Consider the following 115,125-nt stretch of genomic DNA (forward strand, 5'->3'; position numbering starts at 1 on the left):
TGAGTTTGAGTAAACTCCGGGAGTTGGTGCTGGAAAGGGAGGCCTGGCGTGCTCCAGTCCGTGGGGTGGCAAAGAGTTGGACATGACTGAGCGACTGAACTGAACTGACGGTGAAACTGAGAGTGAAAGTGAAAGTCATGTCCGACTCTTTGTGACCCCATGGACTGCATAGAATTCTCCAGGCCAGAATATTTGAGTGGGTTGCCGTTCCCCTCCAGGGGGTCTTCCCAACCCAGGGATCAAACCCAGGTCTCCCACATTGCAGGAAGATTGTTTACCATCTGAGCCACCAGGGAAGCCTTGATAATAGGGTAAATGAGCAATTATAGGCTAGGAAATCTACTTTAAAATAAATTTGCTTTCAATATGTGGGTAATAATTCCAACTTTAAAGCTAAAACAGATTCTTCTCATTGCGTAGATTTCTTCCCATATCCTTCCACCCCGCCTCCACGATGGTAATGGATTTGTGACTAAGACTGGTGTCACCATGATGTTCTTGGGACAGAATAATAGTCCAGTGACTCATCAGGCACTAGAAAGGGAAAATATTCAAGAAATCTAACATCACTGGCATTTGAAATATTTCAGTACTGTGAATCTCTTCCTAAAAATAAGGACAACAAAATAACTTTATGCACTGATAAAAGCCACAAGTCAAAACAACTGTGACAAAGCACAGAACAAATTATAAATTACTTTAAAAAATCATCATGGTTACTCATAAAAACCTCAACATTTGCCAACCAATTTTTCTTGTCAAAATACTGTGCTTCTTCTAACCTCATTTTGTCCAATTTCTCTCCATAAATGCTCTTTTTGATGGCTGAGACACACAATAGTATTCCGATTCTAAAGACTTCTTTCTGTAGGAAAAACATTTGAGAAGCAGATGAGTACCTTTCAAAGGCAATTGTAGTTGAGATTGTGGATGAGAATGATAGGGAAAATGAAAAAAAGTTACCTGAGGACTCTGACTGATGCCAAGAAATAATTGAGCAGAGCAGGAGCTTTGAAACACAGCTCAGGTAACTAAATGGCAAGCAGCTCTCAGATTGTTGGCATCTCATTTTTTCCTTTCTAGCCCTACTTATCCCTGGTCTTCCTTCCTTTACTCAATCCATGCTCCTGTTACTTCTCTTCCCCTACTCCCTCTCCTCCATTCTTCTTTTCCTGTGGTTCTCTCTGTGCATATTGGCCTTCTGAGATTTATACTTCAGAGAAAACTGGGCTGTGAGACTTGCAAAAATGGATACTATCCCTTTCTGATTGCTTCTAGGAAATACTAACCATACCCAAGATATGATTAATTTCCTAATATCTTATCACCAGTAAGATACTCAAACTCATTAAAAGTTAAAAAAAATTTTTTTTTATTATTAAGAACATTTAAGATTTTGTGGTTGTGCTTCAGTCGCTAAGTCGTGTATGATTCTTTGTGACTTTGTGGACTGCAGCACGCCAGGCTCCCCTGTCCTTCACTGTCTCCTGGAATTTGCTCAGATTCATGTCCATTGAGTTGGGGATGCCATCCAACCATCTCATCCTCTGCCTCCCCCTTTTCCTGTTGCCTTCAATCTTTCCCAGCATGAGGGTCTTTTCCAAGGAGTTGGCTCTTCTCATCAATTGGCCAAAGTATTGGAGCTTCAGCTTCAGCATTAGTCCTTCCAATAAATATTCAGGGTTGATTTCCTTTAGGATTGATTGGTTTGATCTCCTGGCAGTTCAAAGGATTCTCAAGTCTTTTCTGGCACCACAATTCAAAAGCATCACTTCTTCGGCACTCAGCCTTCTTTATAGTCCAACTCGCACATCTATACATGACTACTGGCAAAACCATAGCTTTGACCATATGGACCTTTGTCGGCAAAGTAATGTCTGTGCTTTTTAATATGCTGTCTAGGTTTGTTAGAGCTTTCTTTCCAAAGAACAAGCGTCTCTTAATTTCATGGCCGCAGTCACCCTCCACAATGATTTTGGAGCCCAAGAAAAGAAAATTTGTCACTACTTCCACTTTTTTCCCTATTTGTCACAAAGTGATGGAACCAGATGCCATGATATTAGCATTTTGAATGCTGAGTTTTAAGCCAGCTTTTTCACTCTCCTCTTTCACCATCATCAAGAGGCTCTTGAACAGAGAATGGATAATGGTGGGAAAATAGCTGAAATTTGAGAAAAAGGGTTATAGTTTAGTTGATAATGCTGTAACAAGGCCAATTTCCTGTTCTTGATTGTTGTATTATGGTTATGTAAGATGACAACATTAGGGGAAGCAGGGTGAGAGATGTAAAGGAACTTTTCTTTGTATTATTTTTTCAACTTTTCTGTAAGTCTATAATAGTTCAAAATAAATATTTCAATAAAATAAGATAAAATAAGAAGTGGGTAGTCAGTGAGGCAAACACTAGGATGCTGGTCAAACAACTAGAAAACTTAGATGATGGGAAGATTTTGATCCTATTTTTCAGTTAAAATTGAGAAATAAAGAAGTTCCTTGATTTAACCACAGTAAACTATATGCGAATACCTTCATCTTCAGCTTGGGTTTGACTATTATGATTCTATGACAAGGAGAGTTATATAGAATGAAAAACATTATGTGGTATTTATTTTCTTCATAAAGTTAGGATGATTTTTTGTAATGCATGTTCATTTATGATTGGGGAGTACTGAAAGCGATAGTGAGGAATCTCAATAAAATGACATCTAACAATTATGAAAGTATGAAGTTACATAGTACTTATGTTAAAATCAGAATAGCAGTAGATGATATGTGCTACGCGTGCATGTGTGGGTGAGGGAAATTTTTATTTTGGGAAAGTGTCACAACATTCCAAGAAACTGTGATTTTACTATTCTCACCAAAAGGCTGTTAGTAATACAGAAAAACTGCTTTTGAAAAATTTTTTATTATTAAGATAAAATGGCAATGAAAATATCCTATCTTGAAGTCTGTCCCTTGGTGTAAATGATGTGCTAAAGTCCCCCACTATTATTGTGTAACTGTCGATTTCCCCTTTCATCAATGTAAGTGTTTGCCTTATATATTGGAGTACCCTATGTTGTGTGCATGCATACTTACAATTGTTATATCTTCTTCTTGGATTGATCCCTTGATCATCACGTTGTGTTCTGCCTTATCTCTTGTCACAGTCTTTATTTTAAAGTCTGTTTTGTCTGATATGAGTATGGGTACTCCAGCCATCTTTTATTTCCATTTGCATGGAATATCTTTTTCTATCCCCTCACTTTCAGTCTGGATGTGTCCCTAGGTCTGAAGTGCATCTCTTGTAGACAGCGTATATATTGGTCTTGTTTTGGTATCCATTCAACCAGTTTATGCCTTTTGATTGGAGTATTTAATCCATTTATATTTAAGGTAATTACCGATATGTATGTTCCTATTGGGCATCCCAGGTGGCTCGGAGGGTAAAGAATCTGCCTGCAATGCAGGAGACCGGAGTTCGATCCCTGGGTCAGGAAGATTCCCTGGAGAAGGGAATGGCTATCCACTCCAGTATTCTTGCCTGGGAAATCCCATGGACAGAGCCTGGCGGGCTACAGCCCATGGAGTTGCAAAGAATAGGACACAGCTGAGCGACTGAGCACACACACACTCAAGGATTCAACAGGTTAAAAAATTAGAGGCCTTTCTTTAGTTTTCCAGAAGGTGGTGCTATAGCACAAGCGTTTGGTTTCTTTTGCCTGCGCTACTTGTATTTGAAAAGCAGCATTTTCTGCCCAGTCTCTGCTTAGAGTTGATGCCCAGTATCCTCACGGTCGCTGCTTGTGCTCCGGGGTCACTTGTGCCTTGCTGCTGCTGCTTTCTCTGTCATCACTGCCAGGGGTACCAGGACGTTGGGCACTTAAGTCACATCTGCCATTTCTTGAGCCTCAGGCTCAGCCACCACAGGGAGTGCAGGGCTGGGGGTGCCTGCGTTGTGGGCCCTTCTGCCATGTCAGGTTCATGGGCGGCACTGGTGTGGGAAAGCAGCAGGGGACCAGATTCTCGGAGGCACCAGTCTCACTTCCACTGCTGCCCCGTTATCTATTTGACTGTGGGCGCACCTGTGGCTGGGAAGCCAGAGTTGCGTGTGCGGTTTCCCTTGCTGCTACCAGGTTCTCTGAGATGGCAGGCCCAGCTGCTGCAATCAGAGGGCCGCGATTTCGCAGGCACTGCCTCTGCTGTCCCCAGTTCCCACCTCCTCCGAGTTCCAGTTTACCCACCTTGAGATGTACAGGTATGTGGAATTCTCCAGGGTCCCGTGTGTTGGGCAGAGTAACCTTCGCTGTCAAGTGTTTTGCTGCTTGTAGATTGAAGGGGAGAGATAGAGTATCTCACCCAGTCATGATGCTGATGTTAACTCTGCTTCTCTCACTTTTAACGTTCAGGTAATAGCTTAAAAATTTTTGCCTTTTAATGTACACATATACACCTGTGTTTTTGCTATTTTGAGGGAAAATCTTCAAAATTAAGTCTTGAGTAGCACGATTAATAGGTCCACCAATATGGTAAAAAAAATTTTTTGGCCAATAAAAGTTTTAATTATACAATTTTAATTATTTTAGCACCTTTTGTACTGGAACACAGAATTCTCCAGCTTGGATAATATTATAACTTATGTGGTTGAGCAGTCTTCTTGAAGGAAAAAAATGGCTAATCCAATTTTACCTCTAAAATCTGTTAGGTATTTAGTAATTTTGTCCATTCTCTTCGGGAAGGGGTGGGGGGGGGACTGAAAAAGATGATTGAGGCAGGGATTACACTTGGCACTTTATAAGTATGCAATGTTATCAGTAACACCATTTCAAGGATAAGGAAATGGGTTTATAGACATAAAGTGGTGGCCAGAAACATGACTAGTAAGCAGCAGAGGTGAAACTGAACTCCACTGGATTTACCAGCTTCCCCCTTCTCCTGCCTTAGGATCAATGAGCCACTCCAATTTAATTTCCATGACCACATCTATCTACTTCGGTGGTTACTTCTCATTTTCCTTCGCCTCTTCCTTGGCTATTCTCTTTTACAGCTTCAGATTTCCTTTGTTTAAGTGTCTTGATATGAATAGCCCCAAATTATTGATGAAAACAAGTAACTTCCATTGAAAATTCTTCATTCTAAATCCCTTTCTCATCTGATTGAGGCAAAAAATAAGCACACTTGACGACCAATTCTTAGAGAAGGCTCACCTATTTGAGTAGTGCTTTATATAGGAAACATATTTCATTTTCTTCTACCCCTTAATCCTAGAAACAGAGGTCTTCTCAATCCTGGATCCCATAGGTTTATCAATGAGTATGTCTGATGCTGGGGCTTCCCAGGTGGTTCAGTGGTAAAGAATCTGCCTGCCAATGCAGGAGACGCTGGTTTGATCCCTGGGTCGGGAAGATCCCCTGGAGGAGGAAATGGCAACACATTCCAATATTCTTGCCTAGGAAATCCCATGGACAGAGGCGCTTGGCGGGCTACAGTCCATGGGGTCGCAAGAGTCAGACACAACTTATCGACTAAACAACACATTTGATGCTAACAGCAGCAAATAGATTTTAATGAGCTCTTTCGGTACTCAGCACCCTGCCCTGTGGCTGGATAGCCATAATTATGTCTTTTGTGGAAGCTCTGAAGAACACGGTCAAGTGTCAGCCGGTATCTCAGGTTTATCAGAAGATACCAAGACAATGTCCTCAACTGCCTGGCTTCACACAGCTGTATTGTGGTCTCGACTCTTTGCTTCTTGGCATCACAAATGGCAGACAGTGATCAGCAGCTTCTTTTATCTCACTCAGATTCCAGATGGAAGTAGCCCTAGGTTAGTTGCTCAAAGCCAGTTGCTAAATGACCAATTTAATGAATTTGCTTAAAAAAAAAAACAAACCTAATTCATTTTACCTTATCAAGAAGTTTTAATCTTTTTAATATCTTTTTAAAAAACATTAAACTTGTCTCTAGAATATTTCTTGCTGCTGTAGGACAAAAGGACAGTGCAAGACAAATAACACAGCCATACTGAAGCATGATCTTTAAAATATACTTGGGTATGAAATATTCTCATAAGTTCTTGTGAAAGCATATTTTTTCTGTCAACCAAACAAAACAGTTAAATGAGTAAATCTGGCCCGTGGCTTTCTATGAACTTCCCTTTTGTGTCTGCGTGGCAAGTTTGGTGTCGTTTCAGTCTGGTCAGTTCTTAAGTCCCATGACTTTTTTCCTTTGAAATTTGTTTGCCTGTCATTCTATATGTCTGTTAACCAGGATCAATGGGTTGATTTTGTCTCCACCTTACAACATATTTATCTGGCATTTTTGCAAATTCTTGACTACCACCGCACCTCCCCCCCCGCCATCACCATGGTTATCCAGCACAAATTCTTGGGACACCCTGCTGGGAGTAGATCATTCCAAGGAGTGAGCACTGTGATCAGTTAATGTTTCACTAACACTTTTCTGTTCATGCTCACATCTGAGATACCTCGTGGTTTCAATTAATAAAGTCTCTGTGATGCCAAGATATACACATACACAAGCAGTGAAGCCTAACTGCATGGTGACCATCTCCAGAAATAATAGCTCTGGGGTTTAAGTTTCTCAGTTTCACCACTACTGACATCTGGGGAGTGGAAAGTCCCTTGGGGATTTTGGGGGTTGTCCTGTGTATCACAGGATGTTCAGCAGCATCTCTGACTTTTACCTACTAGATACCAGTAGCACCCTTTCTCACTTGCAACCAAAAATTTCTCTGGACACTGCCAAATGTCTTGTGAGACAACACTGTCCTAAGTGTACAAATCCTGAAGTTGATTTTCAGCACAACCCTCTCACAGAGAATTCTAAAGCCCTTATTTAGGATTTCATCAGAAAGTCCAGTGTTTTAAACTTCACTAACATCACACAAAGGTTTCAGCTCAAAGGCTTCAATGATGGCTCATAATATGCTAGCATATAGTAGACAGCCATACAGACTGTTGGAGGCTACAAACTTGATCTGCTGTTATCTTTATTACATATGTGGTTATGTTTCTCGTCGAGCCCTCAAATACCAGCCTGTTTAGACTGAGGATGCCTGCTAAGGCAAAATAGCATTCAGTTGCCAGTCTGGTTGTTGAGTTACGGGTACAATCTGATTTTGTTTGATTTTTTTCCAATATCTTTTTAAACAAAATAGACTGTAGGAAATCAAACTGTACAAGCATCACATCATCATCACCATGTGAAAGACACTGCTGAGAATAATGCTGCATGGGCTACAAGTAGACTCTCCGGGCTCGACACTTCCATTAAATGGTTTGAAATCCCTTTCACAGTAATGAAAAGAATACCCACTCAGGCCTAAGAAATTAGTTATAAGAATGTAATTAAAAAAAAAAATGTAATTTCATTTTTTCATCACAATGCTTCTACAACTTTTAAAAATTGAGATACAATGGACATATTAACATTAGAATTTTAATTATGCTTTTAAATGCCATCTATGCTATCCTCTAAATACCACAGGGGAGTTGGTGTTAATAAGAGTATTTTTCCAAGAAATACACATCAAGGGTAAGTATCCATTGTTTTTTAAAGATACTTGATAGAATACTACTTACAGACAAGATGCTTTAAGTAGTGGGTCTTTGTAATTCTGTATACATGTGTGTGTACTTAGTTGCTCAGTCATGTCTGACTCTTTCTGACCCCATGGACTGTAGCCCACCAGGCTCCTCTGTCCATGGAATGGACAGCCCACTCAAGTGGGCTGCTGTGCCCTCCTCCAGGGAATCTTTCCAACCCAGAGATCGAACCCAGGACTCGATATATGCAGGAGGGGAAAAAAGAACAGACCAAATTGCTCCAACTCCCTACATAGTTGAGGTTGGGTCTATTTTAAATGAAGCCTTCAGTTTCAAGCTCATATCAACTTAACCTGGATCTCCCTAGAACTGCTAATTCAAAATTCCCTGAGGTTGAAGCTACCTGTGGAAAAATCCTCACTGTTGCAGAGAGATGATGGGCAAGACTCTCTCTTCCATGACAGCCTCCCTTTCTTTCCAAGCTTCCTGCCTGCACCCCTTGTCCTTTCTAATCTAATCCATGCCCTATAGTTTTTGACTCATAGTCTTTTCAGTCTTTCTATGATAATTCAAATAAGAACAGGAGGTGTGTGTGTGTATCTGTGCAATTAGCACATAGGTATATATGTCTTAATTTTGTTATTCTAGCCTATTACCTTATATATATGTATGTATATAAATATTCTATATATATGCATGCACATGTGCATGCACACACACACACATACACTCACATTCTCAGGAGGGCAAAAGCTTGGTCAGCTTATACTCCCAAATTACAGGAAAATAAAAGATGTCTGAAGACATAACTTGGGAATGAGTTCACCGGTACTTTTTTTACTATAGGAAAATTTGTTTAAAACAACACCAACTAAAAAATTGAAAACTCTAAAAATTCATATGCTTCTTACAAAACATCTGAAATGGTAAACCACTCATACACAAAAATCACAGATTCAACTATGTCAACTAAGATAAAAGAAAAATAAGTATGTTTTCCTTTTGATTTTATACAATTTAGTGATGTTATTTGACACTTTTAAAATTCATTTTGGACATAGCATGTCCTAGGTTTTATATACTGACCAAACTGCTCTGCTAGAGATAGTCAAGTTCAGTAGCAATTTTCTTTCACATTTGTCCATTTCTGTGTAATAAATATAAGGAGTCTGTATCACTTTTTATTTTATATGACATAATCATTTTTATTATAAATTCATTTAAATCACTTTGGACCCAGCATGTCCTTAGGTTTTACCCACTCATCAAACTGCTCTGCAGTTAGATAGCCAAGTTCAATAGCAGTTGCCTTTAAGGTTGATCCATTTTTGTGTGCAGTCTTAGCAATCTTGGCGGCTTTGTCATACCCTGAAGAAAAAATTAAAAGGTGACATAGGAGTTAGTAGTGAAACTTGGTTTTCTAAAGCAAGAGGTAATCATTATTATTTATTTGATACTACCAACCTCTTAAGTAAACATTTTTTAATCTTAAAAATATTTAGCAGTGGGTTATCTTGATAGCTGTCATTTCTTATACAGAATAAAACCTTTCTTTACTTTTCTTAAGTAACACATATCTCACATTCTATAAGATGTGTCCCTAAATTGAAAATGTCACTAATCCAGATATTTTCATAAGGGGGAAAATATATACACATAGACATCTCTCTCTACACACACACACACGTGGCACCAAGACATAAAAATATACATCTGGGTAGTATAAATGTGCTGTTTCAATAGTATGTTTAACCAAAAATAATTATCTTTCTAACAAAGCATTAATAAGCTCAATGCTGCAGCAGTACAAAAAATACAGGACTGCATGACCAGGAACTGTGGTAAAGGTAAAGGGCTCTAAGAGGGAAAAGAGAGGAGAGTCCTCTTACAATGAGGGAGGAGCAGGCAGGGCTCTGAGGAGAGACACACCTTCAGAGCTTCCAACATCTCTTTCTGTTCTGCACTCGTTTCAGACCTTACACAGTACAAGTAGGGAAGTTTCAGTACAAACATATACTTCCGCAAGAGATCACAGGTCTACTGTTTACATCAAAGTTATTTGCTTTTAAAATTAATAAAGATAGAGGCAAGGCAATTCTGGTTATCTTGATTTAATGTAATTTTTAAAAAAGGGAAAAACCAGAAAGAAATTAACAAAAATGAAACCAATTAAGGAGGGAAAAAAAACAAGATTAGAGGGGTGTGAACAAAGAGAAGTCTGCAATGATTATCCCCTAAGCAAGATGTGCAGCCAAATAAATAAATATTAAAAAAAAATGTTATGCGTCATGTGCGATTATTAACAACCTACAAAATGTTATGTGTCATGTGTGATTATCACCCATGTATAAGATGTTACTCAGAATATCAATTAACCTACCTAAAAAACATTATGGACATAGTTAATATAAAATTAACATTGAATGCTAAACATGTTGAAATGGGCATTTACTGATCAAACTAACTTTGAAAGAATTCTCATGTTAAACCTTTGGAGTTAATATTAGACATTCCATACTTAAACATTAATAATGACATTAAAAGTCTAGGCATTATGCTAACCCTTTCAGTTTTCATTCAAGTCCCAAAACATGACTACCGATCACCTGTTATACATAATGAGCACAATCAGAACCCATGATGTGGAGTTGTAAGGTTCATGCTTTGTTACCAGTCAGGTGTGCTTTTGCCCACTTATCCTTGAACGGCCTTTACCTCACATTAAATTGACTCTAAGAAAGATTATCAATCATTCTGCTTTAGGAGTATCTCTAAACATTTTAGTAACAAATTCTGGAGTATAAACATGATGAAACATTTCTCCCATGAGCCTTTGGGTTCCTTTGTACATCTCTCCAGCTGAATGCTGAGGTACAATAATTTCAAAAGAATCCAGTATTATTGCCAATTTTCATACTATTCCAAACACAGACAGCATATTGGACTCACAGCTACCTGAAGCAGTCATGAGCTCTAACTTTATAAGACTGAAATTATAGCTTGACATGAAGCCAAGAATATAAAATCAGCCTTGAAAGTACAGGATTATTGAAGACTATTTTAAAACAGTAACCATATCACCCCAAAAGAGTGCATCATAACTTGTTCTAATGTACAAAACCAAAGAGTACATTAACAACTTCAGCTCAGCAGTAAGGAAATGGTGGGAAAAGGCTTTTAATACATTACAACATAAAGCAATGAGTGCCTCAAAATCTATGAGTTAAAATAGTGTATTTAACAGGGATCATTATGGTCGATCTATAATCCAAGTTAACAAGTTTGAATCTATATAATGAAATATTTATAAATCTGGAAAAGACTTGCAACACAAAAGCCACAGTTTTAGACAAAATATTTTCCCCCTTTCCCTATAAGAAATGCATACATAACTCCCCTTTTTTTAATTTAATCCATTTCTGAGTTGACTAAAACAACAAAAAAAGTATAGTAGCATCTAGAGAAGGTAGAAAAATGAGTTCATTCAGTGCTGTTAGTCAGCAAGTCCCAACAAATGACATCATAAACTGAGAGGACATTTAGTATCTGAATTTAATGTCCCACAGTATCTAAATTCTATTAAGATTAAAATAAGCTTTAAGTTCTACTTCTGAACTTGCCACATTTCAAATAAAATGAAGTATAATCAATCAAGTTTTTGAAAGAAATATTACACCATGAAAGTTATAAATTATATATATATAGCGTCTTTCAACACAATTCCAAATGTCTTAAGACAATGTTCAAAAGAAATCTGTTATTCACTAACATTGATCCAATAGTCTTAGTCTCTTAAAACTTTCTCAGCTTTTAAACTGTGTATTCAAAATGACATTATTATTCTTTAAATGCATACCTATGTGAGGATTAAGAGCTGTCACCAACATTAGAGACTCATTCATCAGCTTGCTAATCCTTTCTGTGTTGGCCTGGATTCCCACCACGCAGTTTTCTGTGAAGGAAACTGATGCATCTCCCAGCAGTCGGGCTGAGTGTAACACATTTTTAATCTGAGAGAGAGACAGACTTATTAAGCCTAGCTTTTTTTCTTTGTCCAATAACATATTTGCTGGTTCATAAATGAATATAATTCAATTAACATACAGCACTCTTACAACCTGTAAGGAATCATACCCCCCCCAAAATATGAAAGAAACTATAAACATTTGAGGACGGAGAAGTGCTCTTCCAAGAGGTGAAAGGCATACACACAAATAACTAAAGCACAAGATAGTCTGTGGTATTATAAAATACAGGTATGAAATGTTAAAGAACGCAGAGAAAGAAAAATAAATTCCAGTTGTAGGAGTTGATGAAGTTCTATTTGATGGAGAGAACTGAAATAGCCGGAGATGGAAAAAGAATCTTCCAAGCAAAGAAAGAGAAACAAAGATGCAGAGGTTAGAAAGTTCAGCATGTGTTTGAGGCAATCAGTGAAGCCGGAGCTTCTCAGTTCTTAATGATCAGAATGCTTTTTTACGCTTCACAAAACAAATATTCCATGGTCACTTGAAAATAACCTTACACACAATAATTTAAAACCGTATTAAGTCAATTAGTTTGTTTTAGCATTTTTTTGTGACATTTCCAACATATATTAAAATAAATATATATCCACATCCTAATCTCTCAGGTCTAAAATCCCTGGGTCTGAAAACAGTACTCCCAACAGTGGACTCTAGAAGACACAGAACTTCCAAGGTTTAATTTGATACTAACGACTTTATTATAAGGCAAATGTTGATTATCTCAACTTACTTTCTATTAAAAACAAAATAGATCTTTAAAAAAAAACCTGCAAGACATTTAACATATAGCTGCCAAGCAGCTGATGTTAACTGTTTGGAATCTGACCTGAAAGCAAAAGCTTTTTGATATGAGATGTGCTTTGGTCTGTCTTCTATTTTCCACTAGAATACACATTACATAAGGGCAAAAAAACCTGTTTTGTTCATTGCTCTATCACTAGCAACCAGGACAGTGCCTGACATAGAGCAGTAATCAATTTAATGAATACAGTGAATGAATAAACTTAATATCTGTCATTTGCATGTTCTTATCAAATTAAAATCAGACTTTATACCAGATACAAACTGGAAATAAGCCTTTAATATATATTTAGGTATAACACTTCACACAAATAAAGGACTCTAAATGATAATAGTTTCATTATCTGAAGTTGGGGAAACTGGATAAAAGATGCCATTTTGTTCCATCTTCACAAAGATGAAGGAAAAAGAATAGACTGAGTGGACACAATGTTTTCAAGGTATGTGGAAGAGTAAAACCAATGAAAGCCTTGAGAGAGAAAGGGAACAGAACTAGAGAGAAATTACTGAATAAACTAAGGACAAAAGTGTTTCAAGGGACGAGTCTAGGTCAGATGCAGTTAAGAGCCGTGGCACGTCTGCTGGACTCAACAGTGCTACAAGAACAATTCAAATACAAATGCAAGTGTGGCAGCCAAATTGCAGTGCATATGCAAGTGAGAGTGGGCATTCCTTTAAAGCGGCTGAATTTGGAGAGGAAGAAAGCAGCAGTATGAGAAGGAGACAGAATGGAGGGAGAGTTTCTTTCTTTCCTCTGTTTATTAACTGAGGAACTATAACTTATTTCTAGCAGGTGGCATCCCCAGTAGCTAGGGACAAGAAAGAAACCTATACCCCACTTCCAGAATTTTTCTTCCTATTATAAAAAGCAAGCCATCAATTACTTAAGCTAAAAGTCACGTAATTAAATACCCAGGATTAATTCTCTAACATTAACATATGCTTGACTTCCAATTGCTACTCATATTATCTTAGTACCTAATGAACTTTAAGAAATCTTTATGAAAGACAAAAACCAAGACAACTAGCTTTTGGTCAAAGACATTAAAAATCAAAAACTTACCATCATTGGCTTGAAAACATTCAACTCAAAATGTCCATTGCTTCCTCCAACGGTAACAGCGACGTGATTCCCCATGACTTGGGCTGCAACCATGGTCATTGCTTCACACTGGGTGGGATTCACCTTTCCTTAAAGAAAACCACCAAAGATACCACATCAAACACACTGATGGCTTCAAGTATGAGTTACAATTAGGTTCTATATCAAATAAGCAAGAAAAGAAGGAAAGACGAAGCAAGACATATAATAAAGGAAGGCCCCAACCGTATCTGTGTAGCCTCCCATACCTAACTGGCCAAAGCCCAAAGCAAAATATGAAATAAGAGACATGTGATGTAATTATTTTTATTCAACCCATTAAGATCACTTTAACAGCCTGTTCTAGAATTCTATCTGCTTTGGATTGTGAAAGACAGAACTATTTACACATTTTCTAATGTGGAAATCAAAATACACGATGCTAAAATTGTTTTATCCTATATTGTTGGTGATGCTCCCAGAAGTTCTGATCAAAGGCAGCCCTAAACACATTCTGAAACAAGTGTGCCACACATGTCCCCTCTACTTACAGATCATGTTAAACAAACGAAGACATGCTTTGTAGATGAGAATGCCTGGGTTCTAATCAAGTTCCAGCTCTAACATTTACCAGCTATGTGATGATTGTTGTTGTTTAGTTACTAAGTCTTGTCAAACTAGTTGTGACCCCACAGACTGTAGTCCACCAGGCTCATCTATCCATGGAATTTTCCAAGCAAGAATACTGAAGTGGGTTGCCATTTTCTTCTCCAGGGGATCTTCCTGACCCAGGGATCGAACCTGCATCTCCTGCTTGGCAGGTGGATTCTTTACCACTGAGCCACCTGGGAAGCCAGCTACATGATTACCTGGCATGATACTGCTTCCTGGTTCATTTTCAGGCAAAATCAGTTCTCCCAGTCCCGAGCGGGGACCAGAACCCAGAAAACGAATATCATTTGCAATCTTCATCAGACTGCAAGCAGTAGTATTCATGGCTCCACTGAGTTCAACCAAAGCATCATGAGCAGCCAGAGCTTCAAACTTATTTGGAGCTGTGACAAAAGGTAAGCCTGCAGAAAAAAATCAATAACCTGTATGAATTAACAGGTAAAATTAAACATTTTTCTAATATCAGCAAGTTAAACAGAAACTGTCAGTATACGAACGTAAGCAAAAACAGAATAAAAATTTGACTTCAGAAAGAAATGCTTAAGACTCAAGCTTTCTCTACATTTCTTCAAGATGTCCTGAGGAGTAGAAGGGATCTGATGACACTAGCACATTTAAAAGATAAAACAAGTACAATAAATGTTGAAAGAAATATAAAATACTAAAAGAAAAAGCATTCTGCTGTTGCAAACACATGTGTATGATGCCGTGAGTAAAGATGAAAAGTAGGTAAAATTCACTCCGCTCGAATCCAAACTCCTTTCCTAGTACAATTTTCCCCCCATTCAGGCATCCTATTCTCTTCTCTGGGCTTCTCAGGTGGCGTTAGTGGTAAAAACATGCCTGCCAATGCAGGAGATGTTAGAACTGCAGGTTTGATCCCTGGGTCGAGAAGATCCTCTGGAGGAAGGCATGGCAAACCACTCCAGTATTCCTGCCTGGGAAATCCCATGGACAGAGAAGCCTGGTGGGCTGGAGTCCATGGACTTGGAAAAGACACGACTGAAGTGGCTGAGCACATATGCATTCTCTTCTCTAGCCAGGACCTACAAGCTCCTCTGAGAGATCAGGAAGTCAAAATGAACTAGACATTCTCAGTTGCTCCCATGTTCAAATTTTTAAAGATCTACATAGTCTAGACCTCATATTACAATTCTCACTGATTAAAGTTTAATTAAAAATCAAATCTCTGCTAGTAAGCAATAATAAGAAATGTATATTTATCTGTGCTGTTAAGATTTGCATGTTAATAAGAGTTTTCTGGAGACAATAGCTCTAGTTAACAGTTACCATTATTGAGACCTTCAAAAAGGTTGTTCATTCAAAGAAATGTCACAGTATGCCATAGGGAAAAAAGAAATTAAGCCAGTCAATCTCTAACATATTTGTCATTCAAATGAATTTCTCACCAATCATTTGATTCTTCCTGCTTTGAAAACGAGTATTCAAAACAGCTTTGGTGGTGATTTAGTTGCTAAGTCGTGTGACTCTTAACGACCCTATGGACTGTAGTCCACCAGGATCCTCTGTCCATGGGATTTCCCAGGCAAGATTACTGGAGTGGTTTGCCATTTCCTTCTCCAGGAGATCTTCCCAAACCAGGGATCAAACCCAGGTCTCCTACATTGCAGGCAGGTTCTTTACCAACTGAGCCATCAGGGAAGCCTAAAACAGCTTTAAATGGAAAATAATTGAATACTAACAGGTAGTAAATGAAGTTAGCACTAATGCTGCTAAGTCACTTCAGTCATGTCTGACTCTGTGCGACCCCACAGACGGCAGCCCACCAGGCTCTTATACAGCATGTAATTATTAAAATCTATAGCACTAATAGATTTTAATAATTACATGCTGTATGAATTTACAGATGGTAAACTTTTAAAAAATAAAAGGATTAATATCAAAACTTCTAAAACAGACACTAAGTAGATGTTTGATGGGGAAGTATTATTTCTAACTTTAAATCTTAAGAATTCAAAGCAGAAACACCCAGAAACACAGACTGGTCTAATGGTAATGAGTAGTAACCCATGTTATCACCTACCTGTGAGCGCAGCCACTTTTGCAGCAACCTTTTCTGCAAAGCCAATTCTAGTATTTAAACCAGTGCCAACAGCAGTGCCCCCAGCAGCGAGCTCATAAATCCTTGGCATGGCAGCTTTTATTCTTGTTGTTGCATATTTCACTTGTTGAACATAACCACTAAATTCCTGAAAAAAGAAAGAAATTAAGGTGAAAGTATACAATTTCCTAATGGCATGTAAGTTACTCTAACTGCATTAAGTAGAAGTTTTTAAAAAACACATCTCAGATACAAAATTAGAAGCTACCCAAGTGGTAATTATATTAATTTATATGATAAGCAATGTACAAGGATGAAAGGGCATTTATAAACCTATCAGGTAGGCAATGCCACTGGTAACAACATGCAACCTATTTATAAACGACTCTCTTAATAGAAAACAAAGAAAACCAACACAGGAAATAAACGTTAAAAAAAAAAAAACTTTACTGGATTAAATTATTGGTTTATTTGCAAATGATTTATTTTGTTGGTGTATCTCAAATAACTTGAAGAAAGAAAAAAAACTGAATCTCCTCAAGAAAAATGAAAACACAGAAATATCCTCCATACAATTTCAGTTAAAAAATCTGACACGGAATTTGAGGGTGTTTTAAAGGGTCTCAAGAAGCTAAGTGACTTACTGAACAGCCTAAGAAGGTAACAGGGTAGAGTAAAATTATAGCTTCATGATGCATTTTAATCCTGCTATGCCACTCTGGTTCCCAAGTACAACATACTTTAAGTAACCACAGGAATCATCATGTTTAGAACACAGCAAGGGCCCTATTAAGAACTATGCAAGGACAGAGGGCATAAACTAGAACTCAACTGAGCAAGCCAGGATATATGGTTACGCTCAATCTATCTTTTCTTTCCCCTATCTAAAAACACTGAAAAACCATCAATACTTTTGATTAGTACTGGGATTTCACACTGCTCTAAAGAAAACATTTTTTAGAAGATACAACTCCTTTCCATCTGATCTAATGTCACTTACATATATACCAGCTGCATTCACTTAAGGAATACATTCTTACTGGAGAAAAAATTACACTCAAGAAACTCAAAATTCAATAAAAGCAAGTACAAATGCCTCTGGTAAGATAAACAGAAAAATCTAACTTTCTGTCACAAAGAATGATGATTTTACATAGGAAGCTGAGTCATGGCCCAAATGGACTTTAGCATATAATGGTTTTCCTACCTGTAACACACACAGAAAATAGGAAAAAAACTAGAAACCAGAGGGATACTCAAAAGTTTCAAAAACAGATACTGTATCTCCTTAGAACTTATGTGTGGTACTAACAGCCAATGATGTAAAGAGAAATAAGATACAGCTTAAGAAGCAACTTAATTTAGTAAGCTTAATTTAGTCACATCATCTGTACTACAATTAATCATTTCCAGTTTTCCTCATTCCTGCTGTCATAAACTTAAGGTGAATGATCAAGTTTTTTTCCAGTGTTTGCTATCAGATGAACAAAACTACAAATGAAATCTTTCCAAATAACCAGCAGCCAAACTCTCACACTAACCTGAATTTCTACAAAAATACTGTTACTTGATAACTATCCTTTGATACTTGATATAGAATTTGTGCATGTCCTACCTCAAAGTGGAGTGAGCTTACTGAGACAAAATCTGTTCCTTGTATTTCCTCTGCAATGTGTACTATTAGACATTCTTTAAAGTATCAGTGAAAGTGAAGTCGCTCAGTAGTCTCCGACTCTTTGTGATCCCATGGACTGCAGCCTACCAGGCTTCTCCATCCACGGGATTTTCCAGGCAAGAGTACCAGAGTGGGTTGTCATTTCCTTCTCCAGGGGATCTTCCTGACCCAGGGATCAAACCCGGGTCTCCCGCATTGCAGGCAGACGCTTTACCCTCTGAGCCACCATAAAGAAACATAAAAATGCTTTCCGTATTTTGGAAAAGAGTAATACCTCTTTTACATGTGGCCAAAACATTTAACCACTTTAAAATTAATTTTTAAAGAACTTACTAATACAAAGGAAGAAATTATGATAATGATACTGATGAAGATGATGACAGCTAACACCAATATGTGCTTACAATGTGTCAGAAATAGTTCTAAGCATTCTACATGAATTAGCTTATTTGAACCTCACAACTATTCTATGAAAGAGATATTATTTTCTTTGTTTCACAGCTAGAAAAACTGATGCACAGAAAAGTTAAGTTTCCTAAGGTCGAACAGTTTGCATATAGGAAAGATAAGATTTAAACTCAAGCAGACTGATGTGGAGTCTGGCTCCTAGCCAGTATGCCCTTTTCTTCTCCTGAGCCAATAAAAATCACTGCAGGTTAATGCAGAATCATCTCTGTTGCTGAACTGAACTATTACAAACTTGGCCATTTAAACCAGTGTGATTTAGAGGGTAATATATTGGCCATCTGTACTAAGCCCACAACGGAACCAAATCTAATCACACTCAGTATACCTGCCCAAGAGTAAGTGGAACAGCATCCTGTGTATGAGTACGCCCAATTTTGATGATCTGGTCAAACTCTTTGGATTTTGCTTCAAGAGCATCATGCAGCTTCTGTAGCCCTGGCAGCAGTACTTCATGAACTTCTATTGCAGCAGCAATGTGCATTGCTGTGGGAAAAGTATCATTTGAGCTCTGTCGAAAAGTTTTCAAAAGAAACATAAAATGTTAAATCATAGGCAAAAAAACCAAACTTGAATGTCTCAGTTAAAAATCTCACTAAGTGACTACTCAAAACTTGGCATATTTAGTACTCAATTACACTTATGTGTGCCAAGTCACTTAGGATCAAATAAGCAGCAAAAGAAGCAACCTGATTTCCTTTGTAGAAGGTATTTAGGACTGTATGACACAGACCACCTACAATGAATGCATTACATATTACTATATCTACCTGCTAATAAATAACAGCAAGATACAAAGAAATATACACCTAGCAGATATAAAGACAGCAGTAATAAATATCTTACAGTTAAATAGCACATACAGTCTTTCACAAACCTTTCTTCCTTCACAAAACTTGAGGAAAATTCTGTGAGGTAGGTCACCACTTTAAAAATAGAACAGAAACTGTCAAAGAAATTATGTGCCATGCCAAAGTATTCAGAGTTGGCAGAACTGGGACCTGACCAGGTAGTCAAACGCCATGTTCTTTTGTCAAATGTAAACCCGTACTTTTAAATTACAATGTTATCTTTAACTACACCACAGTCCTCTACCTGACCATACACACTAGGTTATTCTGAAGTAGATTTCAGACTTCAGTATACATAAAGGACAAACTCATATTTAAATGCAAGTCCTAGGTTTGCAAAATCCTTCACACCATGCATTTATGTGAAAAAAATACATAAATAAATTCCTTATACTTTAAATTACACTCAGTACCCAGATCCTGATTTTTAAATATCACTTCCCAATAAGATCCTCCAAGAGGTCTTTGGAAAAATGATTGCTTATGGGGGTTAGGACAGGAAAAATACAAGATGATAAGCCTGGAGCATCTTGTAGTGGAAAAAATAAGTGCCTTTAAAAAAAAGGGGGATGGTGGCATGTCCAAAGGACACAAGAGCCAACATGCTGTGGCTTTATGGAACGATATGAGTAGCAATATAAAGAAAAAAATACTGGATTATAACCTTAAGAAAAAATATTAATGAATTCATGCTTACATACATAAATGATTAAATAAATAAACAGTGAGGGGAGAGAGAAGACAAATATTCCCTACAGAAAAATTTCAGTTAATAAATGTAAAAAGAAAGGGGGGAAAAGAATATTACTACTAAAACATCACAGCAGTAATTGCTATTGGCAAGATCCTTTGACGAATGTTAAAAATTAATAGGCAAAAGTTTAGGGAGAAAGAGGCTGTTTCCATAGCCTCAAAGTTCTCTATTAATTCCATGGTTATTTTAACACATGTCCAAAAATTTCTTGATATTCCTCCCTGTAGGAAATGGAGCTTAAGTGCAGTAGCTGGAGTATAGGCTATTGTAAAATGAAGACACCATCTTAACCAAGTGGCACATACCATCTTAACCAAGTAATTCGAGTTAACATCACCAGTACCAACTCGTGCTATTGTCATGTACCCCTGATATGATGCAAGAAGAGCCCTTCATTTCTGTAACAATCTTCCCCAAAATCCACAGTCTCAGTCTAGTCGTAAGAAAACAACAGACAAACCTGTATTGGGGGACATTTTATGAAATACCTAACCACTGCTTTCAAAAGTCACGAAGACAAAAGACAAACTCTCAGATTAGAGGAGACTAAGCGGATGTGATGACAATACAATGTGGAGCATGGACTGGATCCTGGCTAAAAGAAGGACATCAGTAGAAAACTAGGAAAATCTTAATAAAGCCTGCTTAAGAGTATTGTACCAATCTCAATCTCTTTGTGTGATAAATGTACCAGGGTTATGTAAAATATTTAATATTAAGGTTAGCTGGGTGAAGGGTACATAGAAACTCTGCAATATCTTTGCAATTCTTATAAATAATTTTATATTTCAAAAGAAAGAATTTTTAAAATATAAATCAACGAAAATATACACATATACTAAATTCAAGTATCCTAAAAGTGATTTTTTCCCCCTAAAGGTGCTTTTCATGAAATTTAAGACGTAGACTCAAGATTCTTAAAATAAGAAGAACATAAAAGAAGTCCTTTCCATTAAAGAATAGAAGCAGAATTAATCCTCCCTGTCAAAAGCTAATGCCTGTTTTACAAGGAAAATCTCAGAATTCTTTTCAATTTATACAAGGAAAAGAAGAAGTCATATACTGACCTGGCTTTTATTAACATGATCGTTGGGATGTACAGGTTTCTTGCTGCCAAGTTCACCTCCCAGAATTTCAATTGCTCGATTGCTAATGACTTCATTTACATTCATATTTGTCTGGGTTCCTGATCCAGTCTGCCATACCACGAGTGGAAAATGATCATTTAATTTACCTTCAGCTACCTGCAGAACAAAATGTTAAAAAATGTATTTTAAAAAATAAGAAAAATTCTATATTCAGTAAGGTGTTTGAATCAAATGATTGTCAGCATCATTTATAGTACTATTTTAAAGACACTCATTTTTTTCATGTGCTATTATAGTTCCTGGTTGTCCAGCAAATTCAAGCTTCTGCAGTCTAACCACTGCTACTTTAAAAGGTGAAACATAATCTATTGTGAATAGTATAAAAATTTCACAGATTCCAAATGAAAACTGAATCAAAAATATCTTTCTTCTATTTCTCCAACTGCCCTCTGTAATATCCAGACAGGGCCATTTGTTAATGCTGGCAAATGTGTTAAGTCTCTAGATAAATTTACTGTTGGTACTCAGCAGGAATATCCAACAGATGTTACAGCCAGAGTCAGCATTATAACCAACAAGTGACTTAACAGTGTGAGTTCACTAGTAGCTACTGCATCCCACAAATGTCCCATGAGTAGCAACCTCCAAGCACAGACATAAGCATGTCTAGATTTGTCTCTATTTTTGTCATATTTTTGTATTCTGAGTTAGTTTTTTAATTTTAAGTTCTCTGGGAGAGTGAGTGCGTAACTTCATCTTCTGGAATGATTTTAGTTTTAAGCTAAAAAAAATCAGCATGCATGTTAGAAATCTATTACCTTAAAAAACTGGCTCATTTAGAAGTAAAACTTTTTTCTTAACTGAATAAAAATAATAGGTGATTAGTGTAAAAAATTCTGAGAACTAAGAAAAGTATAATAGTCATCATAGTTCTACCCTCAGAAATAAAGATGATTAGAACTTTGGTATCTCCTTCTAGCCTCTACTTCAAGTGATGGGAGTATATATGTAAATGCAGAAAAACATGTTTTCTATTCACTTTTTCTAAACAAAATTGGGATCATAAAATACATGCATTTTGCAATCTTTCCTCCCCACTTCTTACATGGTAGGCTTTGTTCTACGACATTCTTTAAAAAACTAAATTTCCATGGCTTCACAATCTAACTTGTTTAAACAGCTGCTGTAATAAATAGTACTGCAATGAACATTATATCTAGAGCTTTTAAACTATTATCTCTGCTTATCTTTGATTGCAGAGGCAATTATGTTATTGGTGGAAGGATGAAATTACATTCTGCACACATATAATCAAACAACCAACTAGCTTTAAAGGGAATCATTTATACATAAAACAAGAAATCAAATATACAAGTTCAAAGAGTGCCTCTTCAAAAATTTATCTTTCAACTATATAAATTACAAGGAAAAGTACAGAGAATTAGAAATAAAAGGTATAAAATCATCCAGAAAATTTGCCACAATATATATTTTAAGCATCATATTCATATCCTCACCAAACAATAACATTGTCATCCTATGCTAAAACTCGTTAACTCAAGAATTCAGTGCCCCTTTCCTCAGGCCAGAGCTTATCATTATCCGGAAGATAATAGGGATCTAATGCCAGTAAGTAAACACTCTTATAGCCTCTTACCTCTTCTGCTGCCTTCATTATTGCATTAGCAATCTTTGGATCAAGACCATAATCCTGGTTTACTTCAGCAGCTGCTCGCTTCAAGATGCCAAATGCTTTAATAACTGGGATCTAAAATTTTTAATCAGAAAAATATCTCAATTTGCAATTTAAGCATGAAAATTTAAGATTACTATCTTATGCAGATACAAACATTGTACAGAAAACAGTAACTTAAGTAACATTATGACACTAAAATGTTTAGGATATAGAGAAAGATTAAAGAGAGGCATATAAAAACCAAGAATCATCATTTATCTATTTGTATAGGCAACCAGTACTGGAGTGGGTTGCCATTGCGTTCTCCGGTAGGCAACCAAACAAAAGCAAATACAATGACTTTTCAGATATGTATGTATGCCTAACACACACATACACACATATTTGCACAGATGTACAATATACCATTTGTACAATATACCATTTGTCCTATATTTTATAAGATATTACAACACACATGATTTTACGTCACAGATTTAAAAACAAATGGTACTCAACCATTTCACCAGCCTACACCATTATTTCCTGGAGAAAGGAATGGCAACCCACTCCAGTATTCTTGCCTGGAGAATTCCACGGACAGAGGAGCCTGGTGGGCTACAGTCCATAGGGTCACAAAGAGTCAGACACCACTGAGTAACTTTCACTCATACCATTATTTGGGCTTCCCTGGTGGCTCAGTAGTAAAGAACCCACCTGCCAATACAGGGGCTTCAATCCTTGTCTTGGGAAGATCCCCTGGAGAAGGAAATGGCTGCCCACTCCAGTATTCTTACCTGAAAATTCCCATGGACAGAGGAGCCTGGTGGGCTACAATCCATGGGGTCTCAAAAGTGTTGGACACCACTTAGCAACTGAACAACAACATTATTTCCCCTCACTGGATTCCATGCTACATAATTTTTTCTTCTCTTTAGAAAAGAATAAAATAACAAGTAAAATAAAGGTAGCAAAATGTTGCTATGAAAACTGGACAGCCATGTGCAAAAGAATGAGAATGGACCACTATCTTATACCATACACAAAAATGAACTCAAAAGGGATTAAAGACTTGAATGTAAGACATGAAATCATAAAACTCTTGAAGACATAGGTGGTAAGCTTCTTGATATCAGTCTCAGCAATGATTTTCTGGAGGAGTCCAAAAGAAAAAGCAACAAAAGCAAAAATAAACAAATTGGACTACATCAAACTAAAAAGCCTTTTCACAGTAAACCATCAAGAGAATGAAAATGTGGTGGCTAGAGGGTGAGAGGGGTGGGGGGGCCACACGTAGGGCCTGGGGGTTGGTGAGGGACCAGAATTAGTCTGCCACGGTGCACCATCCCCCACTTCCCTCATGGTTGGTAGCACTAATCTGTTTCAGAGTATTTCCTGCTAAATCCAGGAAATTAAAATTAAAACATTACAGGTGTTTTACCCAAATAAAATGGAGATATATGGCACATAGGATTACACATGAAAACAAATGAGAATTTCATTTTCTACAGGAACACTGCAGTGGGTCAAAGCAATGCTGAAGTCACAACCAAATGCCAATCAACTCTGGCTACCAAAATGGAGTGACTGACCCCACAGTGTTTGTGGACGCATAAAAATAAAAAAGGTCACAGTACAGATTTTCACTGGGCACTACAAAAACAAAATGGTAAATTATCATTGGAGATGAAACGGTCTCATTATTCTTTACTCAGATTAGCAGTCCGTAGTCCGTACATTTTTTTTGGTTTTGTTTTCCTAAGAACCTCAGGTACAAAGAGTCTGCTTTATGTTTTATGTAGTTCAGAAAATTAACCCAGATGAAGCCAAATATGTAAAAATCGATAACCCATGTATCCATCCTTCACAGACATCTGTCCAGATCCAAACAACTACTCTGTCTCTGGTTCAGCAGCAGCAGCAATCACGCCACCCCAGAACCACACATCTTGCTAGCTGAAGCAGGAAAATCAAAACATGAGCCATGCTTACTCCAATTAATATTGGTTAAGACTGATCTTTTTAACCCCAGGAGTTGAACTATACGAGAATATTTAGGATCAGCCGCTACCTTCTCTCTCCCAACCATGCAGTCTGACCCTCACCGTTAGACTGGCTGTGGGTTGACAATTACAGAGTTATTTTTCTAAGAGGATTCCACTGCCTCTTGGGAAGGTGTATGAACCTGTCAAGATTCAGTCTTGAAGTCTTAGTAATGAGCTAAAATATGGAAGTTAAAATTAGTGTTTAGATAAAAAGTATATTTAGAAGATAAAGGTAGCAGTGTCTCACCAGATGAGGCCTGGGGACTTCTAGGCTTACTAGCCTATCCTACATTCTTGTGCTGACTATGTTTCATACTCTAGTTGGGCTCCAGTAGGATATGTAATATATTTCGTCAATTCTTTTCACACTTAACCATCTCTGAAATCAAGATGTATCTTAAAATCAATTACATGACACAACTTTAACTGGCAGACTTTTTCTTTCTTAGTAGTACATATCAGGTCTAACTGAAGATTAGTTTTAATGTAAGGGTTTAATGAAATATGGTTTTCATTTATATTTGTATGAAATATTTGTTTTCATACAAATAAGAAAGTTTTCTCATCATTAAATCATTCATGTAGCACTGAACAAATACTTACATATTATGTTATATGCCAGAGATCATGACAAATAGTATTTTTATGAATTAGTGTACACTTTTCTACAAACCGAAGCCAAGATAGATAGAAAGTATAATATTAAAGAAAAATTGGATGGGAGGGGAGTTTGGGGGAGAATGGATACACGTATGTATATGGCTAGGACCCTTTGCTCTTCACCTGAAACTATCACAGCATTCTTTATATTAATCATTTTAACGTACTAATCTTTATTAATCTTTAATTAGTCATATAAATATATTGCAGCTATACTGCAATACAGAATAAAAAGTTTAAAAAAAAATTTTAAATCAGTTTCTTAAAAGCTTTACATCAATTAATCAAAATTAAAAATGTTTACAAACTACAACATTCTAGTAAAAATATGAAAAATCCAAGCAAGAATGAAAGACAAATCACTTAGTTCTATCAAATAAAAATCCAAAAGACTCAAAGTCATAGCTCAAAACACTAGCTATATTAAACTTAAAAAAGTTTAACAAGAGAGAAACACTTTATTACTCACAAAGCTAGTTCTCGAAATGACTTTATGTTTTAATTCTATAAAATATTTATAAGGTAGGGTGACTCATAATATTGAATAATGCCTAGTTCATCTAAAATAAGCCAACATTTCCACAAAAGCCACTTACTGGCATACGTTCTGTCAGGCCTCCTATCTTAAAGTTCATTGTAGATCTCACAGTCTGGGCGCCATAATACTTATCATTTGGGACCTTGAGTTCACCAAAGGTATCATATTCTATCCGAAAAGAATTTTGGCTTGCCTAAAAATAAAGACAAGACACTGTTACAGCTTGAAAAGAAAACAAGTATCAGGAGAAATAAGATCATATACAGGAAATACACAGGAAATTATTGGAAATAATTTAGTATTGGAAATATAATTAGAAATATAAATTTAATTTATAATTCCAAAATAATTGGAAATATATGTTTCCAATATACAGGAAACATCATATATGGGAAAAGAAATCCTTAAGTACCACAAAGACAAAAAAATTCCACTTTGATTCTCATTGTTCTCCCCCACTTCCAGTTTTTTTCTTGAAACAAACTGTCACACAAATTAATACAGATGTTAACAATGGATTGTAGGATTCATACACTATGCACGTGATAAATACAAAGAAAGCCTTTGAAGTCAAAAGAGTAATCTTTTCCAATTCAGGAATATGCCTATTATTGGTCAAGCTTTGATCTACTATTTTACTAGGAACTTTGGAAAATAACCTAAGAATAATACTTTTAAAATTCGAAAATATATATTTAACCAAAGCTCAACCACTGTCTACAAATATTATGCATGAGAGAGAGCTTAGTGCAACACAAAATATTCCAGGCTTTGCAGTGAGATGGCCCACCTGGTAGCTGTGTCATCTTCAGCAAGTCAGCTTTTCTCATCTATAATTACAGTAAATGGTGTAATTTACAGAGACATGGGCCAGATCAGTTCCTAACCTTTTTCAGGGCATTGGAACCTTCTGAGAATATGAGGAAAGCTATGGATCATCTCTCTAGAAAATTAACATAAATATATGTAAAATCTTACATATGATTTTAAGTTTATACCTTGAAGGCAACTCATTCCCCAGGATAAGAACCCATGTCCCAAAATCCCTTTTATGGAGTCCTAAGATTCTACCAAGTATATCAACTTAAACTAATTAAAAAAAAAAAAGAGACATTTGGAATCTACATATATTTATTTTAAAGATAATTCAAAGAGATACTCAGAATTTTAATTAATGTTCACCTTGAATTAATTATAAAATAAACATGATCAGATGATTCAAAAGATTTAAAAACACCTAGCAAAGTAATCTTATTTTAGTAAATAGTCCTCTGAATAGGAAAAAATTAATTTTGTAGTTATCCCTTGGGACTAGAAAGATGGAACAACAAAAAAACTTTGTATGTTATAAAACTTTTTAAATTGTATGAAAAGAAAAATAGCCTTGTATTTAGTTAGAAATATAGGAGTATAATCAATGAGGTATATTTTTTTCTTCTGCCTAAAAGTCTGCAGAGGCGAGGAGTGGCTAGCATGGCAGAATAGGAAAACTCTGAGTTCATGTCCTCTCATGGGCACACCAAAATTACGATTATTTACAGAGCAATGATTGGTGAGTAAAGCTGAAAAATTAGCAGAAAATAGCTTCTACACTGTAGATATATAGGTACCATGGCAAAATAGGTAGGATGGGTGAAGACATAGTAAAGTCAAGACCTATACTCCCCTGGGGGGAGGTGACTCACAAACTGGAGGATAATTAAATTGCAGAGATTCTCCCCCAGGAGAAAGAGGTCCAGGTCCAGTGTCAGGGTCCCCAGCCTGGGGGTCTTGCACTGAGAAGAGCCCCTTGAAACTTTGGCTTTGGAGGCCACAGGCCTCACTTTTGGCCAGAGGTCTGTGGGAAATAGAAACTCCACTCTTAAAGGGTGCACACAAAATTTCACACTCTGGCACCCAGGGCTGGAGCAGTAATTGGAAAAGAGCCTGGCTCTTTACAATGACCTACAGAAGAAAAAACCTTTATATTATACATAAACACACATATATATACATAAACACATGTCTGAAACAAAAGTTTTGTGAAACAATCTATCCTGCCCTCATATTTTCTATTCTATGCTATTCAGTCAAAAAACCAATGCTGTTAACTGTCCACTACATTGATTTTTCCACTCACTAATGAGTCCACCTGAAGTTTGAAAAACACATGTATGATTTTCAAAACCTTCTTACATTATCTCTTCCCAGTGGTTTAGGCAAGAAGAGGAGGACTGCTCAACTAAATTAATGAAAAAAATTATCAGGCTTTTGATGAAAAAGTGAGGTCATGATGGCATCTATTAAATATAAGCAAGTTTTTAATTCTTATAATCCATTATTATAAAAAATTGTGTTTGTTTTTTTTAAATCATGTCTTTATATCCCATAATTCAGAGAGCAGAATTTCTGAGAAGTTTAAAGAGTTTAACCAGCTAGGCATAGGGCAGGCACAAACTGCAATTTCCCAATGTCCTGGGAGATGCATCTTTATTCACAATTGCTTCCCCTCCTGGAGAAGCATGAAAGGATAATATGGCCAGTGTGCATTGCAGTGTGATTGCTATCTGGTCCTAGAAATACCAAGTACTATTACCATCCACTAACCCCAGTAACCTGGAATTGATGAGGTGGTCTCCAAGTTTACATGCTATCTAAATCATAGTCTCAACTCAGTTCAGTCGCTCAGTCGTGTCTGACTCTTTGCAACCCCATGGACTGCAGCATCCAGGCTTCCCTGTCCATCAACAGCTCCCGGAGCTTGCTCAAACTCATGTCCATCGAGTCAGTGATGCCATCCAACAACCTCATCCTCTGTCGTCCCCTTCTCCTCCCGCCTTCAATCTTTCCCAGCATTAGGGTCTTTTCCAATGAGTCAGCTGGCCAAAGTATTGGAGTTTCAGCTTCAGCCATCAGTCCTTCCAATGAATATTCAGGACTGATTGACTTTAGGATTGACTGGTTGGATCTCCTTGTAGTCCAAGGGACTCTCAAGAATCTTTTCCAACACCACAGTTCGAAAGCATCAATTCTTCAGCACTCAGCTTTCTTCATGGTTCAACTCTCACATCCATACATGACTACTGGAAAAACCATAGCTTTAACTAGACAGGCCTTTGTCAGGAAAGTAATGTCTCTGTTTCTTAATATGCTGTCTAGGTTTGTCATGGCTTTTCTTCCAATGAGCAAGCATCTTTTAATTTCATGGCTGCAGTCATAACCTGCAGTGATTTCGGAGGCCAGAAAAATAAAGACTGTCAGTTTACATTGTTTCCCCATCTATTTGCCATGACGAGATGGGACCGGATGCCATGATCTTTTGAATGTTGAGTTTTAAGCCAGCTTTTTCACTCTCCTTTTTCACTTTCATCAAGAGACTCTTTAGTTCTTCTTTGCTTTCTGGCATAAGGGTGATGTCTTCTGCATATCTGAAGTTATTGATATTTCTCCCTGCAACCGTGATTCCAGCTTGTGCTTCATCCAGCCAAGCGTTTCTCATGATGTACTCTGCAGAGAAGTTAAATAAGCAGGGTGACAATGTACAGCCTTGACGTACTCCTTTCCCCATTTGGAACCAGTCTGTTGTTCCATATCTAGTTCTAACTGTTGCTTCTTGACCTGCATGCAGGTTTCTCAGGAAGCAGGTAAGGTGGTCTGGTATTCCCATCTCTTTAAGAATTTTCCACAGTTTGTTGTGATCCACACAGTCAAAGGCTTTGGCATAGTCAATAAAGCAGAAATAGATGTTTTTTCTGGAACTCTTACTTTTTCTGTGATCCAACAGATGTTGGCAGTTTGATCTCTGGTTCCTCTGCCTTTTCTAAATCCAGCTTGAACATCTGGAAGTTCTTAGTTCACATACTGTTGAAGCCTGGCTTGGAGCATTAACTAAACAGTCTAAAGGCTAGTCAAAAGGTACAGGTCTTAGGCCTATAATATATCCCCATGCATGTGTAAGATAACCATTAATTAAACCATGATCTCTCTTAAAGAAAATGTAAAATGCCTTTCACATTCTCAGCCTTAGGTGGTTTCAAAGAATATTTCAGAATTCAAGAAAATCCAAACCATTTCTTAGGCAGAAAGACTATCTTAAGAGGTTAAAAATCCCAAATGTGACTTCATTGTGTTTGGGTTTCCAGTTTCTCTAAAAAGACTTTTTACAGTCTTTCAGTTCTTAAAGTATAGGGTGACCACCAAGTCTTAAAATATTGACAAATATGTAATAAATGGTTTATTGATACTGTACTACAATACAGAATTAGATATCATGCATGTTTTAAGACTTTATGGCCATCTTGAAGATTAGTAACTTTAAAAAACATAGAACTTCTTTGTCCACCATGCTACCAAGGCAATATCATATAGCAGGTCTCCACTGTATATTCTCTATTTTTCTCCTCAGTATCACATTTTAATTATCTGTGCATGACTTCTTTGCTTATTTATTTAAATAACTGCTTTATTTACTTAACATGCCTCAGTAGTCTCTAAGGTTTTCCCAGATGGCGCAGTGGTAAAGAATTTGCCTGCCAATGCAGAAGAAATGAGTTTGATTCCTGGGTTGGCAAGATCCCCGGAAAAGGGGATGGCAACCCCCACTGACACAGGAGCCTGGCAGGCTGCAGTCCATGGGGTTGCAAAGAGTTGGACACGACTGAGCAGGGATGCACGCATGCAAGTAATCTAAACTCTGTGCCCTCAGTGACTGTTTCACACACAGGGAGCATTCAACGTAATCTTCCTATCTGATGAACTTGTATTCTTAACTGAGATGAAAGGTAATTTAGGGAATTTAGGGTTATTTGAAGTTCTTTTTGTAAAAAGTTTATTGAAGTATAACTGATTTATAGTATTGTGTTAATTTCTTCTGTACAGCAAAGTGACTCAGTTAGACGTATATATTTTTTTCATATTCTTTTACATTATGGTTTGTCACTGGGTATTGAAAATAGTTTATTTCTTAACACTAGCAACAAGAAAAACTTAGATCAACTCGGAGATTTTGGAGCCGAGAAGATTAGAGGGCAAAAGATGTATTTAGAATTATGGGGAAAAAAAAAAATCTATCCTCACCTGATGTTAGCTAACATTACAACACTAAAAGCAAGATAGTGCTTTTTTTTTTTTTGACATTGACAGCAGGATAGATTCAGTTCTTCAGTCTTTTATTCCTTTTTTACAAAACACTAAATAAGTGAAAAATAACTTTTTAAAAGGCTTTAAAGTGCACTAAAATTATTCGAGCAGGGAGTTGCAGAAATATAAAGCATCCTTGATTTCTAGTTTCGGATATAGTGATGTCATCAAATTATCTTAAAGTGTATAGTCCAGAAAATGTCTTGGGCCTTTGAAATCCCCTAGATGGAAGCATTTATTTAATAAGGCATTCACCATGTCCCAAACTCAAAGTATTTCCACAGGGACAACATTGCTGAGTATCTGTAATTATTTTCATGTATTATGTATTACATAATATACATAATACTGTACGTATTACAGTATTACCTGACCAAAATCCCAACTCTGAGTAACAGAATAGGGTCTGAAGTCACATCTCTCTGAGTAAAAGCTCAAATCACAAATCAGAGTGAATGGGGCAAAATAGGAAGCCTTCCTAAACTAGCATTTATTTCTCAAATTTTTCCTGATAATACCACATGTGAGCATACCTATTCAATGTTTACTAAAGCTCAAATTTCCGGAGGTTACTTTCTAAAGTGAAAAAGGGCTCGTGTAAGTTAGGGTATCCAACCTGAAACTGGACGTTTAGTTCCTTGGAGGGCGTGCCTCAATTAAAAGTGCTGATTCAGCAATAGTTAGGTCCCATGCAATTTCTCCCAACGTACTTCAGGACATTCTGCCCATTTCATATTTCCGGGTTTTACAAAAGTTACGTGGGGAAAAACAGTCTCACAAACTAAATGGCCAATTTCATGAGAAGTAAAATCTCAGGATCACAAGGCCCTTCCAACCCCGCCTGGAGACCGACTAGCAGCACAGCTGTGACCCCAGAAGCTAGCTCCGAGGGGCTGGATTCAGCAGGGCCCACCAAGGGCAGAGGCGGAGCTGCCCCTTCCCGACACTGTCCCACCACGTGGCCGCCCCCTCCTCACACCGTCCACCTCAGCATCCTCGCAAGGGCAGTCGGCGCTGAAGTGAGCGCGGCAGGGGCAGGATCCGGGAGGCCCGGCGTTGACTCTCGCCCACAGCTGCCACCCCTCCCGAGCGCTCCTCCAGCTGAAGAAGCGCCCCGGGCCCGCAGCGAAGTTCCAACACACAGGCCAGTATCGAGACCCTAGGGCCGGCCGGCGGGAGGCCTGAAGGTCACCGCGGGGCGGCCAGGGCGGTCGGGCAGCACGAGCTCACCATTCGAGCGGCGTTCGGAGGCCGGAGCAGGAGAGCTGCTAGGACACCCGGGCCAAGGCCAGGGCTGGGGGCGGAACCTGGAGTCCGCGAGAATAAACGCGAACGCGCGAGGAGCCGGAGCGCGCGATCCATAGCGCGGCGGCCTGGGTAGAGCTTCCGGGCGTTATGGCCACGCCTCCACACAGGCTGTCAGAACGCCCACGGTCCCCGCTCGTATCCAATCAACAGCCTCAATACCGAGCTGGCGGGACCAGTGGCCAATGACCAGGGAAGCTTGAGGGGGCGGGCTTAACTGCCTCCTCTTGAGCCCTAGGATTCCTGGGAAACTTAAGGGAAAGGAATGATGGGAAAGAGAGTTCGTGGTTTCTTGAACCAGTAGTTTCTTTGTTCAAAGAAGGCAGTAGTTTTCCTGTGTTACTGTGGCTAACAGAGGGCTAATAGCTAGTGAGTCTGTATTTGGTTGGTGGCGTAGAGTAGAGAGAAGAATTTACTTATTGATTTATGTGGGGCTTCCCTGGTGGCTCAGATAGGAAAGAATCTGCCTGCAATGTGGGAGACCCGGGTCGATCCCTGGGTCGTTTATCTACCATGCACTCACTCAGTTTATGTTCTATTTGTTCTGTTTTCATCTGTTCCAGGTTACATCTTCCGTATAGAAATTTTAGAAAACAAAGTATAGGGAATGAAATAATAATCATGTATAAAAAACCAACACTGATAATTCCTTAGTTCGTCTAACTTGTCTTGAGGTCTGTAGAGTTTCCTTTCTCTTCTTAATAGGTACTCGAAGAACTCTATCAGAGAAGGCAATGGCACCCCACTCCAGTACTCTTGCCTGGAAAATCCCATGGACGGAGGAGCCTGGTAGGCTACAGTCCACGGGGTCGCTAAGAGTCGGACAACTGAGCGACTTCACTTTCACTTTTCCCTTTCATGCACTGGAGAAGGAAACGGCAACCCACTCGAATATTCTTGCGTGGAGAATCCCAGGGATGGCGGAGCCTGGTGGGCTGCCGTCTATGGGGTCGCACAGAGTAGGACACGACTGAAGCGACTTAGCAGCAGCAGCAGCAGGAACTCTGTTTTTAAATATAGTGTTGAAGATGTTCATAGTCATAGGTGATTTTGGAATTTTTATTGTTTACATTCAGGCTTTTCTAGTCTTTTGCATTGATAACGTATGTTTTCAAATTAAAGGTGTATCGTTGCTGTAGATCATGATAGAAGAGTAGGAACAGATATAAAATTGCATTGAAACCACAATTTTTTCTTTTTTCATCTCTTTGAATTGCTTGAAACCAGGTGCCAGTTAATCAAGAAAGAGAACCCTTGGATGATGTCCAGGAGTCCAAGGTTCAGAATCTGCAAAGCCAAGCTTACTAGAGTTAGTCTCTGTCAAACCTCTTGGTAACACTGTTTATGTTATTTTGTTGCTTATGAGCTTGACTGGTACATATTTAAAATTTAAAAATTTAAATGAGAGAGGATAATAGTTGAACTACCATCTAAAATTGAAACATTGCAGAAACCCACCACCACCAACTTTTTGTGTTTCAGTATCTTCTCCTCCCTTCAAATAAATAAAGAGTTATTTAGAAGTTAGAAGGTCAGAATAAAAGATAGTGGAATGGTTTTAGAAAACAATGAACCATCCATGCCGTAAGTTTATGCTTTCCACCATTAAAAGACAACACTAAACAAAAAGACAACACACCAAAGTTTAGTATGAAGATAGTATTGCTAGTGTTGTCATCCGTTTGACAGAAAACTACAGAAATAAGCACTTAAAATGACTATAGTTTCCTAGGAAATGCTAACATTTTGATGTACTTAATTCATACTCTGTAAAATAAATTACAAATAATGGAGTGGCATTTTCTTCCACATCTGCCGAGAAACTATTCTTATTTTGATATAATACTCACCAGTGTATTTTTTGGAGAAGGCAATGGCACCCCACTCCAGTACTCTTGCCTGGACAATCCCATGGACGGAGGAGCCTGGTAGGCTGCAGTCCATGGGGTCCTTGAGAGTCGGACTCGACTGAGCGACTTCACTTTCACTTTTCACTTTCATGCATTGGAAAAGGAAATGGCAACCCACTCCAGTGTTCTTGCCTGGAGAATCCCAGGGACAGGGGAGCCTGGTGGGCTGCCGTCTATGGGGTTGCACAGAGTCGGACATGACTGACCCGACTTAGCAGCAGCAGCAGTGTATTTTTGGTTTGCATATTGGTATACAAACAAAGCTTTTAAAAACTTATGGTTTTACTGTTCTATACCTGAATTCTATTTTTAACATCTAGCCATTATCTTTTTACTTAATAGTATTCCATGGCTTGTATTTAGCACATATTATCACATTTTCTTAATAATCTTTTTAACAGTATTTCATTGAATGAATATAAAGCTTTTTATGCAGTTTCTTAATGAATAATTTTCTGCTATTATATACAATGCTTCAATGATTTCTTTATAGGTTATCTCTCTTCATTGGGTAACATCACTATTTCTGTTACTTGTTATTTAAAATTTTTTATAAGTATTGATTTCTATGCCAGTTTTATATTATTATTTGCCTGATATATGTTTCTCATTTTATTTTAGATAATTCTTTTTTATTTTGAGGATATCTTCTGTTTCCATGATAAAGTTTGACTTAATGTTAACTGACAGATGTTTTATAAATGGGCTGTTTTAATCCCTTTTAGCAATCACCTACTGATACATGTTATGATTTAGAAAATTTTCTAGGTGTTATATGTTATAAATTCTTTTAACACTCAGAACAACCTTATGCAGTAGGTCCCATTATTATTCATACTTATAGAAAAGAAAATTGTTGCCCAAGATCATCCAACTAGCCCACAATCTTTATTATTTTGTGGACACATTGTAGGGTTTGTATTTTGTATCCTTATTAATATTTCTCGGGAAATGGAACACGGCACTGAAGAATGACTAAAAATAATTTTAAAAATGTGTATAGCAAATTTATTTTCCAACAACAATATCTGCCATCCCATTTGCTTTTCTCAGTGTGACTTTTTCACATGTGCGTCTAAATGATATCTTCTTCTTTAATAGGCAGGTCTTATGACTCACTGATAGCCAACAGAATCTGAGAAAAGTGACTGCTGAAAGTAGGTCAGAAAAGGCTGTGCTACTTCCCTATGATTCTCTTGAGACAACTACTCTGTACTAAGTCATTCACCAATAAAAAGTTTGACTGCCCTGAAACAGTTGTGCTATATAAGCAGGCATTCTAGTCAACAGCTTAGCAGAGCTCCCAGCTAACAGTAGGATTCTCAGTGTCATGTGAGTGAGCAGTCTTGGGTATCCACCCCAGATGAACTCACATAACTGTAAAACTTTTACCAAAGCAAACTTGGGTCTGCTTGCCTGTGCACAGTAAAGCCAACCTACTGACACTCTTCTTCTTGCATTATCAGTTTTGCTACAGGGAAGAACTGACTTCATGTCAAATCTGTTTCTTTTACTTTAACCTTGCTTTTGATCTCTGAAAAGACACTGTTCATACCTAATGGCTGGCCTTGGGGAACCCTTGCTTCTCTGCCTGAATGTTTAACCAAAATGCCTTTGTTCAGGATCCTGTCCACCTATTACTGTCTACAGGAAGGAAGAAATGAACTCATCTCCTCCGTGAGGCTTGCCATTCCAGGAGATATTTGTAAGATTAATGGCCTATTATACTTTACCTCCTCACCTCACCTCCCTCCTCGCCCCCATCTCTGTTCTATAAAAGAACCTGGCATCCATACCCCAATAAGATGGTTATTTTGAGACATTAGTCTGCAATCTTCTTGGTCAGCTGGCTTTCCGAATTAAGTCCTATTTCTTGCCTCAACACCTGATCTCTCAGATTTATTGGCCTGTAGTGTAGTGAGCAGAGGAGACTGCAATTTGGTAACAGTTTATTTCTCTTTCTTGAACCATTGCCATAAACGCATACTGTAAATTTTCTGTTTTATCTCCCACGTTTAAAAACAAAGTGAAACGAAACTGCCTCAACTTTGCGCTCTGCTCCAACTACCTCTCCATTCCTAGGGCATATTTGCTCGCCATCTTCATTCTTCACCTCTCGTTTTCCTTCAATTTACTACCGTCTACCTTCAGTTCACATCACTCCACTGATACTGCTCTTGTTAGGTTCGCCAATGACCACCAAATTACAAATGTTGCCAAAATCCTGACTCCCTGTCCATTGATGCTGAATAGAAATAAGCAGACAGAGTTTGAAAGAAATAGAAAGTGTGGCTTTATTCCTTTTGCCAGACAAGAGGGAGAACACAGGAGACTAACAGCTCAAGAATTCTGCCCCACTCACCTAGGGGGATTAACAGAGGTTATATAGACTGGGACTCATTGTCTGGGGTAGATAAATGATAAGGCTCAAACTAAAGAAGGTCTTGTATCCTTCTTCCTGCATTGTTTCAAAACAGTCTCAGCTGGCATCAGCTGTGTTCCTTTGTCTCTGGGTTATTGACCTGCAACCTTGTTTCTGAAATACAAACAGCTATAAGGGGTTTTTTGCTGCAAGAGAGTTCAGGGAGAATAAACACCTGGTACAGGATATAATGTACACAGTGATTTACACAGTGTAGCGGGCGGGGGGGGGGGGGGGGTGATAGGTTAACTTTGTGAAGGACAAATCTAGTTACCGGCACTGCAGATTAGTAAGTTATAAAACTAATATTGAGCAACTCTTTCAGGCTCATTTTTCCTGTTGTCTTCTCTTTACTTGTTTTCAGGAGAGGAAAAACTTCATTTCTTTTTTGCTGCAACACAAATCCGATAAACAATGTCCTATATTTTCCGCAGCAGTGATGCCATTGACTCTCCTTCTCTTTGGAAATCTCTTTCCTGATCTTGCAATATTGAATCTCCCTCTAGTTATTCCTTCATAACTATTCTTTGTTAGCTCTTCACTGGAAGATGAGGAAATGCCTCAGAGCTCCATCTTAGATGATCTTTCCTTTATCTCCTGGTTTAAAAAAAAATCTTTTTAGCGACCTCAAGTAGAAAGGGTTGAATTAACCACACACCTAAATTTATGGCACATTATAGAGTATTAGATCCATTCTTAATTTATTTTAATATTTATTTCCGTTTCTATTCATCCCCTGGGCTTCCCCAGTGGCTCAGTGGTAAAGAATCTGCTTGCAATGCTGGAGACAAGGGTTCCATCCCTGTGTCAGGAAGATCCCCTGGAGTGGCTATCCACTCCAGTAATCTTGCCTAAAGAATTCCATGGAGAGAGGAGCCTGGCAGCTACTGTCCATTGGGTCACAAAGAGTCAGACACGACTTTAGTGACTAAGCACATTCATTCCCTACACCTTTTTTCTTTTCAGACCTAAACACTCAGAGCCAGCCCTGCAAAGATAGAAGAAAACATAGAGCTTCAAGTGCCAAAGACCTGGTGAAATGAATAAACAATTATTGAGCAAGCAGAGTTCATCAAACAAAGTGTTCTTTCAACTTCAATGGTTTAGCAATGATGAAAACAACAGAGCGAATATTGTATTAATTAATCTTTACTAAATTTTAATTTTTATGAACTTTTATTACTCCCAATAATGCAGATTTTTAAAAACTTGTATGTAGAGAAACATGGAAATATTCATTGTCTCCTGTAAAGTAAAGCATACTGTAAAGTATGCCCCTCTTGAAGTCATTCTGTTGGAAAAGGACCTGATTAAAGGATTAACAAATAATCAAATCCCAATGAGGGTGAAATACAGCTGCTCCTGACACAATAGTTACCCCATAAATTCCTTGTCCCACAGCCTCACATTCTTCAGGCTCAGAGGAGGAGGAAAACAAATTTATTAATTTCTTTTTTTCTCAAGAAAATCTTCCAGAGAAAAGGAATGTGGTCATCTTTAACTTTCCTGAAGCCCCTCTGAAGCAACTCTTTCTACTCTATTTTTAGGGAGACTAGAAAGACAGGTAGCCATGGTCGAAATTGCAGCTTTGTAATAGTTAAACTTTTTTCAAGCTTTTGGTGCCCTTTCTCTCACAGATGCTCAGGGACCTCATGCTATCCTTCAATTTATAAAGTTATTGACTATATTATTCTACTCAGATCTGTTTTCTCCTGTCAAACCTCATACAAAAAGTTAATTTTCTCTTTCATTCTCCTCCAACCCAAAGAACATCAAATCCACATTATTCAGGTCTTATAAAATATAGCTACTTTATAATTCAAATTTCATTTAGATTTGTATTGTCAAAAAAAGAAAAGGAAAGGCAAGATGAGTCTTGAAAATTGTCACCTAATTGGAGAAACAGTAATACTGATTCTCCCTGATATGGGGACTGGGGAAATTCCTGGGAGGCAATAATACAAAATAGTTTTACCTATTCTACTGAGAGTGAACTGAGACAAGACCAGAGTCTTGCTAGTAAAGTAATTCAAGTAATAATGATCATTGCCTATCAGTCCACTAGCATGTTGTTGTAGACTGCATAGAACCACATGATTCATCATTCATCTCTTACATAATCTACTTGCTTGATGTATGTTTCTTTGGCTCAGACCTGGTAAGTTTGATCCACTCCATTAATGTTCTTGAAACATCTGAAGATAACAGTTATCAGCATCCTCATAGTCAATTGTAACATATTAATACATTGTTTTAACTAGATCATTTGTGAAGTGGGTCAACAATGTCATATATAGAGTCAGGGTTTGAAATTTTTTTAATGATTTTTAAAAATAATTGAAGCAGACAGAATGTTACTCAGGTAATAATATCCTATGAGATGTACTTTTTGAGTAGAAGAGAAAAAGTTTGCAGTTATCAAGCAGACAATTATATGTAAATTTTCAGGCTATTTTATCTTTGACTAAACTGCCAATGAAGACTTCCATAGCATTTGTCTTTCAGATAAATAACATTCAAAATAAGCACATGACATGTTATGGAAATAAGTTATTCAATTCCTAGGGTGAAAGAGAGCAAAAAGATGATCACTTGTTTAATGTCATATGGGACATGCAGACACCAATGGAACAACCATTTCAGAAACAGACAGACCTTGCTAGTTCTACACAACGAATGAGTGTGAAATCACCTACAGGCACAAGGCAGAAGCAAAAATAAATCCTAAGTTAATGTACTGCTAGCTTAAGCTTCAAACTACTGCAGTCTCTTTTCTTTTTTTCCAGTTATTTCTTTTTTTTTCTGAAGTATAATCATTTACAATGTAATGTTAGTATCTAGTGTATAGCAAAGTGATTCAGTTATACATATGTATATTACTTTTTGTACTATTATCCATTACTATTTTTTATAGGATATTGCAGATAGTTCCCTGTGCTACATAGTAGGACCTTACTGTTTATCTATTTTATATATAGTAGTTTGTATTTGCTAACTTTTTGGCCAACCCATTATGAGCTGTTTGAATGTTTTGGAAATTAAGCCCTTGTTGGTCACATTGTTTGCAAATACTTTCTAATATTCCATATCGCTTCATTTCCTTTGCCATGCAAAAGCTCTAAAGTTTGGTTTGATCACTTTCCTTAATTTTTGTGTTTTATTTCTACTGCCTTGGGAAACTGACCTTCTCTTTCAGTAGAAGATCCACTGGGTATCCCTTCACAGGAGCTGTCCCCCATGAAGTGTACACTGTGGTGTCATCTGTCACCCATTGTGTGGGCTCACAAAGTACATAGTTGGTTTTTGACACTGCCCTCAGACCCATCTCTACCAGGGGAATGCAGGTGATTGGTCTGGGTGTCCTTTAGGCACTGTGCTCACAAAGTTGCCAGTGCAGATTCATCAGTACAGATTCTCTATAGTCAGGCATTGGGACCACTATAGTTGTGCACTTACATCTGCTATGGGGACTGTGGAATCATTTCAGTCCCAGCCCTGCCTCTGCATGTGCCCACCCACAAAGACTGTAGCTGCTACCATGGGACCCACCCCAGCTGTGGGAGTACTAATAACCCACTCTGAAGTTCATCAGGTACTGAGCTCACAAATTGGCCACTGATGGTGTAAATCTGTATCACAGCTTCTGGGCCATGGTTCAGAATTCAGTCCTTCTTCCTAAATTATGCAGCCCCTGGGCATAGGCTCAGATTTCAGCCCCACCTCTGCTTGTGGACAACCCACCATTGCTTGCACACTGCAGCCTTGCCTGCGGTGAGCATGCTGAAAATGAGACTGTTATGGTGGGGCCATGTCCCTCCTTTTATGCTTGTGTTAACGATAGGGCTTCTCTGATGGACCAGGGCCTGTCCCGTCCCATCTACACCCTTGGTTGCTGATTGGACCTTACTCCAGCCCCTTCAGGCTGTTTCCATGGAACCATTCCCAGTCCTCTCCCCTGGTCTGTCTGCTGAAGCTCAGATTTCAGCAGCCAGCTCCTGCACACCAGCAGACTTGCACCTCGGACTAGGGAGCGCAGGGAGGTAGCCAGGACTGTCTGGGCTTGTCTTTCTCCTTTCTGCCTGCGACAATCTGGCTGTTACACTCTCCTTTGAGCCTCTGAAGCTCCCAATCTATCCTGTCTGTCATCTCAGCCTCTGAAGGGTGCTCCTAAAGTAAGGGAAACTTTCCTCTTTCACAGCTCCTCTTCAGGGATGCTGGTCCCCTACCAATCTTTGCTTTTTTCTTTCATCCTACCTGGTTACATTGTAACCTGTCTTGTATTTTGGTTGTATGAGCTCTTCTGCCAGCATTCAGTAGGTATTCTGTGAGAACTGTTCCACATGTAGATGTATTTTTGATGCTTTTGTGGGGGGTGGTAAGATCCACATCCTTCTGTTCTGCCTTCTTGATTTCCCTCCTGCAGTTTTTTTTTTTAATACAGTTTTGAGCACTCAGTTTAAAATAGTCATATGTAAATTAGATAATACTTTGGCCACCTAGTAGGAAGAGCTGATTCATTTGAAAAGACCCTGATGCTGGGAAAGATTGAGGGCAGGAGGAGAAGGGGATGACAGAGGATGAGATGGCTGGATGGTATCACCAACACAATGGACATGGGTTTGGGTGGACTCCGGGATTTGGAGATGGACAGGGAGGCCTGGCGTGCTGCGGTTCATGGGATTGCAAAGAGTCAGACACGACTGAGTGACTGAACTGAACTGAACTGAAATTAGATAACATGAGTTCCTAAACCCAAATAAATAACCATCAAAACAAACTTATAAAGGAAAAGGTTGGTATATTTGATATACTAAAATTCAGAATATCTTTTCATCTAAAGGCATCACTAAGAAAGCAAAAGCAAGCCAGAGAGTGGAAGAAGTTATTTGCAATATATATAAAGAATAAAACTCATATCCAATGTCAGTTAAAAAAAAAAAGACAACCTAAATGAAAATTGAGCAGTATATAGAGGAAGAAAAGCAAATGTGAATGAGGTGCCCACCTTTATTTATAATCAAAGAATGCAAATTAAAATGATAGTGGGATAGAGTACACATCCACCAGCAAGTACTGGATGTACCAACAATATACATGTTGATGAGGATATAGCAGAAGAGAAATTTCTATACACTGTGTCAAGTAAAAGTAAAATGCTTTGGAACATAACTTTCTTTCAGAAAGTTAAAAATAAGCGTAACCAATATATAATTCCTATACATGCTCATATGTATGTGCACTACATTGTACTAATATACATGCTCATATGTATGTGCACTACATTGTACTAATATACATGCTCATATGTATGTGCACTACACTATATTAATATACATGCTCATATGTATGTGCAATACACTGTACTAATATACCTGCTCATATGTATGCACACTATATTGTACTAATATACAAGCTCATATGTACATGCACTACACTGTTCTAATATACATGCTCATATGTACGCACACTACAGTGTACTAATTTACAAGCTCATATGTATGCACACTATGTTGTACTAAAACACATGCTCATATGTATGCACACTACACTGTACTAATATACAAGCTCATAGGTATGCACATTATGTTGTATTAAAATACATGCTTATGTATGTGCACTATAGTGTACTAATATACATGCTCATTTGTATGTGCACTACCCTGTGCTAATATACATGCTCATATGTATGTGTACTACAGTGTACTAATATACATGTTCATATGTGTGTGCACTACTCTGTACTAATATACATGCTCATTTATATGTGCACTACATTGTACTAATATATCCAAGTTTAATCATAGCAGCATTATTCAAAATATTGGATTGACCATAAAGTTCGTTTGGATTTTTCTGTAACGTCTTATGGAAAAGCCCTAACAAGCTTTCTGGCCACCCAATATTGAAAAACTGGGAACACCCAAATGTCCATCAGCAGTAGAATGGATAAATGAAAACAAGTGAATTAGAACACCGTGGAATAACACAGATTAATAAAATACTGAGGAAAAGAAGCAAATTTCAAAGAAAAAAACCCCAGCATAAATTCATTACAGTAAAGCTTAAAAAGAGGCAAAGAGGCAAAACTAAAGTTTATTTATTTTTGGCTGCACTGGGTCTTTGTGGCTGTGCACGGACTTTTCTCTAGTTGCAGTGTGCAGGGGCTACTCTCTAGTTGCAGTATACATGCTTCTCATTGCGGTGGCTTCTCCTCTTGCAGAGCACAGGCTCTAGGGCATGCAGGCTTCAGTAGTTGCAGCGTGTGGCCCCAGTAGTTGCGGCTAGTGGGCTCTAGAGTGCAGATTCAGTAGTTGTGGTACATGGGCTTAGTTGCCCTGAGGCATGTGGAATCTTCCCTGACTGGGGATTGAACCCGTGTCCCCTGCATGGCAGGCAGATTCTTAACCTCTGAACCACCAGGGAAGTCCAAAACTAAAAGATTATAAGGTTGCTTGTATGAATGTAGGTTACCTCTGTGAAGAGACTTTTGGCCATGGACACATGTAGACTTTTGCGGCTCTGGCATTTTTTTTTTCATAGCCTGAGTGGTAAATACATGAGTACTTGCTTTACAATAAGTTATTGGACTGTATACTTGAGTTTTACATGCTTTAGTTTTTGGTGTTATAGTCCACAATGTTAAAAAACAAATGAAACAGTTCTTTGTATAGTGACATTAAATAATTCTTGAGTTTATGTTGTAAATGAAAACCTGGAGTGTGGAAAAGTGTATAAAATTGGCTGCTATTTCTGAAAAGAAAGGAAGAAGGTATGAGGGGGAGAGAGAGAGACAGAGAGAGAAAGCAGAGGGAAAGAAGAGGGAATAAAAAAACAGTGGTTATCTTGGGAGAAATCGGTGGCCAAGGGACAAGATTAGAAGAAAAATGACTATTCACTGTATACCCTTTTGTACTTTTTGTATTTCATACCATGTAAATGTACTAGCTATACTGTGTGTGTGTGTGTGCTCAGTCATGTCTCACTCTTTGTGACCCCATGGAATATATCCTGCCACACTTTGCAACCCCATGGACTGTATCCTGCGTGGGTCCTCTGTTCATGGAATTTTCCAGGCAATACTGGAGTGGGTTGCCATTTCCTACTCTACGGGATCTTCCCAACCCAGGAATCAAATCCCTGTCTTCTGCGTCTCCTGCATTGCAGGCGGTTTCTTTACCACTGCCACATGGGAAGCTCATTAACTTTTCTAAATAAATAAATAAAAATTTCTTGAAAAAAAAATTTCCTAACAACAATGCTGATTATACTTATCCACAAGAGGTCACTATCGAATGATGTTGAGTTCTAGTTCCTCATCAGAGAAAAACCAGTCTGAAGTCTCCCAGCTCTCACCAGGAAGTTAAGAAGCATCTTCATTTACATTTTTACTTTATTTTACCTGTCATGTTCTGTTTTTTAAAAAACCCTCTAATTCAAAAATATGCACAGAAATTTAAAATATACATTTAAAATGGAGTGAAGACAAAGAATTGAAGAGAGAGTATGAAGCCATGAATGAATTTACAAAAAGCATAATATTAACCATTTCCCCTAGGATTAATACACAAATTAGATTCTAATGTTTCTAGCATTTGTAACAAAAAAGGAAGTATTGTCAGTTTTATAATTCAAAATCTTGCTCAGGAGAATATTCAGAGTATGAAAAATGTTTTCCCTGGTAGAGTCTGTTAAAGAAAATCCACAAGGACCGTTTAGGTGAAATTACTGACCAGTCTTAATAACGAGAATAATCCACAGAACAATTGGGAAACCACGCCTAAGAGAAGTGTATGATGCTGTGGGACACCAGATCAGGGAAGTTTCATTCATGCGTTAGACATGGTTGAAAATGAAACTAAGAATACATGGTATAGAAAAGGAAGAAGAAAAGCCACGAAACTTGTGCTTTAAAAATTCTGTCTTACACATAGGAGAGTGTTCAGTCTTCACTTGGCTGGATTTTTCAAAATTTGGTTACTGCAACGAATTCCCTTTTTCCTAAAGTTGAGCTGATTGTCCTTCCGGCAACTAATGGGTTAAATGCTACCTTCTAAGTTCAAGGAAAAACAGCCCTGCTCAAATGCTGCTGCTAGCTCACAAATGCAGGGCTTTAGGCAAAGACGGAGGGAAGTCAGTGTATAGGAGACAGTTTTCTCTGTGACAAGAGCTGCAACAGTTACGAAAAACACTTCAGCAGTGATGGATTCTTCTGATATTCAAAGGAAAAATATAGCTGTCATTGGTGGTGGCTTGGTAAGAATCTATTTGGATACATTATTACTGGTAGTGGTATTATATTATCATTACTCTTTTTTGCTTTTTTATCAGAGATTAATTGCTTTTATTAATATTTTTTCTATCGGTTTTACTGCGGTATTATTGACATAGAGCATTCTGTAAGTTTCAAGTGTACAGCATAATGACTTGACTTACATACATTATAAGATGATTCCCACAATAAGTTTAGTGAGTATTTCTCATTTCAGAGAGATATAAAATAACAGAAAAAGAAAACATATTTTTCCTTGTAATGGGAACTCTAAGGATTTACTCTCTTAACAACTTTCATATGCAACATACAGTGGTGTTAATTACATGTTACATCTGTGGTGTTTATTTATATTATAACTGTTAGTTTGTACTTTTTGACCACCTCTGTTGTCATATAAAGATACTATACCTCTAATCTTCCTCACCTATTTCACTTATCTTAATATTATTAATCACTTGTAAGGATTGTTCACTTTCTTTTGAAGCTTTTCTGATATTTAAAAACACCTTTTTAAAATGTGGTATTAGTTTAGTTTGCTCTTTCCTAAAAGAGCTATTTTATTTCCATTAAATACAAAGGTGTCCATTTTCCCTTGTTTTTTCTGTACATCCTTTTCCAAAATAGAAAATAAAGCAAATTGAATTTGATTAATCCCCAAATGGATTATGTTTTAAAACAAATATTAATGTAAATAGTCATTTTAATCAAAACATTTGCCCTGCTTTGGTTAATAACTCAGTTTATACTGTCTAGTAAGAATAAAAGTGTCAAGAAACATGAAGTTAATGCAGAATTATCACATTGAATGTTCACTAGTTACTTGAGTAAGTGGGAGTAATTCAGTCATCCTATCTGGCTGGTCCAGTGGAGCTGGTCTTAAGTTGGTGGAGTGAGGCACAGAGCAGGTGAGATGAATGGGCTGAGATGGCTCCACTTCTAGCAAGATGAGGGGAGGGGGTGTCTCTTCTCTGCTTCCACTGTTATTATACGAAAGCTAGTTCTGCTTAACGTGGGGCTGCCTCAGTGAAACTGTATTTTCCCCTCCCTTAGCAGAACAACTATTTTAGAATCAAAATATCCCCATTAGTTAAAGTTTAATCACTTTGGTTTGCCTTTGGTTTAATCATTGTGCACGCTTTTAGATCATAGGTATTCATTTATTTCATTTACTCCATGAAAATTTACTGAGGGCCTAATAATTTGCCAGACACTGTTCTAGATTGTGTGTAGATGAGTACATTTTGTACCACACATAGAGTTATACAGTTTGTGCTAATTCTGACTTGGGTGTTGCCTTCCTTTTTGTGTTTTCCCTAAAGTATGAGGACAGTTCTAACATTTCTGGTTTGCTCTCACATGCTGTGTTGGCCAATGCATGTGACATATGTCCTCATTTCTTCATACTTCATACCTGGCTTCAATCCAATCGTTCCTATCAAAATTTTGCATAAAACATGAATTCATGGAGTCAGCAAAATCCTATTGGGTGCCAGCTATGTGACAACATTGTTTTAGGTGCTAGGAATATAGTGATAAGCATTTAGGGAGGAGAAAGATGATGGAGAAGAAAAGTAAGTTCAGTGAGGCCTAAGCACTACAAAAAGAAATTCAAGCAGAGTAATGCTGTAGGGTCTTGAGGGTATCCATTTATAGAGTGTGGTCAGGGACAGCTTTTCTGAGGAGGAGATATATGACCTGAAAAATGGGAAGGAAGCCATCATGTGAAGGGCTACAGAAAGAGCATTTGGGGTAGGTGAAGGACTGTAGAGAAACAATGAGGAGATAAAGAGCTGGGCACTTTTCTTGGAGCAGACAGAAAGGCACAAAGAATGAGACTGGAAAGGAGTAGCCACTGAGGCTGGGGAGAATGAAATAGCCAGAGATCCTAGGATCTTAGAAGGCAAGGCAGACAGATTTTATCCTAGACGCAATGGAAAGCCATTGGAAGATTTTAAGTAGGAAAGCAAGCCATGATTTTGAGATTCCTTAAGCTGTTATGTAGAGAAGAACTGAGAAAATTGTAAGACCAGGTAGACCAGTTAAGAGGCTGTTGTGTTTGTCCAAGACTTGGATTAGGGTGGCAGCAGTGATATCTCTTACGATGGCTCTTAGATGTCCAAGTGACAGTGAAAGTCACTCAGTCATGTCCAACTCTTTGTGACCCCATGAACTATACCGTCCATGGAATTCTCCAGGCCAGAATACTGAAGTGGGTAGCCTTTCCCTTCTCCAGGAGATCTTCCCAATCCAGGGATTGAACCCAGATCACCTGCATTGTAGGCAGATTTTTTTACCAGCTGAGCAATAAGAGAAGCCCAAGAATACTGGAGTGGGTAGCCTATCCTTTCTCCAGGAGATCTTCCCGACCCAGGAATCAAACCGGGGTCTCCTGCATTGCAGGCAGATTCTTTGTCAACTGAGCTAGGGGAGATAACAAATATGTGATTGGATATATGATTTTGGAAGGCATAAAAATGTGGGTATCATCCATAGGTTTCTCCCTGAATAACACTTGAACTCTTCATCATCGAACCACTTCATTACCTGGGCACACATACTTGTGCTAGAAAATGGAAGACATGAACTAATACACATATATTAAGAAGCAACTAAAATTCCTCTACAAAGCAATTCTATTCACCTTATTGCTCAGGTCCATACTTAGGAATCATGTCTGATCCCTTTTTTTCATTTTATGAAAACCCTTGTTCCTCTTTCATTCTACCAATAAGCCTTGGTGGCTCTATAACGAAAATATATTTCAATTCTAGTCATTGAAATAGTCATCCATCATCATTCTTTATCCATACTCCTGCAGCCTCCTCCTAAATGATCTCCTAGCTTCTACTCTTATCCATAGGCAGTCACACAGCAGCCAGAATCAATCTTTTAAATCATTAGTGTGATAATTACCATTCATTGCTTAAAATCTTCCATTACAAATAAAGTAAAAAAATCTAAACTCCTTACCAAAGGCCCTACAGGAACTGAGTCTGTCTACCTGCCTGGCCTCATCCTTTCCATGTTTTTGTTTTTTATATTACCTATTAGCACCTGAAATCATATACTTTATTTGTTTTGGGTGAGTAGGTAAGCTAATTATTAAGCATCTCTTCCAACAAGGATATAGCCTCTCGTGGCTGGAACCACACCTAATATTGCTTAATGTCATTATTTAGTTAGTATTTGACAGATAAACGAATGAAAGGAATGAAAAACTCTTCTTAATGATATGAAGGTAAAGGAAATTTCATAATGAATGAAAGACTGAATATTGAGGAAATTTAAAAAAAAATACTGATTACATAGAGTGAGTCAAGAAGGTTAAATTCAATACATAAAGGACAAAATTATTTTCTTGCCCATCTACTTTCTTGTGTGTGTGTGTGTGTTTCACCCTTCCCCCTATCTTCCTCCCTATGGACTGATCCTAGTCCCAGACTAGGATCTCTGATTATTAAAGGCTGATACACTAAAGGCTCTCTCTGGGCCCCAAGGGGAAAATTGCAACAGAGCTGAGAACCTTTACTCAGAAGTGCAAATAATATAATGAACTGATTTTTTTCCTCAATGATATCTTGCCTACTGAAAGATTACTCTTAAGAATTTGTCTGTGCTCTAATGCAGTGATCATCTGATTCTGTGATTAACCAATTGATTTCTGTTCTTTGAAGACATGTTAAATCAAAGAGGTCAGAAGGGACCAATAGATCAATGAAGGAGTCTTCTAGAAACTAAAGGTGAAAGAAATTGTAAACCATGATCATAAACTGGTTAAAGTTTATCTATTAAAGAGTGGGAAAAGACATCAAAACAGTTTTTCAAGAATGTTAATCTGAGTATTTACAAAAATCACTATACTCACTTAGTTATTCTTCTTGTGTGAAACACTGCTCCCAATCCCTTCCCCTCCAATAGAGATTACCTCCTGGAAGCTGGGGGTGTAACTTCTCCTGCAAATGCCCACAGGACTTTGCTTGGCTTTATCACAGACTGCATTCTGTTAAATTTATAGACATAATAATTGTAAGGAGATAATTGTTTATCACTGAGTCATGTCTGACTCTTTTGTGACCCAATGGACTGCAGCCAGCCAGGCTCCTCCATCCATGGGATTTCCCAGGGAAGAATACTGGAGTGGGGTGCCTTTTTCTTCTACAGGGGATCTTCCCAACCTAGGGATCAAACCCGTGTCTCTTGCATCTCCTACACCAGCAGGTGGATTCTTCACCACTGAGCCACCCAAATTTGTAGATATGCATAGTTTATTCCCCATAGAAGCTTTTATAACTTCATGAGTCTAAATATTTTCTTATCTTTGGGTCCTGCCCCCTTTCCTTTTATAACAGTTATCCCAGTGCTTGTACTGTCAAACACACTAAAATATCTTGTGTGCATGAGTTTGCTTTCAGAACAAAGTGGAGGATCATGCTCTTAGAAGTTATGGGCAAGTAAACAAAGACAATGTTTTTCAGAATGGAATCATAATGAATGCAATACTTCGAAGGACTAACATTAAAAAAAAAGAAGAGTTGAAAAACAATCTCTACTTTTCAGGCTGAGAAGAGTTTTGTTGTTGTTGTTGTTTAGTCACTTAGTCAGGTCTTACTCTTTGCAACCCCATGGACTATGGCCCACTAGGCTCCTCTGTCCTTCAGATTCTCCAGGCAGAAATACTGGAGTGGGTTGCCATTTGGAAGGAGTTTTACAGTTTTCCAATTCTAACCTAAGTCCACCTAGGGCTAAAAAACTGCCACATGAGTTTATGTTAGAGCGAGACTTGTTTTCTTCACCAAATGACAATCCAGAGAAGTCAAAAGAAAGGCCACTGCACATGTGTCCTGAAGATGTGTAGGTATTCGGGTTCTTGGTGTCTGGATGTGCTGCTGCTGAGGTGACTGTTTTCAGTGTTTACAAATATGATAGAAATGATCAGAGTTTTCAGTGACAGTTACAGCTACTGAGCTCTCATTTTTTGGCTGAAGTTGAGAGTTTCAGCAGTAAGGGTTATTGAGAATAGCAGCCTTAGCTGTTGCCTGCTGTTGCAGTGTGTGTCCACTGTTCTAGCACACAACTTGAAGGTGTATTTTAGGGCAATATTGAAGCATTTCTTCTGTCTCCCTAGCAGACAAGCAACTGCTTTTCCCCTCTGTTCGACCCAGCAAAATTCTCCATTAAGAGCTTATTTAGAGGGTAAAGTTGTTCAAAACATCAGGTCAAGGAGACTTGTGTTTTCATGACTTACTATTGTTAATTGTGCCCTGTCCCCTAGCAGTCAAGTTGTTAGTGGCCTCTACTGGTGAAATCGGGGCTTCCCGGGTGGCTCAGTGGTAAAGAATCTGCTTGTCAACACAGAAGACGCAGAAGACTCAGGTTCAATCCCTGGGTTGGGAAGATCCCCTGGAGAAGGGAATGGCAACTCACTCCAGTATTCTTGCTGGGAAAATTCCGTGGACAGAGGAGCCTGGCGAGCTATAGTCCATGGGGTCGCAAAAGAGTTGGACATGACTTAGCGACTAAACAACAATCGATGAAACTGCCTTTGAAACTGCTTGACCTTGATGCTATGAGAGGTTATATCTCATGTCTGTAGATGTTAAATTCTGTCACAAATTTATAGGCTCAAAATGGACCTGATGCCAAATTGGCCCTAGACACTGTTTTCTGCCCTGTCTCCCAGGTTCTTTCCACCTCACAGCTCACTCTTCACTCAGTTCAGTTGGATAAAAGCAGCAAAAGACAGTGAGGAGAATGCACAGGAAAGGCTGCAATCTGCCGGAAGTGCAGGAACTCTTACCCTCTCTGGGTCTTGGTTTCTTCATCATGGGCTAAGACTAGGTCCCTAAGTCTTTTAACTCTACAGTTTTGCTGCTTCTTTTTCATACTTTCTTCCACACAGGTCACTAGCTTTGTTCTCAATCTAGTCTTTATAAACATAGAAATCAAATGTCACCTAGAATTTTCACTTTCTCCAAAATAATTATTCTAGACATGTATAAACCATCAAATGTTTCATAATTTTTGGTTAAAGTCTATATATAGTTCTCTGTATAGTTGATGCTGGGAAAGATTGAAGGCAAGAGAAGAGGATGATGGTTGGAGATGAGATGGTTGGATAGCATTACCGACTCAATGGACATGAGTTTGCGTAAACTCCGGGAGTTGGCAATGGACAGGGAGGCCTGGCATGCTGCAGTCCATGGGGTTGAAGAGTCGGACATGACTGAGCGACTGAACTGAACTGAACTGATAGTTCGTTCAAGTATATACTTTTTACTTTATGCAAATATTGATGAGACAAACCATGCAAATAACTTAATAACTATTATTATTTTATTTCATTAATATTAAAATAAATAAAACTCTATTCACTTCACTCTTTTTTTCCACTCCTCAGGCACAAAAACCTATGTATGGTAAACCTGTATTACCGCCCTGATTTCTAGCACCTTGTACAAACAGAAGTGAAGTCAGTTTCTTTGTGACCATGGATGTCATCTTGAATTTGCTCAATAACTAGAGACGAGTTTTCATCTCACTCTACTAGCTTTCCTCAGTTTCTTTTGTAGTTTTGCTTATATTCCAATTCCTCTCACCAAACAAGTTTTCTTTCAGCTATCTCACTCATGTATCTGTATTTCTCTAACAGCCCCGAGTAACATTTTGAGTATTTTTTGCTACCCTGATAGATAAGGTACCTCACAAACCCTGTTCTCACCTACATAAAACAGAAGTCCTTGCTCAGAGTTTAGTTCATTTGCTGCCTGATGAACAGTACCTGAAATGGAACCAATAACTTTAGACAGATCAGTTTTGTTAACTGCCCACCAAGAAAGTGTTCTGCTTTCCTTTTTACTGGTTCCAAAATACTCTGTTTGTCCATCTGTCCATACACATCTCTTCATTCAGCTATTCATCTGTCTGTCAACTCAAAGAGAAAAGAACGCTCCTCCACTGGTGATGACAATCTCAGCTGGTACTTTTTTCTTGAAGACAATTTGAAAAAAACATATGCTGATAGTCTTAAAAATATGGAGGAATTGAAGAAAGCAACATCCTCCCTCTCTCTCTGAAAGTCAGCTTCAGCAATGCCTTGCTTTTAGAGGGAAGATTGTCCTTTAATCTGAGGAGAGTTAAAAGCATTCGAATCTTTAATATAGCCTCTCAAATATACCAGATCTGGAGTATGTACAAAACCTGTAACAAAGCCTCCTAAAAATCTCGCTCACTCTCAACCTCTTCCGTGTACTTTGCAGTTACTCCAAAAGCAAAACCAAAGATACAACTAACTCCTGCCACACTCCAAGCTATCAACACCCTCTTATCTCAAAACTTATTTCAGACTCTCTTCTACTCCTTTCTCATTTTACCTTGTTTATAATTAAACAATATAAATTCCTCCATTTCTCCTGATACTAAGGCTCAAGAACCAATGGGGCAAACAAAAAGAGGGTATGGATCTCAGAAGTTTCTGGGAGTTTGGTCCCTGTCACTAAAACCTGTGCTTTGATGGACCATTTCATTATTGTGATTTTACAAAAAGAACTCAGTGGGCACCATGCAATTGTTTATAACTCTAAAAATTTAAAATAACTCCAATGTACAAATATAAGGTCATTGCATACAACAAAATGTAAGGCAATTCTTAAGTATTATGATTTAAAATATCTTATGACTTGGAAACACATTCACTGTATACTATTCTTTTTTAAAAGATAATTATATAATAAAGTATACATCCTACTACCATTTTAAGAAGAAATATCTTTTGCTTTATATACATAGGAAATTTTAATACTGGTTCTCCCTGGTGGTAAGGTTGTGGAAGATTACATTTTCTTTCAAATGCTTTCTAAATTTTTATTACAAACTGTTGAGTCTTTTACTAAGTATCAGGTCTGTACTGGAAATAGAAAGATGGACAAAATACAAACCATACACATATCATTAATCCCTGGGCATTCACAGCCTGGTGGGAAAGTCAGTCAGGAATGTAAATAAATAATTCAGCTAATTATGAAAGATATTAAAACACATATATACATCCATGAAATTAAAGAAGAAAAGACAAGTCTTTTGGAGTTGGAGAGATACTGAGAAAAACTGTACAGAGGATATGATTCTTGAATGAAGGCTAAAGGAGGAAAAAACAGCCCAGGCAAAGGGAACACTAGATTGAAATGCACATAAGTATAAAAGTGCAGGGCATATTCAAGAAATATACAGTGACTTTGGTCTACCTCTTACAGATAGTATATGAGAATAGGAAAAAAAAAATGAGCTTGAGAGGCTGGGATCAAATGTAAGAATCGTTTATGCCATGTTGAAAACTTGGGACTTATTCTTAAAGACTTATGAGGAGCCAATAAAAGATTTTAAGAAAGGAACTGCATCATTCAATTTCTGTTTTAAACAATAGCCAGCTCTTCTGGAAGTATGACTTAAATAGGTAGACACTGGGAGGGGGGGAAGAATTATTAGAAAACTTGTAGTTGTTCAGGTGATAGGCAATGGGAGCCCCATATAGGAATGGTGGAAGGTATGGGAAGGAGATCTATTTTCAGAGAGATTTGAAAGGTGCAATAAATAGGACTTGTTACCTCATTAAATATATATTTGTAGGTAGAGAGGGCATTAACTATTCTCTGAGTTATCCTGGTTGGGTGAAATAGTAGGTAGAGTTGTCATTCACTAAGAGAAAGAATATACAGGAGGAGAAGGGTCTGAAGATTGAGGAGGGGAATCAGTTGAATGTGAGGTATGATGAGATGAAGATTCCTGTAAGAGACCCAGGAAGAGAGGTTCAGTAGTCAGAGATGGTGTTCTGGAGGAGAATCTAGGCTAGAGAAAAAGTCATGAACAAACTTTCTTAAGAGCCCCAACTTAAAAGTGTGTGGGGCATTCATCTTATCATCACCAAAGGGAGGAAAATCACGACTATTGCTTGACTTTAGAGACCACACTCAGATGACACAGGTAGAAGAGTTCAGAGTAAGATCTAAATAATAAAACATTTGGCATAACATTCACAATTCTAGAGCCCTTGAATGGCTCAGATAGTAAGAACCTGCCTGTAACGCAGGAGACCCAGGTTCAGTCCCTGCATTGGGAAGATCCCCTGGAGAAGCGAATGGCAACCCACTCCAGTATTCTTGCCTGGAGAGTCCTATGGACAGAGGAGCCTGGTGGGCTACTGTCCATGGGTTGCAAAGAGTCAGACATGGCTGAGAGATTAACACTTTCACTTTCTCAATTCTAGTAGATGTAATAGTTACAAAGTATGAAGACATTTTTATTTGCTTATTTCAGAGTAAGTGTAATTAACAATCTGGTTCTTCTCATTACATTGCTACGTTCAAAGATCAAATTCTTCAGAGACCAAGCTATAGTTCCATGAGTAGGAGGTTATTAAGAGGGTTTACTAAAGTCTGTTTGGTGACAGACTCAGAAACAAACAGTCTCTATGACTCTTAGGGAAAGTTTTATGTACTTCAGTAGGTCAAAAATAGTTGACACATGTTTAACATTACATTAGTTCCATGAGTCGGAGTAGGAAATGACAAATCACTCCAGTATTCTTGCCTGGAGAAGCCCATGGACAGAGGAGGCTGGCAGGCTACAGTCCATGGGGTTGCAAAGAGTCAGACAGGACTGAAGTGACGGAGCATCAGTTCCCTGAGTAGGAGGTTATTAATAGGCTTTGCTCAAGTTTTTTCTTGACAGACTCAGAAACAAGCAAGCTCTGTGACTCTTAGGGAGAATTTTATATGGTTGACTCATGTTTAACAATACATTACCAGATTAATTTCAAACATACTATATTAAAAGGCATAGAAAGTATGACATTTTAAAAGTCATGATGCCTCTTCCTGTTAAGGTCAGCATTTATATTGGATTGGCCCAAAAGTTTGTTCGGGTTTTCCTGATGTTATATAAAAGCTGAATGAATTTTGGGCCAACCCAATAAATTAAAAGTAAAGTTTTCTCATGATCGTTGGATACTTGAACAATCCTCGCTGCCAAGGTCACATGGGAATCAGCGGAAAGGTAGTAGATCCTACTGCAAAAAGTCACACCGGCTGAATGCCTGAGAAGCATAACTCCACATTTATATAAAAGAAATTTTCAAATTGTCTTTTAAATTAGTAAGTTAGGCATCAATATAGTGGTTCACAGTGGGGTCCAAGGACATGACCCTTAAAGAAGGAAGTTAGAAGAGAGAAAGTGAAGAAATGGAAGAGCAGTAAGTTGGGTAAATCAATGATTATGTAACCAAGGAATCTCCTCAGAGTCTGCTGAAGCAAAAACAGGCTAACCCAGTTGTTAATAAAACATTTACTTTTCAGATTATTTTTTTTTATCAAAACTGTTTACTACTGTGAACTATTGATGCTGCAAAACAAATATGGAGATTTTTCATAATAGTCTATGTCCAGGCTTAACTCTGTCTGGGCTTCCCTCATAGCTCAGTTGGTAAAGAATCTGCCTGCAATGCAAGAGACCCTGGTTCGATTCCTGGGTTGGGAAGATTTGCTGGAGAAAGGATAGACTACCCTCTCCAGTATTCTTGGGCTTTTCTTGTGGCTCAACTGGTAAAGAATCCACCCACAATGCAGGAGACCTGGGTTTGATCCCTGGGTTGGGAAGATCCCCTGGAGAGGGGAAAGGCTACCCACTCTAGTATTCTGGCCTGGAAAATTCCATGGACTGTATAGTCCAAGGGGTCGCAAAGAGTTGGATAAGACTGAGTGACTTTTTCACTTTCAGGCTTTACTCTAAGAACTGGCATGAAAACTGCTAATAGCTGCTAGGAGTCTAACCCTGTACAGTTTCTTCCCTCCTCTCACCAGCCTCCCTCCTTATTGACGCACAGGAAGCAGTTGGGCCTTACCCAAGAGTATGTGGTGAGCTCAGCATGATATACACATATTTTCCTTTCCATTTATATCTTTAGGTCTTCCTAATATTTTTGCCTGTCTATCAACTGAAGAGTCCCTGGTGGCTCAGATGGTAAAGAATCTCCCCATAATACAGGAGACTCAGGTTCAATCCCTGGGGCAGGAAGATCCCCTGGAGGATGTCATGGAAACCCACTCTAGTATTTTTGTCTGGAGAGTCCCATGGACAGAGGAGCATGGTGGACTACAGTCCAATTCCTGATTAAGACCATTTTATATAGAAGTGAGAAGGAGAAATAAAGTTAGAGTGAGTCTAAAAAGTACTTTATTACTTTTAAGCCATATTACTAATTACTAATTAGTAATATTAGTAAGCCATATTACTAATCCTTCTAGCTGAATTTATATAATATCTACAAATAATTTTTCCTTTTAGTTTTATTCAAATCTTAGCAATACAGAATTGGACACCTTATTATGACTGGTCTTGAATAAAGCACTGTTGTTTATTCTTTTGCGTTCATTAATAATAAGAAAAAGCAGCAGTACGTTTGAACTCACCACTCAACTGGAATTGATGCATTGCGGTGACTTAAAACGGGGCTTCCCAAGTGGCTCAGCGGTAAAGAACCCGCCTGCCAATGCAGAAGCCAAAGGAGATGAGGGTTTGATCCATGGGTTGGGAAGATCCCCTGGGGGAAGGCATGGCAACCCACTCCAGTATTCTTGCCTGAAGAGTCCTATTGACAGAGGAGCCTGGTGGGCTACAGTCCATAGGGTTGCAAAGAGTTGGACACAACTGAAGCAACTGAGCATGCAATGACTTACAATAACCTCTGTGCTTCTCTCCCACCCATTACATTGCCCTAAGTCTTGCTTCTTTTGTATATATAAATATATGTAAAAGTTTTATGATGTATACATGATATATGCTGATCATATATATATATATATATACACGTAAATAACAGATATACTTCTAAAACTTGTGTGTATACACATACATGTGGTTTAGTTGTAGTTGTCTTTATTATATTAGTATCAGGCAGTTTGAAGTCATCTGGGACTTTTTTTTACTCATAATGTTACTCATATATTCATATTATATTATTTTGTCATGTAAATATACCATAATTTATTTGTCCTTACCTCTGTTATGGCTATTTAGACTGTTTACAGAATTTTATTCATTTTCAGTTATGAAAACTGTGGCTCTGGATATTCTGGCATATGTCTCCGGGAGTTTCTCTTGGGTATATGCCTTGAAGAGGAATTGCTGATTTGTCAGATATGTGAAAACTCAACTTGAAATCACTCCAAGCAATGCATAAGAGAGCCTACTGACCCTCATCCTCTCTAGCACTTAAAATTTTCATGAGACAAGATTATACTTAATCCTTTTGTGTCCATATCATGTGATAGTCCTTCTGCCTCATAAGGAACTATTTATGCAGGCTTGATTGGCAAACATAAAGGAAGTGTTGGAGAGGTAGAGATCAACACTTGCCAACTTTAGAAAGATTTGAAGCATATCTTCACCTGAGTCAGCTTTGTCTCCCCAGATCCTGGAATCAAATTTTGGTCAAAGAAAAGTAACGTAACAAACCCATGAGAGTAGGTCATTGGCTTGGAAATGAGCCCCTTCTGAGCCCAATCACTGACTCTTATTACTATTTGTACATCATTTGTTATAACTCATTTATTCCATAATTCAAGTTGAATTCCCTGGAAACAAATGAATGTGCTTCTTGCTTCTGAATCTCAGTTTCTCCACTTTTCTATTATTGCCACTAAAGGCAAGTTGGTGTGCCTGACACACAGTGAGGCTAAACAAACCAAAATGTCAGTTTGGAGCAGAGGAAGGTTTATTGTAGGACCATGCAAGGAGACTGGTGGCTCATGTCCAAAAAACTGTGAACTCCCTGAAGAGTTTCATCAAAGCATTTTAAAAGGCCAGGTGAGGTGGAGAGGGTGGGGGGTGGTCACAGGGTATATGATCAGCTCATGTACAATTCTCTGGTTGGTTGATAGTGAAGGAAAGGGTGGTGTTTCAGGGGTTAACATTCAGTCCTTAGGCTCAAGGAGATCTGGGGCTATGTGCTCATGATCATCAAGTAGCTAACATCTTCCATTTGGTGTCGAGTTTTCACATCTGTTAAAAGAAGACTCAGGAAATGTGCATCAGATACTGTTATCTAGGTACTTCAGAGAGGAGCTAAAGCAGACTATATGGGGGAATGGACTTCCCTGGGAAGGCCCCATATGGTCCTGCTCAGTTACATCATTTCCCTATATTAAGTTCACCGATCTTTTGCTGTTTAGATTGTGGTTTGCGTGTCCTATTGTCTTTCTCCCTGGACTGTTTTCCCAGTATATACAATGGAATATTACTCAGCCATAAAAAGGAACGAAGTTGGGCCATTTGTAGAGATGTAAATGGACCTAGAGTCTGTCAAACACAGTGAGGTAAATCAGGAAGAGAAAAACAAACATTGTATAATAACACATACATATGGAACCTATAAAAATGGTACAGATGAACCTATTCGCAGGGCAGGAATAGAGATGCAGACATAGAGAATGGATATGTGGAGACAGGGAGGGGGGTGGGGGATGGGATGAACAAGGAGATTGAGATTGACATATATACACTGTCATGTGTAAAATAGCTAGCTAGTGGGAACCTGCTGTACAGCGCAGGGAGCTCAGCTCAGTGCTCTCTGGTGACCTAGTGGATGGGATACGGGGTAGGAGGAAGGTTTAAGAGGGAAGGGATATATGTATACACGTGGCTGGTTCACTTCACTGTACAGCATAAACTAACACAACATCGTGAAGCAACTATACCCCAGTAAATAAGAAAATAAAAGAAAAAACTAATTTCTAAATTACTTCCTCTACTCTCACTCCAACTTTCCTGACCCTCTTGGTCTCCTGATCAATATCCTTCTCCTGTCCTGTTTTCCATAAGCATAAAAGAAGCCGTTATGATCATGAATATGTGTGAGTGTTAATCTCTCAGTCGTGTCTGACTCAATCCCACAGACTGTAGCCTGCCAGGCTTCTCTGTCCATAGAGTTCTCCAGGCAAGAATACTGGAGTGGATTGCCATTCCCTTCGCCAACGATCGTAACACTGTGAAAGAAAGAGGAATTTCACAAACCTTTCTTTTTTCTTCAGTGAGAATTATTCAATCTAGCTTTTAATCCCTTCTATCTTTTTTCCTAATGCAACAGAGCAATTTAGCCATTTGAAGAAATTTATTTTATTGTATGAACTTTACTGTTAGCTTGCAGTTTTTCTTTCCTTGATACAACTTACTACTATTGCCCTTACTAGATAGTCTTTTTTTAAAATCGGAGTATAATTGCTTTACAATGTGATGTTAGTTTCTGCTGTACGACGAAGTATATCAGCCACATGTATACACATATCCCCTCCCCCGAATGCTTGGACCTCCCTCCCATCCCACCACCTCATATACCTCTGGCCCCATTATCAACCTCCCCTACCAGAGTGATATGTGGTTGTTGTTGTTTAATCACTAAGTCGTGTCCAATTCAGGAGAAGGCAATGGCACCCCACTCCAGTACTCTTGCCTGAAAGATCCCATGGACAGAGGAGCCTGGTAGGCTGCAGACCATGGGGTCACTGAGAGTCGGAAACAACTGAGTGACTTCACTTTCCCTTTTCACTTTCATACATTGGAGAAGGAAATGGCAGCCCACTCCAGTGTTCTTGCCTGGAGAATCCCAGAGACAGGGGAGCCTGGTGGGCTGCTGTCTATGGGGTCGCACAGAGTCAGACACGACTGAAGCAATTTAGCAGCAGCAGTAGCAGCGTGTCCAATACTTTTGTGACTCCATGGGCTATAGTCCACTAGGCTCCTTGGTTCATGGGACTTCCTAGGCAAGAATATTGGAGTGGGTTGCCATTTCCTACTCCAAGGGATCTTCCCAACCCAGGGATTGAACCCGTATCTCCTGCATTGATGGGTGGGTTCTTTACCACTGCACCATCTGGAAAGCTCTTGTGACTACACAACTGTACTAATAGGACCCCTACACACTGACCAAGTGCAAAGCCCTCTCCTTATTCCCACATCCACCAGGAGCTGCTGAGAACCCACCAGCCTCACGTCTCAGAGCTTCTCTAGTTTAGTATTTACCCTTATCCAGCTCTGTGAATCCTGTCTCCCTGCTGACTTCTTTGCTACTGTCCCTTCTAAAATCTTACACAGAGTCCACTGGATCTGTTTTTTGGTATGCAAAATTTCCAGTGTTTTCTCTTTACTTATTGCATTGCCCCTCAGACTCCTGACCTTAGCTTAAACCTGAGAACAGCAATGGTCTTACAGCCTTCTCCCACAGCACTAACATCTCAGGATTGGGAGTTGCCATGGTATCCTTACTTTACACTGCAACTTCCAGCCTGCAACTTCTGTCCCCATTTTTATGTGTAAATCCCTTGAGGCTACTTATACTACTTTATCACCTCTGTCCCCTCACTGTTGTCATCAATCAACCTCTAGGCCATTTCCTCCCAATATTGAAGACTTCACACCTAATCTTTTTTCTGTACCCCAGCCCTGCCGTTGCCTTGAGTGACTATCAAAGTTTGCATTATTGACCTAGCCAATCCCCTAGCCTCTCAGTTCCTTGAATTCTGTGCTTTCAATCCCTTCCACCGCCACTGTACTTTGGTCTCCGAGTCCCATGATGACACCCTGGACCTTGACATTGTCATTTCACAGAACTGCCTCATCTACAATCATAATGTTGGATATAGGACTCTCTGTTCAAAACCTCCTAACTTCCTAACTCTCTCATTCAGTTGCTTCTGCTACATCTGTTCTTCACAGGGACCTCCTACTCCCTCGTTCTTCAGCCTTCTCTGTTTTCCTTCCTTCCCATCCAGCTCAATTGCTACTATACATCAATCCAACTAATACTTCAACTCCTTGCTTTCTATTCCAACCAAATGGCTGAATCCCACTCTGCTTGATTCCAGTGGCTTTCCTCCTCTCCATAGATATACTTAGGTGTCTTGATTTGGTTACAAATTTTACTTAAAAACGTAATCTCTACTATTCATTTATAATTTCAACAAATATCAATCAGGTATTTATTATGTTGCAAACACAGTGGTTTTGGCCAGGGATAAAATGATGAGCAAAAACAGTTTGCAGCTCAGTGGGGTAAACAGATGTTGATTACAGGATTACCCTAAGGATGTAAACTTTCAATTGTGATAAGCACTTTCTATTAGTTTCTTAGGGCTGCCATAACCGAGTACCACAAGCAAGTGATTTAACAAAATATATTTATCATTTCACAGTTCTGGAAGCTAGAGGTCTAGAATCAGGGTGTCAAAAGGGTTGGCTCCTCAGGACTATGAGAGAAAGATCTGTTCCAGGTCTTTCTCCTTGGCTTGTAGATGCCCGTCTTCTCCCTGTTGTCTCTTTACATCATCTTCCCTCTGAGAGTGTCTCAGGGTCCGAATTTCCCCTTTTTTATAAATATGCCCATCATATTGGATTTAGGGGCACTCTAGTGACCTCATTTTAACTTAATTAATTCTGTAAAGACTTTGTCTCCAAATAAGGTCATTCCCTGAGGTACTGGGGTTAGAGCTTCAGCGTATGAATTTCATGTTCATTCTCGTGCTCAGTTGCTCAGTCATGTCTGATGCTTTGCAATGCCATGGATGGTAGCCCTCCCCTCCAGGCTCCTCTGTCCATGGTATTTCCCAGGCAAGAATACTGGAGTGAGTTTTCATTTCCTCCTCTAGGGAATCTTCCCAACCCAGGGATAGAACTCACGTCTCCTGGGTCTCCTGCATTGCAGGTTCTTTACCACTGAGACACCGGGGAAGCCCTATATGAATTTGGGGAACCACAGTTCAACCCTTAATGCTTCTCAGAGAAAGCTATGAGAACTCCTAAGTGGGGGGTTGAGGTCATTACTGTAGCTAAAGAAGGCTTCCTTAAGGAAGTAAAGCTGAGTGGAAACTTGAGGATGAATAGGCATTTACTAGAAAGAGAAAAGAGGAGAAGATTGTTCACCACAGAAATCTTTTGGTGAGGGAGAGCATGGTGAGAACAAGCAGTTGAAAGAAGGCTAGCAAAGCTGAGGTGGGAAAGTGATATGATCTCCATGATTTAAAAATATTATGGAGGAAATCATAGACCTACAGTGATGTCTTGTTTCTCTGAGAGGATTCTATTTGCTGCTGTCAGTTGCCTGTGGTTACCAGCAATCCCAGATGGATGCAATCCAATCAGGGCTAGAGAAGATTCTTAGACCTACTTTGGTCCCTTTGATCATTGATTTATTTCCAGTTGACCCTACCTCTTAGATACTTATTGAGGGCCCTAACCCAAAGCCTGGGCATTTATTAAACCCTTCTGAGCAAGATATCAAGGTATGTGTCCTAAACTCCAGATTTTGTCCTTCTAGCATCATGGGTCTATCAAAAATTCGGTTGAAATTCTTTGCTTCCTCTGCAATCAGTAGATAACCCTAGGTGTGGCTCCAGATGCCAAGTTTACTTGTCTGGGCTTTGTTTTTCTCTTAGCAGAAGAGTTCATTCAAATGACCTATTTCACCATTACACCAAATGACTGCTTGTGGAGAATCAATGGTCAAGAAGTCAGATGAATGCTGATAGAATAGAAGCAAAGCACTTGACATCAATCAGGAAGAATGATTATGATAACTAGCAGCAGAATGGTGAAAATGAGAAGAGATGGATAGATGGAGAAAAATTACAGGGTAGAGTTGGCAGAACTTAGAATGGATTGGACGTGGAGAATGAAGGAGAACCGCTACAGATGACTCTTAGATTTCTAGCTTGAGCAACAGGATAGATGAGATGCCATTCTCTGAGACATCCCATCCAGCCCATGTAAAGAGGACTGACATTATTTGGGGCAAGGATCACAAGTTTCAATTTGTATCTGTTGATTCTGAGGTGCTTTGAGACATTAGAAAAGCTACATCAATTAAATATCTATATGTGATTGTGTTGGTATTCAGTCACTAAGTCGTGTCTGACTCTTTGTGACCCCAAGGACTGTAGCCTGCCAAGCTCCTCTGACCATGGGATTGCCCAGACAAGAATACTGGAGTGGTTTGCCATCTCCTTCTCCAGGGGATCTTCCTGACCCAAGGATTGAACCCACATCTCCCTGTTGGCAGGCAGAGTCTTTACCAATGAGCCACCGGGGAAGCCCTTAAACATCTATATGCATGAGCTCAAAAAAAGAGATCTGAGTGGGAGATGTAAGTTTCTGCATCACCATGGATGTAGAAGATGAACCACAATGGATGCTTAAGAAATTCTAACACTTTGGTGGGCATGAAAACTGATCCAGCCATTATGGAAAACAGTACTGAGGTTCCTTAAAAAACTAGGAATAAATCTACCGTACAACACAGCAATCCCACTGCTGGGCACATACCCTGAGAAAACCACAATTCTAAAAGACACGTGTACTCCAACGTTCATTGCAACAATATTTACAATAGCCAGGACATGGAAGCAACCTAGATGTCATTGACAGGTGTGGTACATATATACAGTGGAATATTACTTAGCCATAAAAAGAAATGAATTTGAGTCAGTTGTAGTGAGGTGGATGAAACTAGAGTCTTATACAGAGTGAAATGTCAGAAAGAGAAAAACAAGTACTGCATATAAACAAATATATACGGAAACTAGAAAAATGGTGCTGTTGAACCTAGTAGAGAATGGACCTGTGGACACAGCAGAGAAAGGTGAGGGTGGGATGAATTGAGAAAGTAGCACTGACATATAAATGCTATCATATGTAAAATAGTTAGTGGGAAGTTGCTAAATAGCACAGGAAGCCCAGCCTGGTGCTCTGTGATGACATGGAGAGGTGGTGGGATGGTGGAGGGGAGGGAAGGGATATATATATATACATACAGACAGACAGACAGACATGTATTTATATATATGTGTATATGTTTATATACAATTTGACTGATTTGATTTGTTGTACAGCAGAAACAAACCCAAAATTGTAAAGTAATTTTCCACCAATTAAAAAAAAAGAAACCCCAACATTTGATTGTCTTTCTTTGCATCGGTGAAAGAGAAAAAGAGGAAATGGCTAGAGATGCATAAAAAATAAAACAGAAAATGAAGGAAGTTTAGTGTTTCAAGAAGAAAGGTTAGTTAGCAGTATTGAACGCTGCTGAAAATTTGTGATAATTAAATGTAGATGGTGTTATCAAATTCAAGTTGCTCAGTAGTGAAAAATTAAACAAATCACTGCAATCTGTATAAAGATATTTAGGAGAGCAACACACTAAAGCTTCAAGAAGACACTAAAAAAAAAGTCTTCATAATCTCAAAGTAGGGAAAGATTTCTTAAGCAGTATACCAAATGCATCAACAGTAGTATAAAAGATTGATAAATGTTACTACATGAAAATAAAGAGATTCTCATCATTAAAGATACTATAGAATGTAAAAAACAAGCCACAGAATGGAAGAAGTTATTTGCAACTTTTAAAAATGACAGACCCTGTATTCAGATCTCTGTATAACTTTAAAGATCAATAGAAAAACACAGACAACCCAATAGAATATGGGCCAGACAGACACTTTACAAAAGAGAAGATTCAAATAGGGAATCAACACATGAAAAAATGTTCAATTGCTTTAGAAATAAGTCTACTTATTTATGTAAATTAAAACCACACTTCTCATCTTACCTAACCAACACTATATTTGTTAGTTTGAGAACACGTTGTAGCTCTTCAGTCACTAAGTCATGTTCAACTCTTTGGAACCCCATCGACTGTAGCACACCAGGCTTTCCTGTACATCACCATCTCCCAGAGTTTGCCCAAGTTCATGTCCATTGAGTCAGTGATGCCATCCAACCATCTCATCCTCTGTCACCCTGTTTTCCTTCTGCTTCAATCTTTCCTAGCATCAGGGTCTTTTCCAATGAGTCAGCTGTTTGAATCAGGTGGCCAAAGTATTGGAGCTTCAGCTTCAGCTTCAACATCAGTCCTTTCAATGAAAATGCAGGGTTGATTTCCTTTAGGATTGACTGGTTTCACCTCCTTGCAGTCCAAATGTATCTCAAAAGTCGTCTCCAGCACCACAGTTTGAAAACATCAATTCTTTGGCACTCTGCCTTCTTTATTGTCCAGCTCTCACATCCGTACATGACTACTGGAAAGACCATAGCCTTGACTATATGGACCTTTGTCAGCAAAGTGATGTCTTTGCTTTTTAACGTACTGTCTAGTTTTGTCATAGCTTTTCCTGTCAAGAAGCAATCATCTTCTAATTTCATGGCTGCAGTCACCATCTGTAGTGATTTTAGAGCTGAAGAAGAGGAAATCTGTCACTTCTTCCACATTTTCCCCTTTTATATGCCACGAAGTGATGGGACCAGATGCCATGATCTTAGTTATTTTTTTTTAATATTGAGTTTTAAGCCAGCTTTTTTACGTGTACCAGGATACATGTATGGAAATGTTCTTTGCAGCTTGTTAATATTCTCAGGCCATCTTTTCACAATATTTACATACATCAAACCCTTATTCTGTATATCTCTAAACTTGTATAATCTACATATCAATTATATCTCAATAAAACTGGAAAAACAATATTGTCAGGCCAGAAACAACTCAAATGTCCTTCAACAATAAAATGGTTAAATCAGTTCAGTTGAGTTCAGTCTCTCAGTCGTGTCCAACTCTTTTCGATCCCACGGACTGTAGCATGCCAGATCTCCCTGTCCATCACCAACTCCAGAGCTTGCTCAAATTCATGTCCATGGAGTCGGTGATGCCATCCAACCATCTCATCCTCTGTATTGGAGTTTCAGCTTCAGAATCAGTTTTTCCAATGAATATTCAGGACTGATTTCCTTTAGGATGGACTGGTTGGATCTCCTTGCGGTCCAAGGAACTCGCAAGAGTCTTCTTCCACACCACAGAACAAAAGCATCAGTTCTTCGGCGCTCAGCTTTCTTTATAGTCCAACTCTCACATGCGTACATGACTACCAGAAAAAAACATAGCTTTGACTAGATGGACCTTTGTTATTCTTGCAAATGGCATTTTCCACTAATAACTGGGTTAATCAATGTGATGACTAAGGCTATGGCCACACATAATGTTGCCCTTCAGTTCAGTTCAGTCACTCAGTCGTGTCCGACTCTTTGCGACCCCATGAACCACAGCACGCCAGGCCTCCCTGTCCATCACCGACTCCCGGAGTTTACCCAAACTCATGTCCATTGAGTCAGTGATGCCATCCAACCATCTCATCCTCTATCGTCCCCTTCTCCTCCTGCCTTCAATCTTTCCCAGCATCAGGGTCTTTCTCAATGAGTCAGCTCTTTGCATCAGGTGGCCAAAGTATTGGAGTTTCAGCTTCAACACTTAGCCAGAAAAAATTCCCTATATTTGTGGAATCAGATAAAAATATGAAAAAAATTTGCTTTGATTTCCTAGGTTGGATCACTAAACGCATGCTTCCTTGCCAAGAGGAATTTCCAAGTTAATGTATATGAAGCTAGAGAAGGTGAGACAATACTGAACAATGTGCGATGTGGTTCTGATTCTTTGACTTCTTAGTCCTTTAGATTTTAAAAAGAAAAAAACAATTTTAAGGTAAACTGTTAGACGTCATTAAAATCCTCAACTATCTTAATTTAATGAAAATTCATTACTATCTCTGTTTTATTTAAAAGAGTTAACAAAGTCTTCTAATTTGGTCCAGATGGCACCCATTTTTCAGGTATATATGCTCACCCTGTCTTAGGATATAAGAATTGTGTGTAACATAAGGTCTACTTCCAATGTCTTAGATATCCGAGTGACTAAATCTTCACGTGGAAGAAGCATTAATTTGGCTCTTTCTTATAGAGGACGACAAGCCTTGAAAGCCATTGGCCTGGAAGATCAGGTACTTTGTGAATGCATTTTCCTTACAGAAGATAACACCTGTTGTTTTTCAACAATTGCATGGTTTTTATTTCTCTTAGTTCAAAGCAGCACTCAATGCCACAAAAATCACTGCATGAGAACTTGGTTTACAAAGGTTTTCAAGCTTCTAAATTCACAACAACGTGGACATTTCACACTTTAGGCACCTGATTGAGGAGGGGGCAGAGCACGCTGTAGGGCAGGTGGAAGTTGTATCAGGTGGAAACCTGATTATCACTTCTGACACTGGGCCATCAACAAGATGGTTAATCTTTGCCTTTTATTTGTGTGTGACCTGGGATGGCATCTGGGGTGAGAGGAGGCAGGCAACTTCCATTCTTTTGACTACTTAGGTCCATAATCTCTTATCACAATTCTGTATTCCAAAAAGCTCTGGGACTAGAAAGCTTTTTCATCACCCATTCAGCAGCAAACTTGACCTGATGCAGACTTTTTATAGCCTCTAAAAGAAATCTCATTTAGTGTGAATATGTTTTACTAAAGAAATATTGTGTTATGGGGTGGTGCCCTAGACTAGTCTGTGTGTCATAAACTATCCACATATGCACTCATTACCTATCTAAACTTTGAAAACTTTTGAATTCTGAAACCAATGAACTCTCAGTGTTTGGATAAAGATTTTGGACCTGTTATAGATTTTCCTCATATAGACTCAAGATTGTCAAACTTCTCACTATCATGTATCTTGGAAATGTAAAGAGAAATAGTATATTTTTATTGACAGTATTTTTGTGAGAGTGTGTCTTTGAAATGATAAGTCCACATAAGTGCTATTTGCATTTCTACATTTTTCTTAGGCATGTGTAGGAAAACACTTTGGACTGCATTTCAGGAATCCTGTGATTTACTCCTCATGCTTTATTCTTTTGTAATCATAAAAAAAGAACTTAATCTCTGACAATGAACCATTTCCTCACTTGTAATATTTGATTTAGGTTCAAGTAAACTTTTAAGTCTATTCTATAATCTAAAGTTAAAAAAAAACCCTAAAAACTAAAATTTGTAGCAGCATAGTTTTTATTACATTTCTACCATACTGTGTTCCCATGGTCTTTTACATAATTTTTTGATTTTTGGAAAATTTTTGAATAATAACACTTTAAAGTCAATATCTATTTTATTAGCATGATGCCACATTATGGAAATTGAAATAAACATCTCTGATTTTATTTCAGGTTGTATCCCACGGTATCCCCATGAGAGCGAGAATGATTCACTCTCTTTCAGGAAAAAAGTCTGCTATTCCCTATGGGACAAAGTCACAGGTAGGTTTACCTGGGGATACTTTTTTGTAAAATGGTAATAGCTGAGTCTAATATCCTGAACCAGCTACTTGCTTGTTGACCCTGCCTTTCTTCTCTAGCCCTGTTTTGACATTGCTTGCTTGTTTAGAATTCAAAAATATATACTAGTTAATTCATAGGAGATGCTTAGAAACAGCCCGGTCCCTAATAAGTATTCAATGGACTTCCCCCATGGTTCAGCAGTAAAGAATCCACCTGCAACGTAGGAGCCTCAGGAGATGCAGGTTCAATCCCTAAAGTCAGGAAAATCCCCTCAGTTCAGTTCAGATCAGTCACTCAGTCTTTGTGACCCCATGAACCGCAGCACACCAGGCCTCCCTGTCCATCACCAACTCCCGGAGTTTAACCAAACTCATGTCCATTGAGTCAGTGATGTCATTCAACCATCTCATCCTCTATTGTCCCCTTCTCCTCCTGCCCTCAATCTTTCCCAGTATCAGGGTCTTTTCAAATGAGTCAGCTCTTTGCATCAGGTGGCCAAAATATTGGAGTTTCAGCTTCAACATCAGTCCTTCCAATGAACACCCAGAACTGATTTCCTTTAGGATTGGACTGGTTGGATCTCCTTGCTGTCCAAGGGACTTTCAAGAATCTTCTCCAACACCACAGTTCAAAAGCATCAATTCTTCTGCACTCAGCTTTCATTATAGTCCAACTCTCACATCCATACATGACTGCTGGAAAAATCATAGCCTTGACTAGACGGACTTTTGTTGACAAAGTGATATCTCTGCTTTTTAATATGCTGTCTAGGTTGGTCATAAGTTTCCTTCCAAGGAGTAAGCGTCTTTTAATTTCATGGTTGCAATCACCATCTGCAGTGATTTTGGAGCCCAAAAAGATAAAGTCAGCCACTGTTTCCTCTGTTTCTCCATCTATTTGCCATGAAGTGATGGGACCAGATGCCATGATGTTAGTTTTCTGAATGTTGAGCTTTAAGCCAACTTTTTCACTCTCCTCTTTCACTTTCATCAAGAGGCTCTTTAGTTCTTCTTCACTTTCTGCCATAAAGGTGGTGTCATCTGCATATCTGAGGTTATTGATATTTCTCCTGGCAATCTTGATTCCGGCTTGTGCTTCTTCCAGTCCAGCGTTTCTCATGATGTACTCTGCATATAAGTTAAATAAACAGGGTGACAATATATAGACTTGACGTACTCCTTTTCCTATTTGGAACCAGTCTGTTGTTCCTTGTCCAGTTCTAACTGTTGCTTCCTGACCTGCATACAGGTTTCTCAAGAGGCAGGTTAGGTGGTCTGGTATTCCCATCTCTTTCAGAATTTTCCACAGTTTCTTGTGATCCACACAGTCAAAGGCTTTGGCATAGTCAATAAAGCAGAAACAGATGTTTTTCTGAAACTCTCTTGCTTTTTTGATGATCCATCGAATGTTGGCAATTTGATCTCTGGTTCCTCTGCCTTTTCTAAAACCAGCTTGAACATCTGGAAGTTCACGGTTCACGTATTGCTGAAGCCTGGCTTGGAGAATTTTGAGCATTACTTTACTAGCATGTGAGATGAGTGCAATTATGCAGTAGTTTGAGCATTCTTTGGCATTGCCTTTCTTTGGGAAAGGAAGATTCCCTAGAGGAGGGCATCTCAACCCTCTCCAATATTCTTGCCTAGAGAATCCCATGAACAGAGGAGCCTGGCAGGCTACAGTCACTGGTGTCTCAAAGAGTTGAACGTGACATGATTTACACATGCAAGTCAAGAACAGACTACACTAACTAAATGTACCTTTTCTATAAACAATAATTATCTTCCTGTAGGCAAATTGCTGAGGAATTTGCAACCTGGGGACAACAGGTAGTAGTCCTATGAAAAGTTCTCTATGTTCACTATGAAAAGAACTCGGCCAAGCCATGGTAGGAACACTCAGTTCTTATGTTCAGAGAGGGAGGAAAATGTAAGGCTTGAAACAGATTGTTTAAATCTTCAATTGGCAACAAAATAGCATCATTCCAATCAAATGACAGTTTTTCTATGGGGAGGATTGGGCAAGACCAAATTTCTAAAAAACAAATTTGTAAGTATCAGGTGTGCGTTGGATGAGAAAGCTTGCAGACTCACTTTCAGATAACAGAATCTAACAGCGGTCAGCAGCTTTAGATGCATGGACTCCAACCACCTTGCTTTACAGATAAAGAAACAGGCTGCATGACTACAGGAGGTCAACATTAAGGGAGAAACTGGACAAGATTCGTTACAGACAACAATCAGTGAGTGTGGTGTAGGAGGCCCTCACAGGAGTGCCGGAAGTGCTGCTTAGTTACACTATTTCTTTTTCTCTAAAATGAGAGTGATACTCTTCCCATAATGGTCATAATAGTCATTCCACCTTTCTTTTGGATTAACACTGATTGTGCTGAGGAAATTCAATTCATCGTATCCATCTCTTTCCTGGAGATTGGACCAATATAGTATGACTAGATCAAGGACTAAGATATGGTTCAAAATAGCAGGGAAGGTGAATGAGAAGAGTGACTTGGACCTGAGACTAAAACTGACTTCCTTACCTTCACCAGGAGAGAATGAGAGAGGGGCAAGGGAGAAACAGTTTCATCACCAGTGACTCCCCAAGAAGGTGAACGTGTCGGTGCAAGTTCTCATTTCAAGGCCTTTGATACAGAGGAAGGAAATGATCCTTCCTGCATCAATCCTGCCATTCTTGAATTCTTAAGAACTGAGTTAATGCTAAATTTATAGGTTTGCTTCATTATTTTTATACTGGAGTCAAAAATGGGCCCTTCTTGTCTTTTAAGAACTGTATAAATTTGCTTTGAATTGGTCAATTCCATAACCTGTGGAAGTGCTAAGTCATCCCCATCACCCCAAGATTTCTTCCAATATCCAGGGAGTGTACGTATTGGCCTCTGCTGCCTCTTGGTGTCCATTCCTTCTCCTCTAGTTTTATGTACCATGGTGGCCATACATGAAACTCATGATTTTTACCCATTTCCACATTCAAAATGCATATTAATAGCCTTCCTCCTAGAACACAAACGAGATCGCAAGGGCAGAAGCAGCCATATTTGACCATGAGGTAACTTTACAGAAGGATGCTACATGCCAAAGATGGTGGAGCAGAAAGGAGGTGGACACTGATGAATTTGTGGATGTCTCTGAGATACCTCTAGACAATTTTTTAAGTAAGAAAAAAACAAGACAAAACTGTAGTTTATGTAAGCAACTGTGGTCAGGTCTCTGTGCAAACAGCTAAAAATAATCCATGACTCATTATAGTATGTAAAGCTCATGGTAATTTGCACAGTGCTAAATAAATTATATTTGAGGAAAAAAAACATACGTGAATATGCTGAAGACCTGGGGAGTCATGGAAGGCCCACGTTGTGCAATACACAGCAAACAATTCATATACAATTTGACTTCTGAAATCTTTTCTATACCCTCTTCTCTGAGCCTTCCTCCCCTAGCTGTTATTTTCTCTGCCCTTTCTCCTTTGCTGTGACTGTCTTGCTGGTTCCTCTCATTTCCCTCCCCAATTGCCAAATATCAAAATATTCTCTAATATACAGAGCAAGCCAGTGTTCCCCCAATTGCTATTCCTAAGCTCCTGTACCCAAAATAAAGAAATGATACGCTCTTACTAGAAAACATTCTCATTTGAAGGCTATCAGGACAGCAATGTAAACACTTTTTCCTAGCATATTTGAAAAAGTCAGCACTGCAACTATTGTCTTACATATCTCCAAAGAAGATTATCCTATTTCCTTCAGGTTTTCTTAGTGGGTTTTTTGGTTACAAGAGTCACTTTACAGCTCTTCACTTGTTTGTTCTTGTTCTTACTTATTCTTCACAAGGTAAGCCTTTTAGAATATGTATTGGAGAAGTGAAGTTTGATGTCTTTGACTCTAAGTTATGGTTATAATAGGAAACTGCCCAAAGATATGGAACAGATTAGACCAGGACTCTCCCTGGTCTTGTGCAGGACCAACGTGTCTATTCCAGAGGATCAGTCCCCAGTTTATCTCAACTAAGCCTGATAGGGGTCAACTGACAAAGAAAGAATATTTTCCTTATGTTAATAAGACTCAATAATTTGAATGTTTCCTAGTATACTTAGAATAACAAGTGTGGTTTCTGTTGAAATGCAAATATTAATAATGTAGAAGACTGGAAAACAGAACCATTGGCAGAGAATTACGAAGTTCCTGTTAATTTTAATTTATGACAAAGACACAGGAAACTCCTCCTCAGTCTACTATTGTCTCTTTAGCATGACTGAGTTATTTTTACACCAAGTATAGATTTAGCTGTTAATTTTATATGCCTATATTTGAATGGGATCAAGATGAATAAAAGACCATATTTGTGTTAAATGTTGTAATGTCCATAATTTTGAAATTTACGTGCTTTAAATTTTTAAAGCAACAGACTTGTCCTGAAATGCAAGACTGCATTATGACTTTCATGAGCCCTAGATAGACACTTTTGCTTTGTGGGACCCTATAAATCAATAAATATTAAAAATTAGACTATATGAGCACATTGATATAAAGATTACATTAAGCTTTAATATAATCCAGACTGGATTTATTCTTATCTTTTTAAGAATTAATATATATTATATTCTTATATTTATCTTTTTCTTATGATTTTGAAATAAACTAAATTTATTTTCATGAACCCCTAAAAGTGTCATAGGCCCTATGCACTGTTTGACTGGGTCTCATGAAACAATCTGCCCTGTGAAGTCAGAAACAACCAATACATGTCCCACGTACTGGGGTCTACCTATTCCTACCAACCCTCACCCTACCACAATCACACCACACACTCACACACCCTTTCAAATTGAAATGAAAAATTTCAAAGTAGATCCTTTGGGAAATAGTACATTTATTCTAGTAATGTTGTCGTTTCTGAAGTTTTTTACACGCTTTGATTGGGAGACCTATGATGAATATTTGAGATTTATGTTTGATAGTTAAAACAAAACTATCTTAGTGAAAATAATATTTTTGGTACCAAAAAAAGATTTGTTTTTATATACTATCAAACTTTGAAAAAGGCTAAGTTTAAACCTGAACATTGTATTGCACATATTTGATTAAAGTGTTTATAGAAAAAAAGGCTATTTAGTTAAATGGTTGTAAAGATGAGCTTGCAACCTTTTGATAAATAATTAGTGTTTTCTATTGCTAAGTGAATAACATAGAAGCATATTTGCCCATTCTCCAGAAACAAACAGTATCTACTATATTTTTCTTGCAGTATATTCTTTCTATAAGCAGAGAAAATCTAAACAAGGATCTACTGACCGGTAAGTCCAATGCTTTATTCACCAGCCCTCATTTTCAGCAAAGTACATGAGACTAATCTCGTCACATGATTAATTGAAACTTGTTTACCATTCCTCCTTAGGAGTTATTAAGAGCAAGACTATGTACAATACAAAGTGTTTCTTTAAAAATACTGGTGGTACATCTTCCAGCATCTCTTTTTCATCTTATCAATGGTCTAAATAAAAATTGTTTGTTTAGCATGTATTGAATTCCTATTGTCTTCTAGGCACTGAGTTGAATGAGTGCCTCAGTGAAGAACTCACAATCTAGTGGAAAAGCAGATATACGTATATAACAATTTTCAAAGAGACACAAGTAGCTTTTTTTATCAGAAACATGAAAAGCAATAGTGTGACAGCTGATAGAGGGCTGCAATTTTTTAAAGTATTATGAAAATCACTGTGTGCACAAACAAGACTCTGGACTAAAGCTATAGCCAAGTGGTTGGGAGGAGGTATAGATTCAAGATATCTGTAGGAGACAAAATTAGATGCAGGGTATAGGAAGTTGAGAAAGAGGAAGTTGTACATAAGCCTGAAGATTCTCATGTGCGTAACTAAAAAGACCTAGACCTATCCATTAATTGAAAAGCCCCTGGACTGCAAATTAAATTTTATCCTGGATAATCAATCCAATCACATTCCATGTAACCCTTGATCACATTTTTTCTCTTCTTTAGCATTTGTACTAAACAAATTCATTCCATGCAAAGCATGCCATTAGTAGCTCTACCATCTTTTAAATCAATCAATCCCTCTCAACGCATTCCAGCAGCCTCTGACTTTTGGAGAGCAGAGGTTCCAGTTATTTATCTGTGTTTCTCCACAGTCCCCTACCCAGGGTGAATTTGTAACATATGTGTTGAATTGAACTGAACTGAACTGGGAGGAGGAATGAAGGGGAAGTTCACTCTAGTTGATTTACGAGGGCTCAGAAATAGGGTTTAGTATTCGTCTTAACTCCATTTCTTTACTTGTATTTTTAAGACTGACTTTTGGATGAGTAGATAAATGGCTAGGTTGCTTTATATATTCATGATGATCTTAAGAAAAGAAACTACAAAACAGCTTTTAAAAATAATAGAAAATATTCTTTGATGTGTTAAGAACTATGTTAATAACTGCTTTATATTGCATCAATTTGTATAACCCTCCAAACAACTCTGTGAAGTAAGAATTATATTTACCTCAGTTTTGTACATGGTAAAGGAAGCTTAGAGAGGGCCACAGTGCAACAGGTTACACTGTTAATAAGTAGTAGAATCTGGATTGAACTTGAGTCTCTCTATTCCAAAGTCCATGCTTTTAACTATTACAGTCACTGCCTCCAGTAATATATATAAAACACTGATAATAAGGAGCAAAAACATGGGGAAGATCCATCTTGCATGCTCCCCTGTTTTTCATTAGGTACACACTGCACAACATGTAATTTCATAAATGGCATAAATGTTAATAAAAAGAATGATGAACCTCTTGACTTCTAAACTATTTGGCATATAAAGTTCTTTTACACAGCTCTTATTCCTTTATGTGGCATCAGATTGTGAGCCACCTATTCCGCAGATAAATGCTCATTCTTTCTGATAGAACAGCCTCCCCTCTGAAAGTACTGTAACTAAATCATTTTCCTGCATCAGCTTTTCACGTAGGATTGTTTCATGGTTTAGTGTTCTGTGGGATGTTAATAACTGTTAAGTAAAACAAACATAAAAAGGACATGTGGGCAGGTAAATATGATAAACTTAAAACCTTCACTGGGCTTCCCAGGTGGCCCTAGAGGTAAAGAACTCATCTGTCAATGCATGAGACATGAGAAATGTGGATTCAGTCCCTGGGTCAGGAGGATCCCCTGGAGGAGGGCGTGGCAACCCACTGCAGTATTCTTGCCTGAAGAATCCCATGGACAGAGGAGCCTCGTGGGCTGCAGTCCTTGGGGTCGCAAAGAGTTGAACACAACTGCAGTGACTTAGCACGCACACAAGCAAATCCTGCATCAAATTAGTTTTAAAAGTTGTAGGACTTCCCTGGTGACCCAGTGGCTAAGACTCCATGCTCCCAATGCAGGGGGCCCAGGTTAAATCCTTTGTCAGGAAACTCGATCCCACTTGCCACAACTAAGAGATCCCACATGCTGCAATGAAGACCCAGTGCCACCAAATAAATACAAAAATAACTATTAAAAGTATTTTCTTACAGTACTTTCAGGGCCTTTATTCTACTAGTCTGCAGTGTGGATTTTCTAGGGCAATGCTGTCTAAGATGTGACCACAAATGCCAGCCATATGCATAATTTAAAACCTTATATTAATCACAATAGAAAACCTACAAAGAAATCAGTGAAATTAATTTTAATAGTGTACTTAACATAATATATCCAAAATATTATTATTTCAATGTATAACCTATGTAAGAAAGCTACTCATGAGACATTTTATTCTTTTTTTTTTGACTAAGTTTTGACAAAACCCAGTGGTTGCATCCCGTCTCCATTCAGAACAGCCACATTTTAAGCACTCAAGAGCCACATGTATCTGGGGACCAAGACGGCACAGTCAGAGGGTCAGAGTATGAGCATTTCTGTAATGACTATGACCACAGAACAGTTATTTCAGTTATCACAGGACTAGTGTTACATGGAAAATTCTTTGGGCTGCATTCCTCTACATTTAATTTGAAAAAAAAAAAAAATACAAAAAGGTTGATTCCACAAACACATTTTGTGTTTGTCAAAGATACCCACAGTGGTTCTAGTAAACTCTGATTTCTCCAAGTTATTTGTCAAAAGATTTCTTAAACATAGATAAGTCTTTGGCGTATCTCCAATTTCAATATTCTAAAGCTTCCAATCTTGTGTTCAAGAATCTTAAAGTCTGCAAACCCCAAATCAAACTCAAGCCAAGCAGAACAACAACAACAACAAAATACAAAACCTAAGATGAGAAGGAGAGATGATCGGTACAGGTAGAAATACTGAATTGGAAGTCAGACTTCTGGCCTATTTTTCCTAAATTCTTTACTTTGTATGATCTTAGTCATCTTACTTTTCCCTCCAGAAGCTCAGTTACTTCATTTATGAAATGAAGAGTTTTGAAATAAACTATCTCTGAGGTCTACACCAGCTCTAACATCTACGTTCTGATTTGTAGCTTTAATAACAATAAATAGTCCCTAATTATAGATCTCCTGCCCATGAGAAAAACTAGGAACAAAAATAATGTTTTACTACAGTGATAAAAACATAATTAATAGTTCAGAAAATGAAATTCACTATAGATTTTTAGCAGGCCAAAAAAGCACCAAAATAATTTGATTCTATTTATTAATAAGTTTCCAATCTTCTTACTCACTTTCCCCTAACTATTTCAGTGTTTGATTATAAAAAGATCTGTATTTATATATCAACGATCTATATTTATAACAAATTGAGTCAGAAGTCTAGAGGACTTGCTAAAAAGAGATACAGAGTCAGACATAATATGAAAAAGAAGTTTGACTGAATATTTCCAATCACAAATTAACCCTTAATTTGGGGGCAACTTTAAAATATGTGATGACTGCTTCTTTCCTAGGGTGCCAACAATTACAGTGATGCAAAAATATACATAGTTAGATTTTTTTTTTTGAGATGAAGACAGATGATTTTTATTTATCTATTTTACTGCCAGATTATCCTAGAACATTTGCCAAACAGTTGTCAAATCACATTTTAACTAATTCGTGTTTACATTGTTAAGTATCTCTATCACACTGTTCTCAGAAAATGATTAATTCAATTTAAGTGAAATAAGAATTGGAATTTCATTTCCATTAGTTTTCTCTCTTTGTTTCCTCAGCTGTTGAGAAATACTCCAATGCAAAAGTGCACTTTGGCCACAGGCTGGTGAAATGTAATCCTGAGAAAGGAGTGATCACAGTCCTTGGGTAATCACTGGTCAGCCCTTTGACTTCAGAGGTGAAGGGTTGAAGTGGAGAACTGTGCCTGTAAACTTTGCCCTTGACTTCTTTGAAAGAGTTAAATGATTACTAACAGGGTAATTCAAGTGGTTTCTACAATCAAGTAATTTTATGTTGATCACTAGCACCAGTATTCTTCCTGATTCTCCTGCTAACTCATCTTAACAGTATTCTAGACTGGTAACCATACTCTGCTTCTAACACTCTCCTAACTTGAAACAGATAACTCTGCACTGCCCTGCTTCTCCTCTCCTCTTTCTGAATACTATTTGTCTGCCTCCCCTTGGCTGAGCCCATTTCCTCTAAAGTTCCAAGCCTCATATCCCACTTGCGGGATATCTCTTGGATTCACAGTTTGTTCAACAACTACTTGTAAATTCACATTTCTATTTGTAATAATAATAATAATAACAACCCTTATTTCAATCTTAATATTAATTTCCCTTTAAACACCTTCACAAGTACTTCTTGCCATAATCTCAAATGAATCTAAAATTTCAAACATCTATTCGTCCTACTCCTAACTTCCCTAGTTTGTTGTTGCTGTCTAGATGCTCAGTCATGTCCAACACTTTGTGACCCTGTGAACCGTAGACCACCAGGCTCCTCTGTCCATGGGATTCTCCAGGCAAGAATACTGGAGTGGGCTGTCATTTCCTTCTCTAAGGGGTCTTCTCCACCCAGGGATCAAACCTGTCTCTCCTGCATTGGCAGGCAGATTTTTTACCACTGAGTCACTTGGGAAGCTGACTTACCTAGTACTTTTAACCAAATAATTAAAATCATTCTTGATGTACCCTTTTCCTTATTTTCTTCCATTTGACCTGAAAACATTTCCCAGTGTCTCTTACTTCCTGTCTGCCTCAGAGCCTATGTCATCCCTCTTCCTGAGCACCACAATCCTTGGGATCTCACCCCCACACATGTAGGCTACTATAGTCACTTTGTCTCCATTTCCTATCCCTTCTGCATTGTGGATACTCCTAAGTAAGTTGTCTTAAATTACTACTCTTCATACACCACCTGCCCAATGGAAATATATTGTTTTCTCCCAGTTGCCAGAATTAAACCTTGCATCTTAACATTCAAAATTCTCTTCTCCTCCCTCCCCAATTGTATTCTTTTCTTAAATTCCTCTTCTGATCTCCTCTAAGACAAACGTGCTGCTCCTAGAAGATCTTGGTCATGTCCCTATGGTTGCTCATACACTTTCTCCATTTGAAAGACTTTTCCTCCTTTTCAAGATTCTCTTCCTTCATGCAGGGAACTCAGCTCTTAGTCAGGCTTCTGTGCCCTAGCATGTCTTTAGGAATCAGTGTGATTGTGTGTTACCCTCATTCTCATCAGCAAACCATGACTGGGACAAGTGTTATCTTCATTTTATAGCTATCGACTGAAAGCTGTAAATCAGATATGTAAAAGTGAGTAGTGGCCCCATTAAGTCACTACTGTTTATACCCAATAGGGGTACTTCATCATTTTCACCACTAGACTTTTTTTTGATGGTTTATTTTATTTTTTAGACAGGACAACGTTCCCAAAGATATCACCTGTGACCTCATTGTAGGATGTGATGGAGCCTTTTCCACTGTTAGAACTCACCTTATGAAGAAACCCCGCTTTGATTACAGTCAACAATACATTCCTCATGGGTACATGGAGCTGAGTATTCCACCTAAGAATGGGGATGTAAGTACTTTCCCTTTCTTTTCTCCTTCCTACAACTCTCCCCCTCCCCCTGCCCCATATTAGTATAGAAGTGTATTCTAGGGCAGATGTTCTCAGTAGCATGTCTTGATCCGTTTTAAGGTCTGCCAAAGTACTATGTTTTCAGTAACTCATAATAAATTGTATGTACAGGTATCCTTTTAATAATATCACTCTCACTCCCTTACCTTTCAATATGTTTTCTTGAATAGGGAAGAAAGGAAAGGAATTACAACTACCTTTTTTCTACTATATCTTGGGAAAAAGTTAAAAAAAAAAAAAACAGATTGGGAATCAACTTTGTGTACTGACAGTCCAGAGTTCTTATACTCATGATTAAATAAAAAAGTTATTGAATAAAGTGAACAGTGAGTTGTTGCAAAGAGATTTGTATTGCATGTTTCTTATTTCCTGGAGTCCATGTTAAACTGTATGTGGCTGGAGGCAAATATGTAGTATGTGTATTGTGTGTTGAGGAAAATTAAAATACCAACAGAAGCAATGAGGATCTTGGCTTATAAGTAATAAAAGATAGACAGCATTAGTTAAATACTTGATTTTGCATGTAAAACATGCATTTTAAGGTACTGATTTAACCTATCCTATTTGAAATTCAAACGTCTAGTCTGTTTGGGATAGCAGTATTATATACCACTTTTATGGGCTTCCTAGGTGACTCAGTGGTAAAGAATCTGCCAATTCAGGAGATACGGGTTTGATCCTGGGTGGGGAAGATCCTCTGGAGGAAGACATGACAACCCACTCCAGTATCCTTGCCAAGACAATTCTATGGACAGAGGAGCCTGGCGGGCTATAGTCTATGAGGTCGCAAAGAGTCTGACATGACTGAATGACTAACACTTCTAACACCCAGGGAATTAAGTGGGAGCTCATCTTAAAGCTATTTTTTCACAGCAAGAAAACTGTCTTTGCTTAGACTTTATGTTTGGAGGGACTTGCAGTGATCTAAATTTCTGTGGAAACAAGTGTAACATAAACAGAGTCGATTTGCCTTATTTGTTAATGCAGATGAGCTGCATTAATACACTAATTATATATATATTTTTCCCCTGCAGTATGCCATGGAACCTAATTATCTACATATTTGGCCTAGAGATACCTTTATGATGATTGCACTTCCTAACATGGTAGTGTATAATTTTTTATTAACTGTCGTTTTGCCTAAATGTTAATGTTTTTCGTTACTTACTTTTATATGCTGTATGCATGTATGTAGTCAACTTCATCATTGTCTAGTCTGTTTAATGATTATAACTGAAACTTTGGGGATATTGAAGAAAAACCTGAAGGAATACAAGTTATTTACTTTGGAAAGGATATTTAACATATACAAATGACTAATGGGGGTTTGTGTGTGGTGGTACCTGACTGCCACCTCCCCCAAGACAGTGCAGGAAGAAACTGCCCCCAAATAAAGCCTAAGATATTTAGGTTATATATTTGGAAGTATTTTTCATTCTTTAAGGTCTGTAGACATTTGAATATTCATTATCAAAAAGGAGCATGGCTGTTCTTTCATTAGACCTTAGAGACTTTCTTGCTACATACAGAATATATACATATATATATAGCTATTATTATCTATATATATGGAGATTCCCATGTGGCTCAGTGGTGAAGAATCCAACTGCAGTGCAAGAGATGTGAATTCAATCCCTGGGTTGGGAAGATCCCCTGGGTAAGGAAATGGCAATCCACTTCAGTATTCTTGCCTGGGAAATCCCATGGACAGAGGAACCTGGCAGGCTATAGTCCATGGGGTCACTAAAGAGATGGACATGACTTAGTGACTAAACAACAACAATCTCTATATATAATATAGACACATATACCTATTTATATTTCTCTGGTTGGTCTTTTATTTACCTTTTTTTTTCTTTCTCTTGTCAAGAATCCTGGGGTCCAAGGCCCCAGGTCATAGTGTCTTAAATGGAATAACAGTAAAGAAAAAAAAAGAGGAGAATTCAAATCCAGTGCACCTATTAATAGTATAAGGAGTGCAGTGTTTGCTTGGTGAAAATATCTGGAGTTTACAGTATAAAGTTTCCTAAAAACCAAGAGGCAGGGGTGTACCTAGGGACCCCTGACTGAGCTCTTCTGGGGAGTAAGGGAAGAAAGTGAGGGTGCCTTTCCTGTCTGCTTGGACACTCTTCCCAGAGTACCCTGAGCCACAGCAAGCACTCTGAGATCGAGGGATATGTCTTAGGGCCAGCATTGCCTGACCCCCAGTCTCTCACACACTGTTCCTCTTCTCGTGATAGAACAAATCTTTCACGTGTACTTTGTTCATGCCTTTTGAAGAGTTTGAAAAACTGCTAACTAGTAGTGATGTGCTGGACTTCTTCCAGAAGTACTTTCCGGATTCCATCCCTCTAATTGGAAAGTAAGTTTCAAGATGTCCAATTGTGCCTTTTGCCCCCTTGGTTTGAGGTATTCAAAATTCAGATAAAGGCTAATGCACCTTATTTCAGCTTTTGTTAAAAATGACCTGTAATGCAGTGACCTGGACAAGAAACTTGCATGTGTTCTAAGTCACTTCTGTCATGTCTGACTCTGTGACCCCATAGACTGTAGCCCGCCAGGCTCCTCTGTCCACAGGGTTTCTCCAGGCAAGAATACTGGAGTAGGTTGCCATGCCCTCCTCCAGGGGATCTTCCCAATCATGCAGTGACCTGGATGGGAAACCTAGATTACAGCAAATGTCCAAGAGGATCTTGTACTGCAAACAGGAATTCTGGAAAAAACCCAGGCCGGGCCGGTTTCTCTGGGAAAGACAAGCCACGAACGTCCCTGGGCCTTTTATGTTCCCTGTGCAGGGCCTTTTAGTTCTCCGTGTGCCACAGAGCTTGGCTGTGCTTCCTTCTGCTGGTGGGAACACAAATCTGTATGATGGCCCCCTTGAGTCTCAGGTCCACCAGTTGCTAGCTATATAAGCTTTCCTATGTCTCATACCCTTCACAGTAAAATGCTGATGATAGTTGTACCTGCCCCAAAGGGTTGTTGTGCAGAGCAAAGGGAATAATGCCTATAAACCATTCAGCACAGGGCCAGGCAGGTATAACGTTTTCCCAAAGTGATAGCTAATTGTACCAGCTGTCTGGTTTATGAGTATCAGCTCCTCTGTCCCATTTCCACATCACCACCACATGGACCTTGTCATTTGGTCTCACTCAGTGCCTCTCTTCCCTGTCCCTCTGTCCTAGAACCTAACTCACATTCCACCTCCAGTGACATCTTCATGAAGGCAGCACAGTGCTGCAGAAAGAGCAAGGTTTTAACACTACTCTTGCCCCTGACTTCCTTGAGTCTCAGATTTTTCATCACTGAAATAGACATCAGGATGCCTTACTTTGAGGGCAATTTTGAAAATTAAATGAGTTAATTATGTAAAAGGGATAGCCCACTGCCAAGTCATAGCAGATCTTTTTTAAAATTGTCAGTTCTCATCCTTTCCTGCAGATCAATTCAATTGCTATGTTGATTTCTCCTTCTCTGGCTTTGAAGGGAAATCTCTGCATGCCAAAATTTAGCCCTTAGATACTTTTGGAACTTGTTCTGTGGCTATTTCTTGCCTCTCTTACTAGATATAAGATCATCTAGTGTATATACACGGGATTCCCAAATGGCTCAGTGGTAAAGACTCCACCTACCAATGCAGGAGATGCAGGAGACGGGTTCAATCACTGGGTCGGGAAGATCCCCTGGAGGAGGAAATGGCAACTCACTTCAGTATTCTTGCCTGGAAAATTCCACAGACAGAAGAGTTTGGCAGGCTACAGTCCACAGAGTCACAAAAAGTCAGACATGACTGAGCAAGTACACGTGATAAATGTATACAGTACTTCACCTACAGTGCCCACAAAATCTCTGTAGATGCTTGAGCGATACTAGCTTGATTCCAGTTGTTCATTTCCAGATACACATGGACTCACATTAACTTAATTTTGGTTTCTTGGGTGTTAATAAAATACACAACTGCGTCTCAATTTTTTCCAAGGAAACCTGAAACATACCAACATAGCTGAAAATTGTGTGATTTATGTGCTAGATAATGAAAATTTCCTGACATATAACACAGGCATATTTCAAATTATTCAAATTCAGCAACTCTTGTTCTTTTGGGATGTGATTAACATTGTTTCAAATTAAGAATGTAATTAGAACAATGGAATTTGGGAACTAGAAGAAACTTCAGCTCTCCCTCTCCTGTGTTTTTCCTGGCATTCTCATGTATTTTTCAATGAAATATTGTGTTGACAAAGCCAGTAAATCTGAAAGAATTATACACTATTTAATACCCAGCTTAACATTTTTACATTTTGATTGTTTTCTTCTGAAGGGAAGCCCTGGTACAAGATTTCTTTCAGTTGCCCGCCCAGGCTATGATATCCGTTAAGTGCTCTTCTTTTCACTTTAAATCACATTGTTTGTTGATGGGAGATGCTGCCCATGCCATTGTGCCCTTTTTTGGGCAAGGAATGAATGCGGTAAGTTCTTTTTCAGTAGGTAAGTCCCTCAAACTTTTCTGGGCCCATCTCAACTAAAAAAGCTTAAAGGAAAAAAAAAAAAAAAGGTTAAAACTATCCCCACATAATCTCTGAGAAAAAATCAATTCAACAACCCCACTAGCTATTTAACTAGATTGATCTCTATATATAGTCAATTCTTGGATTACTTGATCCAGACATTTAATGTATAAAAAAGCATAAAGCATAAGATAGTTTTCTGCTCAGTTAGAAAATGTATTGATAACTTGAAATTTAGGAACTTGACTGTCAGAAATTCAAGGCTTAATTTTTTGAAGTATTTATTTCTTTGGCTGTGCCAGGTCTTAGTTGTGAAATGCAAATTCTCAGTCATGGCATGTGAGATCTAGTTCCCTGACCAGAGATTGAACCCAAGCCCCCTATGCTGGGAGCACAGAGTCTTAGCCACTGGACCATCAGGGAAGTCTCCAAGACTTCATTTTTAAAGTATATTTTTTCTTGAGATTATAATGATAGTATCAAAAAAGAAAAATATCCCAGGGACATCCCTGATGGTCCAGTGGTTAAGACTCCACCTTCCAATGCAGGGAGTATGGGCTTGATCTCTGGTCCAAGAACTAAAGTCCCACAAGCCATGCGGTGCAGCCAAAAATTAAAAAAGAATAAAGAAAAATATCCCAAATTATTTTTTCTTCCCCCCTCTGCTTTTTCATTCCACAGGAAAGGAAAACACAATTAATAGAGTTAAATAAAACGATGAAACAGACTAGATGTTGAATACTACTGCTTTCATGGAAATTTTACCATTCTGGCTAGAACAATATATCAGAAAATGAATAGTGTTCAAATATTGAATGTTAATGTTAAGGAATTCTAAAATAATTGTCTAGACAATTATTTTATGTGCATGTGTGTTTGATTACTAATGTTATAGTTTTATAACCATAGTCTTATATTGCTTTGGTTTATGGAATATATCCCAAGAATAAATAACTTGTGAATATAATCAATTATATTTTCATCTAATTAGTGGTAAATATTTTGTTTTACAAAGCATAATGGGAGGTGGGATCAAGTTAGCAGAATAGGAGGACCCTGAGCTTACTTCCTCCCTTGGGCAGTGACTGCCATCGAGCCAAGGAGAAGCCCTGGCTGCATCTGGATCTGGCTTTAGTCCCTGTGAAACCAGTCCTGTCTCTCACCAAGGAGGTGGTTGCCAGCACACCCTAGGGGAAAGTGTGGCCCATGCTCACTTCAGATGTGTTCTCCCACCAAAGCCACTAGGCACATGTAGACTGAATAGGACATCACAGAACATAACTTCAAGACCAGGACAGGTAACTTTCACATAATTTCATAGAGATGGTGAAAGCTGGAGAAGAATCTTGAGAGTCCCTGGGATAGCAAGGAGATCCATCCAGTCAATTCTAAAGAAAATCAACCCTGAATATTCACTGGAAGGACTGATGCTGAAGCTGAAGTTCCAATACTTTGGCCACCTGATGAGAAAAACTGACTCCTTGGAAAAGACCCTGATCCTGGGACAGATTGAGGACAGGAGGAGAAGTGGGCAACAGAGGATGAGATGGTTGGATGGCATCATCAGCTCCATGGAATGAGTTTGAGCAAAGTCCGGGAGATAGTGAAGGACAGGGAAGCCTGGTGTGCTACAGTACATGGGGTTGCAAAGAGTGAGACATGACTGAACAACAACAAGAGAAAGTTAAACAAAATTGTAGGAAACCATCAACAAATGGAAAATGCAGCCTACTGAATGAGAGACCTTAATCAAATCCAAAAAGAACAAAATTAGCTGCATTTGAATAACTTGGTCTTTGCAAATGTAATGTCTGATAAGGGGTTGATATCCAAAAATATATTAAACTTATATAACACAATGTCAAGGAAACAAACAACCGGATCTCAAAAATGGGCAGAAGAACTGAATAGGAATTTTTCCAGAGAAGATACATAGATAGCCAACAGGCATATGAAAAAATATTCAACATCACTATTCATTAGGGAAATGCAAATCAAAACCACCATGAGATACCACCTCATATTTGCTAGAATGGCTATCATTAAAAAGACAACAACAAACATGTGTGTCAAGGATATAGAGAAAAGGGAATTCTAGTACCCTGTTTGTGGGAATAGGAAAAGGAGTACGTCAAGGCTGTATATTGTCACCCTGCTTATTTAACTTATATGCAGAGTACATCATGAGAAACGCTGGGCTGGAAGAAGCACAAGCTGAAATCAAGACTGCTGGGAGAAATATCGATAACCTCAGGTATGCAGATGACACCACCCTTATGACAGAAAGTGAAGAGGAACTAAAAAACCTCTTGATGAAAGTGAAAGAGGAGAGTGAAAAAGTTGGCTTAAAGCTCAACGTTCAGAAAACTAACATCATGGCATCTTGTCCCATCACTTCATGGGAAATAGATGGGGAAACAGTGGAAACAGTGTCAGACTTTATTTTGGGGGGCTCCAAAATCACTGCTGATGGTGATTGCAGCCATGAAATTAAAAGATGCTTACTCCTTGGAAGGAAAGTTATGACCAACCTAGACATCATATTTAAAAGCAGAGAAATTACTTTGCCAACAAAGGTCCATCTAGTCAAGGCTATGTTTTTTCCAGTGGTCACGTACGGATGTGAGAGTTGGACTGTGAAGAAAGCTGAGCGCTGAAGAATTGATGCTTTTGAACTGTGGTGTTGGAGAAGACTCTTGAGAGTCCCTTGGACTGCAAGGAGATCCAACCAGTCCATGCTAAAGGAAATCAGTCCTGAATATTGATTGGAAGGACTGATGTTGAAGCTGAAACTCCAATACTTTGGCCACCTCATGCGAAGAGTTGACTCATTGGAAAAGACCCTGATGTTGGAAAGGATTAGGGGCAGGAGGAGAAGGGGATGACAGAGGATGAGATAGCTGAATGGCATCACTGACTCGATGGAGATGAGTTTGAGTAAATTCCAGGAGTTGATGATGGACAGGGAGGCCTGGCGTGCTGCAATTCATGGGGTCACAAAGAGTTGCACACGACTGAGTGACTGAACTGAACTGAAATTGGTGCCACTACTATGGCAAACAGTATGGAGGTTCCTCAAAAAATTAAATCCTGAACTACCACGTGATCCAGTAATTCCACTCATGGTATATATCCAAAGAAAATGAAAATGCTACTTTGAAAAGATACGTGCACCCTATGTTCATAGCAGCATTATTTACAGTAGCCAAGATGTGGAAACAACCTAAGTGTCCGTTAACAAATGAATGGATAAAAAAGTAGTGGTATGTATATATGATGGAGTTTTACTCAACCATAAGAAAGAACGAAATTTTTCCATTTGCAACAACATAGATGAACCTGTATAGTATTGCTGCTGCTGCTGCTGCTAAGTCATTTCAGTCATGTCCGACTCTTAGCGACTCCATGGACTGTAGCCTACCAGGCTCCTCCATCCATGGGATTTTCCAGGCAAGACTACTGGAGTGGGGTGCCATTGCCTTCTCCGTATAGTATTGTGGTTAGTGAAATAAGTCAGATAAAGAAAGACCAATTCTGTTTGTTGTCATTTATTTGTGGAATCTAAAATATAAAGCAAATAAATGAATATAACAAAACAGAAACAGACTCAAAGATACAGAGAACAAACTAGTGGTTACCAGTGGGTAGAAGGGGAGGGGGAGAGGCAAGAAAGAAAAAGGGGATTATGAGGTACAAGCTGTAATATACAGTACATAGTATATAGCCTATATTTTATAACTTTATATGGAATATAATCTATAAAAATATCAAATCACTAAGTTGTGTATCTGAAACAAATAAAATATTGTAAGTCAGCTATATTCCAATTTTTTTTTAATTAAAAAACACATCAATTTTAGCAGTGAATACATGCGTGAACTCGCATTAGAACTCCTTCAAAGCCTGGCTTCATGATTTATTAGAATATGTTCTCACGCAACTAATTTTGCTCCTTATCTGTAAAATTCAGAATTTTTATTTTTAATACTTTTTGCTTTATTATTTCTTGTTTTTTTTTTAAATTTTTTTTTGGGGGGGCAATAATTGCTTTACAATGTGGTGGTGGTCTCTGCTGTACATCAACGCAAATCAGCCATAATTACGTATATATCCCTTTCTTCTTGAGCCTCCCTCCCCCCAAAATTCAGATTTTAATAGGACCTATCTCATAGGAATTCTCCACTAATAAATGAATTAATTAAAGAATTTAAGAGTATTATCTCATCACTATATGATATCTCTTATCTCTGTATTCCTATAACATTAACAGCCTATATAATCGACAAATTTATTTGCCTCAGGTATAATATTGATATGTGTAATTGATATAGAAATATTTTATTTCTTAACATTTACATATTTATATTTTATTTTAAAACCATAGTTTGATTTCCTAGAATGCAGGAAACATAGCTTTCTATTTTCTTCTCCCTACTGCACTTAGCAGAGTACCTTACTAATTTTGTGGATTTGTTGGTTAGAAATTTGCTTTAATTTTGACTTGCGGGAAATGAGTTCATGTGAGAGTTCTATGCTGTCATTAAATTGCTCTAAACATGAATCTTAAATCCCTAAATAGTTTAAATGTTACTCTAATGCTCACGGTAGAACAATATAATTATTTTTGCTTCTTTAAGAAGCAATAGAATTGTGAAAATTACAAGTTAATCTAAAATTTTGATGTTCTAAATTTATATCTATATCTACATATACTACCACACAATTGTACTCATCTCACATGCTAGCAAAGTAATGCTCAAAATCCTCCAAGCCAGGCTTCAACAGTACATGAACCACGAACATCCAGCTGAATTTAGAAAAGGCAGAGGAACCAGAGATCAAATTGCCAACATCCACTGGATCAATCAAAAAAGCAAGAGAGTTCTAGAAAAACATCTACTTCTGCTTTATTGACTATTCCAAAGCCTTTGACTGTGTGGATCACAATAAACTGGAAAATTCTTCAAGAGATGGGAATACCAGACCACCTGACTTGCCTCTTGAGAAATCTGTATGCAGGTCAAGAAACAACAGTTAGAACTGGACATGGAACAACATGATTCCAAATCAGGAAAGGAGTAGTCAAGGCTGTATATTGTCACCCTGCCTATTTAACCTATATGCAGAGTACATCATGAGAAATGCTGGGCTGAATGAAACACAAGCTGGAATCAAGATTGCCGGGAGAAATATCAATAACCTCATATATGCATATGACACGACACTTATGGCAGAAAGTGAAGAACTAAAGAGCCTCTTGATGAAGGTGAAAGAGGAGAGTGAAAAACTTGGCTTAAAACTCAACATTCAGAAAACTAAGATCATGGCATCTGGTCGCATCACTTCATGGCAAATAGATGCGGAAACAGTGAGAGACTTTATATTTTTGGACTCCAAAATCACTGCAGATAGTGACTGCAGCCATGATTTTAAAAGACACTTGCTACTTGGAAGAAAAGCTATGACCAACCTAGACAGCTTTTTAAAAAGCAGAGACATTACTTTACCGACAAAGGTCCGTCTAGTCAAAGCTATGGTTTTTCCAGTAGTCATATATGGATGTGAGAGTAGGAATATAAAGAAAGCTGAGCGCCGAAGAATTGATGCTTTTGAACTGTGGTGTTGGAGAAGACTCTTGAGACAGCAAGAAGACTCCTTGGACAGCAAGGAGATCCAATCAGTCCATCCTAAAGGAAATCAGTCCTAAGTATTTATTGGAAAGACTGATGCTGAAGCTGAAATTCCAATACTTAGGCCACCCAAGGCAAAGAACTGACTCATTTGAAAAGACTCTGATGCTGGGAAAGATTGAAGGCAGGAAGAGAAGGGGACAACAGAGGATGAGATGGTTGAATGGCATCACCGGCTCAATGGACGTGAGTTTGAGTAAAGTCTGAGTGTTGGTGACGGACAGGGAGGCCTGGCGTGCTGCAGTCCATGGGGTCGCAAAGAGTTGGACACGACTGAGAGACTGAACTGAACTGAACTGAACTGATATATATATAAATGAATAAATTGGGCAAAGACAAAACCATCAAACATGTAGTTAATGGCATTTTTAATCAGAATTCAATCCTAAGTGTGACTATTCAGCTGTTATGTACTGGTTTAGGGTACAAATATCAAACATGTAGTTAATGGCATTTTTAATCAGAATTCAATCCTAAGTGTGACTATTCAGCTGTTATGTACTGGTTTAGGGTACAAATATCCTGTGAAAAGTCTATTCAAAATTGCTAAAAGAAGCATTTATTATTTCCAGTTTATTTTTTCCCATTTTTTCTTGTTTTAGGGCTTTGAAGACTGCTTGGTATTTGATGAGTTAATGGATAAATTCAATAATGACCTTAGTAAGTAAAATTTCTCAGTGGGACATGGATTAGTCTTGCTGATTAATTGTACACCTGTTTCTGATCCTGGAAGATTTCAAATCATGAATTAGATTTCCTAATCAGAATTATAATTTTTTCTTTTAACACTTTATGCCGCTGTTGTTGCTCATTGCAGACAAGAAACACCCAGAAAGGAAAAGATAAGTTTCTTTTAAGTTTTTACATGGAGGTCTGTACCAAGAAAAAAAGTTCTCAGTACCAAAGTTTGGTGAGGGTATACTCCTTTCTGAGCTTCCCTGATGGCTCAGATGGCAAAAAAATCCACCTGCAATGCAGGAGACCCTGGTTTGATCCCTGGGTGAGGAAGATCCTGGAGAAGGGAATGGCCACCCACTCCAGTATTCGTGCCTGGAGAACTCCATGGACAGAGGAGCCTGGCGAGGCTACAGTCCATGGGGTCAGACACAACTGAAACTACTTAGCAAGCACACATACCCCTTTATCTCCCTCTCAATCTAGTTAACACCCATGCCTATATCCCCTACAGCTTGCCCTCAGAACACCTTTGGAAGCTCCAGCATTTTCTTGTTTTCTGCTTTGTCAAAGTTTGCATATAATACTTCCATTTGCCTTTTGATTAAAATGAATTCCACAAATAATTTTACAAGTATTAGAGTTTAAAATTTTTATATATAACTCTGAAAATAAGTTAAATGTACATAATTTTCATCTGTAAAAGAAACTGAAAACAATAGAACTGGATAACTTTTACTGCTTCTCAGCTTCACATGCTCTCAAAGGTCACCTCCGAAATTAAACCTGTGGCAGTTAAGAGACTGCTTAGAGAACCAGTTTTGAATCTACACCCAGATTCCAGTCTTTTTTCTTTTAATTTCTTTTTTTATTAAAGGATAATTGCTTTACAGAATTCTGTTTTTTTTGTCAAATCTCAACATGAATCAGCCATAGGTATACATAGGCACCCCTCCCTCTTGAACCTCTCTCCCGTCTCCCTCCCCATCCCACTCCTCTTGATTGATTCAGAGCCCCTGTTTGAGTTTCCTGAGCCATACAGCAAATTCCCATTGGCTATCTATTTTACATATGGTAATGTAAGTTTCCACGTTACTCTTTCCATACATCTCACCCTCTCCTCTCCTCTCCCAATGTCTATTCTCTATGTCTGTTTCTCCATTGCTGTCCTGTTAATAAATTCTTTAGTACCATTTTTCTAGATTCTGTATATATGTTAGAATATGATATTTATTTCTCTTTCTGACTCACTTCACTCTGTATAATAGGATCTAGGTTCATCCACCTTATCAGAACTGACTCAAATGTGCTCCTGTTTATGGCTGAATAATACCCCATTGTGTATATGTACCACAACTTCTTGATCCATTCACCTGTCGATGGACATCTAGGTTGCTCCCATGTTCTGGCTATTGTAAATAGTGCTGCAGTGAACAATGGGTTACATGTGTCTTTTCCAGTTTTGGTTTCCTCAGGATATATGCCTAAGAGTGGGATTGCTGGATCATATGGTGGTTTTATCCTAGTTTTTTACGGAATCTCCATACTGTCTTCCATAGTGGCTGTATCAATTTACATTCCCACCAACAGTGCAAAAGCATTCCCTTTTCTCCACACCCTCTCCAGCATTTATTGTTTGTAGACTTTTTTGATGATGGCCATTCTGACCGGAGTGAGGTGATATCTCATTGTAATATTGATTTGCATTTCTCTAGTAGTAAGAGCAGAGAAGGCAATGGCACCCCACTCCAGTACTCTTGCCTGGAAAATCCCACGGACGGAGGAGCCTGGTAGGCTACAGTCCATGGGGTCGCTAAGAGTCAGACATGACTGAGCGACTTCACTTTCACTTTTCCTGTTCATGCACTGGAGAAGGAAATGGCAACCCACTCCAGTATTCTTGCCTGGAGAATCCCAGGGATGGCGGAGCCTGGTGGGCTGCCGTCTATGGGGTCGCACGGAGTCGGACACGACTGAAGCGACTTAGCAGCAGTAGCAGCAGCAGTAGTAAGAGATGTTGAGCATCTTTTCATGTGTTTGTTAGCCATCTGTATGTCTTCTTTGGAGAAGTGTCCGTTTACATCTTTTTCCCACTTTTTGATTGCGTTGTTTGTTTTTCTGGCATTGAGTTGTATGAGCTGCTTGTATATTTTGGAAATTAATCCTTTGTCAGTTGTTTCATTTGCTATTATTTTCTCCCATTCAGAGGGTTGTCTTTTCCCCTTGCTTATGGTTTCCTTTGCTTTGCAAAAACCTTTAAGTTTAATCAGGTCCCACTTGTTTACTTTTGTTTTTATTTCTGCTACTCTAGAAGGTGGGTCATAGAGGATCTTGCTTTGATTTATGTCATCGAGTGTTCTGCCTATGTTTTCCTCTAAGAGTTTTATAGTTTCTGGTCTTACATTTAGGTCTTTAATCCATTTTGAGTTTACCTTTGTGTTTCGTGTTAGGAAGTTTCCTAATTTCATTCTCTTATATGTAGCTGTCCAGTTTTCCCAGAACCATTTATTGAAGAGTCTTTGCCCCATTGTATATTCTTGGCTCCTTTGTCAAAAATAAGGTACCCATAGGTGCATGGGTTTATTTCTGGCCTTTCTATCTTGTTCCATTGGTCTATATTTCTGTTTTTGTGCCAGTACCATACTGTCTTGATGACTGTAGCTTTGCAGTATAATCTGAAGTCAGGAAGGTTGATTCTTCCAGGTCCATTCTTCTTTCTCAAGACTGCTTTGGCTACTTGGGGTCTTTTGTGTTTCCATATGAATTGTGAAATTTTTTGTTCTAGTTCTGTGAAAAATGCCTTTGGTAATTTCATAGGGATCACATTGAATATGTAGATTGCATTTGGTAGTATAGTCATTTTCACAATATTGATTCTTCCTACCAAGGAACACGGAATATCTGTCCATCTGTTTATGTTGTCTTTGATTTCTTTCATTAGTGTCTTAAAATTTTCTGTGTACAGTTCTTTTGTCTCCTTAGGTAAGTGTATTCCTAGATATTTAATTCTTTAAGTTGCAGTGGTGAATGGGGTTGATTCCTTAATTTCTCTTTTTGATTTTTCATTCTTAGTATATAGAAATGCAAATGATTTCTGTGTATTGATTTTGTATCCTGCAACTTTGCTAAATTCACTGATTAGCTCTAGTAATTTTCTGATACTATCTTTAGCGTATTCTATGTACAGTATCATGTCATCTGCAAACAGTGAGAACTTTACTTCTTCTTTTCTGATCTGAATTCCTCTTATTTCTTTTTCTTCTCTGATTGCTGTAGCTAGGACTTCCAGAACTATGTTGAATAATAGCAGTGAAAGTGGACACCCTTGTCTTGTTCCTGACCTTAGGGGGAATGCTGTCAGTTTTTCACCATTGAGAATAATGTTTGCTATAGATCTACCATATATGGCCTCTACTATGTTGAGGTAGGTTCCTTCTATGCCCATTTTTTTTTGAAGAGTTTTAATCATAAATGGGTGCTGAATTTTGTCAAAGCCTTTTTTCTGCATCTATTGAGATTGTCATATAGTTTTTATTTTTCAGTTTGTTAATATGGTGTATCACATTGATTGATTTGCATATATTGAAGAATCCTTGCATCCCTGAAATAAACCCAACTTGATCATGATGTATGAGCTTTTTGATGTGTTGCTAAATTCTGTTTGCTAAAATTTGGTTAAGGATTTTTGTATCTATGTTCATCAGTGATAATGGCCTGTAGTTTTATTTTTGTGTGTTGTCTTTGTCTGGTTTCAGTATCAGGGTGATGGTGGCCTTGTAGAATGAGTTTGGAAGTGTTCCTCCCTCTGCAACTTTTTGAAAGAGTTTTAGAAGGATGGGCATTAGCTTTTAGCTAAATGTTTGACAGAATTCTCCTGTATAGCTATCTGGTCCTGGGCTTTTGCTTTTTGGCAGATTTTTGATCACAACTTCCATTTCAGTGCTTGCAATTGAGTTTTTCATAGTTTCTATTTCTTCCTGGTTCAGTCGTGGAAGAGTGAACTTTTCTAAGAATCTGTCCATTTCTTCCAGATTATCCATTTTATTGCCATATAGTTATTCCTAATAGTCTCTTATAATCTTTTGCATTTCTGCATTGTCTGTTGTAACCTCTCCTTTTTCATTTCCAATTTTGTTGATTTGATTCTTCTCTCTTTTTTTTCCTTGATGAGTCTGGCTAAAGGTTTGTCAATTTTGTTTATCTTTTCAAGGAACCAGCTTTTAGTTTTATTAATTTTTACTATTGTTTCTTTATTTCTTTTCCATTTATTTCTGCTTGGATCTTTATGATTTCTTTCCTTCTACTAATTTTGGGTTTTTCAAAATTCTTCTTTTTCCAGTTGTTTTAGGTGTGAAGTTAGGTTGTCTATTCAAAGTTTTTCTTGTTTCTTGAGGTAAGATTGTATTGCTATAAACTTCCCTCTGAGAACTGCTGTTGTTGCATCCCATAGGTTTTGAGTTGTCATGTTTTCATTGTCATTTGTTTCTAGAAATTTTTTGATTTCCCTTTTGATTTCTTCATTAACCTGTTGGTTATTTAGAAACATGTTGTTTAATCTCTATGTGTTTGTGTTTCTTACAGTTTTTTTCTTGTAATTGATATCTAGTCTCATAGCATTGTAGTCAGAGAAGATGCTTGATACGACTTCAATTTTCTTAAATTCACTGAGGTTTGATTTGTGACCCAAGATGTGGTCTATCCTGGAGAATGTTCCATGAGCACTTAAGAAGAAGGTATAGCCTTCTGCATTTGGATGGAATGTCCTAAAGATATCAATGAGATCCCTCTCTTCTAATGTATCATTTAAGACTTGTGTTTCCTTATTAATTTTATGTTTTGTTGGTCTGTCCATTGGTGTGAGTGCGGTGTTAAAGTCTCCTGCCAGTATTGTGTTACTATAAATTTCTCCTTTTATGTCTGTTAGTGTTTGTCTTATGTATTGAGGTGCTTCTATGTTGGGTGCATAGATATTTACAATTGTTATGTCTTCCTCTTGGATTGATCCCCTGATCATTATGTAGTGTCCTTCTTTATCTCTTGTAATCTTCCTTATTTTAAGGTCTATTTTGTCTGATATGAGAACTGCTACTCCCGGTTTCTTTTGCCTCCCATTTGCATGGAATATATTTTTCCATCCTTTCACTTTCAGTCTATATGTGTTTTTAGATCTGTATTGAGTTTCTTGTATACAGCATATATTTGGGTCTTGTTTTTGTATCCATTCAGCCAATCTGTGTCTTTTGGTTGAAGCATTTAATACATTTACATTTAAAGTAATTATTGTTTTATATGTTCCTATTGCCATTTTCTTAATTGTTTTGGGTTTATTTTGTAGATCGTTTTTCTTCTCTTGTGTTTCTTGACTATATAAGTCCCTCTAACATTTGTTGTAAAGCTGGTTTGGTGGTACTGAATTCTCTTAACTTTTGCTAGTCTGAAAAGCTTTTTATTTCTCCATCAATCTTGAATAAGATCTTTGCTGGGTACTGTAATCTTGGTTGTAGATTTTTCCCTTTCAATACTTTAAATATATCCTGCCATTCCCTTCTGGCCTGCAGAGTTTCTGCTGAAAGATCAGCTGTTAAGCATATGGAGTTTCCCTTGTATGTTACTTGTTGCTTCTCCCAGGTTGCTTTTAATATACTTTCTTTGTGTTTAGTCTTGTTAGTTTGATTAGTATGTGTCTGGGGTATTTCTCCTCGGGTTTATCCTGTATGGGACTCTTTGTGCCTCTTGAACTTGATTGACTATTTGCTTTGCCATGTTGGGGAAATTTTCGACTATAACCTCTTAAAAATTTTTCTCATACTCTTTCTTTTTCTCTTCTTCTTCTGGGATTCCTGTAATTCAAATGTTGGTGCGTTTGATATTGTCCCAGAGGTCTCTGAGACTATCCTCAATTCTTTTCATTCTTTTTACTTTATTCTTCTCTTCAGAAGTTATTTCCACCATTTTATCTTCCAACTCACTGATTCATTCTTCTGCTTCAGATATTCTGTTCTTGATCCCTTCTAGAGTATTTTTAATTTCTGTAATTGTGTTGTTTGTCTCTGTATGTTTATTCTTTAATTCTTCTAGGTCTTTGTTAATTGATTCTTGCATTTTCTCCATTTTGTTTTCAAGGTTTTTGATTATCTTTGCTATCATTATTCTGAATTCTTTTCCAGGTAGTTTGCCTATTTCCTCTTCATTTATTTGGACTTCTGTGTTTCTAGTTTGCGCCTTCATTTGTGTAGTATTTCTCTGCCTTTTCATTATTTTTTTTAACATATTGTGTTTGACATCTCCTTTTCTCAGGTTTCAAGGTTGAATTCTTTCTTCCTTTTGGTTTCTGCCTTCCTAAGTTTGGTCCAGTGGTTTGCATAAGCTTTGTATAGGGTGAGATTTGTGCTGAGTTTTTCTTTGTTTGTTTGTTTGTTTTTCCTCTGATGGGCAAGGCTGAGTGAGGTGGTAATCCTGTCTGCTGATGATTGGGTGTGTACTTTTGTTTTGTTTATTGTTTAGATGAGCACAGGGTGCTCCTGGTGGTTGGGTGATGCTGGGTAGTGTATTCAAGTGGTTTCCTTTGTATGAGTTCTCACCATTTGATACTTCCTAGGGTTAGTTCTCTGGTAATCTAGGGTCTTGAGGCCAGTGCTCCCACTCCAAAGGCTCAAGGCTTGATCTCTGGTCATGAATAAGGATTCCACAAGTGGTTTGTTATGGCATTAAGTGAGATTAAAGCAAATATCTGAAAACAAGAAGCCAAAGATGAACCCCAGACAAATGGCAGTTACAAAATCAGGCAAACAATAATTAAAGTAATAGAATATACACATATACACCCAGAAGCAAAGTCAAAACAGTCCAACAAAAATAGAGTAGATTGACCCGGCGAACAAAGGAAATAAAAAATTATATCTACGAGAACAAAACTAACTGAAGCACAAACTGGAAAACAAAACTAAAGCAAGGCACCAATTGGAGAATAAAGCAATAAAAATAAAACTAACAAATATGTTGAGAGGAAAGGAAAGAAAGAAAAGAAAGAAAGAATAGATATGCAAAGTTAAATAGAGGTGGATAAAGAAGTTTATATACATTCAAGATTAATTACAAGGGGAAAAGAACAGTAGGAAAAGCAAACAAAGGAATAAATGTAGAAAAAATAATAATAGGTTTAAAAAATTAAAATTAAAAAGAAGAGAGAGGAAAAAAAAAGGGAAAACTCCACAAAACTGCAAAAGCCCAATTTAGAGGCAGAGGTTTATAACAACAATAAAAAATGTGACTGAGAAAAAGAAAAAGAAAAAGCTCAAAATCTGAATTAGATTTCATAGTGCCAATTAAATTGACAACTACAACAGAAGGGGGGGGGAGAAAAAATATCCAAAAGAATCTACAGAACAAGTCAAAGCATAAGAATAATAAATGTTTTTCTTGAGTTACTGCTGTCAGAGTCCTTTCCTTCACTGGGAGTCACAGTCCACCTCATCTCCCTAGGATACCCTCCAACACTGTGTTGATCTCTGGACCTGCTGTGGGGGCAGCTCAGATTCTAATCTGGTCCTGCTCCTGTGTGTTCTTGCCTCCAATGTCCACAGCTATCAGAACCAGTGTGTTTTCTTTTGTGGGCACTCTCAATGACCTTTTGTATATTCCACAGACACAGAGTCTGTCTAGTTGATGCTGCGGATTTAATCTGCAGCTTGTACAGCTGGTGGGAAGGTTTTAGGTCTTCTTCCTTAGCCACACTGCCCCTGGGCTTCAATTGTGGTTTTATTTCCACCTTTTCATGTGGGTGGTCCACTGGGGTTTGCTCCTGAGTCTGCCCTGGAGGACTTGGGTTAGCCTCTGTGAGGGCCAGGTGTGGAGGTGCAGCTGCTTCAGTCACAGGGGTTCTGGCAGCACCAGGTACTCAGGGGAGTTAGCACCTAGGGCAGCAGGAAACATAGTGCTCTAGAAGGATATGGCAACCAGTATTGGTCAATATGCTCCAATATTGCCTGGAGAACCCTGCTCTCTGACAGAGAAGCCTGGCAGGCCACAGTCTACAGGGTCGCAAAGGGTCAGACACAACCGAAGCGACCCTGCACCCATAGAAGCAAGACTTTTTTTGCCTGTGGCAGCTCTGCCCCAGTGAGAGTTGAGTGTGAAGGTGGCGCAGCTGCTTGGCTTGGGGGACCCTGGCAGCACCAAGTATACAGGGACACGGACTGCCTCTGCCATAGGAGTTGTGGCCCTAACAGAGTCTTGTTTCGAACCTCTAGTAGCTGGCGATCAGAAGGCCTCTTTGGCCAGTCTTTCTCTGTAGCTCTGTCTGTTCAGGCGCTTAGAGGCTCCCTTGCCTGGGGCCCTTCTCTGTTGTTCCATGCATCAGACACACAGAGGGGCCCCCCTGGCTGGGGTCCTACTCTGTGGATCAGCGGCATATCAGTCACTTAAAGGAGCACCCTGGATGGGGTCCTGCTCTGTAGTTCAGGGTGTCAGGTGTTTGATGGGCCAGCCTCTCTATTGTTCAGCTGCTGATGCTGGAGTTTGGAGAGAGAGAGGCTGTGGTGATGGCTCCACACCCTACGTGTGACTCAGCAGTATCGCCTTGCTTCCATGGCTGCCTGGCTTTCCTCTACAGGCATTTCCCATCATAGTCTCCTCTCTCACATCCCCTCCATCTGTCTTTCCACAGTCAACAGCAGCCCTCGCCCTGGGATTGGTCCATAATCCCTAAACTTCAGCTCCCAGCCACTGCGCCTTGCAGGAGACCTGTGTCCCTCTCCGGGGAATGTATGGATGCAGCAAGGACTGTCTGATTCTCATTCTATTTAGGCTGCCACAGATCAGGTGTTTCACTCTCAGCCTTAAATGTTTCTCCTCTGACTCACAATTGCCCCGATGTGGGGATCGGGCCCTTGCTTCAGTGCCCCCACCCACTGAGGGCAGGTCCAGTCCTACTAACACTCCTGTTTTCTCCCCTAGTTCCTTCATCCTACCAAGTCTTGCGTGGTTCTATATATTCTTTTCCTCTGGTCAGGTACTCCTGTCCACTCTCAGCTGGTGTTCTGCATGCACTTCTGTGTCTGAAGGTGCATTCCTGATGTATCCGTGGAGAGAGTTGTACTCCATGTCCACCTACTCCTCCACCTTCTTGTTTTCTCCAGATTCCAGTCTTGACTTGCCAACTTATTAGCCCTGTGACCTTGAACGAGTCACTTTATCTTTTTTAAAGTCTCATTTTTTTTCCATCAATAAAGTGGGGATAATACCAACTTCAGAAAGATGTGAAGGTTAAATCAAATGACTTGTGTAAAGTGTTTTTGTTTTTGTTTTTAAAAAAGCCTGATTCACAGATACAAGCTAGTGATTACTAGTGGGTAAAAGGGTAAGGTGAGGGCCAAACTATGAGGTGTAAAATAAATAAACCTCAAGGATATACTATACAACACAGGGAATATAACCAATATTTTATAATAACTATAAATGGAGTATAATCTTTAAAAATTGTGAATCACTATGTTGTACCCCTGTAACTCACATAATGTGACTGTGACTGTTTGTGCAGGCTCAGTAGTGTTCAATTCTTTCACAACCCCAAGGACTGTAGCCTGCCAGGCTCCTCTGTCTGTGGACTTTCAAAGTGGGTCACCACTTCCTACTCCCGGGCTCTTCCCAACCCAGAGATCAAACCCCAATTTCTAGGGTCTCCAGCATTGGCAGGTGGATTCTTTACCATTGCACCTTCTGGGATATTGTACATCAGCTATCCCTCAAGGAAAAAAAAAAAGAAAAGTTAAAAAATAAGGCTGGAATAAAGTAAGTTCAGAGTAAAAAAAAAATTTAAGTGTTATAGGGTGTCAGTGGACACTATGGTACCTGAATCTGAAAAGATTATGGATTCTAGGGTAAATTTCTTCTGGATTTCTTACTTTCTTTCCGTTATCTCACTCAGAAGCTCAGGATCCAGAGGTATTTTGTTTCCTCCCTTCTTAGCCCTTGTGTGATTGGTTAACATGTGATGACAATGATGGAGATAGACTGAGAGCTTATATAGCAGAACATACTGTCAATATTCCATTTGTGAAGTAAAACATAATGATTTACTAATCTAGTACATTTCATAGTCTTTATCATAAGCTTTATTAAACTATAAGTGATGGGAAATGTTCATGTGTTATTGCTCAGTATTCATAGATTGTTGGTCATACAGCTTTGTTGTCCATAGTCTTATAAGGTTAGAGAGAACACTGGTAGAGAATACACCATTTAATTTGAACTGTATAGAGTTCAGCCCATTTTTTACAGATTGTTTTGGAAAGATATCTTATTTAACTTGAATTCTAGGTATGTGTCTTCCAGAATTCTCAAGATTTAGAATTCCAGATGACCATGCAATTTCAGACCTATCCATGTACAATTACATAGAGGTAAGTGAGAAGGTTTTGTTCTTTTCAATAAGATCATGCACTGATATTCTAATAAACATTCTTTAATTTTTCTTTGTTCCAGCCCCATCTCATGCATGCTGTGTAAGAATAGGTGCCAAAAGAAAACACATACAGAGCATTCTTTTTTACATGGTTGAGATATGAAGGCAGACACAGTGATAATGACCCCCACACACCATCTTCATCTATATTTCAGGGACATTTAGGAGGTAACAAAAATGAAAAAGTTTCTGGTTTCAACATCTGATCATTCATAAGCTCAAGCCTTAGACATTTAGTAGAGTTAGTAATACACTGTCTTAATGAAAAAATATTTTTGATATGAGTTAATGTATTTGGAAAATTTAAGAGACATTGAATAACCTTTCCATTCTTAACATTATAAGCTATGAACTTAAAGTAGCATTAAATAGTCTTTAGGGGTTTTTGTACTGAAAGAAATATGTAACACCAAAGAAATTCACAGTCGTAAATTAATACTCAGAAGAAAATCACAATTCCATTTTGAGCAGTCACATGAAAACTCACAGAAAATGATTATGGTTATAGTTTTTCAATCAAATGAAAAAAATTACAAGATAAATATTTTGGAAAGAGTGTAGCTGTTTTCCATCTCTCCTGAAGACAGAAAGAAATAAAGTAGACTTCAACTTGAGCAGCATTTTTTCATATGTGGTGAAGGTAAGCTTCTGTAAGCTTCTGAAATTCTCATTGAGATATCTTGCCTTGTCTTAAAAACAAGACAATTATAACATAAGGTTTATCCTGAATATGGAATAAACCTAGAGGCATCACTTTAAACAGATCTCTTCTTGCCAAAATAATGTTGCAAACTGACCAGGAAATAACAGAAATTAATCAAATCTTTGGGCTCACAGACAACTCACAGATTCATGCAAACACTTGCTGAAATAGAATTGACCCTCAAGCAAAATAGAGTTCTAACAGGTTTTGCATAATTGCTGTACCTTTTCAAGATACTGTCCTCTGACACTGGCTGAAAAGGAAATGACTGAAATGGATTGGAAGCAAGAATTTATTTGACTACTTTGAGTCTGGCATTGTGGTGAATGGGAATGAAGAGTGATAATAAGTTGTAGTAAACAATTAAAGGTACTTTTTTAAAGATATTCTTTGAGACTCCTTACATTATTACAGATGCGAGCACATGTCAACTCAAGGTGGTTCATCTTCCAAAAGAACACAGAGAGATTTCTTCATGCTATTATGCCATCTACCTTTATTCCTCTTTATACCATGGTAAGGTCTGGATTTAAGACTACTGCTCATTTTAATCTTCTCTTTAGCCATTAGAGAATACTTAAGAATACTTTTTAAAATTTTGCAGGTCACCTTTTCCAGAATAAGATACCATGAAGCAGTGCTGCGTTGGCACTGGCAGAAAAAGGTGGGAACAAGTTACACTTACTTGTAGTTTGATATATTGAGGTTATGTTTACCTCAGACAGATACGGAAATAATGAAACAGGCACCAAGTGTTTGCCTTCCGGTAAAAAATGTCCTGGCTACACAGGTGACAGAATGCCTAATGAACAAAATTACAAAGAAGAGGCAACTCTCATTGCCTCTTAAGAGGCAACTCTTGAAGAGAAGAAATTCAAAAAAGAAACTGATGCTAATATTTCTAAACTTTTTACTTTATTTTAGCAGCGTGACCTTTTACTTTTATTTAGCAGTTGACTTTCTTCATGCAATACTCCTATGGGTTTAATTTATAAAATAGGGCAAAATCCTTTAGGGTTGACTGGTTTGAATATTCTTTGGAAGGCCTGCTGCTGAAGCTGGAGCTCCAATACATTGGCCACCTGATGCGAAAAGCTGATGCATTAGAAGAGACCCTGATGCTGGAAAAGATTGAGGGTAGGAGGAGCAGAGAGTGACAGAGGGTGAGATGGTTGGATGGCATCACTGACTCAATGAACTTCAGTTTGAGCAAACTCTGGGAGATAGTGAAGGACAGGGAAGCCTGGCGTGCTGCAGTCCATGGGGATGCAAAGAGTCAGGCACAACTAAGCAACTGAACAGCAAGTACAAATGGTTCTATTTCTGAAAAAAACAAAACTGGTAATACAAAATTAAATTTGTTCTTTGAGAAAAACATCTAAGTATTGTAGTGATTGTCAATGACTTAAGGTGGGAATGCAATGAGATTCCTTCCAATGCTGAGATTTCCATGATTTTAACATAAAAAAAAGTTGGACAAAGTCAAATCACTTATAAAACACAATCTAATTCCAATATAATGCTATGCTACATTAATTTTGGGCAGTCGACTCACAGATGCCATTAAATGGAGATTTAGATTCCTGATCTTCTACTGTGGAAATGTTACAACTTCATTCACTAGATAAATAGTTCTATTTAGTACATAGACACTGAGCTAGGCATGGTGATGAACAGGAGGCAGCCCCTACCCTTTGCATAGCTCAGAGACTAGTACAAGAAATGGACACCTGCAGTGGAGAGGCACTGCCCTGGAGGAGAATAGTCATAGACCTGGGGAAGAAGGGTGGCAAGTATTCATGGAGCTGGAAGAAGCTCATATGTGTGAGAATGACAAAAGGAGCTGGAATAGCAAGTAGGACCCAAAACATCATGAATATTATTTTAAGGAAAATCGGAAGACAAAGGAGACTTGTAGTCTCAGGTGTGGATTTTAGAAAGATTACTTTGCTGTGTAGAAACTAGATTGGAATGAATCACGATTTATTCATCCAGAGATGAATAAAATAAGGTCCCTGCCCTCAAAAAGCTAAAAGTCCAAAGGGGAAAGAGATAGCAATGAGCAATTAAATGTAGGACCATGGGTGTAATATTAGAGGCCAGGATGAAACGGGAATGCACACAACCCAGGCTGGACTGAGCCTCGGCTTGTATGGTTGATAGACTGTAGATGGTGAAGGTGCCTAAGTCTTTGAATGTGCATCTTCCAAGTCACAGAGGTTCACTGGATCCATCACTCTTAGGGGCACTTCGTGCAGCGTCTGAGCAGTGACTGAATCACTTGTGGCTTCTTCCATGACAGAGTTCATAGGTTTTTGTGTTTTTTTTTTCCAACTGTGGATTTTTCTGTGGCTGGACAAAGACTGAATGCTAAGAATTCTTTATACAGAACATGTGGATTCAGGAATTTCTGGGAAGAGAGAGGAGAGAGAGAGGAAGGCTGCTGCTGCTGCAGGAAGCTTCAAATTAGCAGCCATTGCAGGACTTCACCTAGCGGGCATGCAATGAAATCTCTGTTTCACATTAAAGAACAAATAGGAAAGTGAAACAATGTTGTTTAAGAATAAAGTCCATTTTCAAGATTTTAATCTCTGCACAAATAAAAGGAAAGTTCTTACTCTTTTTACAGGTGATAAACAGAGGACTTTTTCTCTTTGGAACGCTGATAGCTGTCAGTGGTACCTACCTACTTATGCGCTACAAACCATCGAGACCCCTGGAATACTTGAGAAGACCATCAGAGTGGGTCACTTACTTCCAGAATACAGGACATGTTTCCCTGTAAATTCCTTGGAGTCACTGGAACAAATTCCCAATGTCATTAGTAAGTGATAAAAAGATACTGAAGTAGCAAATATTTGATTTTTCTGTAACCAAAACAGGAACAAAATCATGTTTCCATTATCATTTAATTCACTAATGGAAGATATTTATCAGCTTATAATCAAATTTAATGTAGGATTTCTCTGCAAGTTTATTGTAATTATTGGAAAAATAACCCATCATTTTCAGTTGTAAGATGCATTTTCCCACAGCACTATTGGTAGGTCAGCTTATTCTAAATATAAAAGCACAATGACTAAGATCTCTTTCACTTCTCAAAAAGTAAGGCCCTAGAGACCTCAAGAAGTCACGATCATACTTTTCTTTAAAACACTTAATAGAAATCATGATAGGATTGACAACACCTGGGACTAAAAGTCACAATTTGCCTAATGGATTAATACTAATTGTAGTTTTCATCACTTGGATGAAACTTACTCAACCACAATGCTCAGATTTTCTTGCTAAAACTAGAAGTATAACTAAACAAAGGGGGCTTTCTCAAGAGTTCAAAATGAATCAGCTTAATTTCCCAGTCTTCAAATGCCAGTATTGCCTTCTGAGGATTTTTTAAATTTATTTTTAATTTAAAAAATTTTGTGGTAAAAGTTATAATATAAAACATACTATTTTAACCATATTTAAGGCTTTAAAGCCATAGTAGGTGAAGGATAGGAAGAGTCTTATTTATAAATTAAATATCTATATACATAAAGGTGGAAAGGAAACAGTTTCATAGAAAGATGAAGCCATGTTTATTCCATTTCAGAAGCAATTTATTAACTTCTTAAACTATATGCTACAAAACCAGGAATAAACTTGACGTTTAAAAGTTCATTTAGAACACTAGATCGTGAATCAGAAAAGCAAAGCTCTGGTCCAAGATTCAACATATACTAAACATGTGACATTGGACATATTTTTAACATCTCTGGGCCTCTGTATTATTTCTAAATCATTGGACATACTTTGTTAAATGCATTAATTATCTTACAGGAAATCATATTCTTCCAAATAATGTGATTTTACATTTCTTTTGAGAATGTCAGTAATTTTCACAGAAATACTAAAGTTTCAGAATCATTGATAATTAGAACAAGGCCTGGAAAAGTTTTTCTTCCTCTTAAAATCTCCACTGAATACCTTCAAACTGTATTACTCCGTTTTGAAGAAATGTATGAAATCAGACAACTTAAATTTTTACGTGGAGAACTTCTGTCTTTTCTAGATTATATAGACATGCCCATTTGCACTGACAGTTGGAATTTGTTTTTGTTGTTTTACATGATCTTAGATTGTCATAACTTAACTTAAATATGACTTAGAAATACAGGAAAAAAGAACAATTCGGAGAAAACAAAACATAAATCTATTTCTTCAAAAACAAAGCAAAAAAGTTCATTTAGTGAATACTTTTTTTTGGTTCTTCCTTCTTCAATAGGCCAACTGAATCATTTAGTAGTCTTTCAAATGTGATTAATCATGAAGATGCAGCACCAATAGAATAGTCATGTAAGAAATAAAAATTAGGAAATAAAATGATTCACTTACTTTCCTATATTGTCAAAGAAATCCTTGAGTCCTAACAATCCATGTTTAGTCTAAATGACTCATAGAAAAATGGCCTCTTCAGTATCTCTGACCACTATTTATGCAGTGGATTGATTGAAAAGCAATGAAGATTAAATAACACATTTCGTGAATACAGTTCTACGCTTACTTTCATTCTCCTTCAAATGTAGCTTTGTTTGGTTTTTGCTGGAACTTTTTTTCTAAATCTAGAATTCTTGGAAAATTATGAGAAACCACTAGGAAGAGAGGCTAATCCTACCATGTTCATATTTGAAATGAAATAGATGGAGACATCTATCTTCCATCAACACCGGCTTCACCATGTACATCCACTGCTAATGTATGATTACCTATAAATCTTGATCACCTTGAAATTCATCGTGTGTGTGTGTGTGTTGCTTTTTACCATCTGAGCCTCCAGGGACGCCCTTGTGTGTTGCTTTGCAATGGTATCTTCTAGAGATTGCTCAGCAATACTTTGTCTGAAACTCCTCTTTATCATGTTACACATAGAGCAACAGTCTTTTGTTTCACATAAAATTAAGGAACTGATTTTCTTTTTCATCCTAGAATTGTCTCTTTGATAAATTTGATTGAGCAAACATTTGACAAGACACTAAATAGGACCCAACACTACAGAAAATTCGAGATTTTTCTAGCTATTTCACACATGTGTATGAAACAAAGTTATTTTAACTGCTAAGGATTTTTTTTTGAGAAATACGTATGTGCTTTGGAAAATTCAGTCATTTAAAAATATGTATTTGAAGTAAAAATTTCTGACGTGTTAGAAGTTGATGGTGCCTGATACACACCTTGTGCCACAAGTGATTTTCCGTTGTTACGAAGCACCCACTGAATTAAGAGAATCTGTCTTGCTCCATTACTCCCTGAGGTCAAAGAGTCCAAAAGCAATTCAGAGTTCCTCCTGAATCACAAAAGCTCTGTTAATATTACATAAATGGGGAATTCCAAAATGGTTTTTATAATGATAGTCTAAATGGCGTCTGATTTAAGTCCCATCTTTCATTACCGTTATTCATTCCTATAGAGGATGAACTTGGATTACATCAACCTTTGACCGACTGGTTCTATCACTATCACCCACTGATAATGATTCATCATTAGTGATGATAAAAATGATGGAAGAAGAGTTAAAAGTCACTTTTTTCTTTGGCCTGTCCCTGTCTTTCTGTGACATCACAATGGATCTTAAACGCATTTCTCTTCCAACTGCAGATAGGTCTCTAGCCGGTGTCTGGCATCTCAGCAGTTAGAAACATAAGAGCTGCAAGAGGGCTCCTTAAAGCTGGGCAGGGAGAAAATAAAGTCGAAAATTAAGTAAAAGTTCAGCCCTCAATCTGGACTGACATTTAGGAAAATTGGATTAATTTAATTTGGGTTGTTCTTTTTCATTTATTAGCTGATGTGGAGTTAGGTGGTAATGCTCAATCTACTTAATTAGGCCTGGAATTTAATGTTTTTTATTTATTATAATTCTTATTAACTTTACTACAGAAGTCTCTTTCAATGATGTATAATATCCATAGATTCAAATTGCATGAACCTTCCATGAAGGCAGCTAGATGTGTTTCTTTTCTTTCTTTCTTTTTTTATACTCTAATTATATTTTTAATTATTAAGGTTTAGATATTTTTCTTCTGACCTTTAGGATTTTCTGAACCTAGATTTTTTTTTTTTTTTTTTTGCCTGAAATTCCACCTTTATTTTTTTATTTTTTTTATTTTTATAAATTTATTTATTTTAGTTGGGGGCTAATTACTTTACAATATTGTAATAGTTAGATGTGTTTCTTTAAGGTATTTTGAACATTAATTCATTCCACAAATATTCAATAAGCCCTTATGAGGTGAGGCAACTTGTGCTACAATCTGGGGATATTGTCAGCAGCAGAGACAGACAAGGCCCTTCCTAGCAGAATTTCAGCTTGGTGTACTTACTAATGTCCCTTTAATTAGGTTAAGAGTTTTTTTCCTTGTATCAAGATTACATATCAGTTGGTGAAAATATACAACAGCAAACCAGGTTCAAATCCAGGCACCAAAGTGTCCTGAAGCAAGCAAATTTTAACTCCTTTGAACCTAGCTCATAAACAAAATAATAATAGTATCTATTTCATGGAGTTTTGTAAAGATAATGGATGTAATCTGCATAGTGCAGTAAGAATTATAAATAAATTATTAACTTTGTATTTGTTATCATTACTAAACATGACATGTTTTCTGATGCGTTAAACTCTGATTTTAATAAAATTTTACCTAACAAGTGCAAACCTCTATTAGTAGGTCTTAGAATTGTTATTATATTCAGTGGGAATATCCTATATATACCATCCCAGAGTCTGGCTGAATCCAGGAAATATTTGCAACTATGGCCTTTTGGGGCTTCCCAGGTGGTACTAGTGGTAAAGAACTCATCTGCTAATGCAGGAGACATAAGAGACGTGGGTTCAATCCCTGGGCTGGGAAGATCCTTTGGAGGAGGGCATGGCAACCCACTCCAGTATTCTTGTTTGGAGAATTCCAGGGACAGAGGAGCCTGGTGGGCTACAGTCCATAGGGTTGCAAAGAGTTGAACATAACTGAAGTGACTTCATACACACACACACACACACACACACACACACACACACACACACACAGCCTTTTTACTTTACTTCCTCATCTCCCCACTCTTTGTTCTATAAGAGAAGCTAGCATCCCAACCCCAGCAAGATGGTTCTCTAGAATATTAGTATGCCATCTTCTAGAACTCCTGGCTTTCAAAATAAAGTCATTAATTCCTCATCCCCAAACCTTGTCTCCCAATTTATTGACATGCCACGTGGCTAGCAGAACAATCTTCAACTCGGTAGCAGAAGTTCCTCCTGTTAGTATTATAAATGTGTGGTGGCTGCAATTGCTGGTGTCCCTGACGTACTTGTATTGTAGGAAGGGGGACCCTTTCCAGGGCCTGAGAGTGAGTTCTTGTTTAACACTTGGAAATGAGTTGTCCACAGAGACACGTGCTGACAAAGCAAGAGATTTTATTGGGAAGGGAAGCCCAGGCAGAGAGCAGCAGGGTAAAGGAACCCAGGAAAACTGCTCTATCACATGCCTTGCAGTTTCAGTGACGAGATTAGTTTCCAGGTCGACTCTGGCCAATCCTTCTGACTCAGGGTCATTCCTCGTGGTGCATATACTGCTCAGCCAAGATGCATTTCAGCGAGGAGGATTCTGGAAGGTGGTAGGACATGTGGCATCTCCTTTTGACCTTTCCCAAATTCTCCCGGTTGGTAGTGGCTTGTTAGTTCCATGTTCCTTATTGGGACCTCCTGTCATAAAATAACTCATGGAAATGAGTACTTTGGTGCCTGGTCAGAGTGGGCAGTTTCAGTCAGCGTGTTTCCCCTAACACTTGTTTACTGATATAGAAGCAGAGACCCAGTTATACCTCTTTGTACTTTCACCACTTCTCCTTCCTGCGTCCTCTGTAATTTTCTCCGAAAATAGTTGCTTGTCCCTATTGCATGTAGGTTGAAATAAATAAGACTGGGTCTCTGCTCTTGAGAAGTTCACTATTCAGTGAGGGTGACAAGTACATAAATAGACTGCTTCCAAAGGTGATACATGCAATGAGGGAGGTGACTGGTGAGGGCTTTGGGAATATACAGGAGAGATAACCAATTTTGAGGTAGATAACAGCAAGTAGATCCTGATCTCAGCCCTTCTGAGGTGAGGAGGAGTTTAGACAAGCAGGAGAGACAAAATGTTCCAAGGAAAGGAAATGGGCTAAGACAAAGAGGTAAAAGAACATGTCAGTTTCTGAGGACAAGAAATACTACAGTTGATTGGAGCCTGAGGTGGCTAAAGGGATGTTGTGTGGGAAGAATGAGACTGGATGAGACTGGTGTGTGAAAAATGAGAGATGGCCATGCAGGACCTGAGAGTCAGCTCAGGGGCCTTATTTTTTAATTATGAAGGCAATGGAAACCTTAAAGGACTTATTATGGGTAGTGACATAAGAAAATTTGCACTTGAGAACAATTAATCTGGTGGCAGTATAAAGTGAATCGATTAAAAGGAAAGCAAGAATAAAGAGGCCCAAGGAAAAGAAGCCCTTGAATGAGACGAGATGATGGGGCTAGAGAGTCAGTAACAAAAACCACAGACAAAGGGGTCCTGGAAACATTGAGAGCAGAAACTCACAATTAAGTGGGAGCTGTCAACAATGTCACAAGTCTCAGTGCCACAGATGCCAGGAAAAAAATAAAACCTGAAAAGTGTCCAATGGCTCTAACGTGTGGAAGACCATCAATGACCTTAATGAGTGCTGTTTCTGTGACAGTGTGGTAGAAGAAGGAATCGCCAATTTGCAATGGGTTGAGGAACAGATAAGTGAATTTACTAAATGGCAGACTTTCTGAGGCTGTGGCTCAACCTTATTCACTATGTATCCTCAGTGATTAGTAATTGTCTTTGCTTGGGCTTCCATAACACATTACTGAGTGACTTAAACAATAGAAACTCATTTCTCACAGACGTGGAGACTGGGAAGTCTAAGATCAAGTTGCCAGTAAGGTTTTCATTCTGAGGTTTCTTTTCTTGGCTTGTAGATAGCCACATTCTCTCTATATTCTCCTATCGGTGGAGAGAGAGAATGAGAGTGGTCTCTGTTTGTCTTCTTATAAGGGCACTAAACCATCACGAGGGTCCCACCCTCATGACCCCACTCTCGTATATCACTATTTACCTACCAAAGGCCCCATCTCCTACACCATCACATTGAATATCAGAGGGACACAAATATTCAGCCCATAACAGCAAGCAACTGGTACATTTTAGATGTTCAATAAATATTGAACAAATAAATGCTTATTGAGTGATAACATAGCATCAATTTTCTTTAAGTTAGCGGTGATGAGGAGAGGAATAAAGTGATAAACTAGGGAGTTGAGAATATATTTTGAATTAAATTTTCATGGTTATATGCTAGAGATTGAGAAGGAAATGGCAACCCACTCCAGTATTCTTGCCTGGAAAATCCCATGGACAGAGGAGCCTGGCATGGGGTCTCAAGAGTCAGACACGACTTAGTGACTAAATCATCACCACCATGCTAGAGATATTGGGCCAGTAGTGAGGGAGAAATTGAGACTATAAGTAAAAGAGAAAATTATTACTTGAGAGAGGTTCCTGAGGCAGAGAATGGGGGTGGGGAAGAAAACAAGAATCTAGGATCAGATTGGTCCTGAGAGATCTCTCCCATTACCTTGCAACTGAAGAGAGAGGCCTAAGAATGAGTTTGAACATGGAGGCAAGGAGTTGAGGAATTTCTTGATAATTACTTTATTTTGCCCAACAAATAAGAAGCATGGTGGTTTGATAAAAATGAGGTGAGGCATAGTAGGACAAGAGAGTAAGATAGAAACTGATGATTTGTAATAGCAATAACAACTGAGTAGAGAGTAGATTGGGCTTCCCAGGTTGTGCTAGCGGTAAAGAATTTGACAGCCAATGCAGGAGACATAGAGATTTGGGTTTGATCCCTGCGTCGGGAAGATTTCCTGGAGGAGGGTATGGCAATCCACTCCAGTATTCTTGCCTGGGAAATCCCTCAGACAGAGGAGCCTGGGGAGCTACAGTTCATGGGGTCGCCAAGAGTTAGACACCACTGCAGTGACTTAACACATACACACACACACACACACACACAGAGTAGATTATCCGGAGAGCCAAAGATTGCTAGACGATACTAACAGAAAGTCTCACTGCTCACTGAGTACAGATGCTGGGAATCCAATGTGGTTTTTCTCCAGCTTATCTTATTGACTACCGTCATGGAGAAAAAACATAGTTGGATCGAACCAGGGATTTGATTTTGTTTTCAGAACGAATGTGCATGAAAAAAGTTGTAACATGAAAGTTGAGAATAATGGGTCATGATTTAAAATAATACAAGTGACTAAGTGATTTTAAAGAGGTGAAAGCTAGAGGGGTTTGGCAGATTGAACAAGAGACTAGAGAATTTTGATGAGAGAAGAGAAGAGAGTAGGAAAATGCAATGAGTAAGGAAAACATACATGACTGAAATTAGAAACTGGAATATGAAGCATGCCCCAGTCTATTACTTTAGACTTCCCTCTTGTTAGCACTTAACAAGAAACCCACCATGGTCAGTTCTTGTCCTTTATGACTCAAAAAAGGATTTCCAGACAAAATATCTACCATTCTCTAGTGCAGATTCGGTGAATAAAATTATGGGAAGTGCGAAATCCCCTTTATGAGAGTTTTTCGACTCTAAGAGTGCTTGAGAATGTCGGGTTTTGGGGGTTGTTGTTGATTGTGTGTCCAGAACACTTTTCCTTCCTTTTTTTGGTTTAGAGAGTGACGTAGAGAGAGTAAATTCCTCATTGATTTTTTTTTAGACAGTGAGTCACTGTGCAAAATTTTATCAAGCAGGAAGTCCCTGAGAGCTGCACCAGATGTGGGGGAAGAGTATGATTCTCTTCTGAGGGAAATTTTCTACCCCGGACAGGTTGAGGGAGGGGTGTTCATAGTCTTCGACTCACATTTTGAATGGAAAACAGAATGTGGCCATAGCAATGAGCAATGACACCATCAGGCAGCCAAGAAACAAGAAAAGCGCCAAGGAGGAGTGGCTGGCGTCCTTGGATAGCCAGTCCCCAGTGCAGCCTGGTCCATGCATGTCCAGGATGTGGTTGTCCCAGCCCAGGAGAGATGCTCCTGACCACACCATTGAGGACAGCCAGATGCAAGGAATGGTCCTCCAGGCCTGGGGAAAATTGATCACTCTGACATGAATCACACAAATATAACACTCATACGCCAGCCTGATTAAGGTGATGATGGAAACAATCCCTGAAAGAAGAGAAAGTGGGAGAGCATAGCAGGGCATGGTGGGGGTGCGGGGGAGTGGGGGAAGACAGAACAAGAGTGATACATTCATCACCGCAATAGTTTACAGAGCATCTGGAACCAGCAAAGTGCTCCAAAAGCCAAAATATCTTAAGAGAAATAATGCTTCACAGTCCTCAGGAAATTCAATTGGAGATACATTTACTCGGAAAGTGTGGAGTGGAAAATAGCGTGTGTTGTTTTGTCACCAAGTCATATCTGACTCTTTCGCAACCCTATAAACTGTAGCCCAACAGGCTCCTCTGTCCATGGGATTTCCCAGGCAAGAATACCGGAGTGGGTGGCCGTTTCCTTCTCCAGGATGTCTTTCCAACCCAGGGATTGAACCCAAGTCTCCTGCATTGGTAGGCAGATTCTTTACCACTGAGCCACCAGGGAAGCAGATGTGAATTACAGCAGGACAAAAATAAAAGCTCTAAAATCAGCTCTGGCCTAATGGTGTAGCTGTTGTGTTAAATTTTCCGAGAGAGAAAAACTCCAGAGAGAAACTCTGGAGTGGTTCAGGAAGAGTCACTAAAACAGTCATCTCTTGGTTTTGACTTCTCTCAACTGTCTGACTCAGCTATAGAGATGATGTCAAAGTAGTTTCCACAGGCGTGAACTGACCAAAGTGATGGCAAAATTGTGCAGGAGCTGTGTTAACCTACCTACTAGCACTGTCGCCTATGAACTTTCACATGCATGACTGTTGAGAAGGGATGAAAGTCTGTGAGACTGTGTCTTCATCTATGGTTCTATTTTGCAACAAATAGGCTTTAACAATATTATTCTTTTATTTCTCTGCCCCTCCTGAGAGAGTGATTTATTCATGCATTAAGCTCCTTTTGAGTACCTACTGTGTGCTGGGCACTGGGCCAACACTGGCAACTCAACGATGATGGAAACTCAGAACTCTAGTTTTAGAGGGGAGACAGGTGAGTTAAGCAACTGTAAAAACCAGACAGGATGTAAAGGTTACAATTTTGATACATTATATTGTAGGAGACAGAAAAAGGCACTTGTGAATAAGGCAAGAAAAGCGCATTTCAGGAAGAATGAAGAAGTATGTACTGGAACATGGAGGCAATAAACGACAGAAAATGGTCTAAGAATGATGAGAGGATTCCAAGATACCCGGGCTCAGAGAATAACTAGAAAGGAAAGATAACATCACAAGGAGCAGATAGGGCCTTATTAAGAAAGACTTTAAATTTCTTGCTGAAGTTTTCATTTGGTTGGTTGTTCCTATTTTTCTTTTCCTTTTTGACCTTTTCCTGCTTACAATAGTAAATCATAAATCCATCACATCATCATGCTTTTTAAGCATAGAAGTGACAATAGTAAAGTTCTCCTTTTCTTCCTCCGTCCTTTTCTTCTGAAAAGACAGTCATTCAAGCAGCTGTATAGAATCGGAAACACAGTTCAGTGCATGGAGACCATCTAGCAGGCCTTTGCAATAGTTCAGGCAAGATATGATGAAGCCTGAATTAGGATACTTTTATAGGTATGAACAGTGAAGTCTGTATTCCAGAGACATTTAGGAATTAATATCAACAGAATCCTCCAGCTTCTTGAATGTGAAGAGAGAGGAGTCAGAATTACTTGGAGGTTTCTGACCTGCCTGATGAATAGAAAGAGTGGTTAATGAAGACAAAAATCTACTACAAAATGTATGGGTAGATAGTGAAATGTTGCGACTGTGACCCGTGAATGACACCGGGATTCTCGGCTTCCAGAGGAGAGGATTTCCATCTGGGGACAGAGAGGAGGCTTGGGGCCAGAGATGAGGCTTGGTTACTTAGAGCTTTTGTGTAGCAACGTTTTATCCAAGTATAAAAGGGAAAGAGAAAGCTTCTGACATAGACAGCAGAAGGGGGCAGAAAAGACACTCCCTTGCCAGTTTTTAGCAAGGCATCTTATACTTGTTAGCAAACCGTTGATCACAGACAAAAGAAACAGCTCAAGGCTGAGAGAGTTGCACCAGGATTTCTTTCCCACAACATACAAATCTGCACAAGGGGCAAGACTGGGGAAGAGTTGTCTCTGGGCAAGATATATTGTATCCATAAAACAATTGACATGCCTTGAAGGAAAACAGATCTCCAAGCAAGATATATAGTTTCATTAACATAGTTTAAGAAAAACATTTTCTTGAGTAAGATGTATTTTGTTGGGCAATTAGCAGCTCAAGGTTTGGGAAAAATTCCTTTAAGGAGATTATCATAGTAGCATAGCAACACTGGATCAAAAGGAGCCCCCTGTGGCTAAACAATGGGGCAGGGTTGGGGGAAGGGGGTTGTCTGCTTGGTTTGTCATTTGTTTCCTCCTGCTGCTTGGGGACCTTCCTACCTGACTGCTAACCCTTTTAATATGAGGGAGAAAATGAAACTGTGAGATCCCTAGAACACAGTGGCATAAACATTTGTTGAATGCGTGGATCAAGAGTGGGTCTAGGAGGGCTTCCCTAGGGACTCAGTGATAAAGAATCTGCCTGCCAACGAAGGAGACACAGGTCCGATTCCTGATCTGTGATGATCCCATATGCAGAACAGCAACTAAGCCTGTGTGCCACAACTATTGAATCTGTGCCC

General features: G+C 38.4%; 3 protein-coding genes across 5 annotated transcripts; 1 reads left to right on the plus strand and 2 right to left on the minus strand.

Annotated features, from left to right (window-relative positions):
• Positions 1 to 8,728: 8,728 nt before the first annotated feature.
• Positions 8,729 to 32,460, minus strand: FH (fumarate hydratase). 2 transcript variants are annotated; one of them, XM_081492866.1, is made up of 10 exons: positions 32,294 to 32,460; positions 26,004 to 26,138; positions 22,685 to 22,795; positions 21,007 to 21,183; positions 18,663 to 18,845; positions 16,177 to 16,342; positions 14,330 to 14,533; positions 13,443 to 13,570; positions 11,407 to 11,560; positions 8,729 to 8,918 (listed from the first exon to the last, which is right to left on the minus strand). In XM_081492866.1, the coding sequence occupies exons 1-10, from the start codon at positions 32,423 to 32,425 to the stop codon at positions 8,776 to 8,778; spliced, it is 1,533 nt and encodes a 510-aa protein (XP_081348992.1). In that variant the 5' UTR covers positions 32,426 to 32,460; the 3' UTR covers positions 8,729 to 8,775. The 2 variants fall into 2 exon arrangements, with proteins under 2 accessions (XP_081348992.1, XP_081348993.1); XM_081492867.1 differs by having other exon boundaries at positions 32,050 to 32,318.
• On the plus strand, positions 32,041 to 105,995 carry KMO (kynurenine 3-monooxygenase). Of its 2 annotated transcripts, none has more exons than XM_081492870.1 (15): positions 32,041 to 33,157; positions 66,376 to 66,445; positions 66,732 to 66,829; positions 68,046 to 68,135; positions 73,412 to 73,460; positions 77,318 to 77,405; positions 78,962 to 79,127; positions 80,222 to 80,293; positions 81,428 to 81,549; positions 83,506 to 83,653; positions 89,985 to 90,042; positions 100,375 to 100,457; positions 101,637 to 101,738; positions 101,827 to 101,886; positions 103,852 to 105,995. In XM_081492870.1, the coding sequence occupies exons 4-15, from the start codon at positions 68,067 to 68,069 to the stop codon at positions 104,005 to 104,007; spliced, it is 1,173 nt and encodes a 390-aa protein (XP_081348996.1). In that variant the 5' UTR covers positions 32,041 to 33,157; positions 66,376 to 66,445; positions 66,732 to 66,829; positions 68,046 to 68,066; the 3' UTR covers positions 104,008 to 105,995. The 2 variants fall into 2 exon arrangements, with proteins under 2 accessions (XP_081348996.1, XP_081348995.1); XM_081492869.1 differs by lacking the exon at positions 32,041 to 33,157 and adding an exon at positions 44,636 to 44,953.
• A 667-nt stretch (positions 105,996 to 106,662) lies between these two features.
• Positions 106,663 to 112,535, minus strand: OPN3 (opsin 3). The gene is given in 4 exon segments (XM_081486963.1): positions 106,663 to 106,919; positions 110,122 to 110,257; positions 112,189 to 112,238; positions 112,241 to 112,535. Coding segments are annotated over 4 exon segments (738 nt in total).
• Positions 112,536 to 115,125: the final 2,590 nt, after the last annotated feature.

Source organism: Giraffa tippelskirchi, chromosome 5 (genome assembly GCF_054371585.1).
Source record: "Giraffa tippelskirchi isolate mGirTip1 chromosome 5, T2T-mGirTip1v1.2.pri, whole genome shotgun sequence".
NCBI classification, from domain to species: Eukaryota; Metazoa; Chordata; class Mammalia; order Artiodactyla; family Giraffidae; genus Giraffa; species Giraffa tippelskirchi.

Bases quoted from the DNA above. Each gene is read 5' to 3' on its own strand.
- KMO (XM_081492869.1), top strand. From the start codon at position 44,900: ATGGATTCTTCTGATATTCAAAGGAAAAATATAGCTGTCATTGGTGGT. The intron at 66,830-68,045 runs GTACTTTGTGAA...ATTTTATTTCAG, and splicing joins CCATTGGCCTGGAAGATCAG to GTTGTATCCCACGGTATCCC. The intron at 83,654-89,984 runs GTAAGTTCTTTT...TTCTTGTTTTAG, and splicing joins TTGGGCAAGGAATGAATGCG to GGCTTTGAAGACTGCTTGGT.
- FH (XM_081492866.1), bottom strand. From the start codon at position 32,425: ATGGATCGCGCGCTCCGGCTCCTCGCGCGTTCGCGTTTATTCTCGCGG. The intron at 16,343-18,662 runs GTATACTGAGTG...TTCTTTTTTCAG, and splicing joins TTCCACTTACTCTTGGGCAG to GAATTTAGTGGTTATGTTCA. The intron at 11,561-13,442 runs GTAAGTTTTTGA...TCTCTCTCTCAG, and splicing joins ATGTTTTCAAGCCAATGATG to ATTAAAAATGTGTTACACTC.